This window comes from Physella acuta, unplaced genomic scaffold (genome assembly GCF_028476545.2).
Source record: "Physella acuta isolate Inbredline_101_S28 unplaced genomic scaffold, ASM2847654v3 ptg000481l, whole genome shotgun sequence".
NCBI classification, from domain to species: Eukaryota; Metazoa; Mollusca; class Gastropoda; family Physidae; genus Physella; species Physella acuta.
In genome coordinates this window covers 1-132,500 of record NW_026732000.1, presented here as the reverse complement: position 1 = coordinate 132,500, position 132,500 = coordinate 1, and the positions used below count along the sequence as shown (strand labels likewise).

The 132,500-nt window shown below is 34.9% G+C and overlaps 4 protein-coding genes across 4 annotated transcripts; all 4 read left to right on the top strand.

Moving 5' to 3' along the window:
* Positions 1 to 13,187: 13,187 nt before the first annotated feature.
* Positions 13,188 to 15,882, top strand: LOC131944096 (uncharacterized). The gene is made up of 7 exons (XM_059304603.1): positions 13,188 to 13,278; positions 14,116 to 14,255; positions 14,445 to 14,694; positions 14,834 to 15,003; positions 15,272 to 15,391; positions 15,490 to 15,619; positions 15,701 to 15,882. The coding sequence occupies exons 1-7, from the start codon at positions 13,188 to 13,190 to the stop codon at positions 15,880 to 15,882; spliced, it is 1,083 nt and encodes a 360-aa protein (XP_059160586.1).
* Positions 15,883 to 47,650: 31,768 nt separating this feature from the next.
* Positions 47,651 to 62,319, top strand: LOC131944095 (uncharacterized). Its single transcript, XM_059304602.1, has 15 exons — positions 47,651 to 48,836; positions 50,572 to 50,665; positions 51,430 to 51,478; positions 54,040 to 54,223; positions 55,772 to 55,902; positions 56,034 to 56,099; positions 56,794 to 56,898; positions 58,096 to 58,198; positions 59,252 to 59,394; positions 59,589 to 59,838; positions 60,395 to 60,564; positions 60,833 to 60,952; positions 61,057 to 61,186; positions 61,279 to 61,456; positions 61,724 to 62,319. Exons 1-15 carry the CDS (start codon positions 47,651 to 47,653, stop codon positions 61,959 to 61,961), a joined length of 3,147 nt encoding a protein of 1,048 aa, XP_059160585.1. The 3' UTR covers positions 61,962 to 62,319.
* A 3,628-nt stretch (positions 62,320 to 65,947) lies between these two features.
* On the top strand, positions 65,948 to 68,082 carry LOC131944094 (mucin-1-like). The gene is made up of 2 exons (XM_059304601.1): positions 65,948 to 65,972; positions 66,908 to 68,082. The coding sequence occupies exons 1-2, from the start codon at positions 65,948 to 65,950 to the stop codon at positions 68,080 to 68,082; spliced, it is 1,200 nt and encodes a 399-aa protein (XP_059160584.1).
* Positions 68,083 to 76,113: 8,031 nt separating this feature from the next.
* On the top strand, positions 76,114 to 129,483 carry LOC131944121 (uncharacterized; the record flags this gene model as incomplete). Its single annotated transcript, XM_059304633.1, has 6 exons — positions 76,114 to 76,295; positions 78,627 to 78,739; positions 84,919 to 84,945; positions 118,919 to 118,959; positions 125,141 to 125,349; positions 129,369 to 129,483. Coding segments are annotated over exons 3-6 (391 nt in total), but the record flags the coding sequence as incomplete, so codon positions are not given.
* Positions 129,484 to 132,500: the final 3,017 nt, after the last annotated feature.

Sequence of the window (132,500 nt, the reverse complement as noted above, 5' to 3'; positions counted from 1 at the left end):
TGGCTCCGATAAATGGACTCCAGACATATTGTCTTCGGACTAATGGGCTCACGACAGCAATTATTAATAAACGTATCGAGCTCTTACCAACTAAATTCCAACAATTTAAAAATGTTTAAAATATTTTATCTACAACTGTGAAGATATGATGCATAGACGCGTAGACATTCATTTAAATGTATGATGTAGCCTACATGATATTTACAGGATAAACGACGTTATTTTTTTGATAACTACAAGCATATTGCAGATAAATGTACAGCGTAGACCTCTCTCACAAAAAAAACCTTTTTGAAACAGCCCACAGCCGACTCATTCGATGGAAGTTATAGCTATCTAACCCTTGCATTTTATAACATACTAGGCATGCTGCCCAGCTTCGCTTAGGCTTTCGAAAACATTGAGAATTTGAATGCTTAATTAATTCGCCCGAGGGTCGGTCTACGACCTCAGGAGTTATGAAGAGGTTCCTCCGTGGACATTTTTTTTCGATTTATAGCTCATATAAGGCGCCGGTCAGTCGAGGTCAGTTTTGACCCCATCATCGTAGACTTTTCGGCCACCGGCCCCCGTGTTCTGTCGCCCCAAGGCAAGATCCTGCCAAATTTGAAGCGCCTGTGGCGCCGGGAAGTGCCCTTTCGGGCACCCGACAACTTTGCTTTATATATTATAGAGATTAGCAAATTGCATAGATAAACAAAGATTTCAATAAAGTAATTAAGGCCTGAAATACTTTAGTATAGAAATGTATTATTTAAATAGATGAATCTAGAATATCTAAATCTAGAATCCAAATAAATAAAATAAATTTTATGAGCTTAGGCCGGAAAAATTGTATTGTATACATTTCATAGTGTACGTAGATCTAAATCAAATTTGAATGAAATAGTTCATTTCTTTTTATTCTAAACACGGCAGATGACGTCATTAGTTAATGTATAAGCAATAGTGACGTCACAGTTTTATGCGTTCTTTTTCACATCTATTAATGCTTTTCCGGTTGCATAAATAATACTGTTTCTCTACATTCGAATACGCCTTTATTTTTTATTTTTCTTCTTTAAATAAAATTGTGCTTATACATTTAAAACATCTAACATATTATTTTCAACAAAAGTCCGTATAAAGTTCTCCATATATCGCTGCCGTTTCTGACGTGATGTCCGGCGAAAATATTTTGCGGACAGACAGAGAGAGAGAAGTGCGCACATGGGCCATTATATATTAGGACTATTTCTTATAGTAGATAAAAAGTTTTACAATAAGGTCTGCCACACAATAGCTGCCTGTGTTGTATTTCTTAAGGTTGTTGGCTAAGCTAACGCTAAAATGCATTGATGAAGAGGTCCTACTGGCAGTTGTCATATTCAATGAGGCAGTTCCGCCTGGAGACTTTGTCTCTATGGAAACCATATTGAAATGGGCTCTTTTGTCAGGAGCCGAGTTGTCTTGAGCCCAAATGACGGGAGCTGTTTTGTCGGAAGCCTAAACGACTGTAGGCTATTTGCCCGGAACTTAAATCACAGGAGCCTATTTGCCTGGAGCCTAAAATGGCGGGAGATTACATGTCGCGAGCCTATATGATATGTTCATTTGTCTCCGGCACTTTTGTCGGAGTTTTTATGTCGGGGTCTTTTTTGTCAAGGTTGTTTTGACGGGGCCGTTTTGTCACTTTCCGTTGACGCCCCACCGTTGAAGTAATATAGCACTAGACGGATTCCGGTTGATTGGATCTGTAGCCTACAAAAACAAATGTTCTAATGATGCCGGATAATATAGTACTTAAATCTATGCCTTCTACAGCAAAATTGCCAATATAACGTTTAGTGATTCCCACGTGCGGGATAAAAAAAATAGCCCCCGACAAAACAGCCCGTCATTTCGATCCGCCAAAAATGCCCTGAGTCATTTAGGCTCATGATAAATCGGCTCCGGTCATTTCGGCTCCAACGAAAAGGGATGCAGTGATTAGGATTCCCAAAAAATGTCCCATGAAAAAATGTTTACTGTCGAGACAATAAGTCTCCCTTAGAAAAAGCATCATTTAATATGACCAGGTTGGACTTCTTCTTTAATATTCTTCAGAGTTAGCTTAGCCACCACCCTTGTATAAAATAATCTCTATATCTATTGTTTGAAAGGTCTTATTTTTACATTATTTTATCTAGTATCTGCATCGTTTTTAAGTACCGTTTATTCACTTGGTTAATAAAACCATTTTTAAAAAAATTAAATTAGTCCCATTTGCAGTTGTGAGCTCATTTATTTATGATTTTTTGTTGTTTTATGAAGACGTTTTTTAAGTAAGGATTTAAAATTTTTCATATAATATATATTTGTCTGGAGCCATTATGTCGGGAATCATTTTGTCAGGAACCAAAATGTCTGGAGCACATATGTCATAACCTTAAACTTAATTACAACCCCAATACGAAACTCAAACATAATTATAAACAAAAGCGTATCCCTAGCTCAAACGCCATCCCTATTATTATATCTAAAATTATACTTATATCTATCTCTATACAGTTCCCTATTTTACACATATCCATATCCTTATCTCTGTTCCTATCCCAATTTTATTCGCTATTGCTATTCCTATACTTTACATATACATGTAGCTGTCCCTATCCTTTTCATTATACCTATCGCTATCCCTATCTCAAACTCATCCGCTTCCCTATTTTTGTCCTATCAATTCCCAATTTATTTTCCCATCCAATTTCCTTTTCTTCAACTTTATTCATATCCCTTAGCTATTTCTGAAGGTATTCCAATGGCCATAGCTGTACCTGTTATTGAAATGTGCATGTAACGGTACCTGTACAAATTACTGCCTTTTCACTTCTTCTAAATGAATGGTTGGTAATTGAGTAGCAAGTGGGGGTAATGTCATATTGCAGTTGTTTGGTAGATATTACCTTTGGGTGGCAATTGGATTAAAGCAAGGAAGGGGGGGGGGGGGTGCTTACGGGTGGGGAAGTAGGAATAATTAATAGACTGGTAATGTCAATCTTCCGACACGCTCTTATTCCCCTGTCCCTTTCCACTCGTCACACATCACAATAGACATAATCCCAGAGAAGATGTCATCGACGGACAATAATTCATGATCACACGCTGACCTGTCGTACGTACATACGACACAACTCTTATCTTTTAAATAATAGATTTTACACATTAAACCCTCACACAACACACTAGTAGGCTACTTTCTTCAGCGGCGTACACTCTCCCAAATACCAAAATTCGAATTTATGGATAATAACATAATAAATAGTTTTAGCTCAATGGTTAAACGATCAAAATCAGACTAAGAAACAAACCAAATAAAAGTAAAATAGTGAAGCAATTTATACATTATCGTTACAGATATAACAACGAGATGTTTAAAAGATGAAAATCTTCTTGATACAACAGCACCAGGTTTTTCTTTGTCTTTAATTCGTGACATGTTGAGTCTATTGATAAGCGGTAGTCATCAGAGTACAGAGTTTGCTTTTGGTAATTATTGCACAATCAGTTTTTTTTTAAAATTCATATTAAACAAATAATTAGAGTTACAGTTAAAAAATAAGTGTTATGTTAATTGGAGAAAACAAAAAGAAAGTTGTTCTTTAGAATTTTATTTAACATTTAATTGTAGATTTTGGCCGAGATGGACGCTGTAAAGACATTTACAGATTTCCTCATCTCTCATAAAAACGTGCAGGTAAAGTAATTTAATGATAGGATTTTTTTTTATTGCGCACTTAGTAATTTTTATTTATTTTTATTCATAACATAGGGGCCTACTTAATTTTATATTAATTTTGTTTGATTTTATAGATGAATGAAAGTAAGGCAAAGACCTACGTTTTAAAATAAAATTAATTACATAAATCTTAATGTTTCATTTCTTTATATTTTCAGATAAATTGTAATGTATTAATTTACTTCTTTTGTATAAAGATTGTCTTAAGTACATATCGTCCCCTCAGTATTATCTTGTTCTAACTACAAATTTTGATTTTTTCGAAAAACTCGACCCTATGTTGTAGAAAAGCACAATGTTCAATCTCCACTTATCTACGTGACTCTAAGTCATCTGCTTCCTACCAAACTTTTCAATTTCACATTGTTCTAACTACACGTTGATGCATTTGGCCAGTATAATCTTGTTCTACGTCAGTTTTATAATATGATTCTGTTCTAACAGTATATAATCTATATAAAATTAACGCATACATTTTTCTTGGATACGCTAGAATTATAATGTTCTATGTCCGATTCTGCCAATGAAATCAGCTGTTTAAGTCATGTGACTTGTGCGTCGTTGATCAAAATGGCGGCGTGTGAACACCTTTTAGTCGATTTTGGTTGTCATGCAAATAGACTGACTGAATTACCAGATCCTGAATCGTAAGTATATTTATCTTTTATATGTTGTCTTAACTGTGTTATTTTACACATATTTAGTTCAAAGTTTGTTAAAATATCTTAATTAATAATAGGCCTAATATTGTTAATGTATACTGTAGTATACGCCTATACTAATTGTATTGTTTAGTAGTATAGTATCTGTAGGGTTTATTTGTATTTATATTATCAAAATCATAATGAGGAGGTGTTCCAATATATGGACGATGAAAACAATGTCTTTGTTACAGATCAAAATGTAAAGTAATTCATTGTTAGTAACTTATTAGTCTTAAAACCACGAATATAATTTTATTCCTGGTTTTCAGTTTAGTATTAGTGTAGCAGAGGGGGGTGGGGGAAATAAGTCCTTCTGTTTTTGCACTTTGTACTGATGTAGTCTATCTTTATTTCTATCAACAGAGAAGTGCGAAAGAGAACAATAAAAACAACAGAGACCTGGTAATGCAGTGTCAATGATATGGGTAGTCAAGTTGCGCAGCATCATTATGAGAAAAGAAACAGTGTTTATTTATATTCTCAATATTCAATTACAAGATTGGTTGTTTTTGAATTAGGGAACTGTGTATATTGTGTAAAATTAATACATTAATTTGTAAGCTAATTCCTGAGATTCGCATTTATTGTATTAATACTTTAATTCCAGTTGTATCACAAGGCTGGGGGCGTGGTGTGATCCGCACGTGACGCCATTTAGAGGACGACACCAATGTGAAAACACTAAAATTTACAGTCAATATAATTCTTGAGGTAGATTGGAGTGGTTCTATTATAACACACTGACGAGAAGCCATGCTGTTTGTATATAGATTTTATTGGGCCTTCTCGGCTACATGATGAAGACCGGAACAGGAAGTAACAATAGATAAATACAAGGGACATCACTCAATAACAACATTATAAATATAACTAATACAAGAAGAGTGAGTTCCCCTGACCTCACAAATCCCAATCTATTACATCCCTTTACCCTTAGTAAACACAACACATCTCTCAATAGAACAATTTACAGTATCCTAAAATCACCAATTATACTGTAACATGAACACTATGGTAGATTACATCCTTACAAACAATGCACAATATGTTACAACATAATTAAAATACAAAACAATGATGTCAAAGTCCTTTTGACCTTTAAAATCATAGGTCTAACTTATTTGGGACTTTGATTGTCCTGCTTGACCTTCTCAGTGGCTTTTGATTTGGTGACTCAAGATTCTGACCATATGGATTCTCTATCTCAGGAGGTCTAGGATTTAAATCATTAACTCCAGAATTTACATTTTCTGACTCCAGACAACTTGGTTCACTCATATCAACAGAACTTGGTTGTGGAACAAACTGAGTTGGTGTGAACTGTTCAGATTTGGTGGGATTGACAGATTCACACTTATTATCTGCACAAGTTATTTTTAACTTTATAAGGCACAGGTCCTGTACATTTAACAATTTGACCTGGTATCCATTTTTCCCTTCTCCCATAATTTCTTAGATACACATTCTCATTAACACCAAATTCTCTTTCAATGCTTGTTTTGTCATGATTTACTTTTTGTGTATGTTGATGTTGGGAAACAGACCTTTGAACAGTTGGATGTAGTAGGTCAAGATGAGTTTTAATTTTCCTACCACATAGCTATTCGCATGGTGCAACATCTGTTGTTATATGAGGAGTTGTGCAGTATTTGGCTAATAACCTGTTTACTCTTTCATTGTCACATTTAGCTTCTTCTGTTTGGTATTTACCTTTGATGTTACCCTTTTAGTTTCTTTTAGTTTCTGTAAGTGCTAATGATGTTAGCAAAGTTGTTTGATGATCACATTCTTTCTTACTAATGTATTCTCTTTAAAAGCATTTGAAATTGCCATATCACCATAATCATTTATTAAGTTACAAATACTTTGTTTAGGTAACTCTGACTGATAATGGACTGCATCTTCTCCATCTTTTAGACTTAATTCCATTTTTCTTATTTTATATGGCCTTAAGTCATCATTCACAGACTCTTCAGGCCAACCATTCTTACAGTACTCATATACTTTTATTAAGCACTCATCTTTTTGTGTTTCTCTTTTAATATCATTCACATTTATATTGGAGTTATCCATGATAGTGAAGAGAACAAATACATCTTCTGGTACATAGCTAAGGCTTTGGTTTTTTAAAGGTAATCTACTAAGACTATCTGCACTATTCTCAGATCCAGGTTTGTATCTCAATTCATAATTGTATGCAGTTAGTGTGATAGCCCATCTTTGAATTCTTGGTGAGGCATGCTCAGGTAGGGTTTTGTTTTCTCCAAATAAACCTAGCGATGGTTTATGATCTGTAAAGATGGTGAACTTCCTACCAAACAGAAACTTATGAAATTTCTTAACACCAAAAATGATGCCTAAGCCTTCCCTATCTAACTGAGAATAATTTTTCTCAGCCTGGTTCAAAGATTTACTGGCAAAAGCAATGGGTCTGTCACCCTTTTCATCCATGTGGGACAAGACTGCTCCTACACCATCTGGTGAAGCATCACATGTTAATATAAGTCTTTTCCCTGGGTAATAGTGAGTTAGTAAGGTGTCAGAAGACAAAGCTTCTTTTGCTGTATTAAAAGCAGAGCTTGTACAGTGGTGATAGTTTACCAGACAGATTCCCTATGAACTTTGCATAGTAATTTATCAAGCCCAAAAAAGCTCTTAGTTGTTGGGTATTTTCAGGTTTGGGTGCTTCTTTAATGGCTTTTGTTTTCTCAGGTTGAGGTCTGATGCCTTGTTTGCTTAATATATAACCAAGAAAACTAATTTCTGTCAGCATGAATTGACATTTATCTTTGTTTATCTTTAAACCTTTTTCACTAACTATTTTCAAGACTATCTAGTGTTTTAAGATGTTCAGTGTCATTCTTACCAGTTATGTACACATTGTCAAAGTAAACACAAACATATGGAATGTCCTTAAAAATACTGTCGATGACAGCTTGGAAAATTCCAGGGCTAGATGATATGCCAAAACATAGTCTTTCATATTGGTAGAGTCCTTTATGTGTGTTTATTGTCGTATAGACTTTTGAATCTGGATGCAGTTCTAGTTGAGTGTAAGCATGACTAAAGTCTAATTCAGTGAATTTGTCTCCTCCTGCCAAATTCAAAGAAATTCCCTCAATGTTAGGAATAGGGTACCTATTTAGCTCTATTTGCTTATTCAGTGTAGCTTTATAGTCTCCACAAATTCTTACAGAACCATCCTTCTTTAACACTGGCACAATGGGCGTTGCCCAATCGGAATAGTCTACCTTCTTTATGATGCCATTAGTTTCCAATCTACTTAGCTCATTTTCAATTTTATTCCTCATTGCATAAGGTGGAACTCTAGCTTTGCAGTATCTTGGATTTGTGTCTTTAATGCTTATCTTCACTGTTCTATCATTTAGTAATCCAGGATTACCAAAAACACATTTATTTTCAGATATAACTTTATCTATTGAAGTAAGACTAGATTCTCTTGCATTGATCAATGAACATATACTCTCCCAATTTAACTTAAGATCAACTAACCAGTTCCTACCTAGTAATGGTGGTCCATTTCCTTCAACCACAAGAAGAGGAAGTTTAACACTTTGACCATTATAACTTACATGAACCATACACTCTCCTATTACCGGAACATTGTCACCAGTGTATGTTGTTAGACACTTGTGACATGGTTGTAGAGGCACTGATCCTCCTGTGACCGCGTCAAAATCTTTCTTTGTTATGACTGTTAGAGATGCTCCAGTGTCAAGTTGGAAGCTGATGCTCTTACCGTTGATATAAACTAGTACATTGATGGGAGCATGACTTATTGATTTCACAGAGAACAGGTTGAAATCCGGCTGCGAATCAGTTTGAGCATTTTCACAGGTAGAGTGGTTCATTGGTTGGGTTAGGTAGTCTTGGTGAGAGTTAACATAGTGCTGCCTTTGGTTGCGGTACTGTCTTGACTGGCTAGATTTAGCAACAGACGAAGACTTTGCAAAGCAGGCCTTGTCAATGTGACCTTGCTTACTGCACTTATAACAAGTTGCAGACTTGAACTTGCATCGATGAGATGCATGGGGACCTTTGCATCGATGACATTTTTGATAATTATTACTAGATTTAGATCTAGGCTTTAAACGTGCAGGCTGTTTAGCATAAGTTGGAATGCTCTGATGAGGTTGGTGTTTGTTGACTAACCTGCTGTTTACTGCATGGATCTCTAAAGGTGCTAGAGATCTCGCCGCCTCGGATGACTGCTGGAATGAAGTTGCGAGTTGTATTGCTTTTTCCAATGTGAGATCTGACTCGAGCAGCAACTTTCTTTGAATATCAGGGCTGTTTACACCTGTCACAAACTTTTCACATAGTCTGTCAGACAGCGTGTCTCCGAATTCACAAAATCTACTTAAATGACGTAAAGCAGCAACATATTCTGATATTGACTCGTTTGGTTGACGAGTCCTACTGTCAAATCTAGCTCGACATAGAAACTTTGATGGGGTAGGCGCATGGTGGTCTGTTAGCAATTTGCTCAGCTCGTTAAAGCTCTTGGTAGTTGGACTAGCTGGTGCGCATAAGTCCTTTAGTAGCCTAAATTGTTGAGGCCCTATGACTGTTAACAAAACAGCTCTCTTTTTGGCTTCTATCGTCACGTTGTTTGCTTCAAGGTAAAAGCTTAACCTATCTAGATAATCATGAATGATTTCATCATTCGAATCAAATTTTTTTATTTGGCCATACAGCGTAATTATTCTAGAAATACTTAGCCAATATGCTCTAGCAAACCTCTTTTTGCGTAAGTAGGTGCTCTTTCTAGTGGATTATTTATCTTCGTCGCCAGTTGAGGTAGATTGGAGTGGTTCTATTATAACACACTGACGAGAAGCCATGCTGTTTGTATATAGATTTTATTGGGCCTTCTCGGCTACATGATGAAGATCGGAACAGGAAGTAACAATAGATAAATACAAGGGACATCACTCAATAACAACATTATAAATATAACTAATACAAGAAGAGTGAGTTCCCCTGACCTCACAAATCCCAATCTATTACAATTCTTTATCCAGTTAATCTTAAAATAAAATTATAGGGTAGAGGGGTGAAACAAAACCAAAAATGTAAAATTGTAATATGGTGGAGGGTTGACACCCTCAGTTACCACACCGAGTGTCATCCTAACTAGACTCGCCACTGACTAAATCAAATTATGTTAATGTATGCAGATAACCCAAAGTTACAGAATAAACTTTACATTTTAATGCACAAACCCACTTATAAAGAACACTTAGAAAAGAAAAGCCTGAAACATCTCCCAGTATACCGGAGTTTTCAATTCAGTCGAATAAAGTGGGCTCCCTAATTTCAGCAGAAAAGAACAAAGATTTGAAAAAAATGATGCCCTACATGCCAGAGATTGACAGAAAATTTATGACTACTCTTTGTGGCTAGTTATCATCTATTTCTAAATTACAAAGCCTTTAACAGTACGTTTTTAAAGCACTGTCGGCGAGTGTTATTTTTGCTAAAACTGTGTTGATTATAAAAACAAAGTTTATGTATTTTCTCAATATTCATTATTACAAGTTCTTGTTATTTTTGTCATTTTTTTTTGTTTGTTTTTTAAACGGCTCATGGTGTAGAATTAAAACATTAAAATCTATTGAACCTATATATTGACTTGTGAATTCATTTTATTAATACATTAAATCAAAATTCTGTATGCAAAAGAATACTTACAACTTAAAATATTACTTGTTCTGTAATGTAGTGCAAAAAATGTTTTTTGCACATTGCGGTAATCAAAAATATGAAAGTAAAGACCGGGAACAATAGGATAGAAAACCAGAAGACATTGCTCATACAAAAAGTAGATAATACTTCTAGAAAAGCTATTATAACTGCCTAAAAAACACAAAATTTGACTTAGAACATTATACAATTTTTGAAACCTGATCACTTTCATCGTATTTTGTTCTATCTCAAAAGTGAAAAATAATTATTATGGTCTTCTAATGGTACATAAAGTAATAAAAATAACTTGGATGCTAATTGCTTAATGCCCTTTAACATTTTATCTAAAAAAAAATGAATTGGAACAGTTTAAATATAATAATCAGACCACATGAAACTTCAGATGCGTTTTTCTCAAAACTACATTTTGAGAGATAGAACAAGATAATACTGCGGGGACGATATGTTAACTATTTGCCGAGATCAGAGCATAGATTTACTTTAAGACAACTCTTTATATTCTTGTGTAACTAGTTGATGTCAAAACCCAATTTAACTAAAGAAGAGCAGTCAGATGGTTACTATGTTTCTGTCTTGCTATAATATGAGCTTCTGTATTTTTTAGCTAATGTTTTCGTTAGCCTCAATAAGGTTTCTACAACGTGCACACATACCAAGTTGACCTATATTTGAAACACACCTGCAATCCTCGCTTCAAAGTTGGATTCCACTTATTCCTAGCTTTCTCGTCAATTGTGTTTTTGTATTGTCTTTTTCGAAAGATACCTTTACTGATAATGTACTGATGATGCCCAACAGTATACTGTCCTCTTCGTTTATATCCCCGACATCAATTTGGTGTTATAATTGATTTCTATTGTCACATGACTTAATCGTGATCTGCTGACTTGATATACATTAACATCTCATCAAACCATTAGATGTGATGGAGAATAATTAATTGAATGCTAATGTTTAAAATTACAGAACTCCCAATCTAAATGGATCATTAGTCAAGTTGTTATCATTTTACATAACATTGCCAGAAGGAAGGGAGCGAAGAATGTTTTCTCAAAAAACAAAACATACAATGTAAGTAAATGGTACAACACACTTTTTTTCAATTGATAAGCATGTGCTCATTGTTCTTTAATTGTATAACTTTAAGTGAATCGCATATTGTTTTTAATCTGATTGTTTATAAAGTGAAAGGAGATTGAACACATTCTAAAATACAGAATATAGGATTACAACAATGGTTGGCATATATCACCAGTATATAGTCAAGTAACTAAAGTTTGATTATTTTTGCAAACAACTGCAGGCTCAATACAAATGGTGAAATATATAAGCAAAAGCTTAAATACTTAATTTAAGCAACAATTATTTTTCTATTCAGATGAAAATGAAAGCTAATTTTTGTGTATCTCTATGGTTGTTTTTTTATGAATTTCCACACTTTTCATCACTTTGTCATGGAATTTTGACAAGTTGATGATTAGCGCCCAGGGTTCCCCTGTTGTATATTTATCACATGGGTCCGTTGTTTGTTTGGCTTCACGTCATGAAACCCTGGCCAACGCCGTGAGAAGGTCTACTATGACGTCTATGAGTAATTTAGTTAGTTCCGTACACTATGGATACTGTGGGCTACTATAATCGTTGACTATATAGAGCTATTACGAAACACCACTCTATCAGCCAGATAGCTGGCGAACGTACCCGGGTTCGTTTAGATGGTTATACACAGATGGCTTAAAGCCCTATAAATGGTAGCTAGCACAACAGTTAACGAGGACACGTACTTAACGTCTAGGGGATACACTCGATGAACTCCTGATACTAACAACACATTTAATCCGATATATAACTTTTAATATGTGTACAAATTCAAGATAAGAATCTAGCTTTATACAGAATAAAATGAGTGAGTAAAATAACAAAAACCCAACTTACAATTTGAGGAAAAAAACACTATGTTACACTATCACAGGATATGGCACTCAAGAAAATCACCACAGCTTATACGACACTACTTAAAGCACAAAATATTACTTAAAACCACAAGTAATAAAGGAAAAATGCTGCTTAAATCTATAGGCTACAAAATAGCGACACTCAAGGCTTTCTCTCTCAAAGATGTCTGGTCTGACTTGCTGCTACGGACTGCTGCGGTGGACTGCCTGCAGAAAAGTGTCCGCAGACTATTTGACCTCTGAGGCAACATGGGAGGTCACCTTCAAAACATAAGACTATTGGTTGGGACATCTCTGATGTCCGAATCAACCAATCGAAAGTATAAAAGTATTGCACCACCACTGGTGATGGAAAATTACTGGGTATATGTCTTTCTTGGAACTATGGAAAAGTACCGGTGGTTGCACCACAGGTCACTCATGGTTGAGCAATAAAAGTCAAACTAAAAAATTACAAGACCTAAGTAGGTCACAGAGCAGGCTGTGGAATGACTCTGAAAACTCTAGCCATTAACTTGAGCATTGTGACGTCAACGTTGTTTGTTATGTTTAGCGCGAAAGACGTCTGATACGGTGGACTAGTATAATCGTTGACTTAATCCTAGGCTCAAACAGTAGAGCACCTAGAGTTTCACAACGACCACCTAAGAACACGGAGTCAATACATAAGGTGTCTTCTCAACCTTTTAATTAGTTTTCTTCTGCTTGCTTGTAGGACGTCCGTTAGACCACCCAGCTCTCTGGTTGGTACCTGTTTCAGGTTAGGGAAAGTAAAGATATCTGAGTATAGAGCTCTTTCCACTTATAATATTTTGCTACCGAAACTAAACAAGTGCACTCTACTACAAACTTTCAACCAGCCAGTGTATCTTTTGTGTGTATCATTTTTCTTACTAATTTTTGCATAACTTTTAACTCAACATTACATTTGAAAGTGCTGCATATTTTAATTTTAAATACCAGAATAGACTATGTTTATCATTTCAAATTAACATCCCTTTATAAAATCTAATGTATGGTAATTGTCACTAGGTTATTAAAAACATGGAGTTTAAAGAAAAAGACAAATCAATGATTGCAACACTTTTACTGTTACTTATAGAAGACGATTCTACCACAGATACGGAGGCAATAAGTAATGATTTAAACTGTTTTGTGTAACATGTTAAATACTAATTATTTTACTAAATATCATTACATGAATTTGCTTAACTATTATAGATAGTGTTAAAAACATAGGATTGTGATATTTTTAGTATTATTATCTGACTTGCAGTTTATACTCTAATTATCATCAAAGTAACGGGGTCGGCGAGGTCGAGTCGGTAAAGCTCATGGTTGCTAAACCGAAAAGTCTCGAGTTCGAACCCTCGGGCAGATGAGGCTCGTTAGCTGGGGACAGCCACTCTTCTATGAGAGACAACTCCAGAATTAAACAACTGCTGCCTTGTAGTTTGTTCTTGGTTGGACAAAGGCTATGGAAGCAAATCCAAAAAGAAAAGCAGGCTGAAATCGGAGTCAATGGCCTCAACGGCGCATAACCAGTTCACACGTAACGCTTAATTGTGTTGAAGGCGTGGTCGAGTCGGCAAAAAGCTCATGGTTGATAAATTTGAACAAAGTCTCGAGTTCAAACCCACTGGCAGATAAATCTCGACCCCCTTCAACACTAATAATTAAGAACGAAGAAGAAGAAGAAAAGATCAAAGTAACACAAGCGTTGAAAATAAATAATAGTTACAGTTATAAATAAGCATATTTGTATAAATGAAATTGTTGACTATAACACGAAGCTGTACCTTATCAAACACAATCATTTTCCATAGATAAAACTTTCTAATTTAGGAAATAAACAATATTATATGTAAAAGTCAATAAAATGTATATAGTCAATGCATTACCATTTTAGAAATGAACAACTAATCAATTAATCAATTGCTTTTCTTACAATGTGTATTGAATGTTAAAACAGGAAAGTCAAAACGTAGCCTGAAAGAGTTTTTAATGCAATATGTTACAAAGAACGTAGAAAAGCTACAGGGATATTCACGATCCGAGCTGCTTCAAGGACTGGCTATAATCTTAGAACAAAATGACGACGAGTTGAATGAGGTCATCATAATTGTTTCTTTCTACTTTTAGTTAAGGCTCATTTAGACATTTTAATGTTTGTTATATTTTGTTTCTAACAAATCGCTTGTTTAAATTTAAAATACCGATCAACTTGCATTATTTTTAACAGGAGAGTACATTAATAACGTCGTTTGCTTAATGATTTTTATGACATTTAAATCTGTTCAGATGCTTCCACTGTATCCACACCTAAAAGAAATACTAACACATGAAGATCCTGATGAACAAATATTTACGACACAATGTTTGAGAGAACTGAGTAGAAATAAAGAGGGAAGTGAGAAAATTATCACAGACGAAGAATTAAATGACATGTTAAAAGTTTTAATGAGCAGAAATGATGGAGATCTCTCAGCAAACGTACATTCGATACTTTGGACTGCTGGACGTACAACAGGAATATTGCCATCTAAAACAGGTAAAAAAGTATAATAGATGATTTAGCTAATTTATTAATAATATAATTAGCATCAGCTTTTGATATTATAATGAACATTGATTTATTTTCCAGTGTTCAGGGTTTATTTTTGACATACATTTTCTTTTAATAAATTTAGATATTGTGCTGTCTGATGAGTTCCCCAAGAAATTTGAAATTAAACCAATGCCGTTAGGTCAAGGAGGTTTTGGTAGCGTCCATCTTGTTGTTGATGTTGATCAACCAGATGATGAAAAATTTGTTGCAAAGAAAGCACACGCAGACCCAAATAACCAAAAGAAGTGGATGGTACGTAGGGGCTCTCATATGACGGCATGCGTTAGATGTTTGTTAGGCTAAATTTTAAAATGATAAAGCAGGGAATTTACATATAAAAATGTATCATATCATCAAATAGTCAATTCTTTAATTTAAAAAAGTTTAATATTGAAAAATATTTATTTTACTTACGTATTTCGAATCATTTCTCTGACATGCATCCTGTATACATATATTTTTCTGACCGCGTGCAAGTTTATATTGACAGCTTTGCACATATTATATTTATTTTTAACAGGAGAGCCTACAATCAGAGGCTTCAATTTTAATTAAACTGAAACACAAAAACATTGTCAAGTTTCATGGGTATCAAAGGAAAGAAAATGATATAATCTTATTTCTGGAGTACATAAAAATGGTAAAACAATATTTCTTTACTGATCACCACTGAATTATTTGACACTGTATCAAAATGTCAGTTGAATTAAGTTGACAATTGTTGTGTTTTATCTCCAGGGTGCCCTCTCCACGTTCATCAAACAACACACAAGACTCAATGAAGGTTTGACCAGACAGTTTACAATTCAAATTCTGGAAGGCGTGAAGTACCTACATGAAAACAACATCTTGCATTTGGACATCAAAGGTATAAGAAAATAATATCATTATTTTTAATACAAGTGTAACCATTTTAAAAGAACGAGTTAATTATTTAAATTTTTAACAGGTACTAATATTTTAATGGTGGATGAATCAAACATTAAACTAACAGACTTTGGCGTGTCGACAATACTTAACGAGGATGGTGTTGAAGCAGAAAGGGGCACAACTCGATATATGGCTCCTGAGATGATTGACTGCCCTGATGGTAGAATATTTAAACATTGTTGTAGCTTGGATATTTGGTGAGAATGTTTTATTTAAATTATACTTAAGTCAATATAGGTTTAATAAAAAAAAAACTATTCTAAAATCTCTAATGCATTTCTTGTTTTAAGAACATCCAAATGTATTATTTTTATACCTAAGCTTCACAAACAATTATTATTGTTGTCATCTTAACCTAAACAGATATATATTCTAAAATATTTAATTTCATTGTGCACAAATGTCTTTTTCTATATTACATTTGTGTAATGTATATAATAATACATTTCACAATTCGCCCATGAGTGTGGGAAGTACAGTTGTAGAGATGATAACTGGATCACCACCAAACTCAACAACGACATCAGCCAATGTACTTTTTAAAATCGCTATGCTGCAGAGACCAAAGTATGAGCTGGCAATCGCAGCGTCAAAAAACCTGAGAGATTTTTTAGAAAAGACATTTACACCTGAGGCAGAACAAAGGCCATCAGCAGAAGATTTTTTGAGAGAAGACCCGTTTATAACAGGCAGTTTATAAATGATGACTATAATTGTACGATTTGTGCTTATTACTACATTTACGTATTAGCAATGTTTTATAAATAAAGTTTTTCATTTTCGTTGACATGTCAAAGTCGTAAGGATATAACACAATCTTTAGATAATCCTTAAACTAGATAAAAGTGTCATAGGTTAATGCAAATGTGTATTTTATATTTTCCATATAACATGTAAAAAGAAAGAAGTATCAATTTTTCGGATCAGTATACTGTCAAACTACATCTTTACTAAACATCAATGTCAAACTATTTTAACCACATTTTGCAACGATAATAGTAAAAATACCAAAACATTTGCGAAATTATATACTTAATTATACATTAAAATCAAAACAATTACTAAACTGGTATTGAGATTGTGCCGAAATCATTGTTTTTCTCAATCTTAATAAAATATACTATTATACTATTAGTTAAAGTGAACAGGATAGACCATTTTTTATTGGGTATCATATGAATGTTTAAAAGATAAGACATTAAACGCCGAATTTTAATAGTACCCTATAAGTACAGGATTTTATAAAGATAATATTCTGAAAGAATGTTTTATAAATAAGCGAATTTTTTAGAAAACCTCCAATCGTTTGCTATATTTTGTAAATATGATCTTTTTTTACAAAGTAAAAGTATTGTGTAATTAAACGTAAACCATTCAAATATAAGTAGTATCAAACAAATCAGTTTTATTTACATCAATTCCACTGCTATTTGCCAATGTATGTGACGACATTTTCGGATACATAAGTCTATGATTGCTAACCGACCACTGGCTTGATTCAGTAAGACGTTGCTGATTTCTGCCAGCTGTGATGGGTATGTGACTCATCATAGAAAAAGTAATGGCGAATAGGCACAATGTTGACCACCTCATCCTTTTGTATGCCAATGTCACAGAAGCTAACGGTCCGTCAGTTAAGAAAGGATAACTCCACTGTTTTCTTTCTTCTTCTTCTTCTTCGTTCTTAATTATTAGTGTTGAAGGGGATCGAGATTTATCTGCCAGTGGGGTTGAACTCGAGACTGTTCGAATTTATCAACCATGAGCTTTTTTACCGACTCGACCACGCCTCCAACACAATTAAGCGTTACGTGTCAACTGGTTATGCACCATTGAGGCCATTGACTCCGATTTCAACCTGCTTTTCTTTTTGGATTTGCTTCCATAGCCTTTGTCCAACCAAGAACAAACTACAAGGCAGCAGTTGTTTATTTTGGAGTTGTCTCTCCTAGAGAGGAGTGGATGTCCCCAGCTAACGAGCCTCATCTGCCCGAGGGTTCAAACTCGAGACTTTTCGGTTTAGCAACCATGAGCTTTACCGACTCGACCACGCCGACCCCTTCTCTGTTTTAATATGAATGTCTTTTATATTATTATGAATTTTTAATGACCCTTATGCTTACTTATGAATAAAGTAATATATGTATTAATTAAATGCTTAAAAAAAGATTATATAAAATAATAATATAGAATAAGTTTATATTAACTAATGTATTATTACATAATTAACAGAGCAAACACTATAGCTTGATGTTAAAGATTAAAACACACGTTGTTCAGGTTTTTTTTTTAATCGGCTATATGAAATATCTTATTTAAACCGTGTTTTTTGTAACACTTTGTTCGTTAATGTTTTTGGATATATTTTAATTTTTTTTTTTTGTTTAATTTTATAAAATATAATAACAAAACAAATTTTAAAGTTATCCTGTCAGTTAAATTGAAATGTTTTGTATACATTAATGTCACGGTTACTAAGCATAAGATATTACAATTAAGTGTTTTATAAAACTTTAATTTTTGTTTGCAATTACTCACAGCATCTTATTATTTTATTCTATTTCTGTAACTTTGAACATAAAATTATAGTTGATAAACTGTATAAATCATCGTATATTTGCATTAAAACCGTAGTCAAAGCTTGAGCCTAAACCAGAGCAAAATGAATATGGACATAATTTAGTTGAATGTAACTACTAGGGGAAAAGAGTAATTTTTTACTCAAGGTTTTAAGTCTGAAAAGAGGTGATGGATACCGAAAAATGAAAAGTAATAAATCTAAAGTTAGCATAACAATAATTAGTTGTTTTTTGTACTAGAAGTTTAAAAAAGACAGTTATATTACTACAAATTAAGCTTCACTTATTGAATAAAATAACGTATTACATGAAAATAACTAAGCATTCTGTAGGACGGCATGGCGAGGCTGTAATGCACAAGACTCCAGACCTAGAAGTCACGAGTTGAAATCTCGGACTCTAGTCCGAAAGAGTCCACCCACTGAATCCACCCACTGTGTCCACCCACTGAATCTAGCTACTAAGTCCACCCACTGTGTCCACCCACCGCATCCACTGAGTCCACCCACTGAATCCATCCACTGAGTCCACCCACTGAGTCCACCCACTGTGTCCACCCACTGAGTCCACCCACTGAGTCCACCCACTCCACCCACTCCACCCACTGAGTCCACCCACTGAGTCCACCAACTGAGTCCACCCACTGAGTCCACCCACTGAGTCCACCCACTCCACCCACTCCACCCACTGACCCGACCCACTGACCCGACCCATTGAGTCCACCCACTGAGTCCACCCACTGAGTCCACCCACTTAGTCCACCCACTGACCCCACCCACTGACCCGACCCACTGACCCCACCCACTGAGTCCACCCACTGACCACACCCACTGAATCCATCCACTGACCCCACCCACTGAGTCCACCCACTGAGTCCACCAATTGAGTCCACCCACTGTGTCCACCCACTGTGTCCACCCACCGCATCCACTGAGTCCACCCACTGAGTCCACCCACTGTGTCCACACACTGAGTCCACCCACTGAGTCCACCCACTCCACCCACTGACCCGACCCACTTAGTCCACCCACTGACCCCACCCACTGAATCCATCCACTGACCCCACCCACTGAGTCCACCCACTGAGTCCACCCACTGAGTCCACCCACTGAGTCCACCCACTGAGTCCACCAACTGAGTCCACCCACTGAGTCCACCCACTGAGTCCACCCACTCCACCCACTCCACCCACTCCACCCACTGAGTCCACCCACTGAGTCCACCCACTGACCCCACCCACTGAATCCATCCACTGACCCCACCCACTGAGTCCACCCACTCTACCCACTCCACCCACTGAGTCCACCCACTGAGTCCACCCACTGAGTCCACCCACTGAGTCCACCCACTGAGTCCACCCACTGAGTCCACCCACTGAGTCCACCCACTGAGTCCACCCACTGAGTCCACCCACTCCACCCACTGAGTCCACCCACTGAGTCCACCCACTCCACCCACTCCACCCACTGAGTCCACCCACTGAGTCCACCCACTCCACACACTCCACCCACTGAGTCCACCCACTGAGTCCACCCACTCCACCCACTCCACCCACTGAGTCCACCCACTGACCCCACCCACTGAATCCATCCACTGACCCGACCCACTGAGTCCACCCACTGAGTCCACCAATTGAGTCCACCCACTGAGTCCACCCACTGAGTCCACCCACTGAGCCCACCCACTGAGTCCACCCACCGCATCCACTGAGTCCACACACTGAATCCACCCTCTGTGTCCACCCACTGAATCTACCTACTAAGTCCACCCACTGTGTCCACCCACCGCATCCACTGAGTCCACCCACTGAATCCATCCACTGAGTCCACCCACTGAGTCCACCCACTTTGTCCACCCACTGAGTCCACCCACTGAGTCCACCCACTCCACCCACTGACCCGACCCACTTAGTCTACCCACTGACCCCACCCACTGAATCCATCCACTGACCCCACCCACTGAGTCCACCCACTGAGTCCACCAATTGAGTCCACCCACTGAGTCCACCCACTGAGTCCACCCACTGAGCCCACCCACTGAGTCCACCCACCGCATCCACTGAGTCCACCCACTGAATCCACCCACTGAGTCCACCAACTGAGTCCACCCACTGAGTCCACCCACTGAGTCCACCCACTGAATCCACCCACTGTGTCCACCCACTGAGTCCACCCACTGACCCCACCCACTGAATCCATCCACTGACCCCACCCACTGAGTCCACCCACTGAGTCCACCAACTGAGTCCACCCACTGAGTCCACCCACTGAGTCCACCCACTGAGTCCACCAACTGAGTCCACCCACTGAGTCCACCCACTGAGTCCACCCACTCCACCCACTCCACCCACTGAGTCCACCCACTGACCCCACCCACTGAATCCATCCACTGACCCCACCCACTGAGTCCACCCACTCTACCCACTCCACCCACTGAGTCCACCCACTGAGTCCACCCACTGAGTCCACCCACTGAGTCCACCCACTGAGTCCACCCACTGAGTCCACCCACTCCACCCACTGAGTCCACCCACTGAGTCCACCCACTGAGTCCACCCACTGAGTCCACCCACTCCACCCACTCCACCCACTGACCCGACCCACTGAGTCCACCCACTGAGTCCACCCACTGACCCCACCCACTGAGTCCACCCACTGACCCCACCCACTGAATCCATCCACTGACCCGACCCACTGAGTCCACCCACTGAGTCCACCAATTGAGTCCACCCACTGAGTCCACCCACTGAGTCCACCCACTGAGCCCACCCACTGAGTCCACCCACCGCATCCACTGAGTCCACCCACTGAATCTACCTACTAAGTCCACCCACTGTGTCCACCCACCGCATCCACTGAGTCCACCCACTGAATCCATCCACTGAATCCACCCTCTGTGTCCACCCACTGAATCTACCTACTAAGTCCACCCACTGTGTCCACCCACCGCATCCACTGAGTCCACCCACTGAATCCATCCACTGAGTCCACCCACTGAGTCCACCCACTTTGTCCACCCACTGAGTCCACCCACTGAGTCCACCCACTCCACCCACTGACCCGACCCACTTAGTCCACCCACTGACCCCACCCACTGAATCCATCCACTGACCCCACCCACTGAGTCCACCCACTGAGTCCACCAATTGAGTCCACCCACTGAGTCCACCCACTGAGTCCACCCACTGAGCCCACCCACTGAGTCCACCCACCGCATCCACTGAGTCCACCCACTGAATCCACCCACTGAGTCCACCAACTGAGTCCACCCACTGAGTCCACCCACTGAGTCCACCCACTGAATCCACCCACTGTGTCCACCCACTGAGTCCACCCACTGACCCCACCCACTGAATCCATCCACTGACCCCACCCACTGAGTCCACCCACTGAGTCCACCAACTGAGTCCACCCACTGAGTCCACCCACTGAGTCCACCCACTGAGTCCACCAACTGAGTCCACCCACTGAGTCCACCCACTGAGTCCACCCACTCCACCCACTCCACCCACTGAGTCCACCCACTGACCCCACCCACTGAATCCATCCACTGACCCCACCCACTGAGTCCACCCACTCTACCCACTCCACCCACTGAGTCCACCCACTGAGTCCACCCACTGAGTCCACCCACTGAGTCCACCCACTGAGTCCACCCACTGAGTCCACCCACTCCACCCACTGAGTCCACCCACTGAGTCCACCCACTGAGTCCACCCACTGAGTCCACCCACTCCACCCACTCAACCCACTGACCCGACCCACTGAGTCCACCCACTGAGTCCACCCACTGACCCCACCCACTGAGTCCACCCACTGACCCCACCCACTGAATCCATCCACTGACCCGACCCACTGAGTCCACCCACTGAGTCCACCAATTGAGTCCACCCACTGAGTCCACCCACTGAGTCCACCCACTGAGCCCACCCACTGAGTCCACCCACCGCATCCACTGAGTCCACCCACTGAATCTACCTACTAAGTCCACCCACTGTGTCCACCCACCGCATCCACTGAGTCCACCCACTGAATCCATCCACTGAGTCCACCCACTGAGTCCACCCACTGTGTCCACCAACTGAGTCCACCCACTGAGTCCACCCACTGAGTCTACCCACTGAGTCCACCCACTGAGTCCACCCACTGAGTCCACCCACTCCACCCACTGACCCGACCCACTTAGTCCACCCACTGACCCCACCCACTGAATCCATCCACTGACCCCACCAACTGAGTCCACCCACTGAGTCCACCAACTGAGTCCACCCACTGAGTCCACCCACTGAGTCTACCCACTGAGTCCACCCACTGAGTCCACCCACTGAGTCCACCAACTGAGTCCACCCACTGAGTCCACCCACTGAGTCCACCCACTGAATCCACCCACTGTGTCCACCCACTGAGTCCACCCACTGACCCCACCCACTGAATCCATCCACTGACCCCACCCACTGAGTCCACCCACTGAGTCCACCAACTGAGTCCACCCACTGAGTCCACCCACTGAGTCCACCCACTGAGTCCACCAACTGAGTCCACCCACTGAGTCCACCCACTGAGTCCACCCACTCCACCCACTCCACCCACTGAGTCCACCCACTGAGTCCACCCACTGACCCCACCCACTGAATCCATCCACTGACCCCACCCACTGAGTCCACCCACTCTACCCACTCCACCCACTGAGTCCACCCACTGAGTCCACCCACTGAGTCCACCCACTGAGTCCACCCACTGAGTCCACCCACTGAGTCCACCCACTGAGTCCACCCACTGAGTCCACCCACTGAGTCCACCCACTCCACCCACTGAGTCCACCCACTGAGTCCACCCACTCCACCCACTCCACCCACTGAGTCCACCCACTGAGTCCACCCACTCCACCCACTCCACCCACTGAGTCCACCCACTGAGTCCACCCACTGAGTCCACCCACTCCACCCACTGAGTCCATCCACTGAGTCCACCCACTGAGTCCACCCACTGAGTCCACCCACTGAGTCCACCCACTGAGTCCACCCACTGAGTCCACCCACTTAGTCTACCCACTGAGTCCACCCACTCCACCCACTGACCCCACCCACTGCGTCCACCCACCGAGTCCACCCACTGACCCCACACAATGTGTCCACCCACTGACCCCACCCACTGAGTCCACCCACTGTGTCCGACCACTGCGTCCACCAAGCTCTGACTTACGGGAAAGTAAAATCAGCTGGTTACTTTGGACAAATAACTTTCACCAATACCTTCCCTGCTTTTGTTCACTACAGAGACAATGACTAAATCAGTTTCCCAACCATCAACATAATACAACAACATGAGACATTAGACCCCAGCAACAGACCACAGCATCAACCCAAAGCATCAGACAACAACATGAGACCACAACATGAGACAACAACATAAGACCACAACATCAGACCACAGCATCAACCCACAGCATGATACCACATCATGAGACCACAACATGAGACCACAACATGAGACCACAACATGAGACCACAACATGAGACCACAACATGAGACCACAACATGAGACCACAACATGAGACAACAACATGAGACCACAACATGATACCACATCATGAGACCACAACATGAGACCACAACATGAGACCACATCATGAGACCACAACATGGGACCACAACATGAGACCACAGCATGAGACCACAGCATGAGACCACAACATGAGACCACAACATGAGACCACAACATGAGACCACAGTATGAGACCACAGCATGAGACCACAGCATGAGACAACAATATGAGACCTTAACATGAGACAACAATATGAGACCACAACATGAGACAACAACATGAGACCACAACATGAGACCACAACATGAGACCACAACATGAGACCACAGCATGAGACCACAGCATGATACAACGGTATTAGACAACAATATTAGACAACAACATGAGACCACAACATGAGACAACAGTATGAGACAACAGTATGAGACAAAAACATGAGACCACAACATGTGACCACAGCATGAGACAACGGTATTAGACAACAATATTAGACAACAACATGAGACCACAACATGAGACAACAGTATGAGACAACAACATTAGACCACAACATGAGACCACAACATGAGACCACAGCATGAGACAACGGTATTAGACAACAATATTAGACAACAACATGAGACCACAACATGAGACAACAGTATGAGACAACAACATGAGACCACAACACGAGACCACAACATGAGACAACAACATGAGACAACAACATCAGACCACATCAGACAACATCATCACACAACAACATCAGACAACAACATAATATAACACTATCAGACAACAAAATCAGACAACAATGCAATATATTATAATACATTTTGACAGACTTTCTTAAGATCCTGAAACAAAACGATAGCATTGATGCTAAACACCACAACCTGTAAACAGAAATATTACACTACAATGATATTGTTCATTTTAAGTGTTAAAAGCCTGCTTTAAATATCCAATTTAAAAAAAAACTGTTTGGGTAACCTCGCTGCTGTTAGACAGTGTAACTTATCTGAAGCTATGCGTCATTGTAATTTATCTGGAGTTATGTGACAGTGTAACATATCTAAAGCTATGATATTGGCTCACGTTCTATCCCACCTAACCTCACACAAAGTGTGGCTAATTGGCTCTCACTCTTTAGGAGAACAATAGAAGGGAATTTATTTTAGCCTTTGAGTGACTTTATTCCGTACGGGTCCATGACTTACGGACAGAGAACATATGATGATCACTTCAATCCGTCAATGAGACTACACGTCCGTCATTTGCTGTACGAACTGTTTGTTTCAATTTGGGCTACCAATGCGTACGGGACACAGTAGAGCCAGGGGACAGAGTAGAGCCACGGGACAGAGTAGAGCCAGGGGACAGAGTAGAGCCACAGGACAGAGTAGAGCCAATAGACAGAGCAGAGCCACGGGACAGAGTAGAGCCACGGGACAGAGTAGAGCCACGGGACAGAGTAGAGCCACGGGACAGAGTAGAGCCACGGGACAGAGTAGAGCCACATGACAGAGTGGAGCCACGGGACAGAGTAGAGCCACGGGACAGAGTAGAGCCACAGGACAGAGTAGAGCCAATAGACAGAGTAGAGCCACGGGACAGAGTAGAGCCACGGGACAGAGTAGAGCCAGGGGACAGAGTAAAGACAAGGGACAGAGTAGAGCCACGGGACAGAGTAGAGCCACGGGACAGAGTAGAGCCACGGGACAGAGTAGAGCCACGGGACAGAGTAGAGCCACGGGACAGAGTAGAGCCACGGGACAGAGTAGAGCCAGGGGACAGAGTAAAGCCAAGGGACAGAGTAGAGCCACGGGACAGAGTAGAGCCACGGGACAGAGTAGAGCCACGGGACAGAGTAGAGCCACAGGACAGAGTAGAGCCAGGGGACAGAGTAAAGCCAAGGGACAGAGTAGAGCCACGGGACAGAGTAGAGCCACGCGACAGAGTAGAGCCACGCGACAGAGTAGAGCCACGGGACAGAGTAGAGCCACGGGACAGAGTAGAGCCACGGGACAGAGCCATGGCACAGAGCCACGGGACAGAGTAGAGCCACGGGACAGAGTAGAGCCACGGGACAGAGCCACAGGACAGAATCAGGGGATATAAAAGAGACTTGTGAAAAAAAAATTGGAAATATCCCCTTCTATGTTTACCTAAATACATGTTTAATTACTCCCTCATTGACCTAGCATATACAGAATAACCTACGTAACTATTAACTCAGCTACAGAGTGGTGTATCGGTAGAGAGTTCGACTGCTAACCGGTTTGTCTCGAGTTCGAATCCGGGTTCAAGTCAGTTTACTGTCCTGAGTCCACCCAAATATGTTGGGTACCTAACTCACGTAGGTATTTTTAATCGTACTTTTCATCACCCCTAAAAGACTTAAAGCTTACAATCGGATATGGTATTTTCATTAACTACTTTTCGTTACTTTTTACTGCTTTTCATAGGGTAGTTTTTAACACTAAAAAGCCTCTACTTTTTAATGTCTAAAAAACCAACATACTATCAGTAATTATTCTTCATGTTACGGGTCATTGTAAGGTCAGATTAGAGTAGGTTAGCATGGTCTCGAACTTAGGGGACAGTATGTATGTGAATTAAGTTAACCCTCGTTAATCCCAAGGTCGGATGCGGGTATAAAAGGGCGAGTGAACGATTGTTGGAGGTCAGCGGTTAGTTGGTAGCGGTTAGGGCGAGGGCGACCCTGTAACATTGGGCGTGAAACTAAATTAAAGTATTGTTGTGGTTGAGTTAAATCGAACGCGGACGTAACACTTCATGCAAAAATAAAATACTTAAAAAAAACTTTTTAAAAAAACACGTTTTTCTTGTGGACTAAAAAGTAGAAAATATTTTTTTCTTTTATGCTTCCTCGAGCTGTGCAGGTTCTTGTGATGACTGACAAAAAACGTGGGTCGGGCAGATGGGTCGGGAAATTTGATGGTGAACGTACCCACGTTTTTTGTCAGTCATCACAAGAACCTGCACAGCTCGAGGAAGCATAAAAGAAAAAATTATTTTCTACTTTTTAGTCCACAAGAAAAACGTGGTTTTTTTTAAGTTTTTTTTTTAAGTATTTTATTTTCTCCATTTTAGTCCGTTGCTACACATGAAAAACGTGGTTTTTAAAAAGTTTTTTATATAGTTTATTTTCTACTTTATCTAATGACTTGATTAAGTATGACTTGACTAAGTGTTTTTAAATACACGGACTAAAAATCTTGAGCGACCGATACGCTTTAAACAGAGAAGGGGCGTAATTTAATTAAGCATACATGCCGTGACCAGGATTTTTTCTTTTATGCTTCCTCGAACCTGGGATGTCGCGGCCACAACGCGAAGTACTAACCACTATACGATCACGGCCAGCGCGCTCACATCGATTGGGGCCGAAGTAACTGTGTCAATAGGCCTCCAGTCTTGTCGGTAACTTTAGAAATCATGTCCTCAATTTTATGGTCCTTGGGGCGTAATTTAATTAAGCTAATTTAGGTCTCTAATTGCTAGTTTTTATGATTGCATCTGAAATTGTTAGGCGAAAATAGCCTGCATGCCAAATTTCAGATCTCTAGAGCTATTATCTCTAGAGCTAATTTTCGATGTCAATTTTAACAACAAACAAACGCGAAGCTGAGTTAAGAAAAACGTGTTAAAATAAAACTTTGTCACGAGGGAATTGTGATGGCTTTCGTTGAAAAAAAATTAGGGTACATTTTGTGCACATTTTGAAACTTTTACATACTAAAATGTGTACGAGGTTTCAGACCTCGTAGAATTCTGACAAACAGTTATTTCAAAAAGTTGTCGTTACAAAAGTTTTAATAAATACTTGATTATGGGCATTTTAAATTTGATTGCTACCAAAAAATAAAAATAAAAATGCGTTTTATCTCGGGCTATCATGAAAACCAAAATTGTTTTCATCCATTTTTTTTTGCTGTTTGATAGATACTACCATTTATTACTTACGGTTAAAGTATTCAAAACGCCTTAGATCTTAAAGTAAAAACAATAGAAAAAAAAACTGAGCATATACCCTTCAGAGATTACTTTTCAAGAGTGAATTTGTTTTGGGAGATATTGTCTACGATCGCCGTGTTTTATTTTATCGTTGAGTGCTTTTTTTTTAGATGCCTTTTTAGTAGTTGAGCCTCTATTACAATGTACAATGCTGCCAAAATATATGGTATTAGTGTTAGTAATTTGAGTAAAAGTATGTTGGCGAAATAAATAATTACATTTAGATACTTGCATATCAGAGTAAAATACATGTTATACTGTATCATAAGACAAAAATAAATAATTTACTATAATATTAAGCATGAAAATAAGAAAACTAAACAATTTTGCTTTTAAAAAAAAAGTTTTAATCGGTCAACCAATAACTTGTTTATTTTAGCGACCAAAGCTTTTGTTGAAAAGCAAAGTGTGGTGGAAGGTTAGGGTAAGGACAGTCAAAAGTGTGGTTTTTAATGAGAGTGAGGCGAGACAGTCCACATGTAGATTGTGGTTTGATGATGATAATAGTCCAGTGGTCAACATTTATGGGTGGAGGGTGGATGAGTCTAACATTAATGAAGACGGGTGTGTGTTGCATTGTGTGACGCTAACTTACATGTAGGCGAAACTCTGGCGAATATCGTGTGGCAGTTTAATGTTCTACGCATAAAAATAAATAAAAAAATACAACTATCACAAATATGTCGATAATCTAACCATTATAGTGTCACATCCTCATGGCTGTTCTAAGCAATTCTCTGTAGGTCATTTGGTACAAGGACAGGTTTTGCGGTGGAGAGAGAGCAGATTTACGTACACAACGTGTACCTGTCCAGGTAGCAGTGGTGCTCTTATCTACATATTGGGCTCTGACTGGATGCCTAACCATGCCCACAGTGGAGCTAACTCTGGTGGATTAAATTATAGTGGGCTATGGTATGACAAAGGATATTAACTTAGGTATCTGCATTTGTCCGTAATGTAAACAAATGTGGCATCTAAAGGTTGTCTGTGTTTTTGAATGAACAACATTGAATTATTTCCCAACAGATCATTGTAGGGATTATATGATGCTTCAATCGATCCGATTTTTATGTGTATATATAATTTCAATTTAACAAAAAAACAAGTGAAAATGGTTAGCCTTGTTTCTTTGTGTGATTGCGAAAGAAAGAAATAATAGTATATTTTGTATGTAAATAAAAGCTTTAATTGGCAATGTATGTTTAAAATTTGATTCTTTTGTGTGTGTTAAGTTTGATGTAGCAAAGTTTGTTTTAAAAATTGTATTAAGATTCCCGTTTAACAAAACGAACTGTAAGACATATGATGTGGATTTTTTTGTTTTTAGAACGTGTCATGCGAAGGTAATGGTGTAGTCAGCATTAGGGCATCCTCTTTAACTTGTGTTTGCACCTTTACTGACTCTATGTACAACCTTACAATCATGAAGGTCAATGCCATCCTTACTGACTCTATGTACAACCTTACAATCATGAAGGTCAATGCCATCCTTACTGACTCTATGTACAACCTTACAATCATGAAGGTCAATACCATCCTTACTGACTCTATGTACAACCTTACAATCATGAAGGTCAATACCATCCTTACTGACTCTATGTACAACCTTACAATCATGAAAGTCAATGCCATCCTTACTGACTCTATGTACAACCTTACAATCATGAAGGCCAATGCCATCTTTACTTACGCCATATCTGACCTTCAGACCGTTTATGACTATTGGACACTGGGCAGTGAGGCAGGGGATTTTACACTCTGGCCTTGCTGGTCGCGACCTTGAATGGACGGAAGGTTGGGTTTTATTGGATGCCGGGAAACATGGGTATAATGGACTGGACACAACAGTGCAATTTTCGTCGATAGTATTGTTTGTTAAATAGAACTGTTTTATGATAATTGAACGGCCTCAACTTTTTAAAGTATAGGTCAATCGGTTTAACAACACGTAGAACGAATTAAATAAGTTTGAACATCATTGAATTTAGTTATAATTCAATAAATAGTGCATAGTTTTTAAATGCGATGTTGCATCGTCGTTTTAGAGAACATGCAGTTTTGGCATCTTTGTAACCATCATCATTCAGACAGTTGTTGATATTAATAATTCTTGCATTGTTTTTGCAACATTGATTCTCAAAACAAAGATATGCATAGAACAAGTTAAGTGCATTTTAGAACTGTTTTTGCTGTGTTTTTAAAACGTAAAATACAATAGGTCTCGTCTGGTGTAAGAATGCTTGACTTGTCTATACTCATTTTATGTATGCTCCTACTTTCTGTGTGTTTAGTGTGGATAAATAACAAGCAACATTTCCGTATTCATTACCTAATAACATTTTTTAAAAATTAAATGCTCAATTTCATAATGTTTATCCATTTCTATAAATATTTTTCTCAAGTAAAAGATAAAACGTTTTTTTAGTGATTTTAGAATGTTTAACAGTGGTTTTTCAAGCCTGAAAAGACGCAAAAGATTTCTTAAAACAGTAATTGTATTAGGTATAGTAATGTTTATATGATAAACTAAAGGTTTTTTTATACTTGATCTTTGCATCTGTTAACAGTTTAAACGTAAAAATATGTTTTTGCGCTTCTCGTATAGAAGATCTATTTTAAAATGCAAGCAATATAATGGTATTGATTGAATCTAAAAGTGGCGACTAGCTGAATACATGCAATCAATTTCAATGTAATCAATCAATTACACATTACATGTGTGGGTTTTTTTGTTTATCACTAGTCGCCCAAGTCAAATTTTCTATAACAAAAGAAACGCCAAACTTTTTGGCAGTAGATCAAATTATTTGCTTACGTCTCAACCTGCGACCAATCATCTAATCCTTGAAGTCGTAAACCACATATTGCTAAATGAAAGCAATCAACCGAAGCCTCAATTTACTGAACGTGCAAACATGAAACGACGACTGTTATGAATACATGATTATCGTATCAAACTTTATAATATAAATGATCATTATGAGGGCCAGTACAATATAATGTAAAACAGGCCATAAAAAAGTTAATCTAACTAAAGACATCTCATCTGTGATACTGTACAGTCGATGATATAATTCCTGTTTGACTCTATAGACATTGAAGTTATGTTAGACGTTACCACCACCATTACAAGCTGATATATGCGCGTAGACAATCAGGTAACACAGTTCGCGAGGTGTGACAAGCATTCTGTCGTTGTACTACACATATCTTTGACTTTAGCATGACGTTATGAGACGTCTTTCTATAATAACACCTATTATAACTTAATATTATTAGTAGTGTTGTTTTATTGAAAACCCAAACATTTAAAGCTAGTTACAATATTCAAATAATGTCAAAAGTCAAAAACTAAATTAATTCCGACGTCTGCATAATTTATTTCTACTCCTAAAAATATTCCTGCTTCCTTCTACTTTATTATCGTGAAAAAAAATTTATATCGAGATTTTGAAAAAAAATTTCTTACACCGCCCTGTGTCGGAAAACCTTAGTTTTGCAATTACTCTGCATGTCTGTGTGTCTTTATGTCTGTTCGGTTGTCGAGGTCTTAAAACATACTATACCTTTGATTATCTCAAATTTTGAGTGATTTCAAGTGAAAGGAAGTATTAATTCACGCTATTTATGATTACTGTGGCAAATATGCTCTAGCGAGTCATACCGCACATAAATAGTTTTAGCCGCAGCTACAAAATGACCTGTTTAGTCTAGGGTTTGTCTCGTTGGACAAGAGGTCCCTTAATAGTAATATTGCGTTTATGAATGTTGTGTTATTATTATTGACTGATTGCCGATATTTGGCTCAGTGAAAAGGGTTGAAATTATGATTGAGTAATTAACTCAGTTTCACAATCCTTTAACTTTTATTAATACATTAATTATTGGCATAGTAATAACGATACAATTCAAAGTAGCCTGGAAGGGGCGACTGGTCTTCAGGGCGGCGTGGTCACACTTCCTCACACACAGACCTCTGTACTAAGTTTTAGCCCCAAGCTGGCCGGCTGTAAAATACATGTGACAACTTCCTAACATATGTGTGATATACACATTCATTCAGACACATACAAGTTTACAATTGTTACCAAGATAATACATTTACATTAGCCTTACATAAGGCCTATAATAAACATTACTAGAAAATATGCTTTTCATTCATACATTGCTTTCTACTCATTCCATACTTATGAATTAATATTATAACGTTACAGCTAATAAAAGTAAGTGTTAATTACCTTCCAAAGAAGCTACACAGTCCTCTACACACGTTGCCAAACGTACGTTTAATTTCTCCGAGGAGAACAAGTGCCGTAGCACCAAAATAATTATAATGTAATAATGGCTAGTGCCTAAGCACCAAAATAAACGTGTACCTCCGAAGAGGGGAGAAGGTAGAGTGACCGGACTGTAGCGTCCCTACCCTATAGGTAAAATGACTCAGGCTCCGCCCTCGTGACCGCAGTCTGAGGTGGAGGCCCGGTCAGCCTTACAATACCGCTGGACTCAGGTCCAGGTGTGTACCGTTACCTGTGGGGTAGCAAGAAGGGGGGAGAGGTGGAGACACCATGATAGATATTTAGAATCTATCATAACAATTACTGAATAAAAATATCACTTCTATTAGACAAACTTGTCATGTTTCCAATTGATCACTTTCGATTGTTTCTATTGTATTTAATATTTAAGAAGGTGACACTCTAGTCGTCTTACCCATGTAAAATAACTTGCCTGTGTAAATAGTCTCATATAAAAACTCTGTTACACACAGAACTATTGGAATGCTTAGAATAAAATGATTGTTTGTTTACACAGCCCTCAGCTGGCTATTGAAAATCATTTGATTATGTTAGAATACACAGAAAAAAAGTTTAAGCTGTATATTTAAGCTTGCATTGAACTTTAATACACTGAACTGAATTGGTCCTTTCATTACGCAGTTCTAAATTATGTTCACGTTTAGAAGTAACAAAAAAGATTGCAAACTATTTTGTTCATACCAGTATAAAAAATACGAAATGTTTACAAAACCTTTGATCCCTAAGCAAATATGTTATCGGCTGTTACATTTATGTTTTTTTATATTTATAAAGCCAAAGTATCATTAAATATATAAAGTATAATATAAACAACCTGTAAATTATAATGTAAAATGATTTTCATAGAATTTTTTTTTAATCATGTATTCCTTCACATGCTTAAGTTAAAATTATAATAGTTATTTAAATTTATTTTCTACTGTTTTGTGCATTATTGTGTAAAAGCTTGTTATTAACACGTTTTTTATGGATATTTTTGTTTCAGTACTTTAATTATTTTAAGATATACAATAGAGTTGCATGACTAAAAACCATTGCGAGAACGCGTGTATTATATTGCGGAATAGTTGGGAAAGACAGCCTATTACTTAGGACACAATTTTAAATAATTCATAAAAAAATAATTTTGCATCCAATTAAGTCAAATTTAATGACTGATTGCATTGTTTTTTTGTCTTGACCCACGTAGCAACTTTGAAACGTATCTGTCTGTTAGAAGTGCCCGAATTTTTGCTCGGGCATTTAAACCTAGATTAGTGTAATAGCTCTATAAAACAAGAAAAGATTTAAATATGTCATCGTCTTTTCTGCGGTATTGAATCAATTATTTACCTTTAAGGAACTTGTAAGATGAAAATTATCTTTAAATCAGCAAAACGAAATACAGATACAAATAAAATATAATGACATGTATTTCAATATTTAGACTTTCGGTGATCGCCTGGTAATAGAAATATATTAAATAAAACAATATACACCAAATTAAATGTTTCAATACTTGAGGAAATAGAAACTAACATTTTTCTAAGAAAATAGAAAGGGATATAACTTTGACATCCTGCCTTGGGCTGTATTTATTTGGCTATTCATCTTTCTGAAATGCAGGCTTGAAATAAAAATAACTTTGTAACTGTTTTAACAATAGTAAACGTGTTGAGCTGCGTTAGCCATGATCCCACATTTATTTTCACTGTGTGGAGTCGACATTTGTTTATCTGGTAATTTTGATACGGTATATAATTGACTCATTAATCTTTTTGTTAAACTTTAATGCCGTAATGTCACATTAAATGATAATAGCTTACGATTTTTTAAAAATATTTAATCGTATAATAGTTTACACTATTTTCAAGTATTTAACTCATACTCAAATATAAAATCTTACTATGCGTATAATATGCTATATAGAAACTGAAACCTTTTTTAAACTTGGTATAAATGTACACGATAATTTAAAATGTATTTTTCTGATATATAATTTTTAGGTATGTCATATATTATAGTACGACATGGTTGAACGGTAGAGCATGGTGACTTACCAATCTTAAAGTAAGGAGTTCGAATCCTGTTTGCGGTAAATAGAAAATGATTGAATGTACAGAGTTATGAATGTGATTTACATTACGCTGTTGGGATAGGTGATGACTACACTACCCATTCAAATGCCGGGGCCACATAAACAGGTGAACGCTGCTAAACTCGACTTTACTAGCCCATAAGCCTAAATGTTCGAAAACAAGCTTTACTTTATCCTGTAACCGTAATAGTAACCGCAGTCCTAACCGTAACCGTAACTGTAATCATAACCATAACTATAACAATAATTTGGGCAAAGTGTAACAGTCTCTTTTATTTTTCTCAATCGCCTCTCCAGTTTAACATCAACCTATTGTCACCCAACCTTCAACTTTCCTCCGCCTTTATCCCAACACACATCCTTTCTCCCGGTCACAACATAGGTGCTGTCACTCGACCAGTCGCTTCCCTTGTACTCTCGTTCACTCCGTACAACAACATACAGGTCAACACAGCCGGCCTCGCGTCTCTCTACATGATACATACACACACGCAGTGATCATTCTCCCTTATACACCTTTCATACACATTACATCACCACAATATATATATATATATAACCATATAACCTTATAACCATATAACCATATAACCATATAACCATATAACCATATAGCCATATAACCATATAACCATATAACCATATAAACATATAAACATATAACCATATAACCATATAACCATATAACCATATAAACATATAACCATATAACCATAAAACCATATAACCATATAACCATATAACCATATAACCATATAACCATATAACCATATAACCATATAACCATATAACCATATAACCATATAACCATATAAACATATAAACATATAACCATATAACCATATAACCATATAACCATATAACCATATAACCATATAACCATATAACCATATAACCATATAACCATATAACCATATAACCATATAACCATATAATCATATAACCATATAACCATATAACCATATAACCATATAACCATATAACCATATAACCATATAACCATATAACCATATAACCATATAACCATATAACCATATAACCATATAACCATATAACCATATAACCATATAACCATATAACCATATAACCGTATAACCGTATAACCATATAACCATATAACCATATAACCATATAACCATATAACCATATAACCATATAACCATATAACCATATAACCATATAACCATATAACCATATAACCATATAACCATATAACCATATAACCATATAAACATATAACTATATAACCATATAACCATATAACCTTATAACCATATAACCATATAACCATATAACCATATAACCATATAACCATATAACCATATAACCATATAACCATATAACCATATAACCATATAACCATATAACCATATAACCATATAATCATATAACCATGTAACCATGTAACCATGTAGCCATATAACCATATAACCATATAACCATATAACCATATAACCATATAACCATATAACCATATAACCATATAACCATATAACCATATAACCATATAACCATATAACCATATAACCATATAACCATATAACCATATAACCATATAAGCATATAAGCATATAAGCATATAAGCATATAAGCATATAACCATATAACCATATAACCATATAACCATATAACCATATAGCCATATAACCATAACCATAACCATAACCATAACCATAACCATAACCATAACCATAACCATAACCATAACCATAACCATAACCATAACCATAACCATAACCATAACCATAACCATAACCATAACCATAACCATAACCATAACCATAACCATAACCATAACCATAACCATAACCATAACCAAAACCATAACCATAACCATAACCATAACCATAACCATAACCATAACCATAACCATATCCATTACCATTACCATTACCATAACCATAACCATAACCATAACCATAACCATAACCATAACCATAACCATAACCATAACCATAACCATAACCATAACCATAACCATAACCATAACCATAACCATAACCACAACCACAACCACAACCACAACCACAACCACAACCACAACCACAACCACAACCACAACCACAACCATAACCATAACCATAACCATAACCATAACCATAACCATAACCATAACCATCACCATCACCATCACCATTACCATCACCATAACTATAACCATAACCATTGACATTAACATTAATATTGACATTGACATTGACATTACCATAAAAAACTGTTCTCTTTCTAAATTATATGTATTTATATATACATGAATGTATATATATATATATATAAATTATATATATATATATATATATATATATATATATATATATATATATATATATATATATATATATATATATATATATATATATATATACTGTGATGTACGTTACGCTTAAAAGTGTAACGACAAGAAAAGAATGGCGTCTTGTTGGCCAAATCATTATCTTGATATACTTAAAACACTCTAAAACTCTCTTACAGTTTACCGTCATACTTGTAAACTCTCGTGTTATGTTTACATGTTTTAAAATATTCAGAACTTCTGCACTCTGTTTTTTTTTTTTTGTTTAAACAGTCTTTGATAAAAGAACTTTGATTTCTTATATGTATATACTTTTAATTTATATATCTGTCGTTTCGATAATCTGATTTTTCAAATCGGAATTATACGGATACCTTTTGAAGATTTTTCCCCCAAATATAGAAATACAAGGCTGATTTTAATTGTTGAAGATTTAACCCTATATATGTGGCGTATAATATTTGGTCGATTTGTCCTGTTTACCGCCATGTAACTAAGTCGGGCAAAGTCAACGCCCCCGCACACCCGCACCCCCTGATTATATCGGTTACACCACTGGTATAGAATAATTATATTTGCCACTCCCTGCTTGTATAACAGGTACCTATTAGGTTTAGTTTAAGCAGCTCAGATTTTAACATTTACATTAGCACGTCAGTTGTGTGTTTGTACACATATTTTATTTTCTGGACAGTCGTGTGTAGTTTAAACGTCGGCTAAGTGCGTAGTAGTTTATACGTCGGCTATAATTACGTTCCGACGTACGGGCGTTGTGAGGGAAGATAACTCAAGAGCCTCTTCACTTAAAGACTTTATTGTTTTCGTTTGGGATGGGCGCTGCATTTATCCTAGTAAAGAAGAATGTTAGTAAAATGTTTTAAAGTGGTTTAACATGACACAGTGGAATAGGATGTGTGTTGCGAATCTAGCGGAGTACAGGTCCACCGCACATGATAACGTTGATTCAAAAACACAAACGGTCTGAGTCAAATAGCTTGATAGGATCGCAATGTTCATTTAATTATTTTAAACTTTATTACACATGACATCCACTTGATAGACACAGACGACGATCTCGCGCACTTTATTACAATGTTGTGATGTTGTACTTTAGTACTTTAATTGTCATCGACCAATAAACCTAGTAACATCGCGCTGACTAAATCCGATCACAAATTATATACCTCGAGTGTGTGTGTATGTGTGCGGTAAGTGTGTGTCTTAACCTCCGATGAACTATTGAAACGGGAAATACACTTGCCCGAATGACGTTTGCCCGTTTGAAACATAGAGGCCTACTCACCAAAACCCTTTGGTTCGATAGAACACTTGTTAAGAACCACTTTTCTTTATTGATCTTTTTCCCTGATAACCAACATAGGGCCTACAGTACCGGACTCGTGTAAATTAGTAAACGTTTCGTATCTATTGTGTCATTAGGTTTGAGTTATTTACCTGAGTTTACCGATTATGTAAAGTTTATCCAATGTAAACCTCTGATAAAATAGTGGTTTACTAGAATTGTCAGGCTAAACAGAGAAATAACTTAACTTTTTTAACAGGATACGATCTCGAGTTATCTTTTCAACAGCGCTTGTCAACAGGAAACTCGTTTATTTTTAGTTTTAAGAGTTTTTTTTTTTTACTATAGGCCTTTATCAAGAAAACGATGCATATAATTTTATATTAGGTTCTGTCGCTCAGAGGTTCTACACCTTTTGCCCGCCATAGGGTACCTAATGCTATGTTTTACGTAAAAAACTAAAACTGAATCACAGTTTCTCTTACCCAACTATTATTTGAGGCCTCGACTCATATCAACTTGTTCAGTGATCTCTTATGTAAATATGTTGCTGTTATTTTCTAAGGTATCAAAAAGTAACAGGCATGAGAAACTCACACGCACATGTGAACGTCTACAAACAACACAATGGGCAACATAAATTATTGAAAACAAGACTTACAATGTGGTATGTGTTATAATTATTCGATGTAAATCATTTCTTTTCTCCTGTTGTAAAACATTTGTTTTCTCAAAGTGTCTTTTATCAAATTACATGCAGTGAAGTTAGAACATCACTTTTATTTTTACTATTTTGTGATGTTATAAAACACAATTACAATCGTTAATTATTTTTCGAATGAAAATATTTATACAACCTACTCCGAAATAATTAAAAAAACATTTTATTGCAGCAAATATGGACAGATCCTCTCTTAGGCTGTGCAATAAAACTATAAAAGATATCAAAATAAAAAAAATGGACGGTCTTCAAAGCGCCAAAATGTCTCGATGAAGTTGTTGTCCATTAATTTTTTTAAAAATTTATTTAAATAGGAATAAACGGCAAGAACTTTATTCGTTGTAGATGTCACATCACAAATTATAGGAACTAGCATTCCCTAGACTTCGGTTCCATGCCACTCGTCTTGTAGTTTTGAGACGATTTTATAATTCCTCACATTGAGGACCACTCCAACAAGTCTATATGTGTACGTCTACTAATTTAAATTGTATCCTGGTGTTAGTGTATCTAAAAATAGAAATGAAAAACCAGCAATTCACGTCTACCATATGGACGGATGAAACCACTTATGTGCGACTGGTATGTAGTAGGGTCTGCTTAATTTGATTCATTCGTTTTTATTAACACACTGGCCAAGTCCCTGAATTGAGATTGATTTACAAAGGTAGGCTAAATATGTTTTAAAAATTGTATTTAATCTTAATTTAAAGTTAAAAGCGATTAATTTTTCCCTAAGTAATTTGCCTGTATTTTTGTTTTGCTAAAAATTATTTCAAGGAAACTATAAGCATATTTAATGTAATCCGCTACGATATCACATTATAAATTACATGTGTTATACACAAACTGCATATGTTATTCTCATTTATGCAGTGTGTTATTCTCATTTATTTATAACATTTCAAGAAACTTACACAATTTGTAATTCTATATTCTTATATAAAGTTAGATCAATTTCATTATACTTCTAAAAAAAGTATCAATATAATTTTAATGTATTTGTTTGATTCTGAAATGCTAATATGTTCAACAATAAAGCGTTTCAATAGGCCTACTTCTTTTCCATGTTCGCTAAATTACATGTGTTATACACACACTGCATATGTTATTCTTATTTACGAGAAAAATGGCCCGTTGAGGAAGGATACACCGGGCGCTAGGTTGATAGTGCTGTCTCTTTTCTCTAAACTAAAACCAACACCCCCCCCCACAACACCCCCACCCCCACCCCCCCCCAAAACACACCACCCCCCACCCCCAAACCCCCCCCCCACCCCCACCCCCCCCACCCCCACCCCCCAAAAAACATGTCTACCGTCCCATTCAACGAAATATAATTATATACTTTTTCCAGTGTCCGCCCCCCTTCCCGAAAATTCTACCCCCGCCCCCGAAAATTTCAATTACCCCCACCCCTCTCCGCGGAGGAAAAAGTCTGAAAGAAACACTGGTGTCGCGCTTAGCCACTACCCGAAGAATTGCATTAAAGAAATTGCAAGAAAACCACTTTTTAGATTAGACACATTAATTAGGCGGTAATTTTATTATAGAGTATCGATGAAGAAATTTCTTTTGAGTTGGGGAGGGGGGGGGGGCTCAGACGTTCTTACGCGTGGGGTGGGGCTTCGCCCCTACCCGAAGAATTGTATGCAAAAAACTCTTCACGCAAACCATTTAGATTAGACAACATTTCCTTTTTATTCAATGTTTACGCAATAATCAATGACGTCATTATATTACTGTGTGCACTTTCCGCCTTGAGATTATTTTCAACTTTATGCTAAATGTGTTGACGTCATACTTCGTTTTTCGAAATACTGTGCATGTTTTTAATTTCCTTGTTTTCTCTAGAGCGTTCTTGTCAGACAGAGCGTTCTTGTCAGACAGATAGATAGATAGATACACAGACAGCGAAACTATTATTATAGACGAGAAAAATGGCCCGTTGAGGAAGGATACACCGGGCGCTAGGTTGATAGTGCTGTCTCTTTTCTCTAAACTAAAACAACCCACCCCCCCACACACACCACCCCCCACCCCCACCCCTCCCACCCCCACCCACTCACACACCACCCCCCCCAACCCGACCCACCCACCCCCACCCCACCCCCACCCCCCCACCCCCAAAAAAACATGTCTACCGTCCCATTGACGAAATATAATTATATACTTTTTCCAGTGTCCGCCCCCTCCCCGAAAATTCTACCCCCGCCCCAGAAAATTTCAAGTACCCCCACCCCTCTCCGGGGAGGAAAAAGTCTGAAAGAAACACTGGTGTCGCGCTTAGCCACTACGCGAAGAATTGCATTAAAGAAATTGCGAGAAAACCACTTTTTAGATTAGACACATTAATTAGGCGGTAATTTTATTATAGAGTATCGATGAGGAAACCACCCCACCCCACCCCACACCCCCTACCCCCCCACCCCCCACTCCCAAAAAAATCATGTCTACCGTCCCATTCAACGAAATATAATTATATACTTTTTCCAGTGTCCGCCCCCCTTCCCGAAAATTCTACCCCCGCCCCCGAAAATTTTAATTACCCCCACCCCTCTCCGGGGAGCAAAAAGTCTGAAAGAAACACTGGTGTCGCGCTTAGCCACTACCCGAAGAATTGCATTAAAGAAATTGCAAGAAAACCACTTTTTAGATTAGACACATTAATTAGGCGGTAATTTTATTATAGAGTATCGATGAAGAAATTTCTTTTGAGTTGGGGAGGGGGGGGGGGGGCTCAGACGTTGTTACGCGTGGGGTGGGGCTTCGCCCCTACCCGAAGAATTGTATGCAAGAAACTCTTCACGCAAACCATTTAGATTAGACAACATTTCCTTTTTATTCAATGTTTACGCGATAATCAATGACGTCATTATATTACTGTGTGCACTCTCTGGTTTGAGATTATGTTCTACTCTATGCTAAATGTGACCGCGTCATACTTCGTCTTTCGTTTCACTGTGAGAGTTTTTAATTTCCTTGTGTTTTCTCTAGAGCGTTCTTGTCAGACAGATAGATAGATAGATAGATAGATACATAGAGAGACAGCGAAACTATTATATAGAATTTATAACATTTCAAGAAACTTACACAATTTGTAATTCTATATTCTTATATAAAGTTAGATCAATTTCATTATACTTCTAAAAAAAGTATCGATATAATTTTAATGTATTTGTTTTATTCTGAAATGCTAATATGTTTAGCAATAAGGCGTTTCAATAGGCCTACTTCTTTTCCATGTTCGCTAAATGAACGTGTAAAAAATAATCATGCAGAATTATGTAAAATTTTACAGAGAGTTTGTTAAATGCAAAATAAAAAGAATAAACCGTTTGTAAAGTTATTGTTATGTTTACTATTCATTCTAGCTCTGTGATTCAAGTCTAGCAAACGGGAATAGTTCTTCCAAATCATTTATAATATCTTGTGTTAACCGTTTTGGAGTATATTAAAAGTTTATGAAAGTTGAGGCTGTGACGTTAGCGCATGCATCCGCTTGATTGAGTTGGCATTATCTAGAGTAAAAAAGTTCGATATGGTGAAGGTTTTCGATCATCGTATCGTAGCTTTTAATAGTTGTATATGTCGCAATAGTAATGTTGCATTTTTGTCTCGCTTAATAAGTCGGTTTTGTTACGTCATTTTACTTACGTCGTATTAGGTGTGTCGCATTGGTTATGCCATACGTCCTGTATCGCATTGCATGTGTCCAATTAATTTTCTTCTGGCATAAAACCTTTTTATTATTAAGTCAACAAATTTGTTCTAAAAATCAGCACTTATTGATCAACAGTGGTGAGACATTTTAAAAATATTTTTAAATAAAAAATTATTTTGCATAACATATTTACGGAAACTGAACAAGTCGGCTTTCTTATATTGTTTATTTTCACATTTCTACATGCAGTAGCCGAATTTTTTTGTACTGTTAACTAGTGGTGTAGATTGACCGTTGATTTAGAAAAGTAGTACCCCCGATCCTCTCTACCCAAATGAACCGACTCCACGTGGTGAGACAGAAATTGTGGAAACTCGGCTCGCACAATACTACAGAGGCGCAGACGGAAGCCCCTTATTCGATTTACTTATTGAAAAATATAACATCATAATTTTTTTCTTCAAACTTAACCTATTTAATTATCAAATTTAGAATGTTTAAAAAAATAATTTATAAAATACTAAGTGACTTTTCGAAATTTTTCTATAATTGCAAACCTACCGAAACACTATTCCGCACCTTTACCGCTGGTAAAGATTCCTTGTGGATGGTCATAGACTGATGACTTACGAAACTAAAAGATAACCAGACAACATAAACTCCCCGTGGACTCGAATATAATGTCTAGGGTAAAAACACACACTAAGAACTTCTGCAACTAATAATACTTTTAATCAATCTTCAACCTTCTGATATGTGTACAAGTCTAACTAATAAACAGCTGGGTAAAATCAAGAGAAATATACACAATATGAAAGACCCAACTTACGGGTTTAAGAATAACACACTGAAACTACTAACATTTGATACAGTACCTAAATAATCAACACAACCTACACGTTATTAAAATGAGACACAGAAAAATACTGAATTCACTGTACTTAGAGATAATTGCTGCTTAAACTAGAAAAATACAACATTGCGTCGTACGTGGCTCTCTCTCACCGTAGATGTCACCTGGGCTCCCGTGCGAGGAAAATTCCTGCCTTATATACGACTCCAAAATTATGGGATATCGATCTCAATTTTAAGGACCATTGGGAGGAAGTAGCCAAAGCACGAGCCACACGGACTCAGTGTTGAATACTATCACATGAGCGTGATGGAAAATTTCTCTAGTTTGAACAACAGACCACTCAATGCAAATTAAATAATCATAAAATCAAACAATTAAAAAAGAAGACCTAAGTAGGTCACAACACGTTAAATAGAATTGACAATCCATGATAGTACGAAATAAAACAGTCCTTTAAAAAGTAACACGAATCACAAAAATAATTCCATTGTATGTTAAAACTGGAAGATCTGTGAAGAGTATTATTTTGAACATTACTATTATAGTTGGATCTTAATATAAACTAGACCACCCGTAATCCTTTTGAAAACTGTGGGTTTCGGGAGTCATCCATAAATTACATCACATATATCATTTATCGTTACAAAAGAACCAGACCCCACATTCCAAAGGCGTCACACATCAGACATTTTTTCTTTTAAAAACACTGATTTCGGCTGAGCATGGGTCTGACCACATTATCCCTTCATATGACGACTTTACGGGTGAACTCTGCACCTACCCAATTCTACTTCACCTGCCCAGTGTCCCGCCAAGTCTCAGACAACATGTTTTTATCGCTTTAAAAAAAAAGATGTCGGCCGAGCATGGCTCTGACCACGAAATCCGTTCATATGCTGAGGACACAGAAACAGGTGAACTCTACTTCATCTGCCCTGTATCCCGCCAAGTTCCGATAGGCAACTTTATCATTTACATCTAAAGAAATTTTTTTAAAAAATAATTAATCTTGTCAAGATGTGTCTCGAATTCGTGCCACCCGCATGGAAACTTATAACAATAGCACGTTAGCTATCTAGGCTCTTAAAATCGGTCATATGTTTATTTCTATATTTTACTTTTGGTCTGCGTAAGAAACTTCAATTACGTGAATAGACCTTAGTATTATTTCAAATTAAATTTTATCCCAAATTAGCCAATTCCATAGTTAAACAAACAAAGATTTATATAAAGTAATTAAGGCCTGAAATAGTTTAGTATATAGGTTTTAGATCTAGAAAGGGCTAGATTTAGATTCAAGATGTAGAATTTAAGTTAATTCTAGATTACGTTAGTTAAGACTAGTTTTTCCGTAACTGTAGACCCAGATTCTAGATCTAGAAACTAGATATTGATAAATCCCATGATCATTGAAGCTAAAAAAGTGAAGATTTATGTCAAAAATTTAAGGACACAAATAGTTTAATTAAGAAACTCAATGATTTATTGTGTTTTAATATCTTTTTTTAACTAATTGATTTTAGTTTGACTTAGATTATAGATTTTAGATCTAGGATTGACTTACTTTCTTTTCGTCCGATAGCTGATCGGTAGATCTATAGAAATTGATTGTATACTTAATTTAGAAGAGCTGTTTATTATAGTGTTAGAACATTATAAAAATAACTAACGGACGTATCTTTAAAGCTATAGCCCACATACAATCTATATATATATAATTCTCTTCTGGGAGACGCTAGAAAACAAGCTGTAAACGCGCTCCATACCATCCCCACCCCTACATGGTCTTAGTGAGCTGTGGATCACGCTATGTTTACCTTCGTGGAGTCGGGTTTAGTGACGGCTATTAGGGGCAGATAATTTAGTTTGAAACGATTTTAAACGTTGGGGGGGGGGGGGGGGGGTGAAGGAAAGGGGGGGGGGGTTATGGTCCTTAACGAGCTACTTCTAGTGTTTTACCTCTTTAAGACCGTAACGACCCTCCCAGCGTCCGATAAAATTTTCTGTATTCATTATTTTTCGGAATCCAAGTTTTTAATCGTAAATCTAGGTCATGATAACGCTAGAGCGGCCATTTTTCGTTGTATTTACTTCTTGTAGTTTTCTCGTTAGATCGATTTTGTATTTTATAGAATTTTTTTTGTAAAACAACTCGAAAAACGGCATTTTTTAACACTGCGGAATGCCGTTCAGCGGCCGCGTCTAAACGTTTACGTCGCCGCATTACAAAATTAACGAAAATTAAAGTATTTATACTAAGACTAATCCAATCCATGATTTTTGTAGATAAATGGACGTACTTTCGTTTTCTATGAATACAAACTCATGAAAATTAATTCTTATTATCAATTTTCCCGTCAAAAGCGTAATTTTTGCACGAAAAAATCAACTCTTTATTTTTTTCTTCTTTAAAACTAAGAAATTATCTTTCTTCAATAAACAAATAATTCCTTAAAGTTTATATCAGTGTGTAGGGTATTCAATTACGATTATTTTTTTATCAATAATGTGTGGGGCTTAAATTAACGGGTAAAAAGATATGGTTCATTTAGCCGCAGGGGTACTGAAAAAAAATGAGTGAAAAAAATTAATTCCGGTAAAACGTGAAAATAATTACGGGCTTAAAGAGTTACAGAAATATTTTCAGTGTCAGCGTTGGTACTGTCGAATTCACAAATTATGAATTACTGAAAAGTAGGAAAAAACAACAACTAAATAGCGGCATATGTTATGTCGCGGGCCGGCTCGTTAGCTTTATAATGCGTTAAACTTTTGAATGGGCAACATAATCTTCGACGGGAACCGCCATTAATGTTATCAAAACTAAATAAATCATGTGATGTCACTATAAGTAAAATCATTGTTCTGAACTTTTATAATTCATGTGGTTAATCTACCAATGAATATATCAATACAATAATTAACGTCTTTAAATTAATTTGTGATTAACAGATTGGTCAAAAAGAACATTGTTCTCTACCTAAATACGTGTTTTACATATCTACGCATAGTGTAGATTCGCTCCTGTAACCAAAGAGATCAACGAGAAAAAAATATTTAAAAAAAACTAATAAATATACAAACATGTAAACAAACTTAGATAACACAGATCGCAATCTAATTAAAACCAGGTTTTTCTATTTATTTTTATTGTTTTATTCCCTTGGTAGGACGTAAAATGAATTTCTTCATATTCTTGGATTTTAAGACTGCCCGGTTGCTTTATTAAATGTGTGCTTCTGCATTTGTTTCCACCATTTTTCAATAAAATTAAATAAATAGGTTCACCATGATCAGTTTTTGTCTCAGAAAAAGTACTCTTTAAATTTTACAAATATTGCACTATATTCTTAAAAAGTTGTAAGCGAAAGCGAACTGGGGGACATTGGTTTTTAAAAATCTTATTTGTCAAAATCTTAAAATATATTATAAGCAAATCAGTTGCAACACCTGTTAAAAGAATGTTGAGATATTATTACAAAAATATAAAGGGCACATTAAAATCTACAATGCTGTAGCATTGATAACAAGAGAAATAAAACTAACGTTGTTGACAAATATGAAGAAATTTAAAAGTATATACTTATGAACGTCCTAAAATATGTTAATTTTTCTAAAGTTATTATTTATCTATTGAGCTAAGCTATTTAAAGCATTGGAAATTAAACAAGTTTTAATTTAAAAATTTTCAGGTAAACCAAGCATACACAATCTAAACAAAAGATTCGCTTGTTGATAAGTAAAGGCGGATAGCAACGACATTCTTACCCAAACCGACAAATTGTGGAAAACAGCTTTACATTAATGAAACAGGAGAAAGTGCACATAAAAGGCTTCCTTTTCAACACAAAACATTAAATGTGCGTACAGCGTCCAACAATAAATGAATTCAAATGCCACGACAAGCTATGCTAACACATTTCTTCATTTCTTAAATTAAAAGACTTGAATAAAAAAAGGATTGCATGCATATATGTATCAAAGGAAGTAGTATCTAGAGATATAAAAAAAAATTGATAAAAAGCTGGTGCTAGTATGAAACTACAATGTTATTAAAGACAATTAGTAAGTAAATGTGATTGGATAAAGGTAGGGGCAATAAAAAATATTATTATATTCTCATACTCGCTAGCAACATGAACGATTTCTTTTCAATTGCCGAACCGGTATTAATCATGTGAATAAAGATGGTTGGTATGTTTTAATGCTATTGAGATGACAAAATGTCTAAGTTAATTAACAACGCCGGAGCTTGTATAAAAAGTGTTGAAGCAGATGGATGGGATGATTTAATATTAGCATCACGAAAAGGGCATGACAAAGTAGTAGAGTTACTTATCAACGGCGGAGCTGATATTAAACGTGTTGAAGCAGATGGATGGGATGCTTTAATGTTAGCATCAGAGAACGGACATGACAAAATTGTAGAGTTACTTATTAACGGCGGAGCTGATATTGATCATGTAGATAAAGATGGATGGGATGCTTTACTGATTGCATCAAAAAATGGACATGAGAAAATAGTAGAGTTGCTTATCAACGGCGAAGCTAATATTTATCATGTAAATATATATGGATGGAATGCTTTAATGGTTGCATCCGCAAATGGACATGACAAAATAGTAGAGTTGCTTATCAACGGCGGAGCTGATATTACTTGTGCGGATAAAGATGGATGTGATGCTTTAATGCTTGCTTCACAAAATGGACATGACAAAGTAGTAGAGTTAATTATCAACGGCGGAGCTGATATTAATCATGTGCAAAAAGATGGATGTGATGCTTTAATGTTTGCATCAGAAAATGGACATGAGAAAATAGTAGAGTTACTTATCAACGGCGGAGCTGATATTAAAACTGTGAGTATAAGAGGATACAATGCTTTAATTCTTGCATTGCGTTATGGATATGCTAATATTGCGGACGTGTTGATCAAATACGGAGCTGATGTAAACCATGTGCATAAAGATGGATGGGATGCTTTGATGTTTGCATCAGGTAGTGGACTTGACAAAATAGTAGAGTTGCTTATCAATGGCGGAGCTGATATTAATCATGTGGATAATGATGGATGGGATGCGTTAATGACTGCATCAAAAAATGGACATAACAAAGTAGTAGAGTTACTTATCAACGGCGGAGCTGATATAAATCATGTAAATAATCATGGATGGGATGCTTTAATGCTTGCTTCACACAATAGACATGACAAAGTAGTAGAGCTACTTATCAACGGCGGAGCTGATATTAATCGTGTGGATAAAGATGGAAGGGGTGCTTTAATGTTAGCATCAGGAAATGGACATGACAAAGTAGTAGAGTTACTTATTAACGGCGGGGCTGATATTAAACTACTTCAAGCAGATGGATGGGATGCTTTAATGCTTGCTTTACAAAATGGGCATGAAAAAGTAGTAGAATTACTTATCAACGGCGGAGCTGATATTAATCGTGTGGATAAAGATGGACGGGATGCTTTAATGCTTGCATCAGACAATTCACATGACAAAATAGTATATTTATTACTCAAACATGTTTTGTTATCACAAGTCATTGACCAATATAACGATATGGATTTTACTAACTTCAATCGGCAATATCTCAGTGCTACTAAAAAACTGTGCTTCACTGTATATTTACTACACATATTATTTCACGCTTTTGAAAGGAAATACTTGAGAATACTTGAAACAATATCTTCTTTTGTCGATGAAAACTGTAATGAGCCTGAGACAACATTGCAAACAAAATTTTTTTTTTTCCATCTTTCACGAGGTAAGCGATTTTATTTTAAATGTCTATTTGTCGTCAGGTAAAGATCGGAAATTTTTTTATGTTCATTAATGTATTTATTAATTTATACATAAGCTACATATATATATATATATATATATATATATATATATATATATATATATATATATATATATGTTTGTAGTTTATTATTTTGCAAATTAGCATGCTAAATTTGCCTTCTGGCAGTTTCAGCCACGTTTCTCTATGCAACAAACTTTTGGAATTAGTTTTTATTTTATTAATGTCCGTGAGGCTTTAGCAACCATAAAATTGTTACAAAAGAAATACATTAAAAAAATTCTTCTAAAACAACCTTGCAAGGGGGTCGGCATAGTCGATCGGTAAAGCTTATGGTTGCTTTCGAAAATAAGAATAATTGTTCAATAAAAACCTAATTTATGCAATTTAAAATCTTTAATTTCAAACGTCTTGATCAGTAAAACATTTTAGATGTTGATTCCAAAAGTGTGATGCTGTGCGTAAAATGTACACATAAAAAAATCGACAGGAATTGTAGTGTGAACTAATAGCAGAACACATCAGTCGTGTTTCATAATTATTTGCCCTCTGTTAAAAGCCAAATAGCGATCCAATATGTGTTAATACCTAAACATCACTAGAGTGAGGCTGTTTAAAAGTTTGTCAGTTAAGGGCGACATTACTATAACAGAGGTAAAGAGAACTATGCACACTTTGCTTAACACAACTTTTGAAAATTAATAAGAAACATGAGCGGTGGTTACACTTTACGGATAGCGGATATATTTTTAGATTAGTTTAAATAACATTTGAAATAGGCTCCAGCTATTATATGATAACAGAACACAACTTAAATTTTAGAATGTCCGACCTTAAAACTATCATAAAATATGAAAAAGATTGTTATCTTAATCATTGAATTTTAGATAAACGCAACACATTCATCTTCGTTCGCCTGCTCAATGACTAGTTAAGCACCAAGTAAGAACGAGCCGCGTTTAATATTTCCTCTTTTGCACTTCGAAAACTGATCTAACAATACATAAGGCTCTGCAGCCTATTGAGGAGTTTGGTCTGCTTAGTCATATTGATCCACTTAGTAACGTCTTCTGCTTCCCAATTACACTCTCTATTTTCTAAATAAAAATAGACAAAGAATCCCAAAGTGCAAGAAACTCATTGTTACAAAAAAAACATTATTTTAGTAATTATTCTTAAATCTACCTCTACACTATCCTTAAAAATAGTTGATTTCTTCTTATCACTAAACGTTAATCTCTATCCCTATACTTTAAACATAACCTTCTACCCATTATTTTCCACAAACAACTATCTCTATACATAACCTTATATTTTCCTTTCATTTACTTTACCCCTATTCGCATCGCTTTCTCAAACTTTTACCTACCACTACCTATGCCCCCATCTCCTACGTTTAACATAAACGTAAACTATAATCATATACCAATAACTAGCCCTAAATCAATCCATATCTATATTTTATCCATATGCATATATTGATGTCATTTATCGACTGCCCATTTACTCAAATAACAGCTATAATGTATCATAACACTGTCGAAAACCTAAGTGTAAACGCAAATGCATTTATTTCAAAATAGCAAAATGTGTACATTAATGTATCTAAATATCCAGAATAGAATAATAATTTCAAAATTAAATGTACTTTTGATATCAATATATTAATTAGTCATTTTTTGTACCAAACACCCAGCATTAAAACAAGATGTACGACAGGACACCAATACAGAACCGAGTGAAGCTGCCGTCAGTGAACAAAGCAACTCAGATTTCAACAAATTTAAGAAGTATGTAATTTGTTTAGTTAACAAAAACATGTCTAGATATTCACGACAGCAAAGGAATATTTAATTGATAGTTTATGTTTAAACAAAAAACAGTAACAGTCACTAACATTAAATATGATGCATACAGATAATTGTATAATTAAAAACGTCGCTTTAAATACGACTTTAGGCCTACATATATTTCAATACATCAAATCTAACCCTGATATCAACCCAACTACAAGAGAGCTCTAACGCACGGTGCTGACAAACGATATATGTTATTGTAATCTTGTCTATCTCCTAGATATTTATTTATATTCATAAAACATAGAATCTGTTACACAAATAAACTCGTTAATCTACTGTTAGGTTGGTTATCAAATATCTCTAGATTACCCTAGATTACCCCTTTCATTCGACTAATTAATTGTCATTATGTCTGCAAAAACCTTTTTAATTTGGGTGCAGGACATAAGCCCTAAAGATTACTTTCTGAGTATTTTTCTCAAGACATTACCCTTTGATAGTAAACCTCTTATCAAACCCACTCCTCCATTTGTCCAAAAGCTAGAGTAGGATATTACTTTATTCTAGATAACTAATTGACTCGAAACCCGATCAGGATAATGATGGTCGAGGTTACTCTAAACATTAGGATCGTAAAATAATAATGTTCTAAATACTTTTATTACTTCTTATCATGCCGATTTTCTATAAATATACACAAATACATCCAGAATATTATTGCAAATACGGTGTATAAATATATTGTATAAAAACAGATCCATTGATTGCTATGTAAAGACTGTTCGTCTCTCTCACAACAATCAGGTAGGAAGTTTTTATTGTTTGTATAACACATAAACACACTATATATATATATATATATATATATATATATATATATATATATATATATATATATATATATATATATATATATATATATATATATATATATATATATATATATTTAAATCGCTATTGAAAAAATATAAATAAAGGACCCTAGTTTACTTTACTACCCAACGTCGACCAGGATTGTTTACTAGGCCTCAGTTCATAGCTGTACATTTGTATCTGAGCGATGACATAAAAATGTAAGCCTGTGACTTGTGTACTTTACATCACTCATGCCATCGCAAAGAAAAAGTTGAATCTTGACTAGGGTATTCGATGTTTTGCCCACTTTTGCCCGACAAATGCCCGAATGGTAGAGATGCACGAAAGGCAATTGGTGTTTGCCCTAAAAAATAATGTAATTTACTACTTAGTAAACATTTTGATCATTTTAATCATTGTTCTAACACAGTTCTAATCAGAGGTTTATATATAGTGAATGAGTGAAGGGGGATGAATGTGGTTGAATGTTTTCTATACTTTGTGCCCTGTCCTGTTCGTCCCTGTTCAATCCTAGTGCTGTTAGGTGTGACAGTTCGGTTTGTACTTGTTTTCTGTAAAGGTATATAAGGTGTGTGAGAGCCTGTGTGAGAGCGTGTGTGATAGCCTCAGTTTAGTCCAGTTCTTCCACAAGGTTAATGTAGGTTTGTCCTGCACTTTTAGATAGCAATTATATCTAATCTGTGTACTAGCGTATGCATTTATTTTTGCAAGCTTTTATTTAACTTCCTCTGTCTGTCTAGATCGAAACGACGGAGCGAAAATTCGGACAATTCTACTTGACCGATACGGTTCAAACTTGGCACGTGGGTCAAGACATGAAGACAATGCAATATGAAATTAAATTTGACTTAATTGTATGCCTAATTAATTTTTTATGAATTAATTAATATTTGGACCGAATTAGTAGGCATGTCTATCCAAACGCGTCATCACGGCGAAAAAGCTGCGCCCTCACGTTCGATAGGCGCGCAATGGTTTTTAGCCATGAAACTCTATTGTAAATAAAAAAATGTAAATTACTAAAAAAATCCATAAAAACGTTTTAATAACAAGCTTTTATGTACTAATACACTAAAACGTAGAAAGTAAATTTTAGTGCATTAGTACATAAAAGCTTGTTATTAGAACGTTTTTATTAATTTTTTTACAAGCTTTTATTTAACTCACTTCCTCTGTCGTCAGTCTAGATCGAAACGCCGAAGTTAAAATTCAGACACTTATAACTGACCAATACGATTCACAATTGGCACGTGGGTCAAGACATGAAGAAAATGCAATCTGAAATTAAATTTGACTTAATTGGATGCCTAATTAATTTTGTATGAATTAATTAAAATTTGGACCGAATTAGTAGGCATGTCTATCCAACCACACCACACGCGTCATCATGTTCAATAGCTGCGCCATCACGTTTAGTGGGCGCGCAATGGTTTTTAGCCATGTAACTCTATCTATATATATAATTCTCTTCTGGGAGTCGCTAGAAAACAAGCTGTAAGCGCGCTCCCTACCACCTCACCCATACATGGTCTGATGAGCTGCGTTCACTCTAAATGTTTACAAGTGACGACTATTAGGGGCAGATAATTTAGTTTGAAACGATTTTAAACGTAGGGTGGGGGTAACTAAGTGGAGTTTACTTTAACGGAGGGGGAGGTTATCGTCCTTAACGACCAACTGATAGTATTTTAAAGCAAATATTTTCAGTGGCAGCGTTGGTACTGTCGAATTCACAAATTATGAATTACTGAAAAGTAGAAAAAAAAACAACTAAATAGCGGCGTATGATATGCCGCGGGCCGGCTCGTTGTAAATAAAACATGTAAAGTACTGAAAAAAAATTCATAAAAAACGTTTTAATAACAAGCTTTTATGTAATAATGCACTAAAAAGTAGAAAATAAATTATAGACTACTATAGTAGTCTATAATTTATTTTCTACTTTTTAGTGCATTATTACATTAGTAAAGGCATCCCATAGATACTAAAGTGACCCACGCTTTTCTTTTTAGTTATTTAATTAGTAGTCTATCATTTATTTTCTACTTTTTAGTGTATTATTACATAAAAGCTTTTTATTAAACCGTTTTTTATTAGTTTTTTTACAAGCTTATATTTAACTTACTTCCTCTGTCGCAGTCTAGATCGAAACGCCGGAATGAAAATTCGGACACCCCTAACTGACCGATACGATAGTTATTTAAATAACTATCAAGTAAAGCGTGGGTCTCTTCCTAAACATTAGTGAAGGTATCCGGTAGATACTAAAGTGACCCACGCTTTTCTTTATAGTTATTTAAATAGTAGTCTATAATTTATTTTCTACTTTTTAGTGCATTAGTATATAAAAACCTGTTATTAAAACGTTTTTTATGATATTTTTTTAAATAAATGAAATACACAAAACACAATTTAGCAGTGTATTGTAAATGATGTTAAAAATAATTTAAATGAATTTATTTTAAAACACTATTTTTTTTAACTTCCAGACACCAAGCTTTGATGAATTAAAGGAGTTTGCTTCTGATGTTATGTTAGAGTTTTCTAACATGAGAGTCTTTGACGCTTCACATTTCTTCATTTGTCAGAGGTGTTTGAAGAGAATTTACTTTGCTCTAAATGAGGAAGATGTACTAAAGTTTTTCACATTACTCTTGGATTTTAACTATTTAGGTAATTTAGTTTTACAGCTTGCAGTCTAATTATGGTTTAGCTCACATATAAAGTCGTTCTAGTTGTTTGTACCATGACTGTTAAATTGAAGAGCTGTATTTTATGGACCCTCACAACGCACCTATTAAGGGTACGATCATGTTGCTACTCGTATGTTAAGTCACTGACTGTGTTGCTACTCGTATGTTAAGTCACTGACTATGTAGCAGACGAAATATTGTGTTGAAAACATAATGCACTAGACAGATTCTGGTTTATTTGAATTTGTTAAAAGAAAATTAATCTGTTATTGGTGCCAGCAACAAATGAATCTCGTCTATTAGGCTCACGACAAAATGTCCCGTGTCAAAATGGTTCCCGTCTAGACAGAAATTCTCTAACCCTAGCCCTAGTATCTGTGCTCGCTTTTAAGCATCATTTATTCTCTGGTTTAATAAAACATTCCCAAAATTTTAAAATTAGTCGCATTTGCAGTTAGGAGTTCCATTTATTTATGAATGTTCGTTTTGTTAGATCATAAAGAAGTTTTTCATTTAGTCATATAAAAGTAGCCATATGACATATTTGACTGGAACCAATATGTCGTGAATAATTTTGTCGTGGGCCAAATTGTCCGCAGCACATTTGTCGTAGCCTTAACCACAACCAGAAACCGAAACTCAAACATAATTATGAACAGAAAAGTATCCCTATTTAAATCTCCATCCCGATAATAATACTTATGATTATCCCTATTGCTATTGCTATCATATCCCTTTGCAAGACATATCTCTATCCCTATCCCATTTTCTTTCCCTATTGCTATTCCTATCCTTTACCTTCACATTTAGCTATCCCTAAACTTGTACTTATACTTATAGTTATTCTTATCTTAAACTCATCCGCTTCTCTATTGTTATCCATATCCAAATTCATTTTCCATAATCTTAGCAATATTGATTCCCCTATTTATTTCCTCATCCTATTTCATTTTCCCCAACTTCATTCATATCCCTTACAAATTCTTGTAGCCCTGTTAATGTCCATTATTTACCCTTTGCCTATATGGGTACTTATGCCTATTATTACCTTATATCTTTTATTATGGTTGGTGATTGAGTGGGGGGGGGGGGGGGGTGTATTTCCCATTGCATCTGTTTGGTAGAGGTTACGTTCGGGGGCGATAAACTTGAGGTGAGGAAGGGGGATAAATACGGGTAGAAGACTTGAAATTGGTAGGAGTAATTAATAGACTGGTAATTTGAATCTCCGGACACATTATTATTCTCCCGTTCTTTCCAATTCTCACATATCTATACAAAATAAATATCATCCCTTCCAAGATTTCACACATTTTGTCTTTTTCAAAAATATATTTCAAACATTAAAGCCTCAAACAACACACTAATACATCCGGCAGCGGCGAACACTCCACCAAAAAGCAAAATTCGAATTTATAGATTATAACTTAATAAATAGTTTTAGATCAATGTTTAAACTATCAAAATCAGACTAGAAACTAATAAAATTAAAATAATGAAGCACCTTCTTGATACATTATCATTACAGATATAACATCGAGATGTTTAAAAGATGAAAAACTTCTTGATACAACAGCTCCAGGTTTTACGTTGACTTTAATTCGGGATATGCTGAGTCTATGGATACGTGGTAGTCATGCTAGTACTGAGTTTGCTTTGGTAATTATTGCACGGTCAGGTTTTTTATTTATATTAAATAGATAATTAGTGTTACACAGTTAAAAAAAGAAATTTGGGCAAAACAAAAAAGAAAGTTGTTAGTTAGAAAATTATTCAATATGTTATTGTAGATTTTGGCCGAGATGGACGCTGTAGAGACATTTACAGATTTCCTCATCTCTCATACAAACGTGCAGGTATAGAATTTAAAGATTTCATTTTTTCTATTATGCACTTAGTAATTTTCTTTTATTTTTATTCATAACATACTTAATTACTTTTATTAAATTGTTTTGATTTTACATATAAATGAAAATAAGACAAAGACCTAAATTTTACAATAAAAATTAATTACATAAATCCTTTTTTTATTACTTTATATTTTCAAATAAATGGTTATTCATTAATTTACGTCTGTTATATAAAAATTGCCTTAAGTACATATGTTATTTATTTGTCGAGATCAAAGCACAGATTTACTTTAAGACAACTCTTTATATTCTTGTGTAACTAGTTGTTTTCAAAACCTAAATTAACTAAAGAGAGAGCAGTCATATATTTACTATGTTTGTGTCTTGCTGTATCATGGGCTTCTTTATATTTTATATTCAATAGGAATATAAAATTTCTTTGTCTTTTTCCAAAATTGCATTCAATATTTGTTAGCCAATCATTTCTTTGAATAATTATTATACTTTTTCTGATAACGTAATTTTGATGCCCAACATTATACTGTCCTCTTCGCTTATTTCTCCGACAACAATTTGGTGTTAAAATTGATTTCTATTGTCACATAACTAAATCAATATCTGCTGACTTGATATGCATTAACATCTCTTCAAACCATTGGCCGTGATTGCAAATAATTAAATGAATGTCAATGTTTTACAGAACTCCCAATCTAAATGGATCATCAGTGAAGTTGTTATCATTTTACATAACATTGCCAGAAGAAAGGGAGCGAATATGTTTTTCTCAGTAAACAAAACATACGATGTAAGTGTGTGCTCATTGTTCTTTAATTGTATAACTTTAAGTGAATTGCATTTTTTAAAATCTTATTGTTTATAAAGTGAAGGAAATTGAACAGTCTAAAATACAGAATATAGGATTACAACAATGGTTGGCATATATCACAAGTATATGGTTAAGTAATTAAAGTTTGACTATATTTGCAAACAACTGCAGCCTCAAACAAATGGGGAAATATATAAGCAAAAGCTTAAATACCTAATTTAAGCAACAATTATTTTTCTATACATATAAAAATGAAAGCTAATTTTTGTATGTCTGTGTGGTTCTTATCTTATGAATTTCCACACTTTTCATCACATTGTCATGGAAGTTTGACAAGTTGATAAAACTATCTTTATTCTGTTTTCTGCACTAAAAGAAACCCCTTTAATTTGGAGGGGCTTCGCAACGGCAAAATGCTAATTAGCGCCCAGCGTTTCCCAGTGGTAATTTTATCACCTGTGTCCGTTGTTTGTTTGACTTCACGTCACGAAACCCCGGCCAACGCCGTGAGTAGATCTACTATGACGTCTATGATTTATATAACTAGTGCCGTACACTAATGATACTGTGGACTACTATAATCGTTGACTAAATTGACCAGGCGCGTTCGCTAGAGTCCTGGCTGTAGAATGACCTTAAAAACTCCGGCCATTAACTTGAGCATTGTGACGCCTACGTTTTTTGTTATGTTTAGCGACAAAGACGTGTGATACGGTGGACTAGTATAATCGTTGACTCAATCCTGGGTCCAACAGTAGGGCACGGATGGCACCTAGAGATTCCCAACGACCAGCTGAGCACACGGAGTCAATACATAAGGTGTTTTCTCAACCTTTTAATTTGTTTTTTTTCTGCTAGCTTGCAGGACGTTCGTTAGGCCAGCCAGATCTCTGATTTGTACCTGATTCAGGTTAGAGAAAGTTAAGATACCTGAGTATAGAGCTCTTTCCACGCATATTATTTTGCTACAGAAACTAAACAAGTGCACGCCACTTCAAACTTTCAACCAGCCAGTGTATCTTTTGGGTCATTTTTCTTACTAATTGTTGCATAATTTCTAACTCCGCATTACATTTGAAAGTGCTGCATATTTTTTTAAAATGCCAGAATAGACTACGTTTATCATTTCAAATTAACCTACCTTTATAAAATCTAATGTATGGTAATGTTCACTAGGTTATTAAAAACATGGAGTTTAAAGAAAAAGACACATCTATGATTGCAACACTTTTACTGGTACTAATAGAAGACGATTCTACCACAGATACGGAGGCAATAAGTAATGACTTAAACTGTTTTGTGTAACATGTTAAATACTAACTATTTTACTAAATGTCATTACATGAATTAGCTTAACTATTACAGATAATGTTAAAAACATAGGATTGTGATAATTTTAGTAATAATATCTGACTTACAGTTTATATTCTTATTATCATCAAAGTTACACAAACGTTGAAAATAAATAATATTTACAGTTAAAAATAAACATATTTGTATAAATTATTTTTTTTGACTTTAACAGGAAGTTGTGCCTGATCAAACACAATAATTTTCCATAGATAAAACTTTCTAATTTAGGAAATAAACAATACTCTATGTCATTGTAAAAGTCAATAAAATGTTTAAATTAAAAATACCGATCAACTTGCGTTAGTTTAAATAGGAGAGTATTACCATTTTTGAAATGAACAATTAATCATCACGTGTGAAAAAATGAATTAAATTAACTATGAAAAGAAGTAAACAAGTAAAACCCGAGAAGAAAATTAATATTGACAAAAAGTACTCTAATTTCCAAATGGTATCATATTTTAATAATTGAAACAATGTAGAGTGTGTATGGTTACATGATCTTAATTTTTTTAATGACTGTTTAATGCAATTTTATTTGCATTACTAATCGCAGTTATATCTTAATAGAAATGGTGTAAGAGATTTTGATCTTTTATTTTATTATATGTTTAATATTAAAAAGTAATTAAGCTCCAAATATGTAAAATAGTAGGCCTATGTCACACTGCGTTGACAATGAGACTTGATCTCCATGTTAAGTGTAAAAAGCAAACTAAGAGCTAGCTTTTATTGGCGATGTCCCACTGGTAACGAATGGATGAGCATGACAAATGTATGAACTATTATTTAGTTAAGGAAATATTTGTTATTACTCAATAGTGTACATCATATCGGCGTTTTAATTAATATCAAATAATCTATACATATCATTCCAGAGCTTTCTTAATACTAACTTTAACATACTTATCTCTTCCGTCAGAAATGTTATCTTTAAAAGTACTGCTTTTCGTAAAATGTGCATTGAATGTTAAAAGAGGAAAGTCAAAACGTTCTCTGAAAGAAACTTTAATGCACTATGTTACAAATAATGAAGAAGAGGAGCTAGAGGGATATTCACGATCTGAGGTGCTTCAAGGGCTGGCTAAAATCTTTGAACAAAATGACGACGAGTTGAATGAGGTAATCGTGATTGTTTAAATCTACTTTTAGCTAAGGCTCATTTAGTTAGACATTTTAATGTTTGTCATATTTGTTTTTCTAACATATTGCTTGTTTAAATTAAAAATACCGATCAACTTGCGTTAGTTTAAATAGGAGAGTACATTAATTGCATCGTTTACCTTATGATTTTCATGACATTTAAATCTGTTCAGATGCTTCCACTGTATCCACATCTAAAAGAAATACTAAAAAATGAGGATCCTGATGAACAAATATTTACGACACAATGTTTGAGAGAACTGAGTAGAAATAAAGAGGGAAGTGAGAAAATCATTACAGACGAAGAATTAAATGACATGTTACTAGTTTTAATGAACAGACATGATGGGGATCTTTCTGCTAACGTACATTCGATACTTTGGAGAGCTGGACGTACAACAGGGATATTGCCATCTAAAACAGGTTAAAAATTATAATAGATGTTTTAGCTAGTATCTATATATATAATTATCTTCTGGGAGACGTTAGAAAACAAGCTGCAAGCGCGCCTTGCAGTCCCCTCTCTTCCACTCTATCAGTACCACCCCACCCATACATGGTCTGGTGAGCTGTGGTTCACTCTAAATGTTTACATTCGTGGAGCTGGGTTTAGTAACGGCTATAAGGGGCAGATAATTTAGTTTGAAACGATTTTAAACTTAGAGGAGGTAACTAAGAGGAGTCTGCTTTCGCGGGGAGGGGAGGGAGTGGGGGTATAGGGTAGGTGTTGGGGAAAGGGGGGGGGAGGTTAGTGTTTTAAAGCAAATATTTTCAGTGGCAGCATTGGTACTGTCGAATTCACAAATTATGAATTACTGAAAAGTAGAAATAAAACAACTAAATAGCGGCCTTTACGCCGCGGGTCGGCTCGTATTAATAATTTGAATTAACATCATCTTATAATAATATAATAAATATTTATTACTTTTTGAGTGTCCGGGGTTTATTTTTTATAGAAATTTTATTTTAATATCTGTAGATGTTGTGCTGTCTGATGAGTTCCCCAAGAAATTTGACGTTAAACCAATGTCGTTAGGTCAAGGAGGTTTTGGTAGCGTCCATCTTGTTGTTGATGTTGATCAACCAGAAGATGAAAAATTTGTTGCAAAAAAAACACACGCAGACGCGAAGAACCAAAAGAAGTGGATGGTACGTAAGGGCGATCATATGATGACATGCAGTAGAAATTTGTTACGCTAAATTTCAAAATGATAAAGAAGTTATGTTACTTGTAAACATGTAGCATATCATTAAACGGTCAATCCTCTAATTTTACATTTTAAATTGACAATTAGTCATTGTACTAACGTACTTTTAACCACTTCTCTGACATACACCATGTCTTGTTCGTGTATATATCTGATCGCGTGCACGTGAATATTTACAAATGTAAACATATTCTGTTTATTTTTAATAGGAGAGCTTACAATCAGAGGCTTCAATTTTAATTAAACTGAAACACAAAAATATCGTCCAGTTTCATGGGTATCAAAGGAAAGAAAATGATATAATCTTATTTCTGGAGTACATAAAAATGGTAAAACGATATTTTTTTAATCATTTGACACTCCTGTAAGAAAATTAAAACTATATTAAAATATCATTTGAGTTTCGCTGACACTGTTTGTGTTTTATCTCCAGGGCACCCTCTCCACATTCATCAAACAACACACAAGACTCAATGAAGGTTTGACCAGACAGTTTACAATTCAAATTCTGGAAGGCGTGAAGTACCTACATGAAAACAACATCTTGCATTTGGACATCAAAGGTATTACAAAATAATTTACTTTTTTAAATAGTGTAACTATTATAAATAGCGAACATACCTATTTTTAAGATAATTATTTAAATTTTTAACAGGTACTAACATTCTAATGTTGGACGAATCAAGTATTAAACTTACTGACTTTGGCCTGTCAACAATCTATAACGAGGAGGGTGTTGAAGCAGAAAGGGGCACAACTCGATATATGGCTCCTGAGATGATTAACTGCCCTGATGGGAGAATATTTAAACATTGTTGTAGCTTGGACATTTGGTGAGAATGTTTTGTTTAAATAATACTTAAATAACAAAATGTTTTAGAATCAAACCAAAAACTATTCTAAATTCTATAATGCATTTCTTGTGTTAATAACATCAAAATTTATTATTTATATTACTAATGTTACCAGCAATTATTATTTTTGTCATCTTAAGCTAAACAGACATTGAATCAAAACAAATTAATTTCAATGTGCACAGCTGTTTTTTCCAATATTCCATTTGTGTAATGTATATAATACCTTATTTTAAATTCGTCTAGGAGTGTGGGAAGTACAGTTGTAGAGATGATAACTGGATCACCACCAAACTCAACAACGGCATCAGCCAATGTACTTTTTAAAATCGCTATGCTGCAGAGACCAAAGTATGAGCTGTCAATCACAGCGTCAAAAAACCTGAGAGATTTTTTAGAAAAGACATTTACACCTGAGGCAGAACAAAGGCCATCAGCAGAAGATTTATTGAGAGAAGACCCGTTTATAACAGGCAGTTCATAAATGTTTACTATAATTGTTCAATATGTGCTTGTTACTACAAAAAATTATTAGCCATCTTTTTTGGATATAAACTTGTGCTGTTCGAGGATATGAAAATGTCAAAAATATGTAGAATAAATATTAAGTTAATCCGTAAACAAGTAAAACTTTTAAATGCAAATGTGTTTTTCAAATTAAAATTAGCAATTTACAATGAAAAACAATAGGTATACATTTTTGGGATATGTCTACTGTGAGAATATATCTTTATTAACCTAGTTTATGAAACTAGTTTAGCCACATTTTGCAACTATATTTGTAAATAAAGCAGAACTTCTGCAAATTTATACATTAAAATCAAAATCAAAACAATAACTACATATTGAAAGCTAGCTTTCACCCGCTGTATTTCTTTAATCCTAATAAAATATACATTAGCTATTTTGATTGCACAAAATATGAATGTTCAAAAGCTAAGATTTCAATCGCAGAATATAAATTTTACTCTCTAAGTATACGATTTTGAATTTAGAAATATATATATATATATAAATAAATAAAAAAAAAAAAAAAAAAAAAAAAATATCTCTCTCTCTCTCTCTCTCTCTCTCTCTCTCTCTCTCTCTCTCTATATATATATATATATATATATATATATATATATATATATATATATATATGTATATATATATATATATATATATATATATATATATATATATATATATTTAGATTAATGTTTTTTATAAAAACGTTAAGGTTGCTACCATTTGCCAATTTATGGAACGACATTTTCTGATAGCTGAGCCTAAATGAAATTTTAAGATTTCCGAACTCTGAGTTGATTCAGTAAGACGTTGCTGATTTCTGCAAATTGTGATGGGCACGTGACTCATCATTGAAGAAGTAATGGTGAACAGGCATAGTGCTGACCACTTCATTATTTTGTATGCCAATGTCACAGAAACTGCCACACGGTCACAATAACATGCTGTCTAACGTGTGACGTCTTTTTGAATGTAGGGTGTGGCGTTTTGTGAAGATGTGTGACAGTGAGAAGGGAAGGGGAACGATAAAAATCGTCAAACGTGACGTCATTTATGGATGACCCCGAAATCCAGAGTTATTCAAGAATAAAGGTCTGTCAATTACGAAAGGATAACTTCATATCTGTTACAAAAATATGGTTATGTACTTTTTAATGCACTTTATGCTTACTTATGAATAAAGTAATGTATGAATTAATTTAATACTTAAGCAATCAATCTTGTTTGCAACAATGTAAATCAAATATAGTCAAGATTATAGAAAATAGTTTTATAGAACTATTCTGTATTCGAATATGTATTATTACATGGTTGAAGAGAGCAAGTACAATAGCATGATGTTATACATTAAAACACATGTTGTTCAGTTCTTGCTATAGATCCTTGAATCTGCATTATAAAATATATTATTTCAGCCGTTTTGGTTATACTTAGCTTGTTAATGTTATTTTTGATAGATTTTAAAAATTGTATTGTTTTAATCATATTTAGAGTCATTATGTCAGTTAAATTAAAATGTGTTCACTGTTACTAAGCATTTTATATTACAATTAAGTGTCTTAACATGAATGAATAGAAATACATTTATTAAACTTTAATTTTTGTTTGCAATTATTTATAAGGACTTATTATTTTCTTCTATTTCGGTAATTTCCTGCTGAATATTATTGTTGGTAAGCTGCACAACAGACCGTCAGTTAAGAAATTGTGACTTCGTTTTTTTAATATGAATATCTTTTATATTATTATGTACTTTATATACAGTTTATGCTTACTTATGAATAAACTAATATATGAAACAACATAATGTATCTATTTTTGTATGTATGTAAGTCAACTATAATCAATAATCTTATATAATAATGTTATTTTCACTATGTATTATTACCTGATAAACAGAGCAAGCACTGTAACATGATGTTATACACTCAAACACAAGTTATTTAGGTCTTGTTACAGATGCTTGAATTTTCTTTATAAATTATATTTTATTTCTGTCGTATTTTGTAATACAGTGTTCTTTAATATTGTTTTGGATACATTTTAAATGTATTTTTTATTTTATTTTAGAAAACATTATACCTATTCTAGTTTTAAATTGTTCTGTCAGTTAAATTAAATTGTATTGTATGCATTACTATCACTGTTACTAAGCTAATAAAACTTTAAACTGTTTGCAATTACTTATTGCGTCGAATTACTTTCATCTATTTTCCATAAATTTAAACAGAATATTAATGTAGATAAACTCTATAAAGCATAATATATTTGAATTAAAGCCGTAGCTAAACCAGAGCCACCCACTGAGTCCACCCACTGAGTCCAACCACTGAGTCCACCCACTGAGTCCACACACTGAGTCCACCCACTGAGTCCACCCACTGAGTCCACCCACTGACGCCACCCACTGACTCCACCCACTGAGTCCACCCACTGAGTCCACCAACTGAGTCCACCCACTGACTCCACCCACTGAGTCCACCCACTGAGTCCACCAACTGAGTCCACCCACTGACTCCACCCACTGAGTCCACCCACTGAGTCCACCCACTGAGTCCACCCACTGAGTCCACCCACTAAGTCCACCAACTGCGTCCACCCACTGAGTCCACCCACTGATCCCACCCACTGAGTCCACCCACTGAGTCCACCCACTGAGTCCACCCACTGACTCCACCCACTGACTCCACCCACTGAGTCCACCCACTGAGTCCACCCACTGAGTCCACCCACTGAGTCCACCCACTAAGTCCACCAACTGCGTCCACCCACTGAGTCCACCCACTGAGTCACCAACTGAGTCCACCCACTGAGTCCACCCACTGCGTGAGTGCACCCACTGCGTCCACCCACTGACCCCACCCACTGAACCCACCCACTGAGTCCACCCACTGACCCTACCCACTGACCCCACCCACTGAGTCCACCCACTGCGTCCACCAAGGTCTGACTTACGGGAAAGTAAAGGCAGCTGGTTACAACTTTCACCAATACCTTCACTTCTTTTGTTCACTACAGAGACAATGACTAGTACAGTTTCCCAACCATTCCAGCTATAGACGGAGAGTGCGTAACTTCATTAACTAACGCGAATAAGTATATAAAAATAAGGAGGGATGATTGATAATTCAAACCCATTGACAGTAGGGGTTGATACGCGTGTGCTATCAATATAGTTGTGTAGTAACAAACTTAAGAAATTATTATTGAACATACATGATAGGAAAATATATCGCATTCATACTTAAGTGACGTAACACTGATTTAAATTGTAAAAATATATTTTGTGTTCTGTAGTAGAAAGTAAGTCAATATCCTTTTATGTGAAGACACATACAATTGATCATCAGATGATATTGACTTGTACGATAGAGCAATCATATTAGGGTAAAATAAACCAAAACAATTCACCATAGGTTATAGACTAACCTTGTTTGCTGGGCGGTCATCTTGTTATTACATAAGCTTCAGGATAACATGACTTTGTTTGCTTTAATGTCAATCTTTGTTTCTTTTTGTAATTTAATTTAAATATCATACAACAACGTTTAAAAGTATTTATTTTTTTGGTTAAGAATTATAGTTTATGGAGACTGGAATACGAATAAATATTGGTTTAGTCCTTTTTAAACTAAGCTAAAATTCGTAATGAATATTTTATGTCTATTAAAAATAAAAAATAAACCCACTCCAACTTATTTCTTGCCCCTCACCCCACCCAAAATCCCACTCCCACACACTTACACATTCACTCTTTCCCCAAACACGCTTGTCAAACAACGGTAAGTTTATACTTATGTTTGAGTTTATTGCAGGTTTGAAGTGGTAATTCAGAAGTTTTAGCAGGCTATAAATTGAACGGGTACATTATAATTTACATCGGACTTTGTTGCTAGTAGTCCTTATACGGGTCTTTAACACAATATAAGAACGTTAGTGATAAGAGTAACTTCACAAACAATGACTATAGCTATGGATAGTGCACGTATTTTTACTAATTATGTAATGTCAATGGTTGCAAATATGTGGTGTGCGCTCATGTCAGAACATGGCATTTACTAATTCTCTTTTTGTTATTTAAGTAATTAACGATAGTGTCGTTCTCCTATGGTAAGGTTTTACATTGTAAAAAATACCACAATTTTTATTTACCAGAACACTCAGACAAAATCGTGGAATACAACAAAACTATTTATAGAAGATACACCCGAGTAATTTTTAATTTAGTGTACTAGCACAGGGAATGACAATCTGTAGTCAAAGATGTCATAAACTCGATATTAATCTCATTAAATCAAGTAAGTCAAACACGGAAGTGTTTTTCATTATAAGAATTACATTAACTTGTAATGTACACAATATGATTGATTACATTCTCGCTAATGCATACTTTATGATCGAAGCTTCAAATAAGTTACCTATCTTATTTAATAATATTAAACAGAAAACCAGTTACACATTCTTAATTACTTCTCTAATCACATACCATTGCAGAATGCCAAATCTGGTTGAAAGACGATGTCATCAAAACATTTAAAGAAATGATGCTACAATTGGAGGACACAACTAGCTCAACACTAGAACAAATGTCGGCGTTGTTAACTACTTGAGTGTGAATTTATTATTTTTCATGTTTTCTTTTAACATAAACCGGTAAATTACCTGTAAACTTCAATTAAATACTAATACATCAGTACGTCGGTTTTCACGGTGAATGAGAACACATTCTCATTACCAACTCTATATGTTAATAAAACGTTTTTAATTTATTAATATAAATCAGATGGTAGGTATTTATAACAAAAGATATGTTGATATGTAAAATTTGTTTGACTCAACACGACATGACTAAAATTAAAGTAATTACAACAGTATCATCATAGATTATTGTAACGTAATAATTATGTACCTTCATATCAGGTGCCCACTTTTATGGATCAAAGATTTCAGGACAGACTGAAGTCAAAATTTCCTCCACCAAACCACCAATCACAAACACAAATGTTGTAGCTTCACTAGAGCCGCCACAACAATACAACAACTCACCAATCACCAACACAAATGTTGTAGCTTCACTAGAGCCGTCACAACAAGACAACAACTCACCAATTACCAACACAAATGTTGTAGCTTCACTAGAGCCGTCACAACAATACAACAACACACCAATTACCAACACAAATGTTGTAGCTTCACTAGAGCCGTCACAACAATACAACAACTCACCAATTACCAACACAAATGTTGTAGCTTCACTAGAGCCGTCACAACAATACAACAACACACCAATCACCAGCACAAATGTTGTAGCTTCACTAGAGCCGCCACAACAATACAACAACTCACCAATTACCAACACAAATGTTGTAGCTTCACTAGAGCCGTCACAACAATACAACAACTCACCAATTACCAACACAAATGTTGTAGCTTCACTAGAGCCGTCACAACAATACAACAACTCACCAATCACCAACACAAATGTTGTAGCTTCACTAGAGCCGTCACAACAATACAACAACTCACCAATCACCAGCACAAATGTTGTAGCTTCACTAGAGCCGTCACAACAATACAACAACTCACCAATCACCAGCACAAATGTTGTAGCTTCACTAGAGCCGTCACAACAATACAACAACTCACCAATTACCAACACAAATGTTGTAGCTTCACTAGAGCCGTCACAACAATACAACAACTCACCAATCACCAGCACAAATGTTGTAGCTTCACTAGAGCCGTCACAACAATACAACAACTCACCAATCACCAGCACAAATGTTGTAGCTTCACTAGAGCCGTCACAACAATACAACAACTCACCAATTACCAACACAAATGTTGTAGCTTCACTAGAGCCGTCACAACAATACAACAACTCACCAATCACCAACACAAATGTTGTAGCTTCACTAGAGCCGTCACAACAATACAACAACTCACCAATCACCAGCACAAATGTTGTAGCTTCACTAGAGCCGTCACAACAATACAACAACTCACCAATTACCAACACAAATGTTGTAGCTTCACTAGAGCCGTCACAACAATACAACAACTCACCAATCTCCAATACAAATGTTCACATGTAGTGGGGTTTAAGAAGGGAGACAACTTTGGCGTCCTGCCTTGTAATTATTTTTGTTGATCCCCCTTAAAGTTACTGTACCCTGGAATCGATAGCGTTTGTACGTTTTTTTTTGTGTATTTTCAAATTAAAAACATATATATGAAAGACTTATTATTCCAAAATAGGAGGTGGAGAAATGGACAGAAAAATAATTAATAACAACAGCGTTGACAAAATGAAACAAAAATTCTCGCTCCTGTTTGCTCCAGTTATAAAGAGCCATTTTTTTTTTAAATACAGGCTAAGGCAGTATAGGTCTATTTAATTTGTTCTGATTAATTGAAATTGTGTTACAGTTGCTGGATAAGGAAGTTCAGCTTTAGTGATTTAACTGTAGCAGTGGATGTAGTATGGTGTAATTGTTAATAATGTTGTGTGCAGAGGAAGCAAATGATGAGACCTAGTGCAGAATGTATTTAATCATTGTGCCATCTTTAAACAGTCTTGTATATGTCTTCCCACAGGTGTCGTCTTCTCTTTTAATACAGTGTGGAAGAGGAAGGGTTAGTGTGGAAGGGGATGAGTTTTATGTTTTGGTCTAAAGCTTATATTAATCATTAAAATACATTTCACGAGTACAGAGAATTATACTCCAATATGTATTAGTCCCATACACTCCTCAAATGTAAGTATGTAACATAAGCTGTGTGTGACGTTAATTCAACTAACTTGTAAACTTGTTTAATTAAACTAATGGCTTAAACGTATCGTCGACATCGATTTATAAATGTATCTATAGTTAGTTAGATCTTATCAAGCAGAAATTCTATGAAACTAATCAATACAACTTTTAATTTACAACATTTTTATATTTTTGATGTTTAATCAAGACTATGTGATACACTTTTTAAAAAGTGTAAAGAAAATATATAGCCTAATTTTAATTGCTTAAGTTAGAGTTCACTTCAAAAATTTTAGTTCGTGTTAATTGCAAAGCCTTACTAGTATCGGCTTTTTTATCGGCTTGAGCTATATAAAGTTGAAGCTTAAATATGTGTTGTTAATATTGAACTTTTTCAAATAATAGATTTTAAATATTTATTAATTAAGAGGATCAACATTAAACTATATTTCTTAGTTTAAAATGCAAAAGTATATTTTTAAAGCGGTACTAATTAGCGACACCTAATCAGCAGGTGCTTGTTTATAATTAATTAAACGTTCAAGCGTGTCAACTGAAATTTTAGGTCTCTGTTATTAAATCTCATCAGTTTTAGAACAACTGTAAACTAGTATGAAAAGCCAAGCCAAACTTTACAGTTCAGTGAATCGACGGGATTCCAGCTTTTTTTTATCTATACTCATCTATACATTGAAGATTATTGTAGTACTATGCACTAAATTATTACATCTGTTGTAAAATAAGGGTAGCGGTGTGCATTAATTAATTAATTATGTTGTATATGTGTGTAGTACAATGCAATAAATAATTACTTCCTGGCTATTATACACTTTTTGTATGCGTTCATTTGTTCTCTTTTTAAAAAAATACATTAAAGTAATTCCTATATCCCGATTGCACTAGAAGCGGCATCTCCCTTAGTGTTATATAAGAGTATATCACTTCCGCTTTATGTATATACAAATTTAAATTTTAACTTTGCGCGTGGTCTAAAAAGTGAGTTCCCACACATTTTACAAAAAACATACTCGTTCATATTGAAATAGTCCCAAACGAAATAAAAACGTGCGGCGATATATAAAAGTATGTAGTTAGCAATTTGGTTCCAGCGAATAACCCATTAAATCTACCAGTGACTGCCAGAACCTTATATAATGCAACCTATAATGATCTTCAAAACATCAATTATCGATAGCCAAAGCACTCCTCACATGATTGCTGCGATCAATACTTAAACAGTTCTCTGCCTCACAATTTCTGAATCAGTGTTGTTACGTTTAATTAGTCAATCTGATCGATTGCCTGAGGACATATTGATTATCTTTATTTGCAGCTTACCTCACTCATGGTGTCAGAAAACAAGTCACTACTTGCCGTTCACAACTGGTTTGTAAATCGTATATACAAAAAGTATAATGTTTGGATTATTAGGACTCAGGCTATTTAATAAATTGTTGAAAGTCGTTTTTCTCTTATTAGTGTCAGCAGCGTATTGAGGCACTCTAAAGAGGGTATCTGTTACGAAACGAGTCATCTATGGTTGGTACTGATAGTGACTGCAGTGAGAGGTCAAACAGTTGTTTGTTGAATTAGACACCGTAGATTACTTGATTGTTAAAGAAGACACCAACACAATTTCAGTTAAACAACTTTAATTAAATAGATAATGAAACTGCACTCTATATGGTAGTCCTACTATGGTCTAAGGAAGCAGCACTAGTTCATTAGTAGCGGCCGGTCCTAGGGATGAGCCCTACCACACTTTACAAGAACACAACACGACTACATGCTTCTAGTTCTAAGGCTAACGTTCAACTGTCCTATCTTTCTGGCCCTCACTAGCTTGGGGTCTATGCCTCGAATACAATAGGGTATTACGTGTTTCGCAAAATTTGCATACCAGGTTAGTTGGGTCGGACTCAGGTCAAAGACCGGCGACCTGTACTAACCTCAGCCTGCACATCGCTAGGTAGAGCGGGGATGGGGCGTTAACATGTTGTCCCAGGTCAAGTGTGGGACGGGAGGGGGTGGGGTAGATAACCATCTAGCATTAATAATAGACTCAGTCATAACAGTATCAATGTGACATCTCGAGTTAACTTTCATCGACTATAATAGTATAGATTTTACCTAATGAGGGCCTTTTTAAAAAAAAAACGAAGGGTTGTCTCAAGAACACGGGCACACCTCTGGACGTCCCTGGTACAGTTTGACCGCTCATTTAAATAATACCGCTGGCCGTTAGGCATGTCGCCCAATAAGCGTTTCAAATCTCCAATGATAGCTCACGAGAACACGCTTTTATACCTATAGTATTAAGTAAAAATTTAATTGAAACTTTACTACGAAAATAAGCAAGAAAGTAAAAAATAAAAGCTTTTAAATCTTAAAAAGTACATAAGATTCTTACAATACACGGTATACATCTTTAATATACAATCTGTGTTCAAGGCTCAAAATGCAATGGCGCATTACAATGGAGTGAGTAGACGGGCAATACTCATATTTCTTTTAAAGCGAGAAAACTGTAAAATGTAATACAGCAGAAATTGTTATTGAAACTTATTCCGCAAATATTGAGTTGTTATTGTAAATAGCGGAAAAAAGTGGTTGTGCTATATTTTTTTCTGTTAATTACATCGATGTTAAATCCAAAATGATTTCAAATACCATGGGACTACTTCCATTTAATTTCTAAAGGCGCCTACATCTAAAAAGTACGCGCTTTATAGATCTCGTATGTATGTACATACCGAGTAATTTTAATGGGATTCGTTGCAACATAATACGTAGTACGTTTTCTAACAGTTATTAAAGGGTATTTAATTCAAAACAGTATTTAGAAAAAATAATTTCATTTTTATTATAATTAATTTAAAAACTGTACACACCAAACTATATAATATTGAATACAAAATATTTGCAGGTAGTTTTTATTTATTACATAAGTTGATCAGTTCCTTTTTCATCTGTTCGATCACAAAAATAAAACTGTTAAAATATATGCAAACACTTTTGTTTAACATATTAATTCAAAGGTAATACTTGTTTAAAATAGCAAAATTAGTTGAGCATTTAAATAATTGCATTAAAATATCTTGCTTTTAAATAAGACTACAACATAATATTTATTATTAAATGTACTTTATTCAAAATAGATTTTGTAAACAGTAATAAATATTATGAACACTCAAATTATAGTTTGAAAATATATTGTCTTTAAATGCACGTTTTTAATTTATTTAGGCAGGCCTACGAATTTAGCGCAACAACCTTAACTACTACATCGAAACAAACTCAGGAAAAATTATAAATCCAGTCAGATTATAATTAAACAGCATCTGTACTCCTGTTCTAGCCGTAAAGATGTGTAATTGATACCCCATTAGGGAAATTATGTCACACACATTTTTAAATCCACTAATATAAATGTCTTGAAGAAGCATTTTGGAACAACGCACACACACACAAACTTACTCTCACATATACAAACATATACTCAACTACAAAATTCCTGCCTTTCAACCTAACCCCCACATTTTATCCACCATCAAATAATGATTTTAATCTGCAAGGCACTAGTCGTTTCACTCTGTAAATTCAAACGTAACGGTTTCGTAAAGCTCGTGTCGTTGAATATTCCTCACTTTTAATTTCTATGCAAATAAACTACATGAAAACAAAATCGATGTTTTAATTATAGTCTTATAAAAACGAAATAAAAATAAATGCGTAGATCAAAATAATTGAGAATAATATATAGCAAAATAATATATATATATATATATATATATATATATATATATATATATATATATATATATATATATATATATATATATATATATATATAGACGTGTGACCTGGTTTTCTAAAACAGAGTTAAACAATGTCATATTTATCGGGGCACGGATTTATCTTCATTACCACTCAAGCACGCCATTGCTCTTACTGTATAAAAGTCTTGAGTGTGCATTAATCACTCACTGTAATATCACCGTTAACCACTAAGCGCCTTCGTGTCGAGAACATAGAGGTGCGCTCTCGTGAGCCCCCCGATTACACTACCGCAGGGGCGCCAAGTACGGACGCTGCTTCTGTTTAATCATCGAATTGTTAATATTGTATGGTGCTCCTTAAAACTAACGTAGGAGCCATAGTGCTCACTAGATAGACCGGAGCGCCAAATTGCAGCCTGCGAACACGCCTGATTGAATTAACTGAGCAACTATAACGCCCCATCTTATCAATTGTGTACCGCTCTGTTTAGAACGTACGTATAATTCATTTGGGTCTTAGGAAAGCCCAGGGCGCCAAATCGCACCCTACAGGGGCGCCGGAGGACGCACCTGATTAGATATAATCAAAGATTATTGTAGCCCATCATGTGTTTGCTGTATAGCACGAGTCTCTGCCAGGTCTTCTAAAAAGGTTATACATACTATTACTTTTAAGTATGATAATTTAAAAATAATATCTAAACTATTAGCTTATCAGTTATATGGATTTAGAAAGGACCTCCTGTATATAAATATATTTTAACTAATAACTGCCTAAATAGTGAGGTATACTATGCTTATAGACTATTTATAGACTATTTTATAGAGTATAGATCAGTATAGAGTAGGCTTTATGAGTAGTTAATAAGTTAGTAGAGAACAAGAATACTAGATCTATATTTAAATATCAATCAATTGAAAAAACGCAGATAGGCCCATTAGTTTATTTTTGGTTAAACATAGGCCTACTGGTAATTTAGAATTCTAGGTACATAAATAAATTAGGCAGAAGCTAGGGGGCCGGATTAAGCCTATTTATTATTTATTTATATTTAGTGGCATTTAATTACGTTTTCCGTACATTAATACCTTCTACCGAATTTCGTTCCCATCGGTGGATTAGCCTGTTTAAAGTTTAAAGTTTAAACATTTCGGCCTAATCTTATTAAAAGTATTAGCCTAATATTAAACTAATTATTAAATTAAACTAGAGCACTATAGTTAAGTGACTAGAGTCTAGCTAGTGACAAGTTTTGTTTAGAGTTTAGCTTAGAGTTGTAAATAAAAAAGTTGATCTAGATTATAAGGCTTAGGGCAGTATAAAAAAGGTAATCTATCGTTTTGGGTAAGTAAAACCGCCGGCGGTTAGTAATGTACGAAAAAGTTACCTCATTGTCAAGGTTTTAATAAAAGTATATTGTGATATATTTGTGTCAATTATTATAGTTAAACGAATAATAAACCTAAAGCAATGGCAAAAAATATCAATATAGGCAAGAAATTAACTTTAAACAGCAGTGTTTGCGAGCAGGATTTGCTAAATAAAAAGCGACCATCTGAAAGTTAGAGTGGCTTCCCCTGAACCTTACGCTGTAAGTTTACAATAAAAAATATAAACAAGATGGTTGCTATAGTAAATGAGCATGGTTGCATCTGTAGGAAACATCGCTAGTCTTCATTTATTACAGAAAAGTTTTAGTTCAAATGTTTAAAAACAGGTACATAAATGAAACAGGGAAACATTTTTGTATTTTTCAAAACATAAATTCTCCTCAAAATGTGAAATAATTATTAAAACTTAAGAAGTCACATGTTTTTCACATTACTAGCCGCGGGCAATTTTACGTACCTAAAATGATAAATTTAAAAAAAAATAAGGTAAGCAGCAAACATTAAAGCAGAAATCCACTGGTTTCTTAAATGAAATTTCCTTTTCATGCTTGGTAAGCGGAAAAACTTACATTTGTTTCGGTTTTACTTGTGACAACAGGCAAAGCACTAACCATTCTATTCTAGGTATCTCAATTCTAGATCTCTAGTTCTAGATTAGATCTAGATTAGATCTAGATCTAGATCGAAATCTTGATAACTAAATTTCTGATTAAATAGAAAGTGGCTTAGCTCTTGCTCAATAAAAATAAATAAAAATATTCAATTTTGGTTGAAAAATATGCTTTCTGGCAACAATCAAGTGGAACCACTTTGGAACCACTTTTCCTACCTATTAAAAAGCCTATGCAGTGATCTCCCCTTAACTTTCTCGAATATTCTTATATAAAACACAGGGGATGGGAACTCGGGATATAGACATGAATTTTAATCCATTTTAAATACTTAAACTTTTTTTTTTAAATAGAATAAAATCTCGTAGAATAAAGAATTGCACACCAATGAACGCCAAATAAAATATGCATAATAGTGCGGAATATTATTAGTACTTTATAAATTTACATTTGTTGTTTGTTTTTTTGTTTTTTTGAGAAATCGGAAAATTACTCAAAATTTGAAAGAAGGTAGAAAATTCGATCTTTTACTTATATGTGAAATTTCATTTTTCTATCAAAAATAATACTTAAGTTGTAAGCTTTTGAAAAATTTAAGTAAAACAAGTATCACTTTCGGTTATCGGAAGTCGCTCAAAAGTCGATACGGATCTACGATCTTGATAAAATACTTATATATGAAATTTCATCAGTCTAGCTGTAATGGTATTCAAGTTATCGTGTTTACAGACACACAGACACACACACACACACACACTCACACATACACAAAGACATACGGACAAGATTGCAAAATTATGTTTTTCCGTATCAGTGAGGTGTAAAACGTCGAGATTTGCAAAAATCTCGATTTTTTTTCACGATTACAAGATTTTTTCTATACTTCGTATATACGAGAAAGTAAAAACACAATGATAATAACATCATCTTTACTTGATAATAAATACAATAACATTACCACCTACTTTATTTATCTAATCTTAAAAGTGTTCTGCATGCAGTTTCTTTCAGGCATCTATTTGGGTAGGGGCAGAGCCACTCCCCGCCCCCTCGCTGAAAAAATTCTACCCCCCCTCTCCCCCCCCCCCCCCCCATGAACGAAATACAGTTTTTTTTAAAACATTCTTTAACTTGAGTGTCAGCCTTCCTCCCCGGGAGAAAAAAGTCTGAAAGAAACAATTGACACCAAAGCGGCTAAATGTGTTACATTAGCTGTCTGGGTATTATCTGTTTAATTATATGTGTAGAAAACATAACAATGGTTAATAAATCTTGTTTATTGAGGCTGTTTGTATTAAAGTAAATCGTCACATTTTGTTATAACCCAGCTATTGATATCAAAATTTAAAAAAAAAACGGTTAGCAAGAAATGTTCAATAACGTAAAGCATAGTATGCAGCTGCATGACTAAGTGTGTCAGAACGACTTAGTTGTGATTCTAAAAATAATTTTACATTTCTGACTCAGACCGACCAATCACAGCCAACCATTTCAAATTACCCGATATCGATTTATTCATATCGCGTTACACAGCCTTCAACTAGTTTGAACCAGATTTTGTCAGTTTAACCAGTAACTACTCGCTCCTTTTGAAATGTTCAGTATACGTGTCTGCTAAAGACGTGTGTGCATCTCAGTGTATTAAGTAAAGTCTAATTTTATATAAGTTGCTTTTTAATTTCGAATAAGACCTGACTGTTTTGAATAAAACACATCTAGTGCTATTTGTAAGTGAACGGTTGTGTTCATTGAAGGGGACCAATCTAGTGTCGTAAGTAAATGTTTCATTAGCTGCCATAATTTTAAAAAACTTTAATCTATCCATAATCGGTTGATAAGTAATAATATGTGTATTATATGCATTCTAAGTATTATATTCCACAACTTGTTATGGCGTCCCCTAACAGACGCAACATTTAAATTATAAACCCTGTAACTGACCGCCTAAACGGCTGCAAGGACGGACCACACTCTTTTACAAAGTGGATATTTTAGCTTTCTAAACCTGCAATACAGGGCTATGGTATGTGGTCCAGAGCTGCTAGTTTATGAAGGAGGTGACTGAGGGAAATATCCTTCTCTAAAAAGAGTTATAACTTTATTTAAAAATAATTTGCAATAGCGGACTAAAGTATTTGTTTCATGACGTTTAAATAATCCTAATTAAAGCGAACGATATATTTTCTTTTGCGTTTTGGTATCTTGAATTATTAACCTTAAGCGTATTAACACAACCAATAGTGCTTATGTATTGCTTTCACATAATAATCTTAATTCTCAGAAAGAAATCCTCTATTTCTTCTTTCAAATATAAAGAGATTGTTAGTAAATTGTCTTTTAATTGTATCGTATACCATTTGATTCGTCATGTTTTAAGCTGCCGCAGTAATGATTTAATAAAGAATATTTTGAATTTTAAAATATTTCATAAGCATATAGCCTATTGTATAATTTCAAAAGCTGAAGTGATATATAATAACTTATCGGCACTAGCCAGATTATCTTAAAATGTCTGACCACAGTATCATGAAACATCACAATAAAACAAATGATGCCCTGATTTGATTAAAGTAAAATTTAGACAACCTAGTATCTAAATATAACAAAGTTGTTCCTTAAAAATGTGGTGTATCTTGAATTTCCACTTGTATGATTCAGAGCGAAAAAATTTCCTTACAGACTTAGAAAAAAGCTTTCAAAAACATAGCCCTGCGTGAATCAAGTCAATATCCCACAACCTATTCAACTCGAAAAAGACTATTTAATTTTAAGTTTACATATGTTTTCAATTATTTAAGCTATTTATTTTGAAATTAGATCAAATGTGGCAATATCAGAACGGGATTTTCCGATTAATATTTATATCTTCAACCAAACGTGGCTCTGTGACGTATATTTAGATCATTCAATATGGCTGCTGATTAACTGAAGGAGGTCAACCTTTTCTCTGACTTTATGCTGACTTTCTGTTCCAGTTATTTTTGTTTCATTGTTAAATGCTATTGCGTGGCACTACTGCAACCTTTTTTTTCGAAAGGCATTAGGGAATGAAATAAGTGGACGTATGTTCTATAATGTAAAGTATTTTTTTAATTAAAATAACTTATAAATCTATATTATCATTATTTTTCCTCCCTTCTGACGCCACATGAAAATAAGTGTAAACTTAATATATCACTTTAGAAAAGATAACTATAGGTAATGATATAATTGACATAGCAATAATGATAAACACGTCACTTTGAGTTGAGTATTTGCATTTCAACACAATTGCAGCCACATAAATGTGTACCTTTATTTGTATATATATATATATATATATATATATATATATATATATATATATATATATATATATATATATATATATATATATATATATATATGTATATATATATATATATATATATATATATATATATATATATATATATATATATATATATATATATATATATATATATATATATAAATTAAATAATTGATAAAAATAACTAACGTTACAAAATTGTCCGTGTTTTTTTTTTTAGGTAAATAACAATTGGTTTGTTGCAATAAAACCAGTGAATAACGTTATAAAAAAAATGTCAAGATTCAATTCCATACAGGAAGGAATTTGAAGTTGTTCAGATTGTATACACTTTTGTGAATCGTAAGCAATAGTCAGACATTCCCCATTTTCGCGACATGAAATGATAGTAATTTATGAATAAGCCTCTTACTTTAAGTTAACTGTTTCTATACAAATCAATATTATTCTTGCATTCTATTCTTTTTAATGTATACATATGAATATTTGACAGTATGATTTTTTAATGATTTTTTTATACTGAACAGGAAATATATGAGTACTTCATTCCGGTTAAATAAGAGTAGAACAAGTTTAACGATTGTAATTAGTGTAACCCTTATTCACTTTGTATGATTGTATCGACATTAGTAATTATTTAGGCGTTTGTTTGATCACATTTCAAAGTAATTGAATAAATAATAGCTTTTAAACAGTTTTATTCCAAAATAACTGAGTTCGTTGTCTCAACGGAATAACAAACAAAATCACCTTTACCCTTTCATATTTATATTGATTTTCTTTTTGTTTCAGTTGACGTTTTTGTGAGCTGTTTACAAGAAAGATTATTATACCACAACAACTAAAACACGAATTGCTGTTATATGTGCTGAATATCACCACAAAAAAATCCTAATCGATAAAAAGTAAGTAACTATTTTTGATATCATTACTAATGGCTTTAATATAAATAAGCCCTATAATAATGCTACTCAATTATAAACTTTAAACTATCCTAATATATAAAAGCCCATGTACGCACTTCTCTCTCTCTCTCTCTATCTGCAAAATATTTTCGCAGGGTATCACATCAGAATCTTCAGCGATATATGGAGAACTTGATACGGACTTTTGTTGAAAATAATATGGTAGATGTTTTAAATGTATAACCAACATTTTATTTAAAGAAGAAAAAATAAATAAAGGCATGTTTAAATGTAGAAAAATAATTGTAATTATGCAACCGGAAAAGTGTTTATAGTTGTGAGAAGAACGCGATTTTTCAATTACATCAGTAATGTTTACACTAAGGAAAGTGCACTAAACTAATGACGTCTTCTTCCGATTGTAATATATAAAGAAAGGAACTATTTCATTCAACTTTGATTTAGATCTAGATCTACGTACCCTATGAACTCTAGATCTATACAATACAATTTTCTGGGCCCAAACTTATAAAATTTACTTTATCTATTTGGATTCTAGATCTAGAGATTATATATCTAGATCTACGCAAAATCTAGACGTAAACGCTAAGATCTGGAATAGATTCTAGATCTAGAATCTAGATTCTAGATTTAGACTCTATCTACTCTAGAATCTATTCCAATGATAAATTTCTAGATCTATATTAAACTATTCAGGCCTTAATTATTTTATAGAGATCTTTGTTTGTCTATCTATGGAATTGGCTAATTGGGATAAAAATGTTGAAACAATAGACCTATACGCGTAAGTTAATTTTCTGAACTACGTATTTTATTCTTTAACACTTATAAATTACCTAAATAGCTCTGATGATAATGTATTAGATACCACGGGGGTGTTTAGGGGTTCGAGGCACAACCACTCAAGTGATTTTTTTTTCAATTTGTTTTTTATATGTGAATCTTCCGATTTTAGAATATAAAGAAAGGAACTATTTTATTCAAATTTGATCCAGATCTACCTATCAAGACAAACGCAATGAAATATATACAATTTTATCGGTCAAACTAATATAAATTACTTTAAAAAAAACATAATAACAATTTTATAAAATATTAGGATATTGGTAGCCATTGTTTATTAATATGTGCCGGATTTTTAGCTATTTAGTTATTTCTTTGTTTTGTCACTAATATCTCAACGTGTAGTGTTGCATTTTGATCAATAACTATTTTATAACTTATTATTTCCAAATGTATGTATAACATTAAAAATGTATATGCTTATAATTCACGTGTAACCGAAGGCTAGTTGCTAATATAAAACTTTTTTTTTTAATTTTAAAATTAAAATACTAATCATGCAAAAACCAGAGATTTACTTCTTTCAGCGTTAAAATAAATATCTAAACAATTTTAAAATGTGTGAACTTTACGATTTGGCGTGTATACTGCAACTTTAGATTAGTAATTGCCAACTATCCATGTAAATGTAAAGTTAATAGGGTTGTACTGCTTAGATCGGATGTCTGTCATACATAATTCGTTACGTGACTTTAAAGGTAGTCTACATTTTACCGTCTGTATATGTTTAAAAGTCTTATCTAGTTATGGTTTCTTTCCAAAACATTATATTCCACAATTGTTCTGCTATTATTGGCAATTATCGAGTGAAAACCCAACTACGACTTCATGCCTATAGTATTTAAAAACATTTTCTTCCAAACACTGAAGCGCGAGACAGACCCCTTGAAAAGTAAACACTAACAAGTTAATTTCGTTATTACAATTTTTACTTAACTTCAATCTTCAAGAATATTTCATAAATGTTTTCTACACATCCATTTCATGTTCGAAACATCAACATATATGATTGCTAAACGTCAGTCAAGCCTTTAGGTTAAAAAAACTCAGATGTATATTTACACCTTTCATCAAAACCCATTATACCATATACTACTTCTATGCCTCGCCTAAAACAGGAAACGACTTATTCTCGGTCTAGTGTGCTGTTAACATTATTTATTTTTGTTGGCTCGTTTACAATATCATTAGATTAAAAATGTTGCTTAGGCAAAGACAAATCATTATCTGAGCCGCCTCTAACACAGTATTTACACTATAGATACTATTGTCTAAAGTCACCTCCTGAACTTTAAGTCCAGCCCCTTTCGGTTTCTGACTACCTGGACACATTTAGTAATGAAATAAAGGATCACAAGTCAATTATCTTCAGACTATAATAAACAAAAAACAACAATATATGTATATCTTGATGTACAATTATTAAGAATTCACTAATCAACATGGTTCCTTGATATATATATATATATATATATATATATATATATATATATATATATATATATATATATATATATATATATATATATATATATATATATATATATATATATATACATATATATATATATATATATATATATATATATATATATATATATATATATATATATATATATATATATATATATATATATATATATATATGTATGTATACATTCATAATTTATATATGTATATATTTATAATTGCCCACGGAAGAGATGGCATTAATCAAGTTGTGCTAATGATAAATGATTGTATTTCTAAAATAAGTATCTAAAATGCTACGACTTATAAAGATATTATAGACAATCATACGGGGATATGATTTTTGTAAACACAAAAACTTGAAAGCTTTGGAATTAGTCGGATTGTGCCTGAGGCCATACGCCTATTTCTGAATAAATATTTATATATATACACATATATATATATATATATATATATATATATATATATATATATATATATATAATTATTTAAATAAATATATATGTGAATATATATATATAATAAACTAAATAAATAATATATATATATATATATATATATATATATATATATATATATATATATATATATATATATATATATATATATATATATATATATATATATATATAAAGCAATGTATGTGTGTCTTTTATGCAAAAAATCTAATTATGTCTTTATTTAGTCCTATATCACTTACTTCCCTTTGATAAATTAGGAAAACACAATTACTTCCCTTTATAAAACCATTGCATTGGTGGAAAAGAATTTACTTTTTATTACTTTGTTTTGGTATTGGGAAAAAAAATAATTACATAATTAGCGGGGATTGATCAAGTGCAAATGTTGTAGGTATTTTACGGATAAGCTTGGAGTATTGTAATTGTTCATTAAATTGAAACAGGCGCGTTCGTTTAAGTGAGTGCAAAAGACTATGAATAAGTTTGGGTACTATAGTCATTTATTAAGCTAAAACAGGCGATTCCTCCCCGGGCTAGACTGTGGGCACTTTCCGTTTATGTTCGCGTTAGTGTTTTCTTTGTGTTTAGGTTTGGTTTGCGTTAGTGGTTGCGGTTTGATTTGGTTCGTTTTTGTTCTTTCTTTTTTCGTTTTCGTTTGTGTTTTTTTCTTTGGGTTAGTATTTGTGTTTTTGGTTGGTTTTGCGTTTGGATTTGGTTTGTTTTCGTTTGCTTTTTCGTTTTTTTTTTGTGTGTTGTTATTGGCTGGTATTGGTGTTTGTGGTTGTGGTTGGGTTTGTTGTTAGGTTTTTGTTTGCTTTTTGTTTGTTTTTTCTTTGTGTTTGTATTGGTGTTTGTGGTTGTGTTTGTTGTTGGGTTTTTGTTTCGTTTGTATTTGTAATTGTGTTAGCGTTATGTTTGCGTTTTGTTGTTTTGGTTTTGGTTGGTTGTCGTTTGGGTGGGCAATGCCGGGTTTATGATGATTACTAAACACACAGGTAATAGTCTTTAACAGAAAGGTTTTTCACAGAAGCTAGAGCAGGGCCTGGCTGGGACGGCTAGTTCATTATAAAACTCTAGGGAAGGGTTCTGTTAAAATTCATTTTTAATTTCGCAGGGTCGGCGCCACGGGCGGCTGCGATTTTTCTCTGTATACGGTTTATAAAATTTCGGTTTCACACCGTTCATCCGTATACCATGAAATTTTGGGGAGTAGATGAGAACACTCCCGAGAATATTTCAGCGAAAAAGAAAACTAAAGTTTCTTACGGGCGGCGCCATATAACTTTCGTCAGTACACGGTTTGCGCCCATATATATATATATATATATATATATATATATATATATATATATATATATATATATATATATATATATATATATATATATATATATATATATATATATATATACTAGCGTACCCGTCCCCCGCGCGTTGCCGAGGGATAGAAGAAAGTTTGACAAATGTTTTAGAAGGATTTTACCAACGCGTTACCAGTCATATGTTCTTAGACGCGTGACCGCATGAAAGCATTGAGTGTACATTAATCACTCACCGAAATAATATGGTAGGCTCCACACTTCAGTGACCCCCCGATTACACTACCTCATAGGCGCGGCGTACGACCCCTGGCTCACTAAAACTAACAGGCGCCATCGGCCAAATAGCATCCTGTTAATAATGATGCAGATTTCGTCATTCGCTAAAGTGACAAAAATGAACAGGATGTTTTTCTTTGACACGTAAAAAAATTATTTGACGTGTTTTAAATATCAGGGTGACTGATGCAATATGCTAGCGTTACTAATGGTCTATTATTAGATGCTCGATCTCAATTTCTGACTGGATTGTCTAAAAATAGATGCTTATTGCATCATTCGCAAAGTGACGAAACTCTACAGTAGGCTCCTCATATTCAAAAAGTTATTTTTTCATCTTTCGCAAGGTGACAAAACTGTACAGAACGATTTCCTCGCGTTACAAAGTTATTTTTAGAAGCCTGTTGTAGATTTACCGCTGAATATAGTAGTACCCCTTACTCGCTATGCAGGACGCTCGATTAACGGATGCCAAGTGCCCACATAGTCGCTCTAAAACTCTGGGCGCCAAACCGTGTATTGACGAAAGTTGTACCCTATATGGCGCCGCCAATAAGAAACTTTAGTTTTCTTTTTTGCAGAAATATTCTCGGGAGTATTCTCATCTACTCCCTAAAGTTTCATGGCACTCGATGAACCGCATCCGAGTTTTATTTTTTATACACCGTGTATAGAAGAAAAAAAATCGGGGGGGGGGGGGGGGCGCCGCACTTGCAATATTTAAAAATATTTTTTTTGCAGAACCCTATCATTGAGTGATCTAATCATCTCCCCAAAGTTTCATGGTACACGAATGAACGGTGTGAAACCGAAATAGACTTTTATTTTTATAAACCGTAAATAGAGAAAAATCGCATCCTCCCGTGGCGCCGCCCTTGAGAAATTAAAAAAGGAATTTTTTTTTACAGAACCCTTCCCTGGAGTGTCCCAATCAACTCCCCCAAAGTCTCATGGCTATCTGATAACGGTGTCACACCAAAAAATCTACTTTTATTTTAATATACCGTATATAGAGAAAAATCGCACCCTCCCGTAGCGCCGCCCGAGCGAAATTAAAAATATTTTTTTACAAAACCCTTCCCTAGAGTTTTATCATGAACTCCCAAAAGTGTCATGCCTATCGGATGAACGGTGTCACTGCAATTAACTTTTATTATTTTTATATACCATATATATTGAGGAAAATCGCACCCTCCCGTGGCGCCGCCCTAGCGAAATTAAAAATATTTTTTTTCAGAACTCTTCCCTAGAGTTTTATAATCAACTCCCAAAAGTTTCATGCCTATCGGATGAGCGGTGTCATTGCAATTAACTTTTATTATTTTTATATACCGTATATTGAGAAAAATCGGACCTCCCGTGGCGCCGCCCTTGCGAAATTAAAAATTAATTTTTATAGAACCCTTCCCTAGAGTGGTATAATGAACTCCCCAAAGTCTCATGGCTATCGGATGAACAAATGCCAAACCAAAATCGACTTTTATTTTAATATACGTTATATAGAGAAAAACAAATCGCGCCCTGTCTACTGCGAATTTGAAATATTTTTTTTCGCAGAAACCTCCCCAGGAATATTCTCAACAACTTCCCAAAGTTTCACGGCGATGTGATGAGAGGTGTAGTAATGCATAAAGGACAGACACACACACACACACACAAACATACATTGCTTATATATATATATATATATATATATATATATATATATATATATATATATATATATATATATATATATATATATATATATATAAACAAATTACTTCGTTTCTCTCATAACCAGGATGATGAGTCAAGAAACCGAAGTCGAGTAAGTAAAACATTTTTATATTTTTATATTTTAAAAAAAAAACACGCATACAAAAAAGTACTTTTTTAAGTACTCTTGTGTGTAACAAAAATGACAATCATATAGTAATACATAGACATGTCCATAAATACGCATGCGCATCCATATACATAACGAAAATGCATGCATATAGATCAGCCTTATAACTACGTTTACTAACTTAGAGTGTCGCTTACAATCACCCTGCTCATTTTTTTAAACAATTTTCGTTGAAACTTTAAAACTTATTATAAACTAGCAGACCCTCATCCTTAAGAATCCATAGCTTCCTCCAGAGAAGATGATATTTTTGAAATATTAAATATCGCTTTACTACATTCCAAATACTTGCATGTTGTATTCGCATTAAATCTATGAGTGATGTTTTCTGACAACTAAAAATGTGTATTAACTATAGGTTAATTAAACAACCGTATCTCAAATGTAGTCTAAGGACAGTTAAAACAAAGCGTAAACCTATTCTTTAATAAACCGGGAATGATCTCCCCTAAACTTTCTCGAATATTCTTATATGAAACAACAGGTGATGGCAAATCGTAATATAGACTTGATTTTAAATCCATTTTAAATACTTAAGCTTTTTAAAAATATAATAAAATCAAGTAGAAAAACAACTGCACACCAATTGAACGCTAAAAAATTAAATTTGCATAATAGTGCGAAAATAGAAATAGGAAATTACTCAAAATTTGAAAGAAGACAGAGCAGAGCATTAGATCTTTTACTTACATGTGAAATTTTATTTATCTATATGAAATAGTACTCAAGTTATAGGCTTTTGAAGAATTCAAAGTAGAAAAAGTTCCACTTCCGATTATCGGAAATCTACGATTTTGATATAATACCTATATATGAATTTTATTTCATCAACCTAGCTGTAAAGGTACTGAAGTTATCGTGTTTACACACACACACACACATACAGACAGACACACATACACACAAACAGACATACGGACAAAAGGGCAAAACTATGTTTTTCATACTCAGGGAGCTGTAAAACGTCGAGATTTGTAAAAAAAAATTTCTTCACAATTACAAGACTTTCTCTATAGGCTTACTTCGTATATACGCGAGAGAGTAAAAATTTACTTTGGAAGACATTGGATGACGTGGTTGACAGGTCGCGTAAACCTCAATAAAGTTATCCATCTGAAAAATTCCCGAAATATTTTTTGACGTAAGCTGTTTTGTCTATAACTTGCATGTTTCTTTTTTAAATATTTTATTGTATAAACTTTTTTCGAGGAAGGACGTATAAAATTAATATTAAATTACAATTACAATAATGCAGACAATGTCTATGTGGTCTTGTGGAAAAACACTATTTCGAAACGATAATAACTAAATAAAAACGTGTCTGCTAAATAATACTTCAAATCGAAAAGTTAAATTGTAAAGATAGTGAAATAAAAGTAACATGAATTATGAATAATTTAAGGTAATTTAAAACCGCATTACTCTTCTAACCCCCAAACTTCTCAATTGCAACGCAAAGTGCCTTCCTCAGAAAACAGCTTTACCAAAATGTGTCAGAAGCTGGCTTTAACACGACATCGGTGGGCGTAGGGCCTTCTAGTTTCAGGTAACCATCCAAGACTGAAGAGTTCGTAGATGAACTTCAACGGTTACGTGTTCGTGACCAAGATGAGTCATCTAAATCGAGGCATCCGGTTGTGGTCAGGCACAAATATGGATGGGAGTCGCTATGCGATACTTAGTCCTAGACACATCATATGAAATGTTCTCTTGGAACAACAATTAAACTTATGTGGGTATAAGTCATGTCTGTCTTAATTAATTATTAATCTTCGTAAACAGATCCTTGTACATAGGTCTCCTCTAGAGATGGAGTAAGACCTAAAATAAATATGTTTACGGAGACTCTTGCTTATCATAAAGCTAATGTAAAGTTCCCTGAAAGACTTAATATGCTGGTCTCTTTAATGGCCAGCTAAATATAGTCAAAACAAAGAAACTCTGATTATATGGACATCCCATTGTCTGTCAGAAATAAGCATGCATGCTACGGTGGCCGAGGAGCAAGTTCGTTGAAAGCAAACACGACATTGAATTGAGGACATTAAGCGCTCTACTGGGCTGCCGCTGCAGAATTACATAAAGTAGCTTAGACCGAGATTGATTGCAAAAAATAATATAAAAATCTACTGTGGTGCCCAAACGACACACCCACCCATCGAGGTCATGGAATGATTAATCAGTTAATGAAATATTTAAATTATTAATTTGCTTAAATATATATTGGATAAACTTACTTACTAAATATCGTTGCGGATATCAACAAGTTTCAATATATAACAATGATGTCTACTGTACTTAACGAAATATATAGAATATTATAAGTTATCTAACGTTATCTTTCTCTCTCTCTGTCTCTCTCTCTCTCTCTCTCTTTCTCTCTCTCTATATCTCTCTTGTTGGTCTATAGTATTAAAACTTTGAAGTCTCTAAATATCATAGCTTTCTAAGGTAGGCCTACATTTTTACTTCCTCGTATACGATGTATAAAAGAAAATATTGTAATCGTGAGAAAAAAGGGAGATTTTCACAAGTCTAGACGTTTTACACGTCCCTGAGTCGGAAAAACAGTTTTACAATTGTGTCCGTATGTCTGTGTGTGTATGTGTATGTCTGTGAACACGATAACTTAAGAACCGTTACAGCTAGGTTGATGACATTTCATACATAAGTATTATATTCCCAGCTATTGCCGGTATTCAGAAATGGAACTGCAAACAATATGTGTATAATAGTGCGGAATTTAAGCTATTCTCGACTTTTTTTCAGATATCTCTTTACCAATCTATAAATTTGTATGAGTTTTCGTCACCAACTATTTCTCAATGTATAGCCGCATCTATATATATATATATATATATATATATATATATATATATATATATATATATATATATATATATATATAATTCTCTTCTTGGAGACCATAGAAAACACCAAGTTGCAAGCGCGTTCCCTACTACCCCCATCCCTACTGTGGTTCAAGCTAAATGTTTACAATCGTAGATAATGTAGTTTGAAACTATTTATAACACGTTTTTATTAACTCAGCTTCGCGTTTGTTTGTTGTTAAAATTGACAACGAAAATTAGCCCACTTTTGATTGGTCTAGAGATCTGAAATTCGGCATGCAGGCTATTTTCGCCTAACAATTTCAGATGCAATCATAAAAACTAGCAATTAGAGACCTAAATTAGCTTAATTAAATTACGCCCCTAGGACGCTAAAATTGTGGACATGATTTCTCAAAAACGTACTAGTAATAATAATATCTCGCACTTTTATACACATTTTATTAGGCGTTCACTTGGTGTGGGACGAAGTGGTCTAGCAGTAGAGAGCTGGACTGCTAACCCGTTAGTCTCGAGTTCGAATCCGAGTTCAAGTCAGTAGACCGTCCCTGAGTCCACCCAACTCTGGGTCGGGCAGATTTATGATTAAAGCGAAAAGCACACAACTCACGAATTTTGGAAATTTGACGGTGAACGTACCCACGTTTTTTGTCATCAAATGTATGAACAGTCATCACAAGAACCTGCACAGCTCGAGGAAGCACAAAATCTACGAGCAGTCATTGGTAGATCCTCTAGGATCGGAAGAAAAATTTATTTTCTAGTTTTTAGTCCACAAGAAAAACGTGTTTTTTTTAAAAGTTTTTTTTAAGTATTTTATTTTAACTTAGGGGAGGTAACTAAGAGGAGTTTTCTTTCACTGGAGGGAGGGGGAGGGGTTGGGGGAAATGAAGGGGTGGGGGTTAATATCCTTAACGAGCTACTGATAGTGTTTGAAAGCAAATATTTTCAGTGGAAGCATTGGTACTGTCGAATTCACAAATAGGGTGTTGCAGTTGAGTCCAAATTGAGCCCTGCCGGTTGGCGTTTTTTTAAACCAAATCTGAATATTTTTATTAAATCTTTTTTTTTTCAACTTAGGAAAGCTACTTTCGCTTTTGGCTTCAAAACAAACTCAAGTTTTAGAATCAGAATTTCATGAATTTAGAACTAGAAATCGAGATAGCATCTAGATTTTTAAAACTAGATCTAGAAAAATAATTGACTTTGCAGCTTTTAATATAGAATCTAGATTCTAGATCTATTCTAGAATTTTATTTAGAAAACAACCTACTCGTTAGTTTTAGTTAAGTTTTAGTTTGAGAGGTAGGGACCGTAGTCTAAAGAAAACTGAAGAGTAAAGATAAAGAAGACGTCGTAAAGTGAAATGACCAATTCTAAAAAATTAAAGATTGAAGAACTTAAATAATTAGATTCTACTTTAGTGTACTAACTTAGTACTAAGTACTTATTAATATTAATGATGATACGTCTTACGCTAAGATATAAACAGTAGGAGTAGATTTAACAAACTCAAATAGTATTATTTACTAAATCCTAAGTATTTTATTTAGATCTAGATCTCTGATCTATGCCTTATTGTTGTTATATAGTATACATATATATATATATATATATATATATATATATATATATATATATATATATATATATATTTATATATATATAGTATTATACTAGACTACCCGTTATCTAGTTAGATAACTGTGGGTTTCGGGGGTCATCCATAAATGACATCACGTCTGTCAGCACTTATCATCCCAAAATAACCAGACCACACATTCAAAAAGACGTTTTTTTATATTTTAAAAACTCTACTAAACCCTACTTCACCTGCCCAGTGTCCCGCCAAGTCTCAGACATGTTTGAATTAAAAAATAAAGAACGATTCCGGCCGAGCATGGCTCTGACCACACTATCCCTTCATATGCTGATAACATAGAAACAGGTAAACTCTACTTCACCTGCTTTGTGCCCCGCGACGTCCTGATAGTCAACCTTATCATTTTTTTTTTTTTTTTTTTTTTTTTTTTTTTTTTACGTCTCAGTGTTGTAGATTTGAGTTTCAGCGCATCCGGCCAATGAGTGGTGGCAGTAGCTGATTTTTACTACGTTCATTATGCGACATAAGAAGACTGGTGCAGATTTACAATATAAACTATTCCTGAAACTTTCATTCTCAAAAAATTTTTACATGTTATTTACAGAATAAAATATGTATTTTATAGGGTGAGGGGTTATTTCATGGGCCAAAAGCAATTTGCTATTTCTGAAAAATAAAGTTATAATTGGGACAATATTTGGCTATAATAAATAAAAGTGCTGAGTTATAGTAAACTTTATATTAACAAAATTTGGCTTCAAAGGTTGGTCTAGGCTTCCTAAAGGGGGGGGGGGGGTGAAGTACAAATAGTTATATATGAAGTATACAGGAAAACATGATATGTTATGTACAATAGGTAGTTGCTATTTCTGAATAATAAAGTTGAAAAGGGGACAATATTTGTCTGTAATAAATAAAAGTGATGAGTTGTAGTAAACTTTATATTAACAAAATTGGCTTCAAAGGTTTGTCTAGGCTTCCTAAAAGAGGAGAGAAGTACACATAGTTATGTCTGAAGTATACAAAAAAAAACATGATATGTTATGTACAATTGGTAGTCATTTGCATTCACACTTTTCATTTGTACCTATTATCTGCAAACAGTCTTCATTTTTTATTTTTTTTTATTTAATCAAAATTTTAAAATAATTAAACTTCAAAACAAACTTATTAATTAATTTGAGTTGGTAATGTACAGAGATGATCGTTAAATCAAATATGTTGAACGTATTTGAATTACATAAAAGGACAAATTTATAAGAGAGAAGCGGTGGTGGGTCAGTGAGGGGGGTGGGTGGTGGGTGGGGGTTGGTTGGGTAAGGCGACCTAGACAGCGTGATCGTTTTTGCTACGCTGAGTAAACAAAATTCGTTCACTGGGAAGTTTGGTTGGGGGAGGGGGGTTGGTTGGTTGGTTGGTTGTGGCAGGCCAGGCGCTGGGAGCGTTGTTGCGTGACATGACTGCTAAAAGGGGGAGATAAACTCTCCCAGTATCACGATAATAGTGTAAAACTAGTAACATCTTACTTAAACATTCACAGTGAAACATTCCAGTGGCAAAGTAAACGGGTAGTGTAGTTACAAAGATTTCAAGTAACAGATTTTTACATCTTACTAAGTGGTTGGGGTAAAGAGGTGGGGTTGCAAAGATTATTTATAAGTAAAGTAATCAATAATTTATCCAAGGGGAGGTTTGAGTGAGGGGAGGGGGAAGTTGGTTGGGTGTGGCGGGCCATGTACTGGGAGCGGTGTTGCGTGACCTAACAGCTGTGGTATCTTATTTATAGTGTGTGTGTTCGTGTGTTTTCCCTGTCAAGTCGTCTGTTAAATATCAAGTCCAAAGTCTGTCTGTTAAACTCTGTCTCGTTGTATTTTGCGCTATTTCTGCAGTCAACCTTATCATTCACATGTAGGACTAAAGAAAAAAATAATTGAAAACTTTGTTGTAAAAAAAAATATTTTACTATTACTAAAGTCACTGTTCTAAACTTTTATAATTAATGTGGTTAATCTACCTATGAATATATCAATAAATTAATTAACGGCTTTAAATTAGTTTGTAATTAAGAGTGTGTTTAAGAAGGAACAATATTTACCGCCTAAAATCCTATTTTACAGCTCTACACATAATGCAGTATCTCCCCAATAACAAATCAGAAAAACAAACAAACAAAAAAATGAGTTATCAAACATCACTATTCAGTCAAAGTTAAGCCATTGTTCTAAAACTTTAAAATTAATGTGGTTAATCTACCTATGAATAAATCAATAAATTAATTAACGTCTTTAAATTTGTGATTAACAGTCTGTCTAAAAACAAAAATTGTTCTCTACCTACATACTATTTTACAGCTCTCCACATAGATTAGATCCATTTACAATAGTCAATCAGACAAACAAAAAAAAACAAAAAAAAAATATTCAAACATGTAAACAAACTTGAGTTTTAGTAGTATATAGATAGTATAGATAGACTATAGTATAGTAGTAGGCCTACGTACTACGTACTAATTTTATTTTATATTGAACTATATGAATACTTTTAATAGGTACTAGTATTTGTTTAGTACATAATAGCTAGTATTTAGGCTAGTAATAATATAATAATTAGCTAGATTTACGATTGGCTAGACTAGTACTTTACTTTTAGTCAATAGTGACAAGCCCATTACTATTACAGATCTACAAACTACAAATATTTTGTAAAACATAAACCTTTGGCCTTTAGACATAACTTTTGAATTTAGGCCTATAAATTTTTCTTTAGACTTTCTTTTGCTTAAAAAGTTTAGGCCTAATTAATTTAGTAATTAGGACCTACGTATTAATCATATTATTATAGTTAATTATAGGCCCCTAATTTAAATTAGGCCTATTTAGTTGTAATAGATTGAGTTAATTGTGAGGTCAAGGGAACTCACTCTCTGTATTAGTATTATATTTATATTGTTATCTTGAGTGATGTCCCTTACATGTTGTTATCTATAAATAGTTCTCTCTCTTTGCATCATGGCGTCTGTACATAATAAAGGCTGTTAACAACCAACGCGGCTTCTCGTCAGTCATTACAATCTACCTCATTTGGCGACGAAGGATAAACATCTACTAGAAAGAGCACCTACTTACGCAAAAAAGAGGTTTGCTAGAGCTTATTAGCTAATTATTTCTAGAATTATGGCGCTGTATGGCCAAATAAAAGAATTTGATGCGAATGATGAAATCATTCAAGATTACCTAGAGAGGTTAAGCTTTTACCTAGAAGCAAACAACGTGACGATAGAAGCCAAAAAGAGAGCTATTTTGTTAACAGTCATAGGGCCTCAACAATTTAGGCTACTAAAAGACTTATGCGCACCAGCTAGTCTAACTACCAAGAGCTTTAACGAGCTGAGCAAATTGCTAACAGACCACCATGCGCCTACCCCATCAAAGTTTTTATGTAGAGCTAGATTTGACAGTAGGACTCGTCAACCAAACGAGTCAATATCAGAATATGTTGCTGCTTTACGTCATTTAAGTAGATTCTGTGAATTTGGAGAAACGCTGTCTGACAGACTATGTGAAAAGTTTGTGACAGGTGTAAACAGCCCTGATATTCAAAGAAAGTTGCTGCTCGAGTCAGATCTAACATTAGAAAAGCAATACAACTTGCAACTTCAATCCAGCAGTCATCAGATGCGGCGAAATCTTTAACGCCTTCAGGGATCCATGCAGTAAACAGCAGGTTAGTCAATAAACATCAACCCCATCAGAGCATTCCAACTTATGCTAAACAGCCTGCTCGTTCAAATCCTAGATCTAAATCTAGTAATAATTATCAAAAATGTCATCGATGCAAAGGTCCCCATGCATCTCATCGGTGCAAGTTCAAGTCTGCAACTTGTTATAAGTGCGGTAAGCAAGGTCACATTGCCAAGGCCTGCTTTGCAAAGTCTTCGTCTGTTGCTAAATCTAGCCAGTCAAGACAGTACCGCAACCAAAAGCAGCACTATGTTAACTCTCACCAAGACTACCTAACCCAACCAATGAACCACTCTACCTGTGAAAATGCTCAAATTGATTTGCAGCCGGATTTCAACCTGTTCTCTGTTAAATCAATAAGTCATGCTCCCATCAATGTACAAGTTAATATCAACGGTAAGAGCATCAGCTTCCAACTTGACACTGGAGCATCTCTAACAGTCATAACAAAGAAAGATTTTGACGCTGTCACAGGAGGATCAGTGTCTCTACAGCCGTGTCACAAGTGTCTAACAACATACACTGGTGACAATGTTCCGGTAATAGGAGAGTGTATGGTTCATGTAAGTTATAATGGTCAAAGTGTTAAACTTCCTCTTCTTGTGGTTGAAGGAAATGGACCGCCATTACTAGGTAGGAACTGGTTAAGTGATCTTATAAAAGGACTCTACCAATATGAAAGACTATGTTTTGGCATATCATCTAGCCCTGGAATTTTCCAAGCTGTCATGGACAGTATTTTTAAGGACATTCCAAATGTTTGTGTGTACTTTGACAATGTGTACATAACTGGTAAGAATGACACTGAACATCTTAAAACACTTGATAAAGTATTAAAAATTGTTGGTGAAAAAGGTTTAAAGATAAACAAAGATAAATGTCAATTCATGCTGACAGAAATTAGTTTTCTTGGTTATATATTAAGCAAGCAAGGCATCAGATCTCAACCTGAGAAAACAAAAGCCATTAAAGAAGCACCCAAACCTGAAAATACCCAACAACTAAGAGCTTTTTTGGGCTTAATAAATTACTATGCAAAGTTCATAGGAAATCTGTCTGGTAAACTATCACCACTGTACAAGCTGCTACAGAAAAATGCAACTTGGCACTGGGGTAAACAACAAGAAGCTGCTTTTAATACAGCAAAAGAGGCTTTGTCTTCTGACACCTTACTAACTCACTATGACCCAGGGAAAAGACTTGTATTGACATGTGATGCTTCACCAGATGGTGTAGGAGCAGTCTTGTCCCACATGGATGAGAAGGGTGACAGACCCATTGCTTTTGCCAGTAGATCTTTGAACCAGGCTGAGAAAAATTATTCTCAGTTAGATAGGGAAGGCTTAGGCATCATTTTTGGTGTTAAGAAATGTCATAAGTTTCTGTTTGGTAGGAAGTTCACCATCTTTACAGATCATAAACCATTGCTAGGTTTATTTGGAGAAAACAAAACCCTACCTGAGCATGCCTCACCAAGAATTCAAAGATGGGCTATCACACTAACTGCATACAATTATGAATTGAAATACAAACCTGGATCTGAGAATAGTGCAGATAGTCTTAGTAGATTACCTTTAAAAAACCAAAGCCTGAGCTATGTACCAGAAGATGTATTTGTTCTCTTCACTATCATGGATAACTCCAATATAAATGTGAATGATATTAAAAGAGAAACACAAAAAGATGAGTGCTTAATAAAAGTATATGAGCACTGTATGAATGGTTGGCCTGAAGAGTCTGTGAATGATGACTTAAGGCCATATAAAATAAGAAATTAAAACCCTTTGTGAAGATAATATAAAAGATGGAGAAGATGCAGTCCATTATCAGTCAGAGTTGCCTAAACAAAGTATTTGTAACTTAATAAATGATTATGGTGATATGGCAATTTCAAATGTTTTAATTTAAAGAGAATACATTAGTAAGAAGGAATGTGATCATCAAACAACTTTGCTAACATCATTAGCACTTACAGAAACTAAAAGGGTAACATCAAAAGAAAAGAAAAAAGATTTTTGCCATTTAATACACCCACTTCAAATACTGGATCACAGTTGCAAAGTGATATTGTCCAGGATATTACTTTTAAACAGTATTTTTGGTTACCAAAAAGCACTATCAGATTACCTGAGGAAATTGATCAATCAAAGAAATCTATGTCAGTCAAGGATCTGAATAACAGCATAATACTTTCAGATGCCAATTCAAAAATAGTTCCATTAAATCATGACAAAACATTCATTGAAGGAGAATTTGGTGTTAATAAGAATGTGTATCTAAGAAATTATGGGAGAAAGGAAAAATGGATACCAGGTCAAATTGTTCAATGTACAGGACCTGTGTCTTACAAAGTTAAAAATAACTTGTGCAGATAATAAGTGTGAATCTATCAATCCCACCAAATCTGAACAGTTCACACCAACTCAGTTTGTTCCACAACCAAGTTCTGTTGATATGAGTGAACCAAGTTGTCTGGAGTCAGAAAATGTAAATTCTGGAGTTAATGATTTAAATCCTAGACCTCCTGAGATAGAGAATCCAGATGGTCAGAATCTTGAGTCACCAAATCAAAAGCCACTGAGAAGGTCAAGCAGGACAATCAAGGTCCCAAATAAGTTAGACCTATGATTTTAAAGGTCAAAAGGACTTTGACATCATTGTTTTGTATCTTGATTATGTTGTAGCATATTGTGCATTGTTTGTAAGGATGTAATCTACCATAGTGTTCATGTTACAATATAATTGGTGATTTTAGGATACTATCAATTGTTCTATTGAGAGATGTGTTATTGTGTTCTAAGGGTAAAGGGATGTAATAGATTGAGTTAATTGTGAGGTCAAGGGAACTCACTCTCTGTATTAGTATTATATTTATATTGTTATCTTGAGTGATGTCCCTTACATGTTGTTATCTATAAATAGTTCTCTCTCTTTGCATCATGGCGTCTGTACATAATAAAGGCTGTTAACAACCAACGCGGCTTCTCGTCAGTCATTACAATCTACCTCATTAGTAATAAAGGATTTGCCTTTATTCGTTTTAATAAATAGGCCCCTATTTTAAATCAATGTCATATTATTAAAAATAATTCCTTTTCCTCGTACTATTTCTTTTAGTACTAGATCTAGAAGTAGATAAACCAGATATTATTACACAGTAAGTGACAGTAGGCAGGCCTAATAACCGTAATTACTAATTAGTCGTCTGCTTAGTGGTTAGTCCTCGTAGACATAGTTATAGTTATATAGACAAGTTATAGTGTAACAGTATTACTAGATAAAATTCTATATCTAGTAGTAGCTCTAGAAATTCAAAATTTGATTTAAGCACAAAGTGAGTCTAAAAATTGGATTAATCTAATAATTACTAACATTAATTAGTTAAATTTTAATAAGCTTTGTTTGGCTTTGTGTTACTGTCATTGAGCTTTTAATTTAACATTGAAAATGTTGTTCCAAGATTTAAAAAAAATCATCAACTTCAATTAATCTATATATCTAGATTCTAGATATTCATACTGCTATACAAGGCCTACTTAGTAGAAATTAAATATGCTATAATATAACTACAGTATTCTGTCTATATCACTCAGAATAAACAGATATGACTAAATAGTAGTAGGCATAATGTATAATACATTGTTTTAGAAGAATTTCTCTTGCTTTATAGTAAGCATGTATCTTTAGTGTCTGTCTACACTATTTAATATTTATTTTTACTGTTAATGAAAGTAATATTCTACAGATGAAGCATGTTCCATTTGTAATAATAATGCCTTTATTTTACTTAGGCTAATAAAATAGTTGTGTGGTTTACACTTAAAGTCAGTAACTCAAACCAGTTACCCTTGGTGAACTCAAGCCCTGAAACTACTTCTCTGGATTAGCAATTGTAAGCTGTAATGCTCAACCAATAAATCCCATTTTTTTTATTTTTGTATATCATTGTAAATATATATTTCTGTTCACAAATATTGCTTTAACTTTAATTACGAGTAGAAATATGATATGAACAACTGGTGTAAGTTTCGTTGTTCATATTTCACAATATTACATATACAAATACATCCTAAATATGTCCTTTTATAAATTATTAAAATTAATTATTCTTTTATTGAGTATGTTGTTTTAATACCAGTTCTTTGTGTGTGTGTGTGTTCAAATATTTTTAAAACTGTTGAGTAAACTAGTATTTTTACTTGCAAATTTCGTTTTAAGCAACTTACACTGGCATTAGACTGCTAACCCAGTAGTCAGTAGAAAGTCCCTGAGTGCACCCAGCAGTGATGGGTACCTAACTCATGTTAGTGAAAGTAAATGTGGATGGGCATATGGCTGACCAAATCATCCCTTCCTATGCCAAGGTCACAAAAAATAGGTGAACTCTATGTTGTCAGATCCATGGATCAACAGGTTTTAAACTGGAGCTTTACTACCGCACAATTCTCACTATTGTTTACAATATTTTCATAAACTAATTTTACAAATACAATAATAAAAAAAATTCAACATAAAATTAATGAGAATAATTCAATTTTTGGTAAATAAATTTATCATTTATTAAATATTTAAAAGTAAAGGTATTTGATTTAATACTTTCCAGTAATTGCAGTGGATTTTTTTTTTTTTTGCATCAAATATTGTTCTTCATAAATTGCAGTCTTAGATGAAATCTTCATTATAACACACATATTGATATCATGTTTTGTTGATAGTCTTGGTTGAGGTTTCATGGAACTTGTGTAGGCTTCTTTCTTCGGTGTTTACTATTACTAGAGGTCTATATGCACTGATTACTTCAGGTAATCTGAAAAATAGATGTACACACAATATTTCTACTCAGATGTTTCTCTTATAGTTAAAGTTTACATTTTTATACATAATCAAAATTTTTAATAAAATTGAAACTAAAACTAGCCATTAAATCTATAACTAGATTCTATTACTAAATCTAAACTCTAGATCTAATAACTAGGGTACAATGTAGATACATTTTGCTACATTCCATACTAGGTTTAGATTCTGGGCTAGAGTAATAAGTGTATGATTATTTACTGACACTAAGCCCTAGACAAAATTTCTAAATTACTGTGTGCATTGTTACTACAACTCACACTTGCAATGCTACAGTCACTCTCTATTACACTAGTGAACTCTACAGTCTACATTTACAACTCTACACACTATTTAGGCCTTGCCTTAGCTTAGACCCCACTAGACTAGACAGACTGAGATCGGTAGTCCTAGACTACAGTAACTAGATAGATTAGATAACTTACAACTAGATCTAGATCTATCACACTTGAAGCTAGATCTAGATTCTAAATCTAATCACTGTCACTTTTTATTTAGAGGGATCAGTATAGTTAATTAAGTAATAAAGTAGATATTCAGATATTATATATTTAGGATCAGGTAGATTTAGATTTTAGATCTATTTTTTGAAATATTCTATCATCGAACTAGATAAGTGTTTACTGTTTACCAAATCGTTCAGAATGAGTAATGTCCCCTGGGACTAGGCTTGTTAGGTCTTACATTAACTCTAAAATATAATTAATTTACTTACCGCCACAAAACTTTTCTGTCAGAATTGAATGCAAATACATTACTTCCCAACCATTCGTACACAATAGACTTGAAATTTTGTATATTTGTTGCATATTGGGAGTTCATGATGAGTTTGAAATCTTGAAGCGAAGTCAAGAAACAATCAGACGCCATGTTTTTTATCAATGGGAATCATGGTCACAAAAATTCATTTAGTTTGAAAAATTTAATCTCTCCCTGGCGGAAGTTTTTCCAAAACTTGGAATGGATTAATGAATTAATATTATTAATTATTTCAGAAATTATTTTCAATAGTTTATCTTGAATTAAAAAATTCAAAACACATAAAAATCGATACTTAATATGTTGTTTTCATTTTTGACAGCTAAAACATAATTTTAGCGCGTACCTATTAATATATATAATTTTTTTTAAAAATAGCATGTTATATTGCAAAGTATTACTGCAACACCCTATTATGAATTACTGAAAAGTAGAAAATAAAACAACTAAATAGCGGCGTATGATACGCCGCGGGTCGGCTCGTATTATATATTAGGCAATCGCGGTCAATAATTAGCCCTTGCTAGTGGTTCTAGAGACTGTTTTTTTTTTATTGTTCCTGTGTTTTATTTTGAGGTCAATGTGCCAAATATTAAAATACTATTCAGTGGGGTTGAGTATTGTACGGACCTTAAATTGTTCCTCAATCTTTATGTTTTTCATATGTAAATCACATAGGATGGATATGGTTCTGTCTTACATTTATCATATAAAGCACTATGTCGTATTATCAGCTAATACATTGACATTCTACCACTATGGTAATGTTACTTTAAGCAGTCGTTTTATGTTATTATTCATAATAAAGATAAAATATTACAAGTCTAATTCAGAAAAACCAATACACAATGAAAAAAAGACGTAATCGATACTTAATAATAAAGACACTAACATTACCTTGTAATTTATTTTCTAATCTTAAAAGTGGTCTGCTGTAGAGCTTCTTCCAGACATCTCTTAGGTGTGGGGAGGGGGGCTGCTGACGTTCTTCGCCCTTTCCACATACATTCCCAAAGAGAAGCCTGAGTACAGAAGAACAAGCCTGTTGTAATCTTGCGAAAATTGGAAATCGATGTTTTCAAAAATCTCGACGTTTTACACCTTCATGAGTCGGAAAAACATAATTTTGCAATTTTATTTGTATATATTAGGTGTGTCTGTTTGTGAGTGTGTCTTTGAAAACGAAAACTTCATTACCGTTGCAACTATGTTAATAAAATTTCATGTATCTTCATTATATTAAATGTTTAGTTCTGTTTCATTTTCAGCGATGTCCGAAAAACAGAAAAGGATCTTATATTGCTTTCGGTTTTTCAAAAGCCAATAACTTATGTAATATTTCAGTTAGAAAAAAAAGTCACATATATGTAGACTATCTAATTCTCTGCTATTCTCTCTAACAAATATTTAGTAATTTCCGTCGAGAGGAAGTAGGACTTCACCCATCTCAGGTTTCTCAAGAAAACGGATGTGAAATTATTTTTTAACTTGATTCCTCTATCTTTCTTTTAAAAGCATTAATGTTCCGCACTATTATACATATAATATTTCCTGTTCATTAGGTGCGCACTTTTTTTTGAGAGATTCTATTCTTTTGAAATATTTGAAAACTGATTTTTTTTAAAAGTCTATATCTCGACTAAACAATTGTGGTATCTAGGAATATTCGAGAAAGCTTAGGGGAGATTACAACCCCTTTCTTTAATTCAGTATCAGACTTAATGTTCTTTCCACGTTATCGTTTTAGTTCCGGTTGAGTGTCGGGATCAAGATAAAATGCCTTTTTCCGAAAAATTCCAGATTCCAGTTAAATGTCGTGCCTATAAGGGTTCAAATTTTGGTTAGATTTCCTCTTCAAGTTGAATGTTTATTTCCCGTCTCTTTTCGAATAAATTTACGTTTTCTGTTAAACTTCATTTACTGTTAAATTTCCGTTTAAGATTAAATTTTCGTTAAAGGTTTATTTTTATTAAATGCTGTGTTCGATTAATGTTTAAATGCTGTTTAAATACCAGGTCCGGTTAAAGTTCCGGTACGTTTCAAGATAATGCTTCGAACAAATTTCTGTTCCTTTGTAGTTCCTGTTTTATTTTATTCTTACTGTTACATTTCCTATAACAATTAAGGTTTTATTTTTAGTAAACGTTCGGTTTTAAATTAAAAATTTGATTCTAGTAACAGTTAGGTTCTTGCTAAAGTTTGTGTTCCTATTATTTTTCCGTTTCCAAGTGCAATACCATTTCAGTTTAAAGTGCCTATTCTATCAACATTTTCCATCCTAATATATAAAAGCCCAAGCGCGCACTTCTCTCTCTCTCTCTCTCTCTCTCTCTCTCTATCTCTGTCCGCAAAATATTTCACAGGGTATCACATCAGAATATTTAGCAATATAATGGAGAAAATGGAGAACTTGATACGGACTTTTGTTGAAAATAATATGGTAGATGTTTTAAATGTATAACCAACTTTTTATTTAAAGAAGAAAAATATAAAATAAAGGCATATTCGAATGTAGAAAAACAGTTTTAATTCTGCAACAGAAAAAGTGTTTAGAATTGTGAAAAAGAACTGATGAAATAATGACGTCACTAATGTTTATACATTAACTAATGACGTCATCTGCCGAGTTTACAATAAAAAGAAATAACTATATCTTCTCTAGAATCTATTCCAATGATAAATTTCTAGATCTATATTAAACTATTCAGGCCTTAATTATTTTATAGACATTTTTGTTTGTTTCGCTATGGAACTGGCTTATTTGGGATAAAAAAAATAATTTTAAAGAATAGGCATATTAGCGTAAGTTAAGCTTTTTAAATACGTCTTGCATTCTCCATGATGATAGTTTACTTAATATCACGCAGGTGTCAAACTTATTTTTTTTTTTTATATGTGAATATTCCGATTTTAGACTATAAAGAAAGGAACTACTTCATTCAAATTTGATTTAGATCTAGATCTATGGATCTACTCATCAAGACGTACGCTATGAAATATATACAATTTTATCGGTCAAAATAATACAAATTACTTAAAAACAACATAATGACTATTGAATAGCCAGATTTTTAACAAAATCATTTAAGTCACTTAATCACTGTGTGCCTGTGTTATGTTAAATATGTCGGATTTTTAGCTAACAAGTTATTTCTTTGCTTTGTCACTAATATCGTTCAGCGTGTAATAAAGCACACTACGTTTTGACCAATAACTATTTCATAAATTATTTTCTAAAACAAGTACAACATTTTAAAAGTAAATTATATAGACCTATAATTCACGTGAAACGGGTACCGATGGCTAGTACATGATAAAGTTCCAGCTCCAGTTTATATTTGAGTTTCGGTAGAATTTCCTGATCTGGCTTTGTTTATATTAATGGCATCAAGTTTTGGTTCAAATTCCTAATAAAATTCAGGTTAAATTTCAAGTACCAGTTACATTAAGGTTCTTGGTTTATTTTAGATATGTGTATAAAGGTTTAAGTTTAAATTTAGGCTTATTTTCAGTTCAAATACCGTTTTTTTTAGTTTTTGTCCAGCTCATTTTCGATTCCGCTTAAAGCTCAGGTTCTGGCTATAGTTCATGTTTAGTTTTTTTGCAATACAAATTCCTGTTTCGGTCAATGTTCCAGCTTAAATTCCAATCCCGGATATTTTCCTGTTTTAGGTTACATTTGTTCCAGATAAATTACAGTTTCCGTTTTAATTTTAGTTCCAAATAAATTTCCGCTACCTGTTAGACGTTTAGATTTAGTTTTATATTGAGATGTTGGTTTTGGTTTTGGATTAAAAAATAACTCTATCAGTCTAGTGTCCGTTGTATTTCCCCTTCAAAGGGAAAATTATGTAGTTAAAAATGTTGATGTTAGTAAACATATTATCAAATAAGTTTAAAAAAAAAAATTTAAAATGGACAACATTTTCATTATTTCTTTATATACAAAATGTATCTTATTCAACTGTTGTTTTTATTTGTATTTCAGATAAAGTAAAACAATTCGATTCGATACAATTTAGTCCAGTTTTGTTTGTTTTAAGCTTTCAAATACACAATGTCTTGCTTAACTATAACAGAAAGCAGAGAACAAATATTGAAGAGAGAAAATGTAACTGAGATACATGATTTTGCTCAAAGTGGAAATGTTTCTGGGATAAAAAAAATACTAGAGGATTGTAAATACAACGTGGATGAAGAAACTTCTAAAGGATGGACACCTTTGATGATCGCCGCATGCAAAAATTTCACCAACATCGTTGAATTGCTATTACAACATGGGGCAGACGGCAGTAAAACGCAAAAGGATGGATGGAGTGCACTAAAATTTGCAAGATGGTACAAGTACAACGATGTTGTGGCTTTGATTGAAAAATACTCAAAAAGTTCAACATGCAAGATTCAGGAACAAAAAGCAGGTTTAAGACATCGTCAGAAAGTTGCATTAAAACGAAAATCGTGTTTCCAACAGGAACAAAGATTAAAAAATAAAAGACCCACACATCATTATAACTTAAGGGACAATTTCGTTAAATAGGTTGACCAGAAAGATGCGCAACGAAAAATGTTCCCAAACATGTACACAGAAAAACGAGCAACGGAAAAATTCGCAATTTAAAAATACGCAAACAGAAATATGTGCACACAACAAAATGCACAAAGAGAATTTTACGAACACGAGAAATTTTGCAGAGAGAAATATCCACACTCAGAAAATACGCACTTAGAAAAATTATACACAGATCCCTCGAAATTATAAGAATGATAATGTGTGAATGTGTTTATGCTTTCATGTTAATGTTTTTATGTGTTTGTGTGTATACATAGACATGTATATTTCATGCTCATTTCTGTATATTTTAATTTAAAATTCCACTGCTCATTTATAAATTACTAAGATTTCCCGATCATACATAAGCAGATGCTGTAGACCGAATGTGCTTTGATTACAGATGATTGCCCCACACGTTGTTTGACAACAGTTAAGGGTTTTACACAGACCTTTTGTCAACCAGGGTCTAATCATCGATGTTTGACTAAATGTGGTTTGAACAACAACGCCTAAACAAACCCAAAACTTAATGTCGACCGATATATTAACTGATCGGCCAACCCACCCACCTGTCTCAGTGTTTGTCTGATCGTGCGTCCGTCATTTCACCCAACCTTTGTACTTTTTCTCTGCTCTCTCTTCAGTTTTAAAAATATTCAAAGGTTAGGGGGGGGGGGGGGGAGGGGGGGGGGGGAAGAAACTAAATAAGAAAAGTATGTTAAACTTATATTTAAATCCGGTACAGTATATAGGTCAAAATCCCCAAATCTCTAAGATGGATGACTGTTTAGTAGTACGAACACCACTTTTTCTAAGAATTGCATCAAATAATGTAGTCTCTTTTAAATTTCTTCTTCTTCGTTCTTAATTGTAGTGTTGGAAGGGATCACCTTCATCACAATTAAGTATACGTGTCAACTGGTTATGTGACGTTGAGACCATTGGCTCTGATTTTAGTCTGCTTTTCTTTTTGAATTTTTTTTCCATATCCTTTGTCTAACCAAGAAAAAAACTACAAGGCAGCAGTTGTTTGATTTTGGGGTGACCCGTCAAAAGAGCGCACGACAAAAGAGCGCCGACATAAGAGAGCAGACAAAAGAGCGCCGACTTAAGAGCGACGTCATTAGAGCGCACTAATTTGCCGACAAAAGAGCGCCGAAATAAGAGCGCAAACTAAAGATCGAAAAACCATCCATCGTAATATATAAAAGACCCTGTGCGCACTTCTCTCTCTCTCTGTCCGCAAAATATTTTCGCAGGATATCACATCAGAATCTTCAGCGGTATATAGATAACTTGATACTGACTTTTGTTAAATATAATGGTAGACTTTATAAATGTATTAACAAAATTTTATTTAAAGAAGAGAAATAAAAAATAAAGGCATATTCGAATGTAGAAAAACAGTTTTAATTATGCAACCGGAAAATGTTTATAGTTGTGAAAAAGAACGCATTAAAAATGACGTCACTAAATGTTTTACACTACGGAAAGAGCACAGAATTAATGCCGTCATCTTGCGAGTTTAGAATATAACGAAATGAACTATTTCATTCAAATATGATTGAGATCTACGTACGCTATAAAATTGATACAATACAATTTTTTCGGCCTAAACTTTAAAAAATTATCTTTTAGGATTCTAGATCTAGATCTAGATATTCTACATATCGATCTAGATGTTCTAGATGTTCTAGATCTAGAGATTCTAGATCTAGAACTAAGAAAAATTCAGACTTAGACAGATCTAGACCCCACCTAGATCTAGAATCTATTCCAATAATAAATTTCTATTCTAAACTATTTCAGGCCTTTATCACTTTATTGAAATCGTTCTTTGTTTAGCTACGCAACTGGCTAATCTTAGGATCATGAAATTATGTCTTTATTGATTATTAATTAAAGTAAATGACAGAAACATTCAAATTTTTTATTGTACTATAGTCTCAATCAATCAATTTTATCATTTGTTACAACAATTTGAACTTTTATGGCATTTAGAATTCTATAGCAGCTTGTTATTTTTACACTTGCAGCGATTTGTTGTGCACTTAGTTGTGCAATTGCAGTGAGTGTAGCCTTGGTCCCAGTCAATGATTGTGAAGATGCGATTCTTCGTAGTGATTTTTCCTCAGTGCCAACTGACGACAATAAGAGCAGTTTTTCGTGAATAATTGAAAACTCACTTCTAGCATACAGTTGTTTTAGAACACCATGTTTCGTTCCTAATTAATAGAAACCGCCCTCGATGCTCATGACAACTGCAATCACGCTTCGGGGATCACCGCGACCTCTGTCAACATTTGGAACACGGATTCGTACATTGTCACGCACTTCACCATCTTTAAATTTTGTATTTGATTTTTTAAGCATCTTAGCACCTTGAGATTGCAAGCCAGTATGAGCTTCTGACCTGTGTTCCATGAAGTCTTGTTTGTTGTGACACAATCTTCAGGTAATGTTTCCTCCGTACCCTTCGTCTGCTTCATTGGGTATTCCACAAATAGCATGGACATCGTTGCACAGGATCCACAAGAATAAGCTGCTCTACAATTTTTTTCACAAACTATACAGAATCTGTTGACTACATTATTGACACGCAACTGGTCTGGACGTTCCGCCACGGCAGCATATGTGTTAGCTGAGGATGTCGTTGCATTTATGGCAACCTCCATTTATTGTTCAATGTTCTCAAGATCTTTCTCAGTAACTATTTTATCGAGAGCCTCTCTTGGTAGATTTGAAGTGCTAAGTTCCACTTTTGCTTTGCTTCCAAACAAGGCTTCGTATGGCGATTGTTGGAATCCTTGATGAAAGAACGATTTTTCATAAATTTAATGATTTTGAGACTCTCAGCCCAATGAGCTGATTCATTTGTTTGCAACCTTGACATCATCATGTTTTGAACATCTTGTTTGGCACGTTCGACTGAACCTTGGCTTTGGCTATGCCTTGGTTTTCCGTGAACTAGTTTAAGTTCAGGCCACACGTTCTTTAGTTTAGAAATAACTTTATTAACAAATTCTCATCCATTATCTGATGAAAGCACACTTGGGGCACTAATAGTCGTGAAGATATCCAGCAGCTGGTAAGCAACTTCTTCTGCTCTTTTGGTTTCCAAAACTCGCAACAATATGAACTTGATTAAATAATCCTGGTAACTGAGTATAAACTTGTATTTGCCGTCTGGGTTACTTTTCATATCAATAAGATCTACTTAGCATCTTCAGTTAAATGCTATGTCTGTCTCATGGTCTGACGGCCCTTTTGATCCATGTCGCCTTGCATATAGAATGCTATACAAACAAGAGCTAAACAATACGTTACTCACAATGAAACCGCACCCAGAATAATGAAACGCGATCACAACAAACCCTAACCCTAGATAGAACATTGGCCAGGACATCCCGGCCAATGCGCGCATTGGCCGGCCAATGTACGAAATACGATCTTAGTGCTAAGTTCTTCGGGCTTCGGCCGCACTTCGGGCTTTGACTGTAACATATATAAAGCAAAGTTATCGGGTGCCCGATAGGGTTCTACCCGGCAAGCAGGCGCTTCAAATTTGGCAGGATCCTGTCTTGGGGCGACAGAAAAGTCCACGATGAGTTGGTCAAAACTGACCTCGACTGAACGGCGCCTTATATGAAAAAAAGTTCCCACGTAGGAACCTCTTTATAACTTTTGAGGTCGTAGACCAACCCTCGGGGCTGTTAAAAAACTATATGTTCCGGAAAACTCCGGAAGACGTTTAGAAATGACCTGTCCGAATTTTCCCTATATACACAGTGTTAATTTTCTGAAAAACGATGACTCTTTTCAAAACAATGTTTGGAATTTCGGCTCTGTACATCTGGCTCATTTTCTGCGTAGAGCTGAGTAAATGAATCGCCCTCATGGATAAACTATCGGTCAGCCTCTGCTCGCACGGCGAGGGCTAAAAAGTGACCAAGAGTGAAATTCTTCTTACATGAGATATAAATAAAAAACTTGCCAAACGATGCCCCTGATATTTTGTGAGGTCGTACACTGACCCTGGAGAGTAACGAAATTTTTTTTCCTTGTTGGAAAAAACCATCACGGTCGTTAAAATTGTCAAGATTCCGTATTTTCTTATATAAGCATAGCAGCTATCTGTGAAAAAAAAAACAAAGACTACGTCATTCGTTCAATTTACAAAGGAGATAACGTTTTATCACAATTTTATTTCAAACAATTTTATACTATTTTAAACATAAACAAAAAATGACGAAGTAAAAAATGAAATTGTAAATTAAGAAGTGTATTCTAATTTATTGTAGATAGTAATTTTAAATTTCAGTGTAATATCAATTATGAGTTATACTGTTCAGGGAACCTCTGTAGTTCTTATTACCTTTTGAGTCACTTATTGCGAACATAACATCAATCTTTCTGGAAACGGGCTATAAACAACAAACAACAACAACAACAACAATTTCTCTAAAATTTGCGCTGCTGTTTAAACGTAAGCACTACACATAACAGCCAATCTCTGATTCATTAAGCATTCAAATTCTCAATTTTTTTTTTAAAACCTAAGCGAAGCTTGGGAGCATGCCTAGTCTATAATAATAGTTTCGCTGTCTGTGTATGTATCTATCTATCTGACAAGAACGCTATAGAGAAAACACAAGCAAATTAAAAACTTTCATAGTAAAACAAAAACGAAACGTGACGTCACATGGAGCATATAGTAGGAAATAGTCTACAGCCGGGGGAGTGCACATGACAATATGACGTCATTGATTCTCGAGTAAATATTGAATTAAAAAGCCAATTTCGTCTAATCTAAGTGATTTCTTTCATACAATTCTTCGGGTAGGGGTGAAGCCCCAACCTCGCATAAGAACGTATAAGCCGCCCCCCCCCCCCCAACTGAAAAGAAATGTCGTCATCGATACACTATAATTAAATTACTACCTAATTAGTGTGTCTAATCTGAAAAGTTGTTTCCTTGCAGAGTTTCTTCAATGCAATTCTTCGGGTAGAAAGTCTAAGCCGCCGTCCCCCCCCCCCCATCAAAAGAAATGACGTCATCGATACTCTATAATAAAAACACTGACATCATCGCCTAATTAATGTGTCTAATGTTAAAAGTGGTTTGCTTTCAGAGTTTCTTTCATGCAATTCTTCGGGTAGGGGCATAAGAACGTCTCAACCGCACCCCCCTCAAAAGAAATGACGTCATCGATACACTATAATAAAAATATTGACTTTACGGCCTAAATTATGTGTCTAATTTTATAAGTGTTTTGCGTGAAGAGTTTCTTTCAAGCATCTCTTCGGGTAGAGGCAAAGCCCCTCCCCCCCCCCCTTCTTTACTGTAGATCGTCGAAATCCCCCCCCCCACCCAAAAAGACGTAATATAATTGATATAGAAAATATATACTTTTTCCAGTGTCGGCCTCCTCCGACCCGGAGAAATTTATTCGCCCGTGTAAAAATTTAAGTGCCCCAGCCCCGGGAAAAATAAGCCTGAAAAGAACACTGTCTGCATGAGTAAAATTTATTGGTCGAAAGTAGGAAACAGGTCTATATTATAGAAGTAGGCTCTACCTTTAGTTTGTATGATCTACAAATGCAACCAGTGTTTCTTTCAGAGTTATTCCTCCCCGGAGGGGGGAGGGGCGTCCTTACATTTTTCGGTTGTGAGGGTAGACTACATTTTTTGGAAGGGACGGTAGACTCGCTTTAGGTTGTGCTTGTGGGGGGGGGGTGCGCGTAGATCTACATGTAAGTAAGTAAGTTTCCCTTTCAAACCTGACGGTCTATGGGGCAAGTGAAGTAGAGTTCTACATGTAGAACAAGCTTAATTCCGGTAAAAATGCCGATTCTGGTTGAAAATCTGTTTCAATGACATTTTTCGTGTACGGTTAAATTTCAAGTTGCAGTGGTGATATTTTGTTTTTGGTTTTCGATTTAGAGAAAAAAACAACACTATCAACCTAGCGCCCGTTGTATCCTTCCTCAACGGGTCATTTATCTCGTATTTAATAAATAGGAACAAGAAAATTAACTCCGATCAGAAGGCATTGTTTGATTTTAACTCTATATTGTTTCATTATAAAACTAATTGTTCAGTTTCTTTTACTAAAAAGTGGTATTGACGATTGATATTATCCATTGCTTCGAACATCATCGTTCTGTAAACGTCAGTCGGTCCGGAATCCCACAAGACGAAATTTTGCCCTCTTGTCGTTTGAAGAGGTTCAGGAATTGTTATCTCTGCAACGTTCTGCGGGTTTGGGTATGGCAGCTGCTTGTGTTTTCTCTGTCTTTCTATTGCACGTCGTGAAGCGACGTATGCCGGCAAAGGAGGTATTACTTCCATCGAAATTCCTGCTCTGCTTTGTTGTGTACACTGCCTTGGTTTTTGCCCGTTTTATTATAGCCGAAACAACTTTTGCTGCTTCGTTTTTAGCCGGATCAGGAGCGTGATTGTGTTCCGATCACAGAACAACATCGTTCATCATTTTCGTCCGTCCTCGGCAGCCATCTTTCTTGCAGCATCTCCTTGTCGTACTTCCATCAGCATTTAATCTGTCCTTTCGATATCTGTAGCCTTCGACCAATATAACATTCCCTTTCTGTGATTCGATCTTCTCCATGTTACTTGGGTTAGAAATATTTTCAAACTGCATTCATAACATATTAACCATAATATATAAATAAACACATGTCGTTTTATCGTACCGCCGATTGTTTAATTTAAGCAACTGTTAACCATGTCATATTCGTTTATCGTACAACACGTGTTTGTTAAATTGACTGCGCTCTTATGTCGGCGATCTTTTGTCTGCGCTCTTATGTCGGCGCTTCTTTGTCGTGCGCTCTTTTGTCGGGGTGCCGATTTTTGAGTTGTCTCTCCCGGAAGAGTGGCTTTCCCCAGCTAACGAGCCTCATCTGCCCGAGGGTTTGCCTGAGGGTTCGAACTTGAGATATTTGGGTTAAGCAACCATGAGCTTTTCCGACTAGACAACGCAGACCCCTCTTTTACACTGAAGTCATCCATTAGTGACATTGCTTGCCAGTAATTGCATGTGCTAGCCATCCTGCTTATTGTTAGACATACTGATCAAATAGAGGTAATTATATCATTGTTTGCAATTGCACATCTCTCTTTTATTTAACCAGGATACTGTTATTTCATTGACATAGAATTTGTTGCATGGTATATAGATGTTTGGGCGGACGGATGAACAGACAGATAGATATACAAACAGACAGACACCCAGGATACGTGAGTTGGTTGGTCACTTGGTCGATAGGTAAGCGTTAGGTATCCGTGTACGTGTAATTGTAAGTGTAGCTGTAAATGTACTTATATATGTCAGTGTAGATGTCGGTGCAGGCTAAGTTTTGCAAATCATCTACGCACCTGTGAACCGCACCCGAGGTGAACAAACTGCCTACGTATAACCCCTGGGTGTGGTAAACACCATTTTAGAATATCAACTTTTGCCGAAAAGCATCTATGATCGGAAAAAATCAATATTTGATGATTATATGCATTTTAGAAAGTGAGGCTGCATTTTTTATTTTTAAAAATATACAGACGTTGGAATGAAATATATCAGTCTTTGTTCACACAGGCCGGTGCAAACTCGAACATGCATGGATAAACACACATACACACACATAGCCATAGTCCTCATTTTTACAAGCTTTTATTTAACTCACTTCCTCGACAGTCTGTCTGTCTGTCTAGACGGAAACGCAGGAGTGAAAATTCGGACAGTTCTACTTGACCGATACGATTCACAGTTGGCACGTGGGTCAAGACATGAAGACAATGCAATCTGAAACTAAATTTGACTTAATTAGATGCCTAACTAATTTTTTATGAATTAATTAAAATTTGGACCGAATTAGTAGGCATGTCTAGCCAACCACACCACACGCGTCATCACTTTCAATAGCTGCGCCATCACGTAATGGCTGCGTTCAAAAACCATTGTGCGCCTACTGAACGTGATGTTCAGTAGGCGCGCAATGGTTTTTAGTCATCTAACTCTATTGTAAATAAAACATGTAAAGTACTGAAAAAAAAAAATCATAAAAAACGTTTTAATAACAAGCTTTTATGTAATGATGCACTAAAAAGTAGAAAATAAATTATAGACTACTATTTAAATAACTATAAAGAAAAGCGTGGGTGTCTTCCTTAACGTTAGTAAAGGTATCCAATAGATACTAAAGTGACCCACGCTTTTCTTAATAGTTATTTAAATAGTAGTCTATAATTTATTTTCTACTTTTTAGTGCATCATTACATAAAAGCTTGTTATTAAAACGTTTTTTATGATTTTTTTGAGAAATCTGTGTGTAATGTTCTGTGAGCAGACACTTTTTTCGCACGTTATCTGTGTGCGCAATGTTATTTGCGCAATATTTTTCTTTGGGCAATTTTCTAGTTTCTCTTTGCGTAATTTTACAGTGCGCAAATTTCTCACTGTGCACTTTTTGTGTGTGCAGATGTATTTGCACTTTTGTCTTTCCACAGTTTTCCGTTGCGCGTCTGTCTCAGAACAGTTGAATACGTATAACATAACATCAAATGAATCTCAATTTTGTTACTTGTAAGAATTGAAAGACATTATAATTTTGTTTTATGTAGCTATTCGGATTTTTAGTACCTAAATGTAATATAAGTTTACATTTTCTAGCCTGGTGGTGCATGGGACGAATTATTTTATAATTGTTTTATAATGTAAGCTTTTGAAACAATAGAGTAGTCAGCAATATACCAGGCCGCTTTAACTAAACATAATGATAGTCAGAAATCCATTAGAGCCGGATGTACTCAAGGGCGCCCTAAGCACTAGACTCCGGGATCAAACTTAATTTAGAATATTTAAATAACACTCTATATATAATAAAGCGGGAGTGATCTCCCCTCAACTTTCTCGAATATACTTATATAACACTACGGGATGGCAGCTGGGAATATAGACCTACGGACGAAATTGTAAAACTAAGATTTACCTACTCTTGAGTTTTTCCGAGAAGTGTAAAACGTCGAAATTTTTAAAAATCTCGATTTCTATATTTTGCACGATAACAATAATTCCTTTATACTCCTTATACGAGAAAGGAAAGACACCTAAAGTGATGTTAATTTAGATTTTGACGAAAGAAAGCGCACACACGTTTACCTAAAGTCTTCAACACACTAGTAAAACCTGTTTTACTCTGTGGAACTGAGACATGGAGAATAACTGCTATAAATAAAAAGAAAATACAATCATTTATAAACGCATGCCTCTGAAAGATCCTGCGAATTCGCTGGCCTAAAACCATCAGGAATGATGTTCTATGGCAACGGACAAATCAACTGCCAGTTGAAGTATAGATTCTCCATAGAAAATGGAAATGGATTGGCCTCACACTCAGGAAGCCTGTATCCAGCATAACAAGACAGGCCCTCGCATGGAATCAACAAGGCAGGAGGAGGAGAGGCAGACCAAGAAAGACATGGAGACGTGACATGAAAGAAGACACTAAGAAGATTGGATACACCTGGGGACTATTGGAGAGACTAGTCAAGGACAGAGACGTATGGAAACTTGTCAGCGGCCTATGTCTAAGTAGTGACGACAGGCAAACCTAATCTAATAGTTACAAAATACAAAGTTGAAGGTTAAACCATAACATAAGATATTTTAATAATTGTTCGTTTTGAACGTGAAATAATACTAAGTTGAAATTAAACGTATAATTGTTTGCAAACATTGCCCTTTATCATTATTTGTATCACTATAAGCAATCTTTTATATTGTAATTTCCAATCTTTATTTCATTATAGTAATAAAATTGGTTTCATGTCAGCAGGTTGCTTTGAACTTAGAATAATATTAACAAATGATATGTTATCTATTCAAATAAACTCAAATGTAAATAATATGCCAATGAAAGACTTATAGTGGAACTGCATATTTGTGAACACTTTTGCTTAAATCTTAATCTTGATCCCTTTAAGCTGTCTCTGAGTTAAATTTAATGCAGCTCTAACTAGTACCTAACTGGTTATGGACAGTAAAAGCTGTTTGACATTGTGTTGACCATAAAATTTATTTATATGGAAAGGTAACAAAAATAGGTGAAATCAATTCGCACCATATCCTTGAAAATTATTATTACTTTGCCAGTAAAAGTTAATTATTAAATTAAGGTAGCAATTATTAGTTTCAGCATACACCAGCAGGCACAATATGAACAAGTTTTCTTGGGTTCGACATGTATCCTTGGATTAGTAGGATCTAATAGATATGTAAAGGCTATATTCAGTCATACCTGACTACTGTTGAAGAATACAATAAATTAAGTATTTAGAATTGAAGGATTCAGTAACATGATCAGTTTTTAAAATGAAACTTCATCTTAATTTGTGTCTTCTCTGTATGCAGTTATATAATCCACATAATCTAAAAAAAACTGTAAATGTCATAAACTTGTATATGGAACTCATTATATTTACATACTTTCAAATCTTAAAAGTATAAATAAAAATATTTGTCTGTCTAATAAAAATGAGAAAGCAATGTTAGAACTATTTATGCATGGAATTGTATGGGCTATCTAATTATTACCATTGTATATTTACACACATATATATATATATATATATATATATATATATATGCTAATACTTTACGTTATTTTTCCAACCTTTTTGGCGCCCTCTAGGGTCGACGCACGGGGAGCCCCCCCCCCCCCCCCCCCCCAGAACTTATTCTACTTTCTACTTTCAATTTTTCAAAATCCTATAACTTGAGTACTGTTTCGGAAAGATTAATGAAATTTCACATATAAGTAAAATATCTAATTCATTGTCTTCTGTCAAATTTTGAGTAATTTCCGTTAACCGGAAAAGTAATTTACGCTATTTCAGATTTCTCAATAAACACATGTGATTTTTTAAAGTACTAATAATATTCCGCACTATTATACACATTTTATTTGGCGTTCACATGGTGCGCAATTCTTTTTTTCTACGCGATTATATTTTATTTAAATAATAAAAACAATAATGTTTACATCTCGAGTTGCCATCCCCCGCAGTGTTATATAAGAATATTTGAGAAAATTTAGGGGAGATCACTCCCGGTTTTTTTTTATACACAAATGAACAAAGTGTCCAAAAGTGCAACAAATCCATTGTGACGAAAGTTCAGGAATTGGCTGATTTTTTTAAAAATTAGCATACCCTCTTAACAAGATCCAAAATTACACAAATAAATAGGTCGTCTAATCTTTTGTCTCTATTATAAATGACGTCATTTTCCCCACGTTTTCTTTAACTTGCTTTCTCTGTTTGTTTTTCCAATCAAATCTTGCGATCGAAATTTCTGGCACTTCCCAGTTAGCTAGCGCGCTGAAATTTTCAGGGAAGCTTTCTTTTGGATGACCATAGAATATTCAATTGTTATTATTACTAAATTGATCAATGGAAACATTTTATTGGGCATTTTAGACCGCTATATAAATGAAGTAAAAACGTGGGGAAAAAGGGACATCACCCATTAACTGTAATTTGATGAAAACAAGGTTCGGTATTCTCCCTCTTTGCTTACTGAGTAGTGTTCACGCAGTGTTTGTGTACAAACAACCGTAACAACTGTTGGCCAGTATGGGGGAGACGATATGGTCGAGTGGTTGGGCACACGATTGCTATCCCACTCGACCCGGGTTCAAATCTATGTGTTCTAGTCAGTAACGTATTCACACAACGTGTTTTTTACGAGTTGTCTTTTTACGAGTTGTCTTCGTTTACCCAAAAAAAAGTGAAAAGATAAAATCGATAGCAAGATTTTAATGCAAACAAACAGACAAAGACTAAAAAGTAGAAAATAATAATCATTAAAAAAGTTTTAAAAAACCCACGTTTTCTGATTGAACTAAAAAGTAGAAAATAAATGCTATACATCACAATAATGCAAGCGATCACTCTACTATAAGCGATCAAAAACGTGGGGCGCCGTGATTTTCTTACAGTTTCTAATACTGTTGACTCTCTACAAGCTCCCTAATAAAAGTCAATAGTATTATCTAATCAATAGTAATATAAATTTTACTTCGGCGCCCCACGTTTTTGATCGCTTATAGTAGAGTGATCGCTTGCATTATTGTGATGTATAGCATTTATTTTCTACTTTTTAGTTCAATCAGAAAACGTGGGTTTTTAAAAACTTTTTTAATGATTATTATTTGTATTACCTTTTCTTTGTGTACTTTAAAGTTTCGTTTCGTTTGAATTTGTTTGACTAGGCTTAACAAGTCTATTTTATCATTCTAAATTTCAAGAAAAATCTTTTTACAAATGTGGCAAGCGATGTAATTATAGTTAGATTTTAAAAACTTAAAGCACTTTTGGAACCATCGATTACATTCATTTTTATATATTGTATTGAACATAAGCCGTTAAAATAGCCGTTTGGCTTTGTCTCTAAACCGTACCAAAATCCCCACCTCAACCTCAAATATAACCGGAAACGATTGTGTAATTAATACAGGATTTTTATGCTTAATGAATATTTTAACCAAATTCGGAAATTTTATCTGATGTATGTAGAAATTTAGGCCGAAACGGAAACTTATTAAGAAACAAAATTTCATTCAAAACGAAAATTTATCCTGAATAGGTACTTCTACCGCATCCGTGAATTTAGCCGAATTCGGAAATTTAGAACCTTGACAGGTATGAAATTTAACCGGCGCGAAACTTTATTCAGAACCGGCATTTAAATTTAATCAGAAGCCTTAATAGGTATGAAATTTATCTGAAAACGAAACTGTATTAGGAACCAGCATTTTAACCTGATCAGAAAATTTAACTTAAAATAAAACATATACATCATAAATATTTTTCCCAGTATACCTACATACACTTCTAAAATCAAATATGTTAATCGTTTAACGTATTTATCTCTATTTTCAATAACGCCATTATTATTGTTTAACCTTTTGGGCATTCGAAACTTAATTTTAATTCTATTCAACATTTAATTACGTCATTTTTGTCTATAGACGCTAACTTTTGACACATCCACAATACTTTATCTGGTAACCATGATCTACACGTAGCTAATACACATTTACACAAAAATATATTCATAGATTATGCCTCTAAACTTTGTACCTAAGCTAAACCTAGTCAAAGATGGCATATCTATATCACAAAGACTAAAGCTATACCAAACATCTATAATCTACATCCATTTCCTACAAACAAAGAAATATATATTTATAACATAATTAAGGCATGAAATTTCTAGTTTAAAAACTGATAATTGGTCAAGATCTAGTAGAGCTAGAATCTATATCTACAATTTACGGCTTGCTATGTGTGGTTAAGTCAAGTTTATCCGTAGCCCTAGATAAATTCCTTGTATTCTCGAATTAGATGATTTGTGAAGTTAAAAGGCAATAATGTTGCCTATATAAAATATTTAAGGAATAAAATAGTTTAATGAAAAAACTCAATTATTAATTGTGTTTTTTTTTTAATTTGTTTATTGTTACTAATTAATTTTTACTTATTTTCTATCGGTAGATCCAGAATATCTATATCTAGATAAATTTATTGTAGGCTCAAATTAGAAGAACTGCGCAACATATTCTATTGAAAATTGTTAATAGTGTTGGAACGTAATATAAATAGCAAACAAACGTATCGTTAAGCAATAGCCGACAGAAAATCTAGCTTTAAATGGGTTAAACTTTTGAATGAGCAACATGGTCTTTTGTGGAAGCCCCCATAATTGTTGTGAAAAAAGTAAGTGCATTAATTGACATAACTATCAAGTAATTGTTCTTAACGTTTTTTTATTATATGAAAATATCAATAAATTATTTAAAGTCTTTAAAAAGATTTGTGTTTACCAGTTTGGTAAAAAAGAACATTATTCCCTACATCAATACGTATTTTGCATTTCTACACCTTGTGCAGATGCTCTCATGTTACCAAACTGACAAATAAAAAATAAATATACAAACTTGTAAACCAACTCTAGTTTTAGTAGAATATATATATATATATATATATATATATATATATATATATATATATATATATATATATATATATGGGGTCCCCCTGACTGATCATATACCTCCATTTGTAACTCTTCTATTTTCGTTATACTTTTATGTTTTGATTCTATTGATCACACCATACTTCTTAAAAAACTAATTCCATACAAATTCCACGACTTTACAGTTAGGTTACTTCACTCCATTTTATCTAACCGATCTCAACGCGTGTTTCACCTTAATACCATCTCTTCACAGAAATATGTTAATATAGGGGTTCCACAGGGCTCAATCTTAGCTCCTTTACTTTTTTCTTTATACATTAATGATCTTCCATTACACATTGACGCTGGTCAGTGCGAGATGTTCGCTGATGATACTTCTTTACATGTCTTTGCAGACAGTGCTGCGTCACTCAGTTACAAACTTCAAACGTGTGCCAATCAGCTTGCTACTTGGACTAAATTTAACAAAATGATACTTCACCCCGATAAAACCAAGTCAATGTTTATTACAACTCATCAGAAACGCCTTCGTCTTCCATCCACCGCATTAAACATTACTATAGACAATACAAACATTGAACAGGTTGATCGTTACAAATGCCTAGGATTGTTTATAGATCACAACCTGACTTGGTCCGATCATATTCATTTTCTAAGAATGTCCTTATTAAAGACAACCTTTCAATTAGCTAGGATAAAGAACTTTCTGGACTATAGGAGCAGGCTTGTCTTTTATGAAGCTTTTATTCAGTCTAGGTTGGATTATGCTTCTGTAGTGTGGAGCGGCAGCTTTATAACTAAGCAGCGTCCTCTTCTATCTTTACAAAAAAGGGCTATAAAACTGGTTACTGGCTTGTCTAGTAGTCTGGATTCTTTTCTTACAACTAAAATACTTCCATTAAATAAAAAGATAATATATACTAAATCAATTTTCTTATATAAAATATTCCACGAAACAGCCCCCTCTTACTTATTAGATCTATTTTCTTTTAACATAAAATTAAATCGTCGTCTTAATTTACCATTCCCATATTCAACTTTTTTCCAAAAACATAGCTTCGCCTACTCTGGTTCTAATTTGTGGAACAATCTTCCTAATAAAATAAAGCTATCTAGATCTGAAAATATATTCAAATCTAAACTAAAACTAAAATTATTTAATGACCTAACTGACTCATTGTAACATTTCTCATTATCTATTATATTCTCTCTTTTTTTTTCTCATTATGTATGATAACTATGTAACATTGTTTCTTTATTCTACATTTTTAGTGCTATGTTACTGCTATGTGTTATTGATTTGTTTTATTTGTTTAAACGGCCAATGTGAAAAAAGGCCTTTGTGCCTACAATTGTAACCGTTTTTTTTTGAATAAATTTAAATTTGAATTTGTTTTGTTATTCTTCATTTAATTCCTCATCTACTCATGACTGGTCGATCGACATTTATATATCTATATTTTTTTTTATTTCTCTAGGGAATTTCCTCCCAATTATGTAGGCGATCACACAAACGCAGGTAACTGTATTAAGAACATGTTAATATTAATACCTTTATCTATCTCTCATTTTTACGGTGTTTTTATTATATGATTCATAAAGTTAAAGTAAAGTATAATTCTCCTTTCAAACCTGGGGCAAGTGAAGTAGAGTTCACTTGTTTGTGTGACCTCGGCATATGAGGGGAAAGTGTGGTCAGCACTATGCCCAGCTGCCTTTACTTTACCTAACGTGAGTTAGGTACCCATCAGAGTTGGGCGGACTCAGGGATGATTCGAACTCGAGACTTACGGGTTAGCAGTCCAGCTCTCTACCGCTGGACCACTCCGCCATTCATATCATTACACACATGATAATAATATTAGTACTAGCCTTTACAATAGGACACTGCCTTTGCACTATAATTTGCTATGAGAAAACTTAAATGTTTAATAAAGCACATAGGCTACTAGTATTTCACACAAACATATATAAGCAGAGTGGTGTCTGTCCGGCTGTTCATCAACCCAATTGAATTGGATAGTTGCAGGTCAAGTAGCTGAGACATTTTTCCAGTGAAATCGAGCTCTATATTCTCAATCCGAATTGGAAAATTATAGTCATGATACTAATCGCGTTTGTCGACTGCTAACCTGAAAATCTCGAGTATGAAAATCTAACTTACGTTTGGAAAAGTATAAGCGGTTTAATATGCCAAGGTGACAGAAATAGGCGTACTCTTCTTCACTTACACCTTAGACCGCCATGTTTAAAAGGGAACTTAAATTAAGTAATAGTGATAGTTTAAAGTTGTTGCTAAAAAATAAAACCAAGACTGACCGCGGCCTTATAAAAACAATATAATTTTTTAAGTGCTCGGTTTGGATTGACCATTTGCACATACAACACCAATTTGATATTTGGGTAAGAAAATGGCTCTAGTACCTGGAAATATTCCACATATTCAGAAATGTAATATTACGGGGTCGATCTCTATTTTTCTCCCATTTCAGGTGTAGGGAGATGAAGGCACAGATGGCATTATTAATGTCTTTGTATGCCCTCGTCATCTTTCCCACCCTAGTTGATCACACTTACCAGATATGTGAATTTGTTTTTCATCGTAGGTTTTTAGTTTTTATCTTTATTGTGAGCCCCTGGTTGTTATCGATTTTGATGACCAATATTTTCTAATGATTGTAAGTCTTACTTTAAATTGTCGATTTAATTCGATTTGAGCGGGTTTTTTTAAAAGAATATACTAGAGAGCTAGCATCTCCACTCACACTTATTTTCCCTGTGAACAGTTATTAAATTATTCGTTAAAAATAACCAGACATATAAAGTCCTCCCATAGTTTCAGCGTGATAATTATTCATTTTTTTGGTACACTGTACTGACTAATTGTCTTCCAGATAACTTTTCTTCCGCATATTTGAACGCATTTTAAGGCTACAAGGATAATGCACACTAAACGACTGTTTTATAATCGATTATGTTTAATTTTCGTGCATTTTTGACTTGATGGTTGTATTGTAAAGAGAATACTGTAGCTGCTGTTGGATTATCTTTACTCTACAGACACCATCCCACTGTGTATGCTTTTTCTAAAGCCATCGTGAAAGCCGAGTCTACTTTCTCCTACAATCAAATACGCTTTTGAAAAAAAAGTCAAAATCCCTTTTAGTGCCTTTACTTTTTTGTTTTAAAAAAAATTTGAATTCTCTCCCTTGGGTGATTTACAAAAGGCTCTAGGATAAGTAGTTGAGACCATCCCAACTTCGGCACAGATGCATAGAAGCACAAGTCGCTTTGTTGTCCCTTTAAAGTCCCTTTCTCAGCCCATTCCCCCCCCCCCCCCCACACTCGAATTCTCATAAGTAGCGAATAGATAAATAAATAGTTTGCGAAATTCCTAGTCGTACATTCTCCACTTTTCAGCGGATATTACTTTAATAGCATAGTATTAATTAGTTTGATGAATCTTATTCATAAAACGAGGAATGTAAGACTATATTTGTATAATTAGTAAATAAATTAATTGAACATTTATAATCAATCAATATTGTTAGGGGTGACTGTCTGGCTTTTTGTGCGTCGTAAAAATAATAAAACAATCACGTCTTTTATGGATGTCATTTAAATCAGAAGGTTATCATCCACGTGAGCTGGGCCCATACGGCTGTACATGTGAACAAGGTGTGTCTGTCTTTTAGACATTACTACACCCTTCATGCTATCGCAATGAAAATTTCTGAAGTTTTTAGTACTCTCCCGCAATGGTTTCTGTCATAGGTCTAATATTTTTTTAATTTTTGGCGTGATGGCTTCACACGGAAATGTGATGGCCGTCGTTTTGGGGTGTTTCTTTCACCGTCTTAAACCGAGGCGGGTCTCTGGTAGCGTGGACAAAGTAGCGCCCCAACAACTAAGCTGTGGCGTGTCGGTGGTAGTGTGGGGGGACGGCATGGCATAGCTATATAGAGCTCGTCTGCTAAACTGTTAGTCTAGAGTTCGAAACCGGGTTCAAATACGTGGTACGTCCCCGAGTCCGACCAGCTCTCATGGGTACCTAACTTACGTTACGTGAAAAAAAGGCGGCTGGATATAGTACTGTCCACAATATCCCTTCATATGCCGAGGTCAATAAATCAGATTGTGAAAAGAGAATTGTGAGAATTGTGAAAATCAGATTGTGAGGTTTATGAAAACCTCATTTAAAAAGCTGCGCCAGTTCTGCCATGTAGGACAAAATTTTGAGAGTCCGTACTTCTAACTTGTTATACGGTACCAATTTTTAATAAACTAAATAAAATATTGCCAGTTCTTTGGTTAGCTACATGTAATAACAGAACAACGAAGTAAAAAGACAAAATTAATATTAAGATACTCAAGGCAAATATACGTGAAAAAGATCACATTTTCTTCTTGAAAGGTAAATATATTTAATAAAATAAAAGCTGTATGGTCTGCCATGGTCTCCTTCCTACACCTGTTCTCATATCGGCAGTTCATAGTAGACCTGTCATGAATATGGAAACAGCGTCTGGGTAGTTGAATATAATCAGCACGTGTGCTCCCTAGTTATGTGCATCTAACAAGAAGTCAATTCCAGGATGGAATAGGAAGTTGTAACTTAGCTCGACTGTCTTGGCCACTTCGGTGTTAGTACTTTTTTGTATTTTCTAAAACATTAAGCCTCACTATAGCGTCTCCGTGATAAGGACATTGTCACCAGGTAGAGTTGATTCTTAAAAGAAAGCCCGACACGCAGATTTCAAAACGCTGACTGCGACACATGTCACATCATGATTTGCTGTTAAATACGATTCTGGCTGATGAAGATCTATTGTTCCCAAAAAATGCACTCTCCGCTTAAACACCGTGGTTACAATCAGCCCCAATTTTTTTGCAGATCGTGTAAGTAACGTGAATGATTTCATCAAGAAATACACAATCAAGGAAACAGAGGAAACCTGACGATGCATTAGGGACTGGGTTTATGAATCATCATTCGCGTTATTTTTACAAAAGTATCAAAAAGAAAGAAAGCTAAATCAAATTCAAAGTACTAAGCGTGAAAAAAGCAATTTATAATAAGTGAGGTACTCTTATTCATTATAAAAGATAAACTTTCCCAGCGCTGCCTCTTTGCTTTAAGAGTTGCATGAAATAACGATGAGACAGTGTGCAACTACTGTTGGAGTAACTCTATAAACAGATGCTGTAGTGCACAGACCACGAGCATTTAAGAACAATGTATGAAAAAAAATATGCGTGTGACCATCAAACAAGCGGAGATACGCTCTACTTAAGACCAAAGATGGGACAGTGATCAAAGACTACCGATCCAATGCCAGGATAAAGAAAGGAACACTCATCCAAGACCTTAAAAAGGCTAAAGTGGTCATGATCTATAAAACAAAAGGTGACCGTTCTTACTGTATAAGCTACTGAGACATGCCACTGCTAAATATTGCTGATAAGGCCTAAGCACAAGTACATAGTTAGAGCTGGAAGATCCACTATTAACATCATATTGTCCCTAAATTTGTTACAGGAAATGTACAAAGAGCAAAGGCAGCCACTGCTTATCGCATTTATTGATCTAAAGAAACAAAGCGCCTATACTTTATGGATCATTTCTTTTCATTCTAATGAGTATAGCGATGGAGTCCATGGAAGAAGGAATTCGCGTTCATTGTAGGTTTGATTGGCTTATATTCAAATTTGTCCGTTTTAATGCTAAACAAATGAAAACGTATCCTTATTCGTGAGCTACTTTTCATTGAAAAAAAAATGAGTTTACTTCACATATGCTGGCAGGGTTGTAACGTGTTATAAAGTGTTGTAAATAATATGGCAAACTCATGATCTTCTCTATGCCAGCAAGGTCTTACTTGATACAGAGATATCAAGGAGAGGGGCAAGGCAACATCATCCTACATAATATATCATACTAAAGGCCTTCAGATCTAAACTTGCCCTTTTTGGAACAGTAAACTGGCCAACAACATGACGCAAATTCAGCAGTGTACGGTCTTCATGGCTGTAGCAACAGCTGAGATCCCCTCGTCATTTGCATGCAAGATCATAAAACACCTCCATCTACTTTTTCAGCAACGGTTCTCTGGTTTTGATTCAAAGGCAGAAAAAGTAGACTGTTTCAGGCCATTTGCCCAGATGAACTGCAGCTGTGTGTGTGTGTGGGGGGGGGGGGGGCTCATTGAGTTGCAATCACATAACCTTCTTAGGGGCAAGGTTTAAAAATGATTGGTGGTTTTACACGTTTTGCCTAAGAAAGACTTTCCTAATGTCAAAACTTTTGATTTATGTACCTTTCAAATTTTAGAACTACCTACACTTGTCCAATGATAATCTCAGGTCAAAAATTGATGATTGCGACATCAAATCTAAAGTAAGAAATGTCTGTTATTCTGGCATCCAGGAAACAATGTCACCATTCACACTAATACAGATGTTCATAAGTAGTGTTCAATATGTAATTAAATAATAAATTAATTTTTAAAAAATAATTAAAAACAACATCCTGATTTTAATTTTTTTTTAGATCTAGAGTTTTTTGTCGGCCCCCGAACAGCTATTTGATAGTTAATGCGGCCATCACGCTGAAAAACTTTGAGACCGTAGTAGATGAAAGCCTCTTACGTAACCCACCTATTTCGCAACTGCTTTTGTTTTTTTTTTGGGGGGGGGGTGGTTGTTTATTTTTGGCTTTAGTAGGATGTGCCGAGTTCATATCCCTGTTTTCAACCCTTCAGACTATTCAACCAGATGTACGATGGAATTCGGCAGAGTTAAATCTCCAATCTGAGCTTTATCACCTACATCATATCATAACCATCGGTATATATGAACCAAAAACAATATAGGCCTAGTGACAAAAGCTTAACACGTGATAACAGATATTTATTGACTACGTCTGCAACCTAAAACTTAGATTTAAATATAAAGTATACCTTTTTTTACTTATACTAAAGTTGAACAGAAATATATAATATCACAGCAACATACGCACTCTAAATAAAACTATACCACTAATTAATATTTAGTCCGAAAAAATAGTAGCTTAGTTCAATTAAACCTTTTTTACAGAATTTTAATTAAAAATTTCATGATAATGAAGCAATTCAATTTCTATCACTTGAAATAATACCTGATACTATACAGATACCAGAAACAAACGATTTCCCTATTGCATTTAACAAGACACCCTATTTTAGTCCCTATTAGTAGTTAATTTTTGTGGCGCAATTTGTGTTACTCTTTTTCACTCGGTCTTCCTTCATACTTAGCGCCTCTCTTAGGGTGAAACTTGTCGAGTATCTTATGTCTAATGATAACTCATAATAGATTTTAAAATCGTGTGGAATTAAATATCGTACATGTATTAAGATCGTCAATGTTTAGGTAAAACAAAAGATACAGTTAATTAATATGTATTCGCTATTGTTCAAGTCAACAGAGCAGGTGAAGTAAACTTATTATTATACAGGGATAGTATGTGTAGTGATTCGTGTCAAGTATCCATTAGCGCTAGCTGGACTCACTGACGTCATCTTAGCTTGAGATTTTCTTTTTAGACGTCGTGCACTATATTTTGTCCAAGAAGTCGTATTTAAGTATGAATTAACTTAAAGTATTAGCATACATTAAGTAATTAATATATTTACTGATTTTGTTTCTTTGTTTTTCACCAGGCACTATCGAGATACGAGTTGGTATTTTCTGGGACATTGAAAATATTCAACTACCATTGGATAAACCTTTCGACTCATTTTATAGCAATATAGAACATTACATTAAAACAACACAGAAAAACGTGACATTCGAATGGTATAAAGTAGCAGTATGTGCTTCAAATTTTGAGAGGAAGAACGTCCACTTTGCTTTTTTAAAAAATCAAGGAGTTTGTATCTAATGTTTTTTATTTTTCCGTATATATATTTATATATACATACTGTCTTATCCATAATTCAATTCATATACTATGCACAAATATTCATCCTAATAAACTAGCAACTAAGATACAACACACACACTAGTACACTTACATCTCATTTAAAAATCATATAAATTATTCATTCCTTTGGGATACATTGACCGAAAACCATAACTTAAATATTGGATAGCAAGAAATAGGGTCTCAAAATATTAAACTAACGTTCAAAAATACTATAATAAACAATATTATATATTCGAAATTTTGTAATAGCAACTACATAGTACATAACATTAAGCTCAGTACTATATTTAAAGCACAAATAGCTTGGGTATTTTACAGCAAGTGTTAAATTTTTTAAAAATAAGCTGGGAGTGATCTCCCCTAAACTTTCTCAAATGTTCTTATATAGCACATGTCTTATAGAGACATGATTTTTAATCCATTTTTTTATTACTTAAACTTTCAAAAATAGAATAGAATCTCGTATAAAAATAATTGCTCACCAAGTAAACGTGAAACGGATATATTTATAATACTACGGAATACTAGTACTTTATAAATTGATATGCGTTTTTTTAGAAATCGGAAATAGCGTTAATTACTATTTTTGGTCAACGGAAATTACTCAAAATTTGATAGCAGGATGAGAATTTGATTTTTTACATGAATCAGAAATTTCGTTTATCTGCCTGAAACAGTACTCAAGTTATAGGCCTTTGAAAACCAAAAGTAGAATAAGTTCCACTTCCTCTTACTGGAAATCGCTGCAAATCTGATACAGAACTACAACTTTGATATAATACATGCATAAACGTTACTCAAGTTATCGTGTTCACAATTGCAAACACGAACACACATACACACACATACACACAAAACCACATACAGACATTCGGATAGAATTGAAAAGCCCAGTTTTACCGACTCGCTTACGCATAAAACGCTGAAATTTTGATAAATCTGCATTTATTTGTTTGACTGATTAAAATAAGTCCCCCATACTCCGTATACGAGAAGTACTGAGGTGTAGAACAATGAAAACTGTCAAAATTTCATATGATGTTTGTGCACGATTACAATGCACATTCTCAGTTGCATACTTCAAGATAGGAGTATATTTATATTCTGAAATATTGTAAACGTTGTATATGTATTTCGAGAGGTATAAAACAAATAAAATGACAAACTTGCATTAAGTGCCACAATAATTATAACGGTAATCGATTTCATTTATCATAGGCGCATTTATTTTATTAATCCTTCGCATTCATGTTTCACATTTTAAAAAAAGCGGATGTGATCTTTCAAACTTTCCTGCATATTCTTATTTAACAATGGGACAATGTGCTTTGAGGATAGATCGGGGTTAACCATTTGTAGATTTTAAAATAGTAATAATAAAATGTTCATGTATTTAAATGTATTATACACTTATTACGATTTTATACATGTTTCTTTGGAGTCTATTAATAGAAATTAACATGTACTAAAAAAAGTCATTAACTATAATTTAGTCTCCACATAAAGGCTGGTGCACGGTCTAATATAATTTTATTAAATATAAATGGAACACTAATAATGCGACGTATAAAACTTTCACAAAAGAATAATTTTGACGTACTTAAAAATATATAGTAAAAATACACGATAAAAAAGCATGCCAACCGTATTGTCTAAGAAGTAATATTTGTATGGTTAACTGACATATGTGCTATAACTAGCAAAAAGATCAGAACATATGTTTGACCATGTGTCTGAAAGTTTTGGTAGAGCATCCTGTATTTCTTCTTAGCTGGATAGCTTGCTCATACGACACTCTTCAAGAAAGGTGTCTTTTGCCTTGTGGAGTACATATGTAGACCTTGAAGGAAACGCCATATTGTTGTGTGACTACATTGTAAGATAGTCTGTATACTGTAATATCATCCTTCACAAATGTTATTTGTTTTTGCAACACCATCGCCAATCTAGTGCGTTTAATTCCGAGTTTCAGCTGGAAACAATGAGAGTTTTTACTATTCGTCATGTCCTCGGATAAGACGACCTAGGAAGTAGATGTGTTTGAAGTATGTCACCACTTCATCGATGTTTTCACTGCTGGCATAGCAATTGCTAATAATTCAAACGTGTGTGTAACATCTTGGACTGTTACATGAGATATGGCGGCAAGACAACGAACAGCGATACGTATATCGTTACTTGTTTCATATTCAACTTTCAGACCAACCTCATGTACCTTACGTATCAGCTTTGAGCAAGGTGGAAGTAGTACCTTGTAACACGGCCGTTACGCAATGTTTCTTGAAATGCCCCCATTAAGGCCATTTCAAAATCTGAAAGAGTGTTTTAGCTGCTGCTAAAGTTTGAGAACTAGGCCTACAACTTTTTCTTTTTTTTTTACAAATCGAGTGAAACTATTGTAGCTTTGCACTTAAAAGTACGATTCAAAGTATATCGCCAAACGTTTGACGTGTTATGACCACAATTCAATATATTCATTTAAACTTTTTTACAAGCTTTTTTACAAGATTCTCCACGTTTCCGAAATAGAATGGTTAAGATTACTTGTATCTATACTCAGTGGCGTAGCGAGGTCGGGTGTCACCCGGTGCGGCACTTAATGGTATCACCCCCCCCCCAGATGCGTAGCGATCCTTCCCGGCGTCAGGGGACAATCCTTCAATTTTCGATTTGCGTCCCCCCCCCCCCCCCCCTCAAACTTTCGATTTGCACCCCACCCCTCAAACTTTCGATTTGCACCCCCCCTCTCCTCCACCCTTGTCGGGAATTTCTCTTAAAAGACATTTTAACAAACGAATTAATCACTTAATTAGGTGGAATTTTTATTTTTCTCTATATATTTTGCTACTTTTTGCCTTGGTGTCACCCCCTTAAATGGTGTCACTCAGTGCGGTCCGCCCTCCCCCATCGCTACGCCACTGTCTATACTCAATGAATTAACATATTAATACATCCTGGCGCAATTTAAAATATAATAACGAAACTTTTATAATTAATCCTTAATATAATTATATGGATTAAGCACTTGTTATCAAACAACCTCCTTTGGACAAACCACCTGTGATGAAAGATTCGCTGTTGACAAAAAACTGTGATCATAGACCCGCTGTGGAGAAAACACATGTGTTCAAATCCATATGGCCAAATCTCCTACTGTCAAACCCCGCTGTGGTCAAACTACATGTATTCAAACCACATATGATCAAAGCATTTGCGGTCAAGGTCCACACACCATAACAATACGAGATTGTACTGATATATGAGATTTCGTTTAACTAACTAAAATAGTACAAAAGTAATTGACTTTTGAGAAACCAAAATAATAGTACAATTTCAGCTTATCGAAAAAAGCTGAACGTTGAAAGAAAACACATTTGATAGGATACTAATGTATAAAAAAATTGTAAAATTAGCAAAAAAACAATTCTTAAGATGTGTTTACGTACAGACAGACGGACAGACAGTCAGACAGACAGATATTCAGACAGAAAGACGGACGGACAAAATAAAGATACAGCCGGACAGACAGACGAGCGAACAGACGGACGGGCGGACACGATTGCAAAACTAAGTCTTTTCCATTCGAGGAGGGTGAAAACGTTGAGTTTTGTAAAAAACAAATTCAATTTTTTGCACACTAAGACTACTTCCACCATATTATGCATACATAAAATATATGCTATCATAAATCCAATATGATGCCAATTCATCGATCGAGTACATGCTACCAACAAATCAATAAAAATCTATCAAGTAAATTAGTCCACTTGTCAGCCGTGCATCCTTAGGTAATCCGTCCAAAGAGTATAAAATCCGTTCATCCATTCACACATCCATACATCTGTATAAACAACTATCGTAATTGCATTTTAGAATAACATAAGTTTAAACAAAAATTCATTTCACTTATACCTTTTAACATTTCTACTCAAATTTAAAAAAAAAGATATATTCATCTGCAGTTTCATTGTTATGAAGTTCCTCCCGGAGAAAATGCAGCAGATGACAAAATATTTATGTTAGCCAAGGAATTCTCATGCGAGGAAAATGTAACAATAAAAATGTTCATTATATCAGGTAAGTATATAAAGTTTATACTAATTTATCTAAACAATTTCATTTGCGTATAAATATACGATTTTGAATATAAGTATTTTTTGGTATGGGCAGTTAAATGTAAAGTTGTACTCGTAAGCGAATTGATATGTTTATGTTTGGTAAAAGCCGAGCTGCTATGGTGTCACAGACACTAGCAAATAAGGTCGACGATGCCTGGGGTAATAAATTTGTGTTACTAGAATCAACAAACGGGACAGCAGATATTGTTTTTAGGTGCGTTCCTTTATGAGATTAATATAAATTATATATTTTCTACCGAGCGAGCTTCACGGCTTCACACTAACCTCTTGTAATTCGAAAGAGCGACCGAGAATATTTGACTAATTGTAACGATGTTATATCCTATTCTAACAATATAATGGATTCAAAACGTGTAAATTAACAAATTATCACAGCTTACGCAAACAAATCGGGTCACTTGTCAGCATAAAGGCTACTAATGTGATCACGTATATTCTCAATTATTTCAAGTAAAAAGCTCCATGTGTAATTAAAAATATGACATTCACGTGTACGTGTACGTGTATGTGTACGTGTGCGTGTGCGTGTGCGTGTGCGTGTGCGTGTAGGTGCAGGTGCAGGTGCAGGTGGAAGTGCATGTGCATGTGTGTGTGCATGTGCATGTGCATGTCTAGGTCTAGGTCTAGGTCTAGGTCTAGGTCTAGGTCTAGGTCTAGGTCTAGGTCTAGGTCTAGGTCTAGGTCTAGGTCTAGGTCTAGGTCTAGGTCTAGGTCTAGGTCTAGGTCTAGGTCTAGGTCTAGGTCTAGGTCTAGGTCTAGGTCTAGGTCTAGGTCTAGGTCTAGGTCTAGGTATAGGTCTATGTCTAGGTCTAGGTCTAGGTCTAGGTCTAGGTCTAGGTCTAGGTCTAGGTCTAGGTCTAGGTCTAGGTCTAGGTCTAGGTCTAGGTCTAGGTCTAGGTCTAGGTCTAGGTCTAGGTCTAGGTCTAGGTCTAGGTCTAGGTCTAGGTCTAGGTCTAGGTCTAGGTCTAGGTCTAGGTCTAGGTCTAGGTCTAGGTCTAGGTCTAGGTCTAGGTCTAGGTCTAGGTCTAGGTCTAGGTCTAGGTCTAGGTCTAGGTCTAGGTCTAGGTCTAGGTCTAGGTCTAGGTCTAGGTCTAGGTCTAGGTCTAGGTCTAGGTCTAGGTCTAGGTCTAGGTCTAGGTCTAGGTCTAGGTCTAGGTCTAGGTCTAGGTCTAGGTCTAGGTCTAGGTCTAGGTCTAGGTCTAGGTCTAGGTCTAGGTCTAGGTCTAGGTCTAGGTCTAGGTCTAGGTCTAGGTCTAGGTCTAGGTCTAGGTCTAGGTCTAGGTCTAGGTCTAGGTCTAGGTCTAGGTCTAGGTCTAGGTCTAGGTCTAGGTCTAGGTCTAGGTCTAGGTCTAGGTCTAGGTCTAGGTCTAGGTCTAGGTCTAGGTCTAGGTCTAGGTCTAGGTCTAGGTCTAGGTCTAGGTCTAGGTCTAGGTCTAGGTCTAGGTCTAGGTCTAGGTCTAGGTCTAGGTCTAGGTCTAGGTCTAGGTCTAGGTCTAGGTCTAGGTCTAGGTCTAGGTCTAGGTCTAGGTCTAGGTCTAGGTCTAGGTCTAGGTCTAGGTCTAGGTCTAGGTCTAGGTCTAGGTCTAGGTCTAGGTCTAGGTCTAGGTCTAGGTCTAGGTCTAGGTCTAGGTATAGGTCTAGGTCTAGGTCTAGGTCTAGGTCTAGTCTAGGTCTAGGTCTAGGTCTAGGTCTAGGTCTAGGTCTAGGTCTAGGTCTAGGTCTAGGTCTAGGTCTAGGTCTAGGTCTAGGTCTAGGTCTAGGTATGCGTATGCGTATGCGTGTGCATGTGCATGTGCATGTGCATGTGTATGTGTATGTGTATGTGTATGTGTATGTGTATGTGTATGTGTATGTGTATGTGTATGTGTATGTGTATGTGTATGTGTATGTGTATGTGTATGTGTATGTGTATGTGTATGTGTATGTGTATGTGTATGTGTATGTGTATGTGTATGTGTATGTGTATGTGTATGTGTATGTGTATGTGTATGTGTATGTGTATGTGTATGTGTATGTGTATGTGTATGTGTATGTGTATGTGTATGTGTATGTGTATGTGTATGTGTATGTGTATGTGTATGTGTATGTGTATGTGTATGTGTATGTGTATGTGTATGTGTATGTGTATGTGTATGTGTATGGGCATGTGCATTTGCATGTGCATTTGCATTTGCATGTGCATGTGCATGTGCATGTGCATGTGCATGTGCGTGTGCGTATGTGTGTGTGTGTATATTTATGTGTCTGTGTCTGTGTCTGTATTTATGTCTGTGTCTATGTCTATGTCTATGTCTGTGTCTATGTCTATGTCTATGTCTATGTCTATGTCTATGTCTATGTCTATGTCTATGTCTATGTCTATGTCTATGTCTATGTCTATGTCTATGTCTATGTCTATGTCTATGTCTAGGTCTAGGTCTAGGTCTAGGTCTAGGTCTAGGTCTAGGTCTAGGTCTAGGTATAGGTATAGGTATAGGTATAGGTATAGGTATAGGTATAGGTATAGGTATAGGTATAGGTATAGGTATAGGTATAGGTATAGGTATAGGTATAGGTATAGGTATAGGTATAGGTATAGGTATAGGTATAGGTATAGGTATAGGTATAGGTATAGGTATAGGTATAGGTATAGGTATAGGTATAGGTATAGGTATAGGTATAGGTATAGGTATAGGTATAGGTATAGGTATAGGTATAGGTATAGGTATAGGTATAGGTATAGGTATAGGTATAGGTATAGGTATAGGTATAGGTATAGGTATAGGTATAGGTATAGGTATAGGTATAGGTATAGGTATAGGTATAGGTATAGGTATAGGTATAGGTATAGGTATAGGTATAGGTATAGGTATAGGTATAGGTATAGGTATAGGTATAGGTATAGGTATAGGTATAGGTATAGGTATAGGTATAGGTATAGGTATAGGTATAGGTATAGGTATAGGTATAGGTATA

What these genes read in the sequence shown, in the direction of transcription:
- LOC131944095 (XM_059304602.1), top strand. Translation starts at nt 47,651, where the DNA reads ATGGTTGCATCCGCAAATGGACATGACAAAATAGTAGAGTTGCTTATC. An exon ending in TTCTGGAGTACATAAAAATG is followed by an intron (nt 60,953 to 61,056) that starts GTAAAACGATAT and finishes TTTTATCTCCAG; the next exon opens with GGCACCCTCTCCACATTCAT. An exon ending in TGTTGTAGCTTGGACATTTG is followed by an intron (nt 61,457 to 61,723) that starts GTGAGAATGTTT and finishes AAATTCGTCTAG; the next exon opens with GAGTGTGGGAAGTACAGTTG.
- LOC131944094 (XM_059304601.1), top strand. Translation starts at nt 65,948, where the DNA reads ATGACTATAGCTATGGATAGTGCAC. An exon ending in TATAGCTATGGATAGTGCAC is followed by an intron (nt 65,973 to 66,907) that starts GTATTTTTACTA and finishes CCTTCATATCAG; the next exon opens with GTGCCCACTTTTATGGATCA.
- LOC131944096 (XM_059304603.1), top strand. Translation starts at nt 13,188, where the DNA reads ATGGAGTTTAAAGAAAAAGACAAATCAATGATTGCAACACTTTTACTG. An exon ending in CACAGATACGGAGGCAATAA is followed by an intron (nt 13,279 to 14,115) that starts GTAATGATTTAA and finishes ATGTTAAAACAG; the next exon opens with GAAAGTCAAAACGTAGCCTG. An exon ending in ATAACCAAAAGAAGTGGATG is followed by an intron (nt 15,004 to 15,271) that starts GTACGTAGGGGC and finishes TATTTTTAACAG; the next exon opens with GAGAGCCTACAATCAGAGGC.